Consider the following 144179-nt stretch of genomic DNA (forward strand, 5'->3'; position numbering starts at 1 on the left):
GGCCCAACTGTCCCCAAAAAATAGTCTGCTTAGTGGATTCCATCATGTATGAGTTCTCTGCTCGCTTCATTGTCAAGGGTGTTTCTGCAAGTCTGCCATGCACAGCATAACTGGGGAATTTACTATAGCAGTAGCTGATAGAGCAAATAATTCGAAGTCCTGTCACATCTTGAAAAGAACAGATGACTACTATAAACCAGTTTAATATATATAAGATATTGTTTACCGATGGAATACACTACAATGTGATTTTCTATAAAACCTCTCCTTCTCAAGGAATGGCAAAGCATTTAATGAAGGAGCGAGTTAGAGTTGTGGTTGTTCAGGCCACGGCATGGCTGGTTTAGCGTTTCAATGCAAAATCATTGTGTGCTCAGCAGCGGCTGTGGCTGGTAAGGGCCGCCGTGCTGAGCCAGGGGACACTGGCCCTGACACTGTCTTTGTCCTCTTGAACTGTTTGTGGTATTGCTTACCCTCTCCTCGGATGGGAACCAGAGGAAAGAAGGAAACTTTTGTTAATTCTTAGCATTTCCCTAATACTAGTGGTGGTAACTTTGTCAGTATGGCACCTTTAATGCTTAATTGCAAGGGCTGCAATCGGTTGAGCCCCAGTTTGTGTGTAGGAACTCTGTTCTCCAGAACTATTTTCTTGGTCAACATGTGCCTCCTGTATGCTTGTGAAACAAGTATGTGCTCTCCTGCTCCAGTGCAGGATGCTACCTTTCCTGTGTAGTTGAAGCAAAGAAGTAGTAAAAGTATGCAATGTTTTTCCTGGGGGACCTGACTTCAGATACATTTGAAAGGCATTTATGCATCTAATTCATGCAAACTAATGCTCCTGAAAATTGCTGCTTTTTAAACCAAGTTTATAATATCACTCATTTTGGACGCTAATCATTTCCAACCATTTGGAATTCTGTTTTTATTTGCATATCTCCGTGTATGCATGCTGATCATGACTAGCATTGATGCTTGGATGTAATACTGTTGTGTTCTTTGCCTGCCTTAATATTCAGTTTACTGTTACAGAAAAGCCAGACCACTCTTCCGAGCAATGAGGTGTGTCTCACCAATGTAATGCAAGGACATTCAAGTAAGTGGTGCAGAGCAAGAGCTGTGCTTGCACAACCAGCTTGCATGTCTGAACCGCACATTTAACATGGTTTTGGTGCTTGCACAATCTGCAGTGAGCTTGTCTGCGGGTGTAGGATGGGAGTAATTTGTCTAAAATAAGGGTGATAGCTGAAGATGGCAGCACAAATCTGGGAAACTTGCAGAAGAGAAAAAATGCATGTACTCAGTTGTATTGGGTGAAGCCTGGTTCTAAAGCACAGGCAAGAGCATAGCCCAGTGCAAAACGGGCTAGAGCTGCTGAGCCAGATCACACTGCTCATGTGTGACATGGAAAATGACTTTGCTCTCTTCTGCTGCCTGCCATCTCTAAATAGCCCATGCAAGTTTTCCACTAGTGGGGGAAATTTATTTAGTTGGACTAACATTGTTATTCTTCTGTCTGTAAATAATACCAAGGTGGCACTGAAGTTATTGGGTTTAGCCTTTGGGATCTATATGGCCCGAAAATAATGGAAATCGCTTTTGTCCCGTGCTGCTGGCATCAGGGACACTCAAATCACTCTCCTTAGCCTGTGATAGACTGGATAGTTTTTATAAGACTCTGTGAGACTGAACCACTGTGGTGTGGGTTCAGGAAAGCCTACCAAAGCCTGGCTGAGCAGATGCACAGCCTTGCACGTGGCAGGCAGTGTGGCAGAGTATCTGTGTGCATTTAGCCACCGGATGTCCCTGTAAAGGCAGTTTGGCTTTCTGTTGGCAGCATGCTGTAGGGAGGTGAATGTTGGGTTTCAGATGGAGGTGGCTGGAGGCAGAGTTTCAGTTCAGAATGCTCTGCAGCTTCTTGTAGCTACTATGGTCTTAGTGAATTATTGATTAGTGCAGTATCAGTTTTCTGGTAATTGTTTAAATTCAAATTAAAAAAAAAAAAAAGGAAATTCTTCATTCCACTTCTAACAGTTCTACTCACTGATCTTTCAGGCAGTTTGCAGATATCGTGAAGCTTTGTCTTGAATAAATACATAACAATATAGTATTTACAATATTGTTTTACTCATTTAAATCATCATATATTGAGATTGTAATAAAGCAAATGTGGGGGAGCTAATAGACTTCTCCTAAGAGCCCTGAATTTGTTCTGCCAGGAATGAAATGCTTTTTAAGCTCAATTTCCACAAATGCTTCAATGAGTAAGTTTGAGGACAGATACTAAACATGTAAATTTAAAGCTGCTTGTTGGAGAATATTCGTCTAGAGTTTATTCTGAATGGCTAAACGTGAAACTTTGCAGAAGACAGTCAATTGTTTCCACTTGTCCCTCACAAAGAGGAGGTGACTGCTGAAGTCATTAAAAGCCAACGAAAGGAACCCAGTCTAGGCTTTTCATGATAGACAGTCATATGAATATTCACAATTTATAGGCCAACAAGGTCTCATACCTTCAGCACGAGCCACGTTAATGGATCCCCAGCTTTGCTCTCACCATCCTTGTGCACGTGTGCTGGTGGCTGGGACAGAGCCACAGCCCTGCTCCACTTGCAGGCCCACGTGTGCTAGCCCATGAGGTGGGGGCTCCAGGCTCCACAAATCAGAATTTCTTCTGGATTCCACCAGCTCTCAGGGCTGGTGTGCAGGTCCTCCTCAAGCCTGGCTTGTCATGCAGGGCCTCAGAGGTCAGGGTTTAGAAATGTGAGTGGTCTGGTTTTGATCCATGGGGGCAGATCCAGGTTTATTGAGGAGACAATACTCGTAAGTGCCCTGATGCAATCAAACATTTGTGCATATCCCTACCTTCAGCCATGTGGGCCATTTAGTTTTAATAATCCATACCTTTAAAAAAACAACAAGCTGTTCATGACACTTCATGAGCACAAAGTGAGGCAGTGTTCATCAACTATTTTTTCTGCTGGAAATTATTCATTCAGGTCAACCTTTTACTGTAGAAGTATGGGAACAGGTGAGCTGCTGAATCGGTACAGGTGTGGAGTTGCTCCATGGCATACAGAGCCTCTCCTTTGTAATCCAGGGGAATGGCTGAGAGGGCTGGGAGGAAATGAGCCGCTCCATCCTTGCAGCATGGAGTCCACATTAACACACTCCCATTGCTGGCCTGGTGGAAGAGACTGACCTCACCGTACCTCTCCGACATTTTTGCCTGCCTTCCCTGTGCTGTCCCATGACACTAGCAGCCCTCGGTGCTGCAGGGACATGGATGTGCCCTTCTCCCTGCGGGTACTGCAGGCAGAGCTGCCCTCCTTGGCCCCCTGCCCCATGCACTTCGCTGGGAGCAGAAGGGACATTTGCAGAGCTGAGGCCCTAATTGGCATGAAGGGTCTTGCAGCGTGCGTCAGCCGCTGGATGGATGTCATGGAAAGTGAGAGAAGGGAAAAAAAAAAAAAAGGCAAACAAGTTTTGGAAAAATCCTTGTCAAACAATACCTGTTGTGGGCACTGCTTTCAGTGAGATGCAAATGTGTTAGCCTTTCATTTCTGCAACGGTTCTGAGTTGCATCATTAATAACAGACTTGTTTTAGAGAGTGACAAGATGGGAACCAGCACTATAATTACACACTGTTCTTTTTGCGAGGACTGCCACAAAAACAACTGTATGTTCTCATTACCTCCAAAGACAAGCAGCAAAACAAATTTCTAACACCTTGCCCTCCATTACAGCTGGACACTGTTCCACAGTGACACGAATCATTCAAAAGTGAAAATGTAGCCCTAAAAACGTTATTCAGTAGACCTTGTACAAAAGAAGGTATTTCTGCTTGCCTAATCAAAGGAGAATGATTTTTTTTTTTTCCTGTAGTAGTTGTGGAAGTACATTACTTTTTTCTCAAGTCAGATCATCATAGCACAAAGGTTTTACAAAGGAAAAATGCTTCCTTGTCTTGGAGTTGGGTAATTAAAAGCTTTCTTCCTGATCTCTTCACTGAACACCGAAGAAGACATTTTCCATGTCTCTTTAGTACCTGGAATTCCATTTTTTTTCCAGTGGAAAAGCTGTAATATAGTGAACTAACACACACACAACTTACCTGTGCTATTTAAATAAAGCAGTGATAATCTTTATCATCACTCTCTTGACTTTGTTTCAACATGCTTTTTAATGCAAATTTCCTAATCTAACTTGTAAAACATTTAATATTTAGAATATACTCCTTTAAAATCCATCAACAGAGGCAAAGCTGCATAACAATGCCTGGTGCTGGCGCATTGTGAGCCTGCTACAAAGGAATGAGGTGATTCTTTCTTTCAGGTCAGAAGGTCAGGCTTCACTGCATTAATTTTGCTGAGTCTCTTTGTTATTTATAACAAACAAGGTCATTTATTTTCATTTCCTTGTTTCTAATTGCATGCATCTCCTTTAGAGTATGAACTCAGTAAACAGGTGGCTGAAATGCTGGGGAAAATGCTTGAAGCTGTTCCAGAAAAAAGGGCATGTCCCACACTGGTAAAGCAATTTGATGAGTTAGAGATTTAGTCATAGCAGGATGTGCACCTGCTTGAAAGCAAACACGCTTCTCTTTGGCACACACAGATACATGCAAATTAAAAGAGATTATTTCACTCTGAATAGTGGGTTGATATTTGATCAAATTTAACATTGTATATTTTAAATAAAGCCTTGGTGTATATTAGTGAAACACAATCTCTTTTCAGCTGCTTTTGAATTTTTTCCACTTCTCTTTGATGAGTATTACAAATGAACGATATTTCTTCACTAGCTGAGCCTACAAAAAGAGTACGTCTCCAGAGGAGAACTTTATCAGAGAATCTTTATGATGAGAACTAACTCTGTGCACTGAAAAACGGAATAATGAAAAGCTGCGATGTTTGACTGACAAAGAATAAACCAGACCTTAAATTTTTAATTCTAAAATGAATTCCCACAAACTAAAGGGCATTCTACTGGTGTGAAAGTAATATGTCTTTTTAATCCAGTAAGAGCCATGTTTCCCAAACAGAAACCCTAAATATATTCATAGGCAGCTTTTGCATAGGTAGTTACTGATTTGGCATTAGAAAATACAGGGCCTGTAGAGATAAACTCGTGTCTGCTTTGTCCTGAAAGATGAGATAGATTATGGACTACCTTGATTTCAGTGCCAGTTGAGAATATAGCAGGAAGCAGTAATTGTCTGGCATGACTGAGCTTTTGTTGTTGGTAGTTGAAAATGGGACCAGGGCTGAATCCACAAAGGAAACAGAGGGAGCTTTTTTAGCAAGATCTGTTTCCCCAGAGAAAGGGGGGGCACTGTGCGCGATGTCCACAGGCTCTGCGGAGAGCTCTGGGGCTTAAGAAACTCCCCCTGAGGAAGGGGAAAATGTGGGAGGAAAGCTGGAGAGGTGAACGTGCCATTCCATGGGACAATTGTTTTGTCCATTTTGCAAGATTGGGCGTGTGGGGGGGAGTTTGGAGGAGGCTCTGCAAGGTCACGAATCCCCCTGCTATCCCTGTCACTTGTCTGCAGATTATTTCCTAAGAGTGGGGCAGGGAAGGCAATTTGGTTGTAAGGATTATGCTAGAGCTTTCATTGTTTAAGATGCATACTGTAGCCTTTCTATGAGAAGATTACTGTCCCGGGCTTCTCTTTCCATGCATGTGAAAATACACTTCGTAATTTCAGGGAGAAAATGTCTTTAAAAGGTATGTTGAAGGAAGAAAAATATTTTGTATCTCTAAAAAAAGATAAAAATCCCAAACCTTTCTTTGAGCGAAATATTTGTTTTTTGAATGTAATTATAAATGTCATTGTACATTCTTCCTGACTTCGATGATTATCTTGAAGCGTTCAGTGAAAATAAATTGTTTTCATGAAAGCAGAGAAGCCGTTTGATAAACACTCTGTCTCAGAAAATTGTTCCTGAAGCAGAGGTCGTTCTCTCACTTTAGAAGAAAGAGAATATGTTGTAGAAAACAAGCGAGGCAGCAGAAATAAACATTTTTTGTTTCAGTCAATTCATTTTAAAAAGCAGTGTGTAAATCACATGGAAAATTCCGCATTGATTAGTCCGACTGCTGTAGAACCCTGGAATAAATGGAGTTGAAATGGACTTATATTAAAGAACATTGTATTCAGCACCAAGTTGGAGTGTTGTTTTAGTAATCCTTTGTAGATTTGGTTTTGTGATCAGATCTTTTACTAAATATTATTCATTCATGGCAATGAGGGCTGATTCTTTAAGAATCAGGTTGGTACATAGTATTTATGAGCTTGGGGAAATAAATAGTCTAAAGAACTGGATGAAATCTGTTTTCAGCCTTTGACTGCTGAAAACCCCATCCATTGAAGCATCAAAAAAGGGAGCTCAACTCTGTAAACTGAGCTTAAGTCTCCCGAACAAAAGTATAGCAGTTCTTTTTGGAGATGATGTTATGGTCCCTAGATCATACTTGTAGAAATCTGTTTGTTAATTTTTAATCTGATGAATTTATGTATGTGTTTATCACTAAGTCCCAAACTCTATTGTACAAGTACTTACAAAAATGTTTTATTTTCTAATTCTCATCTAGAATCATGCTGCTGTAAATACTGGAGTTATTAATACACTCTCAGAACACTACATTAATTAGGAGACCTGAAGGACAACTTACAAGTCCTTTGAAAGACTAGTTCCAGTTATTGTATGGATCTGATCCATGCCAGGAAAGCTGTATGTCTGCAGTCCTATCAAAGGTGGATAAATGTTTGTATATCTTCACATATTCTCTAGCACTGGTCACTAATTACTTTGTTATAATGTGTGCTGGTGAAAGGTGACATGAATATCATGATCAGGCACTGTCACATTAGAAAGGGACATGAGATCAGCAGCCTTACATTTGTTACTTCTTCCTACAACACCGGAAGGAAATAATTATATATTATTGGGGCAGGAAATAATTATGGGGAGAAGGAGATGATAGCAAATGGCCATTCCTGCCTAAAAAAAAGTCCATGAGACATGTCATCCCAAAAGGGTCGCCCCTCTCTTTCCTAACAATATAGGGGCTCAGCATCTCACAGCACCTCATTTTCATCTGCAGCACTCCCTACTTGCCTTTTAAAATAATGACTTTTATTTTTAAGGAATGACCTTGCCTTTTATGCTGAATCTGAGTAGTGTCTCATCGAGTCCTTCAGTGGCTTCCAAGTGATGACCAAAAGCCCAACTCTTCCCCACCTATCAGCAAAAGATGTGAAATGTGGTCACTGAGAGTATATGCACCTGCTTGCAGGGGACAACCAGGGCACAAGCTTCTCACATCTCCCAGGGGTCCATGCAGGCTCTCAAGGGTAAGTTTGCCCTCTTTTGGGGGCTACTGTATGGGAGTTACAGTATTTTTGCATCAAACCCACAAAAACACCGGAAGTTGTTTAAGTTTGCCCTCTTTTGGGGGCTACTGTATGGGAGTTACAGTATTTTTGCATCAAACCCACAAAAACACCGGAAGTTGTTTTCTCAGTCACTCCAGGCACTCCAGCATCCTTGTTTAGTTGCTTTATAATGAAATGTGTGCACCTGAAAATATATTTTGGGTCATATGCTGTATTTTTCAACTAATTACCTAATAGAACATTGGATGAAATTAAAATTGAAAAATATGTATGTGCAAATCTGGTGAGAGACAAGGATTAAATGTAACTTTTCTCATCGGGAAATACTGTTCACGGTATCTCACCAAGACTTTTCAGATAAGTTTCATTAAAATAGTTCTTTCAGTAATTAGATTTGGTTCTACTGTCAAATGAAAGTTTCTGCCTGACAAATTCATTTAGATTAATACAGAAATTCAAAGAAGAATTTGGGTTGCTTTTGGTGAGCATCTATATTTTTCTGTTGATGTTGTACTCGTATATTCCCTTTATAAAGTGGATGCCAGAAGCTTTTTTTGCCTCTTTTAATAAATCTTTTAGCTTAAATTCAAAAAGTATATGAATGTGAAGCTAGCCAGAGGGGAAAAAAGAAACCAAACCATCCTCCCTCCCCTCCAAAAAAACCACAAAATAACAATAATAATAATAAAACAACAACACACACACACACAAAAACAACAACAACAACAAAGAGAAACATACCAACAGCTTGATATCAACAGGTGATACAAATGCAAAATATATATACAGAACCATCTCTAACCATTTTTTTCCATCTTGCTTAAAAATGGTATCCCAAAAAGAAAGGAATATTTTGCAGCATTCTCTTAGTTTCAGTTAAAGCTTTTATTCTTTAATGCTTATTCTAGAAATGACACTGTTCCAACCATTGTACTCTTAATTTTTATATTACTGGACAGTTCCTTTTCTGTTTTCAGTACTACAATCAGTTTGTTTTTCAACGTGGTCTTTATCTCACAATAGCTGTATACTAGTATGTCAGGATACTGTAGCTCTGCAGTCAATAGCAACAGGATATTCACGCTGCCAAAAAGTAATCCTATATTATCCATTACACACAGGTTATTTTGGAGGGTTGAGGAATACTTTCTTTAAAGCAACAGAAACCTTTTTGCTTTAATGCAGTTCAGCAGCATGAGTGGTTGTCTGTGCTCTGTAAATGGCTAATAAATTTAAATACTTATTTTTCTGTTAGAATAAGGTTAAAATTGTCAGATGTGAGTTGAGGTGGTAAAATACATAAGGTAAAATGAGACTTCAGTAACGCACAGAAATATCAAATCAGGTACATGTAGATGTCTGAAAAGCTTAATCATTTTGTTTTTTCCTTTCTCCCTTTTTCATAAAGTCCTGTGTTTCCTGACTTGGGCCCAAAAGAAATAGAATTTTCACAAACCAAGAACTTTCATTTTTGATGTTTTTTTTTTTTCTCCTGCAGCACTCCATGTTTTTACTTTTAAATAATGATTTGTATTTTTAAGGAATGACTATAAAAATAGATTTTTTTTAAAATTATTATTATTCTTTGATCTATAGTTTTCTAGCTGTGGCAACTGAGACAAAGAGAAGGTAAATGATCAGCTGGCAGACAAGCACAAAACTCCAGCTCCCCAGATTACTTCGCTGCTCCCATCTGCTGGCTGACATTCTCTCCTTTACTGCAGGAAACATGGTCAGTGACTAATAAGTATTTATTGATCTCTGCTTGAGATACTTGCTGAGAAATGTAGATATCAATGAATACTTGATCTGAATTAATGCTAACAACAACAGTTTTTCCTTTATTGTCTCATTTATGTAGGATATTCATGCCTGCATGATCACTTGTAAACAGTAGCTGGCCCTACAATCTGAGGAGAAGGGTATATCAGTGGGATAAACTCTAATGAATTAAAATGTTATTCATTGTACTATTTCTTAGCCAAAAGTTACCACTGTAGTTGTTGTTTGAGGGGCAAGTCAAAATATTATTGATTCTCAGCAGCTGTACTTGATAAGTAGAATATAGGTCTAATTCAAAGCCCATTGCAATCAATTAAAGGGACTTCCTATTGATTGTAGGAGGCTTTAGATTCTTTTCTAAACCAGAGCTGCTTGTTGCTCTCTCTCTTTCTCCTCCTGTATTCCATTCTTTTTGTTTTGTGCCCTTTCATTCTCCACAGCTGCTCTGGTGGGAAGGGACCAAGGCAGTGTTCCTTAGGAGGTAACATAAAGGATGCTGTGCTCTCCCACCTCCTCTTGTTCCTCCCAGTTCTCCCAGGAGTCATCAGATGTGGAGCCTGCACCCTGAAAATGAATGGCGGTGCTTTATTTGTGTTGATTCCTCTGACTGAAGGATCTCAGTCCAACCTTTGTTCATCCTACCACCTCTCCCCTCATTCCTCATTTTTCTCTCCCCTCTCATGTTTGTTGTCTGTGTCTGCCAGCATTACTACTACTGGTTGCTGTTATAGCAGTACTCGTGGCACACTTCAGGGGCTATCTGGACATTTGGATGTAAGGGTGCCGGTGTGTCTGCTCCTCTTTCTACGGTTATTTCCCAACTCTGCTGTTTGGAGGAGTAAATCTCCTCCCAGTGCTTTTGGCTTCTCTGTAGTAAAAAGAAAGAAAATGTTACTGAGTCTGTGGTGCTGTATCTGTATTACAGCCTGGGAGCCTGACACAGGGTTTGCAAAGTAGTTTGCAGAGGCTTTAAGGGTAATAGCTGAAGATCACTGGATAAAGCAATTCAGCCATAACCATTGAACACATTCCCTTCCTATGTCCTGGTGCTTAGAAAAGGACATGCCAGGCCTGTATGGAAATCAGTGAGACCTGAAACATTGGAATTTACCTATGCAAGTTGAAAGGTTTCTGGGCAGCAGTGAGAATTTGTGCATGCACATTTTCAAGTTTGTATATGACTGATTCACTCCAATACAATTTCTGCTCTTACATCAGAAAAGCAGCTTGAGTATTCTTAATGGCTTTTAAAATTGAATTGTGATGATGACTCAGAAGAGGGTATAGCTGAAGATGGAACAAAGTCACAGTTTGTGTGTTACTGCCTGAATCATAATTGTTGGCATTAGTAGGCATACATTCAAATCTTTATGGAACAGAGCTTTTCAAAAAGTTTCTTCAAAATCAAGGCTACCCAGTACCAAGGAAACTATTGGAATACTACATGTATAGTAGGTAGGTGCTTACTTTTATTAAATCAACAGAAAAGAAGGGAATACTTTAAGTTGCAAATACTTCATTCTTCCAACTGCCCTGAAAGAAAAAACAAAAGTAGAATTCCAAAGCCATAGTTTTATTGAAAGATCTGCAAGTGAATAGCTTGAGAGGAGAATTTGTTGGATTCTTTTCAAGTGATATGTACAGAAAGATATACATACTTTGTCTCCTATTCCATCTTTAATGTACTCCTGAGATAAATACATTGTTACTAACAACCAGATTTGACGTCATGTATATGGATTTAAAGTGTAGCAGAGATTACTCAAGTTTACTGATTTAATAAACTACACTGAAGACGTTTCAAGAAAGGAAAACGCGCTTGCCTGATTTTTTAGATTGTAAAATTCCCTCTGGTGCATTATCACATCAAACACAATATTTTGTTTAAAAAGAAAAAAACAAATTAGCACATATATCCCAGTTTCACTTCTGTTCCTTTTCAAATCGCTCTTTAATTTCACTGCAGTCTTACTACTTCTGCAAAAGACTGAATTTTGGCACTTGGCAGAGATCTCAATTTATTATGGTCAGGAGAAGGATTTTTTTTAGTTGGAAAAATCACTAAATTTCTACATTTTAGTTTCATAATTGTAAAAATAGGCAGTATTTCAAAGCCTTTCACCAAGTAATATTTTGGAGATACCATGCTGGAATTAAAAAAAAAAAAAAAAAAAGGCAAATCTTTTCTTCATTTCAATTTTATATGAACTCCCTGCTCCAGCAAGGACAAGATGGAGTATTTTGGGCTTTTCCCATTGTGCTCGTTCTTTTAGTTTCTGAAGAAACTGTGCTGGGAACAGCATATTGCACTGCAATGCTTTGAATCATCCTTTACCATCATCTGCTTAGCTCCTGAACGAAGCCTTACAACCTGAAGGTGCATCCCGCCTGCTGCCCTGCATGCTCCTTTTTCTGCCTCTGTGTCGGGGGGATGGGATGGGAGAGAGGAGCTGAGCTGCTCAGACCGGGCAGCGCCTTGGGGGGCACCCAAAGCACCCCTTGCCAGCCACAGCAGGAGTTCTGCAGCAGCCCGAGTGGTTTGGAGGTTATGAGTAGCCCAGGAGCCATAGCCTGTGTAGGGCTGTAGCCCTTCAGGACCTCCTTTCAGTAAGACGATGGGATCAAGTCCTAAAATTGCAACCATTTGCTGTTCATTCCTTGCTCAATTTCCCTCTGAATTCCAAGGGAGCGTGCTTTCAGATTGCATTAAAAGAGTAGAGAACCAGAGCAAGGCAGTCTGGAAATGCCCGTATTTATGTAGCAGAGCACATCAGGACTCAGTGCCAATAATCTCTTCCTGTACCCGAGCATCTGCTTATTCTAACTTGTACACTTGATTTCAGAAACGTTTGCCACCCAATGAATAAAACAAAGCAAGTATTACTTCATTAACCTCAGCTGGAATGTCAAAAGGAGTTTGCTGTGCCTGTACATTACCACTTTTCTGCCACTGCTGTTGGAGGAAAGCAAAGTTGTGTTCTGATATGGATTCAGTGCTGGGCTGTCTTTATTTCTGAACAATTTCTTTCTCTAAGAAGCATAAATAATTTTTGCCACAAGTATGGGATGTGCCTGCGAGAACACTCCGAAGTGTGTGCTCCTCAACCGTTCCCCTTCTAGCAACAGAGTTGATTTCTGCAGTTTTCCCCTTTGGTTAGAAATGGTTGACACTGAACAAATATGAAATTGGATTAAGTATCTGGCTGAATATGCCTGCTTTCTTTTCTACTTAGGCATTTACCAGTTCATACACATTTTTCTAGAAAGCTAGATTATAAATACTCCATGTAAATACAGATGTACATCCATGCTATGTTTAATTCTGCTCTTAGAGCAAAATGTCACTTCAGAGATCTTTCCTGGCTTCAAGCTATGACACTTGGGAACCAACATCCTGAACAAAGGCATTACTGATTCTGCGATCTGGCGCCTCCTGTGCCAGCAGGAACCTGCCACAATATTTGTGCCACAAAAATCTGCAAGACTTCTAGGAATGGAGTTGGGAAGATGTTCCCTTTCTCCACACGTTGTGATTGTTGACTTGGAGTGTGCTCCCCCAACTACCTACCCAGTGCAAACTCTCGCGGGGCAGGGCAGTGAGGGGTGTTAAGCCCCTGGGGCAGCTTTTGGGCAGAGGTGGGACTGCAGCGTTGGTCCCTGACCCCTGCTGCCGCAGCAGAAGTGTGGGCAAACAGCCTTCGGAGAAGGTCTTGCCGGTGTTGTACAGCTAAACCTGGTATAGTTCTGTTGTCGTTGGCGTTTTGGAGAAAATCAGAGACGGTCAAGGATGGTGGGACACAGCCCTGGACGCAAAGGACAGGTCTCTCCCCAGCATAGAACTTTTGAAGCCTTGACTCAAGGGCGCTTCCATCCTTTTTCTCCCTCGCACCTTGTTTGCGGGGCATGGGTGCGAGGCCAAACAGCCTTTCCTCCTGCCTTAGCGGTTCCCTCAAAAGTTCTGCCGAAAGATGCCGGGACTTGGAAGCCCGGCGGCTAAACAAACGTGGATCCTCGGTGAATGTTTGCACGGGCACCCACTGACTTGGCGCCTTCGGGACGGTGTCCGCAGCCTGCTACAAAGCTCTCCTCCGCGCACCCCCGCCGGGCAGCGGGACCGATCGATAAGGCGCCTTACAGAGAGACCGAAGGAGGGCAGGGAGCGGGCAGCGGGGCAAGTCCCCGCCTCACCGCCGAACGAGGACGGCCATGGGCAGCGGCTCCGGGGCTCGGCGCTCGGGGCTCCGGCACCGGCCGCGGGGGGCGGCAGCGGGCGGGCGGCGGGAGGGGCGGTGGCGGGGCGGGGAGGGGCACGGGGCCCGGCCGCTCCTCCCGGGGAGCGCTGCCAGCGCCCAGCCGGCTCCTCCGGCACTTCGCACCCGCGCAGCCCCCGCTGCATCCAACTCCGGGGGCGCTGCCCCTCTTTCTCCCCCTCCTTTCCCCAGCCCGCATCGCGTTCCCTCTGTTCTCCCCCCCCCTCCCCCCCTTCCCCCCTTCCCCGTTCCCCTACGGTTGGAGCCGCTGGGGAGGTCTGTGTGTCTGTCTGGCTGTGTGTCTGTCCGGCCGGCTGTCGGTCGGTGCTGGGCGCGTGGCTCCTTTGTGTACGGCAGCTGCTCCTGAATGCGGAGGCAAAGCCTGTGGCTTGGCACCGGGCTCTTCCAAAGCAGCAGCCCTCCTCTCGGCCGCCCCGGCGGACGGGCACCCACCTGGGCTCCGCGCCCGCCACCCCTGCTCCCCGCTCCTCTCCTCGTCTTCCTCCTCCTCCTCCCCGTTTACCTGCACTTTGCCGCCTCCGCCGCCTCTCCCCCTCGCAGCCCCCTGCCGTCCCCCGTCCGTGCCCGCTGCCGGGGAAGGCACCTGAAGGTGGATCTATCAAAGCCCCCGGCGCTCTCTTCAAGTGCACTTCTGGGACCAAAGCACCGGCATGGATGTAAGATTTTACCCGGCTGCGGCGGGCAGCTCGCTTCCCGGAGACCCCTCCAACCTGGACTTTGCCCAGTGCTTGGGTTACTACAGCTACAACAAGGTGATTATGCCCGCGGTCGTTAATTGCCCGTGCCCCGCCGGGCCGGGGATGCTCTGGGGGCTCCCGGCGGTGGGGAGGGCTCGGGTGGCGGCAGGGACCCTCCCGGGGGCCCCGGTGGGCTGCGGAGCCCGGCCCCGGCCCGCCGGCAACTTTGGGGTGTCGCAGCCCGGGGGACACAGGCAGAGGCTCCCCGGGCTGGGCATTGCACGGTTTGTCCCGGGCTGCCACCCGGGTCCGGCAGAGCCCCGGCGGAGCTTGGGCGACCCCGGCAGGGAGGGAAGGGGTCGGCTGCCCCATCTCTGCCCTGGCCAGCCCCTAACCCTAGCAGAGCAGAGGGTGGGATGTCTGGAAGGGCACTGGCTGCTAGCACCCAAGGGTAACGAGCGCTTTAATTCCACCAGGGCTGTCGAAGAAGTTGCAGTCCCACTTGTGTTTATTCACACCTTCTCTGCGGCGCGTGTAGTTTATGGAGCAAATGTTACAGTCAGGCGCTAGGCATTCCCCAGTGGCTACCTTCATTTACAGAAAATATGTTTTAATAATATGGAGATGATTTGTTCCACAAATTATCCGAATCTGGGAAAGACGAAGTTAAGAATGACACTGTGACTCATGCTATTTTGAAAAAGCCTTAGCTGTTTGCACTGTGATGTGTCAATAGCACATTGAGCTATTAGCACTGGGCCCTCACACATGCACATAAAGATCCCTTTCACACTGTGTTTTTCCTGGTGCTATGTTTGTCCAACCTCTGGGGCCTTTTGTGAGGCACTGTATGAGATGCTGGGGAACAGAAGGGTGCTGCACAAAGTCTAAGCTTATGTTAAAATCATTTGTTTTTTTTTTATTTGCTTTTAAGAATCCTTTCCAAATACCTAAATAAAGTTTGCTGAAACACAAAGATCATGTTCAGAGGGAGAAATAACGTGGGCTCAAGTAAAGAGGTTTGGTAGCTGAACAAAACTTTCTCCCAGATAAATTGTTTTCAAGTAGAAGTCACGAGTGTCCTTTTCTGTTGTTCTTTGCGATCATCTTTACGATCATCTTGGTCTCAGCTGCTGCAATGTTCAAGTTTGTCAGTAGTGACTTAGAGTCTGCCTCCGTTTCCAAAATGCACAGATCTACTCTCAGCAGAGATGCAGAGCCGTGCTCCCGTGGAGCATGCATGGCCGAGCCCTGCGCATGCTCTGTGCGGAGGCTATTAGCATGCTGCTTTGTTAGTAGTTAATATAGAAAGACACGGGAGCATGAATTAAAGATGAAATGTCAACCTTAACTGTGAATGCTGCTAAGGACTTCAAGAGCTCTAAAACACGCAGTAAATATTCACTGTTGTCTGATATGCCAACTAATTTAGGAAACTTACAACACTTACTGACAGACAGCATGCTTACTGTAAATTTCACTTCTTCAGTAACTTTATTGTTATGCATGGTATGTATTTATTTCAGAAGCTGTTGCAGTTTGCTGTACAGGTTCTTTCTGATTTTCTTTTTTACGTCCAAAATGTTGAATGGTTGCAAAACCAGAAGTTTATTTTGACCACTAACTTGCAGAAAATGCACAGAGTTAGATATAACCTTTTGACTGTATTTCCCTTCCTCATACAATGAGAACAGAGCACACATTCAGAAGTAACTAACTTTTGACCTATTCAAAAATGCAATTCAGTTGCTGTGCTCCTGAACATAATTTTGGCAAGTATCTTGTAGGCCAGGCTTCCAATCTGTGGCAGAAAATATTTTAATTAACGGAGTACAGCTCATAATGCATGTGGCTTATAATAGATGTCTTTGCATGTGGAAGGCCTGATCCTGAGCAGGCTGGCACAGGCGAAGCTGAGTTGCTGTTGCTGTGCTCAGTCAGGAAAACAGAGCGTGGTGTACAGGTGTTTCAAGGACAGAAGGGGAATCTGCAAGTGAGTTCCTAGAAAGATTCTCAGCTACTTGATCTAATCTCTTCTTCTGTGTTGTTTATAATCTGTAACTGTAGCAATTATTGTTAGATTTGGTTTTTTATCCACAAAAAGAAGAGTACATTTATTTTGAAATAATCTTCCCTCTCTTCCTCCTTTCTTCCCTCCCTCACTTTCCATCCATTCTCTCCTTTTCCTGTGTTCCTAAGGAAAATAAATGATTACTCTGGTCGGCACTGAGATGACCAGAAGGCATAGAAAAAAGAGCTGAAATATTTACTCCACTGAAGTAAATGGGAGAACTGTTATTGATTTCACCGGGGACAGTATTTCACCTCAAGTCTTTCTGAAACTCATTTGAGTATCCTGCCCGCTCATCCATGCCCGCCTCATTGTTACGCTCCGAATCCATATTCTTCTTGTGACAGTGACATCGCCTGTGACGAGTGCCGGGCAGCAGGAAGCGTGATGGCACGAGTAAACGTGTTGCCTCGTTGTGTACATATGCAAAACCACAATTGTTTATCCGAAAACATTCTTGGGATCATCAAGGCGTAGAGTTGATGGCACGTGGCCTACCTCTGGAAAACCACATGCTGTATCCAATTGTCTAAAAATACTGAATGTGAGGCCTGCTGATATCACTGCCCTGCACCCTATGGATCAATTCTGCCTTCCAGCTGCCTGCTGGTTTTCCTAGGACTGCCCCATTTGTGCCTTAGGGGCTGCAGTCCCACCTGGGCACCCTGGTCGGGCCTGGCCTCTGACGGCGCTGGGACAGGAACAGGCCTGGTGACCGCAGGCCCCGGGGACCTGTCCCAGCCCTTGTGCAGCTATCCTGCAGCTGGGGTCCCTCCCCACAGCATGTTCTTAAACTCAAAGTTATGGTTTTGAGGTCTGTTGTCAGTACTGGATAAGTACACCTAAGGGTAGGGGATGTCATCGTGATTTTTGGGGGGGGAACGTTACTTCTGAGCGTGTAGGAAGCAGTTTAAATGGGGCTGAAAGAAAGTATCCCTGACGTTATTTGTAGCATAGCAGTTTCCAGAAGATTCCAGATTGGGATTATTTTTGTCTAGATAGTGTGCAACGCCGTAAACATGCAGAAGGTGCGAAAGAGGAAATAGAAAGACAGCGATTTGTCCAAGGTTACGCAGTCGGTCACTGACATAATCAGGGCCGCAACCAAGGTATTCTGAGACTCAGACCAGTGGTTTATGCTGAATCTCATTTGCTCTAATAGGATTACTTACATGTTTAAAGTAAAGCATGTGCTTAAGTGCTTCGCTGGATCAGGGCCATATTTGATAAGTTTTCAGAGCTGGTGTGAGAGTACGGAACTTGACCCCGCGTGTGTCTGGCTGGTGGTGGTTTGGGATAGCAGCGGTGCACCTCTGTTTCAGAGTCACATGAGCGAGATCATGGTCTGCCTGTTTCTAGAAGAGTCCTGCTGCTCTGTATACAAAACAAACAACAAAAAAAGCCACCATCAAGAAGTAGCTATAAAAATTAAAGAAAGTTGAAAGAGAGCAGCTGTTGTAAAACATCCTGCTTCTGTTTTGAGCCCTTCTATGGTTCTGCTGATGGAGAGTAATTTTGGACATTTGCTATAGTTTAGTAGTGTTTTTTTTTTTTTTCCCCTAAACAAACTTTTTCACTTATTGAATAAATTACTTGTCTTGTACTAAAAATATTTTGGGAACTTCTGTTCATCATAGCAAATACATTTCTTTTTATTAGAGTAACCATAATTTTCATAATGCAATTTGAAAAAGGAAAAAGAAATCTCCAAACCCTAAACACATACAGCTCAGTGCTTATTGTTATATTAAATTCCAGAATCTTTACTTCATTATTTAGCTGTCTACATTTTATAATGTTTATCTCTTCTGCACAGATTGTCCTTGAAGGATACAAATTTCAAACATCCATACCTTAATTTAGGCACCAGAATACATATGTGAATGTCAGAGCTTGATGTTTTTGGCTGAAATATTTTGCATTTTACAAAAGAAGCTCCGGAAGGTTATCTTGTTCTTCCAGAGGTAAAGCATAGATAGCAGTAGTTTAGTAGTATGCTAAACTGGGCTATAAGCCATTCCTATTAGTGTGTGTTGGTAGGAAAAATGGATTACAGTTATGCAAACGATTGAAAATTACTCTTCTTGCAAATTTAGTGTGGCTATATATGCATAGGGTTTTCTTTCATATAGCAGATGGTGAGAGACAATGGGTGCATGTATGCTGTTAAGACAGAAAGCTGCGCACTCACTCATCTGCTCTGCATATATGCTGCTTCACATCTGGGCTCTGCTGTGGTGCAGACAGGGTGGTTTTTCTTCTGATGAAACCAGGCTGTGAGCTGGAAGCTGATGCGTGTACCTCCACTCTGACCCTGGCAAGGCTGGCCCTCGGAGTTAGGGGTCTTGCTGGAGGCAGTGTAACCAAGGGATTGGGAACTTGCTGTTATTTTGAGTATCAACTTAGTAAATACTATTTTACCTTCACTATTTCCCATTGATCTTCTGGCACACGTGGCAAGTGTGCTGACCTCTTTCTTTCCCAGAGCTGCCCTCCCCTGCCTCTCGTATCTCAGAACCCAGGACTATACAGGCAACTACTGCCGGCAGAGAAAAAAGCTCCCCAAATATTTGGCTGTCCAGTCCAGCACTAAAAATGTTGGATATGTGATTCTCTGTGCTTGCAAGAGGAAGTGTAATGATCCGATGACTACATCTGCAAGAACACAAATTACCCTTTGTATCACCATCACTGCTTACATTACGCTGTTTTACAGGAGCAGTCATCCCACAGGTTTTGTGACGTAGCTCTCTTGAAGAGCTAGCTTTGAAAGGAAACCCCTGTATGCCAAGGGCAGCGACTGTGCAAGAACCTACATTGTCCAGAATGAGCTCATATAATGGAAATACAAATTGGATTGTGCAGTGCAACTTGTCTGTTGTTCTAATACTGCAGATCTGGTCCTGATTGCATCTTTTTGTTATCAAGACATGAGGAGGAATTGGATGCATACAAAGTTTCCTTAGGGGAAGCCATTTCATCCTGGTGATTTAGAAAAAAAATAGCTGTTTTCATTATGATGGATTATAATTGTATCAGGGAGATGCTTGTAATAATGTACAGCAATATATAGGAAGAGTTTGAGCTTAATGCTTAGAGGTAATCTAAGCATTAGTACTTTTGGTATGTGTGGAAATAAGTGTGAGTATTCCTAAAATAATGATAATTAGGAGCAATAGCAATTCTGAAGTGTGCATGTCAGGGACAGGGGCACCTGCTCACACTTCTGGCTCTAGAGCAAGAAAATACTCAGCAAATCCTCTGGGATGAGCAGAGCCTTGTTCCCACAGCTCTGCCTGCACCCAGCACAGTGCATTGTATGAGGTACCACGTCCAGCCTAAGCCTATAATGAATTATCATGAATTTGTAATAAAATCTAAAATAGAAACGGGAAATAACAGCTTACATTCTTTGGCAGATGCTTGAAGTGAGAGTAGCTCACATAGACTCCAAGTTCTCTGTGACTCATTTGTCACAGTTTCGTACAGTGTCTAGCAAAGCGAGGCCCGTCAGATTGTGACCTTTGGGTTGTGCTGCAGGCTTTTATTAAATTTATAGTTAATACATGCCTATGTATTTGTTGAATTCCGACACTCCCGAAATACCTAACTAATGCTACTGAGCGATGATAATCTAATTTAAGAGGAAAAGAATTTGTACAGCACTAATCCTACCTTTTTATCTGTAATCACATTTCTCCTGCCATAAAATTGAGTACTGTTACACAGACCTAATGGCAGGGTTGAATTCTCAAATGCTTCAAACTCTTATCTGATAGCCGTCTTCTATACTGTTACCTGTCTGTATGATGTATTTATAGAGTGCCAGTCACCATAGTATCTTTGCGATGATTGCTACCAAAATTGAGAACTCTGAGGTGAAAATCTAATCAGGACTTTAGATAACAATGTCACACGAGAGCCTTCTGGTCTTTGCCACTGTGCTGTGTTAAGATGAAGACTTTGATGAGATCATGCTTGCAGCCACGTTTTTCATTATTTATTTTAGTAACAAGATTACTATTTCATATCTTCTCCACTGCGTGTTAGCACCTGTCAAACTGATCTAAATTCTGTTTCAAGTGCATTCTCTCTGTTTGTACCTGAAACAATATATTGAAAACCACAAGTATTTACAGGACTGCTGAACTGGCAGAAACAAAAGGGGAGGCTGTCATTTCTGAGTGGCTTCTGAAATATGCGCCTTGGGTATCTGAATAGATGTTTTCATGAACTTTTTCAGACATGTCATGGTAATGGGCAAGCAGGCTGAAAATATGGACTGGTTTCATCGCCTTAAAAATAACTGAGTTTTCTGAGCAGAGTACTGTAGATACGACTGACCATGGCTGCGGCCTCAATTCTGTCTGAAAAGGTGCTCTACTGAAAGTAGCAAATATTGGTTTGTTATTGAAAATGAGAAATGTTTTAAACAAACAGTTCTTCCAGTTTGTTGTTTATTTGTGTAGTTCATGTGCCAGCTATTGACATCAATGTTCTCCATTTCCTCCTCCATGGCCAGTTTGCCCAGCAGCCTGCATTTTGTTGAAAATCCCTGTATAAATATCAAGAGAGAAAAGAAAAAAAAAATCTTTAGAAAGATGAAGAAGCCTCCAAATTGTCATCTATACTTGAGGATATGCTATCAAAACAAAACAAGATTTTTAAAGCAATCCATTCTCAAAAACAGACACTTGAGAGTATGTCTTAATATGTCTTTTAAGCTTGATTTAAAAAAACAAAATCTTGGATAGAAATCTACTCTCTCTTTCTTTCTTTCTTTCTTTCTTTTTCTGGCACTTGTTTCTCGGGTTTGGTTATGCTCATTGGAGATTGAATCAATGTGGACATCTTTCATTTACTTATATGGACATTAGATCAGGCCAACCCTTGGCATTTCAAGGGGGAAACTGTTAGCAATTCAACGCTTTATTTTTGCTATTGTAAAGTTATGATCATTCTTACTGTCTGGGTCACTGTGACCATATTATTATCACTCCTGGCCACAGGCTTGTGAGAGGTAAGACTAAATCTTAAGCAGAGGAGTGAGTTGTGACATAGTGAAGGCAAAAATGAAGAGAGTGTTTGGATGAAAGGCCAGGATTGGGACTGGCAACCTCTGAAGTAAGGGATCTGATTGTCTTCTGATTTTTATTTTTACTTTTTTTTTTGCATAACCTTGTTTGTTACTGGCAAACAAACTGGAGATGAGTGAGAGCTGCAGACGCACAGGTATCTTCTCGCTTTCCTCTTCTGCTTTATGAAGTATGCAATTGGTGATGATGAAATAAATCATTAGTTAAAGCAGAATATTGCTTTTAGAGACACACTTGCAGTTGAATTTTCTGTAGATTTAGTATTCTAATGAGTTCAGATCAACTGGACAACCTAATAAGAGCTTGCAAGTATGTAAAATTACCAATAGGGTAGGATTTCTGAAAGATGAAGCCTATATTTAGATGGTTTGGGTCACTTGAAGTAAATTGCCTTCATCTGTATGTAAAAGATCAACCCCCAGATTTTGGAATGATTACCTTCTAATTTTTCAAGAGTCCTCCGGCATTGAACTTTGTTGGAGTTATTACTGTGATTCAGTAGACTTGAGTTCCACAAAATCTATAGCAATATAAGTAAGGTTCAGTTTTCAATCTGAAAAAATCTTTTCCACAGCTTCATTATGATACCGCCTTTTGAGAACTGATGCAAAGGTGACATCTCCCCATTTCATTTTCTGAACAAAAATGTCAAGAGAAACTTTTCTGCATTTAGCATTGAAAACAACATAATTTACACTACAATTCTGTAAGCAGGAAATACTGGAGAAATTAGATAGGGATTGAAGAATGAAATAGTTTGTTAGATATGTAAATTAAGTATTGGCTTCTTGTGGTTTGTTTTGTTTTGTTTTTGCAAGGAACCCATGCATGGAAACAACCTGAGCTGTGTGAATCATCCTTTCTGTCCCAATGGGGCAACTCTTATATTTAGTCAGTGAATTATGTAAAGGTTTGTAGGTTCAGGACATATTTAAAACACATCCGTATTGATTAGCTGTCTAATTTTGATATGAAAAATTGTGTTAAAACCATGCAAAAATCAATTGCTGCATAGTGGAGTAGCTTATTTTCAGAGCAGATCATATTTATTTCCTGTTCTGCTTTTTATACTACTCTTTATAGTCATAAGGCTTATACAAATAGATGAATTTTGAATGGCTTCGGGGACTGTATTTCAGTATTACTGTTATTCATAAAAATGCATTTTTTTTAAAGCTGTACTTTTATCAAACTGATCATGGGTTAGCAGTCCTCTGCATTTTTTTTTAGGAATTTGTTTTTTTAAATAAATAAAAAAATGATTAGGCATAGGAAAATAGTCATTCTGTTTGCTTTAGTAGGTTACTACAGTTACTTTTGTGGGTTCTTAGTAAATGTGTGTATGAAATGATTATATTAGGTGGCCATGTAAATACGGGGATATCATACTGTTGATTTGGTCTAGTGAAAAACTTTGATAGCTGTGGTTTCTTACCACAACCCAATGTGGCTCTTTTTCTCCTATTGTTTTTCTTGATATGGTTAGAAATACACTAACCTTACGGTTTAAAAAAAAAATAAATAAAAAAGGAGGGGGGGAGAGTTGTTGCCAACTCTAAACATGAGGCAAAATAAATAGCATTTTACAATGAATTGTCTGCACTTTTTCCACAGGGGAGCTATAGGTAAAAATGAGGCTAGTTTCAAGGCTGTACACTGGATGTACCACAAAGCTAAGCATATTATGAGGTGCAAACACAAGAAGTTTATTTAGATGCAGAAGTGAAAACATTTGTACTAAAAGTAATCGTTGAACCAAACAATGTGTTTGTGTGCACGACTTCATGTTTGTGGTTTTCTAAGTGTCCAGTAACTGTATTTCACATGATAAATCGATACAAGTTGCTTCATTTTATTCTGTTCTACCAAATAATTCACAAGTGCAAAATATTTTTTTAAATAAATGTATTGATCAGATGCTTTGTGCTGAGGTCTTGGATGCTGCTGCTGTAATGTGCACAGGTATAGTATGGCTTGTTGAAAATACATAATTGTTGTTTCAAGCATTTGACAAGCCATATGGACACACTTTCTCTGTGTGCTCAGTTTGGATGGTTTTCGTACTTTGGTCTTTTAAAAATGTTTGAGTCAAATGTGTGCATCAGTGGCTTCCATGAAGTGTGATAGTACCCCATACTCTCCCACTAGTCATGCCATGAGATGATGACTTGCTTCTGAGATTTGGCCTTTGTGGGATCAGCTTTGTGGGTGCCTTTTCCGTGAGAGCATCCATGGAGCTTGCTCGGTCAGCACATTCCTGGGGCTGCTTTCTTGTGCCCCCTTGGCTCTGCTGCCTGCTTTGGCTTGGACTGGCTGGCTAAAGTCATTGGAGCCACCCACAACAGTTGACATGCAGCAAAAGGTAGGCAGTGTAATCTAGGGCTAAACATAGCTCAATGAAAGGAAAATATCAGTTCTGTTCATTAAATACATGCTTGAGTAGGCAAAACAATACTGCTTCAGAATTCTGCATATACAGATTTGTGTTATGCCCAGTGTACAGTTTAGTGATGAATATTGCTCTTTTTACCTGTAATTATGCTTAAAAAAAACCAGCTATTAACTTGTAAGATTCTGTGTATATTTTGTCTCAATCTGCAACTATAGTTTACCCACTTTAAGTAGCAAATTGTTTTTTCTAAATTTAGTCAGCAAACAACTTGTGGTAGGATAGCAGCCTTTTTTGTCTTTGTTAGAAAATGTTTGAGAAAGGATGGCGAGGCTTGGCTTTGAATTCTATCAGCACAAATATATTACTGGTGATAACGTATCACACAAGTGTGCTGCCTATCTTCCTGTATTCTCGTCTCTAGTAAATAGCAGCTTTTTCAGGGAAGGTCTCAGAATTTGCCCTTTTGTTAATAGTCTGGCGGAGAGTTTACATACCAGAAAATAATCCTGATTCTTTACTTGATAATGTAGTAAGGAGGTTTTGTGAGCTTTGTATTGGTTTTTGTAAAGAAAATTTGGCAGCTGTTACTTGTCATACATACAACTAATAAACGTTGAATCGAAAACGTGACTCTTGCACAGTCACACATTTTTAAAACGTAGACAGGAAGTATTGGTCTGAATCAGTTGTAACAATCTTCCACTGCTGGGAAAAGGTGGGAAGAGGCTTTTTGTCACTGTCCAGGGTACATACATCAGGATATGTGCCATGCGTCTACTTTTGAGATCATGGGTCTCCTTGTCATTGCTTCTGCTTTCACTAATTAACTCAATTCTGCTATCGCCGTCTCTGCATCGTGTACCATGTTGTTTGACTGTATGCTTATGCAAAATTATTTATAAACAAAATTTTTTAAGGTTATCCTATCATAAGAAGTGAGAGACAGTGATGATAAAGAGCTTGATTCATATTATGACTAACTGCAGGTGAACATTATGTTGTTATGCCTCACTCTGTGTTTCTGTGACTCAAAAATGATATTAAACTCCATTAAAATCTCATGACATCAATAGAGTAATTAAAATGCATAGAAAAGGATAAAGTCTAGAAATCATAAGAATATAATAGCTTTCTATAAAGTTTTAGAGTATATCAGGTATTTATAGGCCTTCAGAGTTTCATTTATTCTCTGCGTGGGAAAGAACTGATACCAAGCATACACCTCGCTCTCTGCCCCCCAGGTGTAACCTTTTTCTTTTAAAATAAATGTGAAAGTAAAAAGGACAGAAGAATTTCCATGGAGGAAAATCAATCCTGGTCCTTCAGAATCATGAACTCAGGTTGATACTTTGCAGCTGCAGTGAGTACGAGCAATGCACAGCACAGCCCTGGCACAGAATTTTAACAGTGAAAAATCGTCCATCTCCTACTTCTTTTTAACTACAGCTTTTCAATTTCTTCTTATTTAGTTGAGTCTTCATCTTCCACAATGCTCTGGTAGGAAGCAGTCATTGCATTCTCTGGTGCCAGAGGAAGTAACCGTTTGTTAATGTAGGCAGGGAAGAGGGAAGAAATACATGCTTTTTGCATTTAAAGATTTCCTAAAAGCTCTGGAGAACTGATCTTTGGTCCTCATTTGATCAAAAGAGAGAGGTTCTTCTCTTGCTTTCCCGTTCCACTGCCTTATGGTATCCAAGTGAAGGAGCTCCTATCTGCAGCCTTTTTCTGACACTCCAGTTGCCTGGGATCTTTGAATGTAGAGATAAGAAATAACAAGATTTTAGATGATGAATCTCAGTATGAATGCTAGAAAGAGGGAAGTTGCTTTATTGATCCCAGCTGCTGAAATTTTCCCTGTGAAGATGATTCATGTTTATCTTAAATAAATAATTAAATAAAAATCAATGAGAAAAACAAACAAACTGAACTTCATATAAGAACTGATTTGAAACATACTCAACATTTTCTTTCTCATCCTACTTTCTAAAATCTTCTACAGATTCAAAGAAGCGGGTGCAGTCCTGCTCTTGCGCATACCCTCTTTGAAGAAGAGAGATGTTTCTGCTTCTCAGTTGAGCTTCATAAACTTGCTGGAGAAAATTCAGCTTAGTGGATGTGTTTTGAAGTGGTAGTTTCTTGGGTACTGAACCATTCATTTCCTAAAAGGATAAAGCCACTTCTTCGTACCTGCTGACAAAACAAAAGAAGCAATTCTAATAATATGTTATGTGTGGATGGGCTGTAGCATTGGTAAGTGTTCCTCTGGCTGCTAAAAAGCACCAGCTTTATCCAGCCTCTCGTCTTTACCAGAAGAAGCATCTGCCTCACTAGAAAGCATAAAAATGGTCTCCAGTTGGTTTTGTCTGCATTTTTACTAAACAAATGAATCATCATGATGTTTTCCTCCAGCTTAGATACCAACCGAAAATGAAGCTACATTCAGCTGCCTCAAGTTGGGAAGGTGAAGATAATCTTCATCTCTGAAGTGTGAAAGAACTGACACGTAAAATTGCAGGTCTGGCAGCAAAGATTTTTTTTTTTTTTTTAAATAAGTACCTTGCAGTTGGAGAATCGATTTTCCTTAAGAAAAGAGACCCAAAGTATCAATGCTTTAACAGTAATACTGGTAACATAGCAAAGTGAGAGGGAAGACAGTGTTATTACAGGCATGCCTGTAAAAATGCTGGTTGTGAGCTTAGGGTGGGAATGAGGGGGAAAAAAGCCTTTCACTTCCAGAGTACGATGGTGAAGCAGTCTTCCCATCCGAGTGGGGATAGATAAAGGAGTGGGAGGCACTTCTAAGGCTCTGAGTTTATGCTAAATATTATGTGGTGTGGTTGGCTGAAAGAAACAAGGAGCCTGAGGTTGTCTGTACTTTCAGCCTTGTTCAACATGGTTCTTTTAGATTCCCTGCTTATGTTCTTGACCATATGATTTAGAAGTTTTGTTATGCACTCTGTGATCTGAAGTGTGCCTCTGAGTCGGACAAAGCAGCCATAGACGTAATAGTTACAGAGTCAGCAAAGATTTTGGAGTAATGCATGACAGCTAAATAATATTTGTCAGAAGTCTAATTTGGTAGTGGAAAAGTGTTATTTCTGAGATTTAGGTTGGGGAATTATCCAGTATCTGTGAGCATGGGGGAATCACTTGTTTATTCCATGAGAATTGGCCTGCTTTTCCTTGGTGGTGGTAGGGATGCTGTGGAGGGGAGGAAAAGGCCTTTATGCCTCTGGAAGAGGTGATGGAAAACTCGCATCTAAAGGTTTGACAGACTGTACAAACGTGATATCAAATTATCGGATGATTTGTCTCAGTGTGTTTTCAAAGCATGTGTCAGATAATCATCTCCTTCCTTACCTCCACGCTCTGGTAACTGCTTCACTTCCAAGGTTCTGAAAAATAATCTGGTCTCAGGGGTCTGAGTGAGAACTTCATTGTCGTTTGGACAGTGGGGCTAAGTAGCCCTTCAGACAGGTATGCAGAACGCTGGCAAAAATTTGCAGCCTGTCTTAGCATCCAGTTATGTTCATGAACAAGTCTGTTTCTGTTCTCTAGAGGGCATAATTCCATTCTTTTGATCTTTCCTTGAAAAGTCCAGTTTATAATCCTGTTTAGCTAGGAAATTGATGCATTTTATATGACTCTTTATATTATTTTATAGAGTATTTGTGTTTGCAACCATAGTGATGAAATGCATGTTTTTGGCTGGAGTTGCAAGTTGCAAGGGTCCTTCTATCTTAGTTTGATTTCACTAAATAAGTATGTCAATTGAAAAGGAATTCAGTTCTAGAAGAGCCCTTGTATCATTTTTCTGTAAGTAAATCTGAAGTTTTTCAGAGTGAAGCATTCCCATGAAATATGCTTTACCCTGTAATGTTCATTTGCATCTGTTTTTAGTCCAGTGTACAAAAATAACAACATAATTTCTTACCTACCCATATAGGGAAATTTCTTCTGTCCTCTGTGATTATTAATATGTCCTTCTAATCACTCTTATGGATTTTTTTTTTTGGCACATTTCCATTCCTAGCCTATTATATGATAGAAAAATGTAGGTGGCATGTTTGTTCATTTTAAACTGAGATTATCTGATGACTTCCTGAGAGGGTCACGTGGCTGGAGTATATAAAACAAACTTCTTCCAGTAACTTTATTTGAAAAGGTGCACTAAATAAACGTACAGTTGAGCTGAACTTACATGTTTACAAAAAGCATCTTGAGAATTCACCAGGGGTGGGATTAGTTCAGTTATTGTTTAGAAAAAAGGTGGACTGAATGTCTGGTACAATAGTATACAACACAGGTCAAAGGCCTGGTAAATCATACTTCTTTTGACAGCCTCTTATTTGTAGCACTGCATTCAGTAGCTAACATTTTTTTTTGTACACAAACATTTGTTTTTAACTGTTTTTGGGTCTCAGGCTCCAGAAATCTGGAGAGAAATTTAAGAAGTCCAGAACCATGTAAGCAGCAGCACATATCCACTAGCTCTGAGTTTCTAAGGATTGGCTGGTCTTCCAGTAGCCTAGTTTTTCAAGGTGCTGATTATTTGCAGTTGCAGCACAATTTCCTGGGAGTTACTGAACTCTGAAATGTACTTTGATGATTTGCTGTTATAAGTCAGTTTGGGTGTAAAAGTCTTATTTTCAAGTTTTATTGCTGTTATTTCTTAATATGTCTTGGAACGGGTGCATAATTTTGTGTGATTAAAGTGTCATTAAGTGTACTTTTTAAAAATAGGGTTCCAGGTTTGTCACTTCTGTGAATTGTGTTGTTCGTTTGTTGTTGGAGTTAAGCTTAGAAGCAGGAGACTATAGTTGGTGTAAAAGTTTTCTTCAAAGCCTCAATTACCCAAAGTAATGGTTCTTCCTACTTTAGTTGCTTAATACTAACAGTATGATTTTATTTGCTTACTCTCATATGTCAAATTGGGAATTAAATATTTTCTCTGGAGGAAAAATTTTTTTCTTGTAAGGCAGACCTTTTTAAAAAAAAAAAAAGCCTGTGAGATCTGTTAGGGTTGTTGAGGGTTGCAGAACGCTAAGGCCCTGTGTCAGTGCTTCCTTGTCTTTGTTGATTATGTAGGGTGCTTGTGCTCCAAAATTATGTCCTCTGCTTCGCAAGTACATTAAATGCCCAAGGAAATGTCTGTCAACGGTGGTGTTACCCCTCATAGGCTTACATGTTTATCCTTGGCCTAATGTATTAAAGCCCTTCCATGGTATACTGGTTTGAGAAACATGGGCTGGGGTCTGACTGGCTGGGGAGCAGACCTGTTGAGGAGCACAGGCAGGTGCTAGTGGCTAGTTGGCTGAAGAAACTATCCAGAGCAAGTTCGTGGAGGGCCAGCAACATGGGCAGTGCCTGGAGCACTTGCTCTGCGAGGAGAAGCTCAGGGAATGGGACTGAATTCAGTGCTGCCTGTGCTCTGAGCAGAGGTTGGATTGGAGATCTCCGTATCTCCTTTCCAACCTGAACGACTCAAAGATTGCACAAAGTGAATAGGTAGCTGAGATTAAATTGATCCTCCTTGTACTGTTTTAGCAGGAAAACACAGATCTGGAAGAGTGGCAACGTTTCAGCCTTCAATTGGGAGGTCCATGCAGCGAGAAAACCGAGCATTGGTTTCACATTCTGGATAGCTATCCAAACGCTGTTGGTAGAAGAGTTGGTTTCCAAGTTAAAGAATGAGGATGGGAATCCCATTCTGCAGGGTGTGCATGTATTGGTGCAAGTGAGTCCATAATTATGACCTGTCTAAAGCATATGGATTTAATACAGCCAGCTGGATAACACTGCCTTTGTAGTTGTGTCTTAACTCGTGACATCCTAAAAGCAATGATTTTTGTTTAGCTCCACGTCATCTTGGTTTAAGGGATTGCTAGTTGGAGCCCATCAGTTTGAGCTGGCAGATGTAACAGTGTAGAAAATGACAGAGTGTAAAGCCTGTATCTGTCAAACTCCAATCTGGAATGCATGTCCCTGGTACCTGTTAACTGTTTGTATGTGACTGTTGCTTCTGTAATTAAGTTTCAGAGTTTCTTCCTTCTTTTTCGGAATTGTAGTCATGGGGTAATGCAATTTTTATTCTCTTAGTACTCATTAGAAAATTTCATCCAGAGCAAGGCAGTTCAAGCACCAAAATTTTCTGAAAACCCTGTTACTTTTTACACACAGAAGAATAAATCACAGTGGTTTAGCAAAAATTTGGAGATGCAAAGTAGTTCTAGAAAATAAAACTGTTGCGCACAACATTTGTGGAAGAAAGTGTCCTGAATGGAGCTTTTAACTTACATGGGCACTAATTACTGCATTCTTCTTCTCTAATTTGGTGCCAGTTTCTGGTTGCATAGAGGCTTAAGTGCCCTTGGGTGAGAGGAATGGGGAGTATGGTGACCTTTAAAATTAGAGACTGAATAAGTTGATACCTTTTCACATCCTAATTCAAAATTAAATCTTTGTGGTATCTAATGCTACTGAGGTGTGGTACCCCAAATGACTGCATATGTTAGGGTATTTTGGATTCTGTGTTTACAACACTAGGAATTTATCTGATTTTTCAGAGAATTAGATGTTACCGTTATGAAAGTGAAACACTTGAAAATGAAAAATGTCTATGGCCCACTCCTCCCCAGCCTCCAGTCACCCTCTCTATGGTAATAAACTAAGCATTGACCATTTAGTGCAGCCTGTAAATAGGAAGTGGTAGTGATTCAGGTCCCTTATTGCAAGAGTGTAACCACATTGCTTTGTATGGGCGAGGGGGAACCCAGACAGTAAAACTGAAAAGAAATTGTCATTTTTCTTCCAAAACCAAAGTCATGGAAATCTACTTCAAACATTTAAAGGAGCAGTAGGTTGGAAAGAAACTATTACCACTTTTATTTCTTAGTACGTTTCAAAGCAGCAGCTTTAATCTTATTAAAGTATTTTATAGTCACATCCATTTAATCAGAAATAATGAGCGTTTCCAGCTATATAGACTTCAGTTACAGCAGTCCTATATGTATCAGGATTTCTTACATCTGGCAGAAACATAGCACTACCTTTCTGGAAAGGGAGCTTTCCTTGTGTTCTTTTGTATTAGTTAATAGAAACCCTCCTTGAAAAAGGATACTCATCAAAGAATGTTTTATGAAACAGAAAACAGTACTCATAAACCCCATTGGATTCCAAGAGTTATTACATTTTACATCATATATGGTTTATTTTTCCAGATGCCACAGTTCAAAATAATATATTTTTAATACCACTTGCAGAATTCTACAGATTCATAATAGCACATGACATGTTAATATCCTCTGTGACATCCTACTGGTCATATCCAACTGTGATAAACAGTTGTATATGCTGTAAAAATGACATCTGTTATAAAAATAAAGATAATGCAAAAGGATACAAACAATCCCTTAAATTTGTAAAGACTGTTACAAATCTTAAATGTTAATTTGAAGGAAAAAAGTACATGCTAATGCTAAGTTTATGCCTTCAGTTAATAGTCCTTTATTCCTTCAGGAAAAAAAAAATCAAGCAGCTATGCTTTAAATGAATTTAATGAACTGCAAAGACTGACATTTTCACTATAAAAGTCACACTTCATTTAATGAAGTAGTTAAATATTGATGCTATATTAAAATACAGGCTGAATAAAAATGGCAATATGGTTTTCAAAATAGGAATCTGAACTGTTTTTTTTTCTTGTTATATTGAAAATTTCATGAACTGAGAAAAGGGAAATATAGCAGAATATTTCCATAATAAACACAAAACACTGTTGAAATAACATTAAAGTTGAAAGACATAAACCCATAAAAGCAAGGAAATTAAGTCACTCTTACCTCAGTTGTCTTTGTGCTTAAGCACTGAATCTCTTAAATGAATGGAACCAACATTCAATGTTCAATATTTCCTAAGATTCATGAAAATGAAGACAGATTGTAACCCTGTACTACAGGTGGCACATAAAAGAGCTAGCCATGTGTTCACCTAGGATGACTACTTATACCATGGTATTGTGTGACCTTAATTCAAGTATTTGTGTTTTAAATACTGTGATTTTGCTGGCAGTATTCTGGCATGTTGACTGTTTGTGGTTTGCATATACTTCCATTGATATCATTTGGATTTTTAACTTCTTTTCTATTCCTGCACTGTCACCGTAACAACATAATATTGATAATGGATAAAGGAACATTGGTGATGAACATGCCTGAGGTTTTTCTCAGGTCAAACACCTATGTGATGATGATGGGAAAACAAAGCAAGAATCTTATAGATGTGGGTGCGAGCCACAACTGAGTGATGGCATGATCAACTTCCCTGTGATGAATTGAATTACGTTGTATTGTACTTCGTAAAGCTGTACTAATTCTGACATCAGGCCTCCGTGTGTAGTAAAATACTGAGGATGACAGCTTTGGCCCATTGAAGTCAATGGCAAAACTCCCATTAATTTCAGCAGTCTGTGATATCATCTTCAGTGGCTGACTTGTAAAACAATGGTAAATTGATTTAGCACATCTTTTTTTTTCCCTGGGGAAAGATCTCTACTTCATGTAAAATGACTTGACTTTTATGCTCTTACTGTGAAAATGTGAATTTTAATTCAAGATAAATATAGTCTGATTTTTTTTCCCCATACCTAACATTATTTAAGTATCAAAATGATGGGAGAAAATGGAGCTACTTTGAAAGTGGTAGGTTGTATGCACAGTTCTATACACAATTACTAGCAGAAACCAATGATAAGGAATGCAGACTTCTTAACAAAGACTAATGAATCACTTCTGTAAGTATCAGCTGTCAAGTATGGTCTCTGTGTGCATCATTTGAAATGTGTTTTTTTCTTATGCAAAGAGTGTTTCTTTAAAGCAAACAACAAAAAAGAAAACATTGGAATCTGAAGAAATAATTGTATGAATATATATGCATTTAGAAGACATGCCATATTCATGTTTATGATAGTGATCCTCCAAATTCTGTATAACGTGGCAAGATCATCATGTTTTTGTGTAGTCACGTCTCCTGGTATTTTGCCACAGCAAGCATGAAAATGATCTACTTAGTAGAACATAAAATTCTGTAGGGTGTTATGGAGACTCACCAGAATTTATCTAGAATTAATAGAGCATTGAAGAATTTCTTCCTTTCCTTGCCATCAGAAGTAAGAAAATGGATGCCAAATCTATGTTCATGCTAACTGTGGTCCGAAGTGAGTTCTGGTTGCACAGTGGCAGTGGCTCCTGGTTGCTGGTCAGCTGTCTGTGTAAGGCAGTGGCCCCATTGACTACAAAAGGATCAGGGATAACCCGAGAGAAACCGTTGGTGGCATGTTTAGCAATATGTGCCCTCGAGTGCGTTTATCTTTAAACAATTACAAAAGGTACCTGAAAAGGTATTTGTATACTTGTAACATTCAGTAGTTAGATATCAGAATGCTTACACTGAAACCATAGCAGTGCTGCTATCTCCAACAGTAGTATAGGGAAAAATGTTTTATTAAACACTAATTTCACTTGTTATTTAAGAAGTAGCTGGCTTTGCACACATTAATCTCTTTTTCTTTTTAATTCAAGGTTGATGGTCTAGGTCTTACACATTGTATTTATGAATAGGGCACTCAATAACTATGCAAAATATCTATTTCTCCCATGGGAATTTGTGCTTTGATATATTCTGATCCTTATTAAATTTAAACAGGATCAAATTTATACAGCTTTGGCAGAGATTTATTAAAATACACTGAGTGGACAGCTTGTGGGAGTGCAGTGTGCTGTAATAACATATGCCTCTTACCAGAGAATAGTAATTATTGAGAATCAAATAAATCTGTAGGAGGTTAAGTATATATGGAAAAGATATCAATTGTAGTTTTCTACAGCTAGACGGAAGTACTGTCTGAAGATTTGTTGCTGTATAAAGAAATGAACCACATCCTTTTAAAACCCTAAATATTCAATGTCCTTTACTAACAAAGCCAATATTCATTCAGTCTTCAATTAAAAATAAAAAGACATTTGCTCAGTAACATTAAATTAATTTAGTGCTATTCATCTACATAAGGACTTACTTACATTTATACCAAAGGTTTAATAAAAATAGATGAATTTATTAAATGCAAATGAAAAATGTTTGCTTTAAAGTTTCGTAAATTTCTTAATCAGAATCATCCTATCCTTGGAAAGGACAACCCAAGTAATGCATGCAGATTAACCAGAGAATTTTTCTAAAATTATAAATATATTGTATAACATCCATTATTCATCCAAGTTTCAGCAGTGGTCTGTGGTGGTTCAACAGTGGCCTTTAACCTTTTAGTTGATTGTACGTAGTAATTTCACTAGGATAAGAATTGAAAAAATGATGGTTGAGTCAGTAAAAGCCATACCTTCTGGAATAGTTGTGGTTTGGATGAAGCTTCTGTATTTTGTGATAAAATTCTTTGGGCTTTCAAAGCTTGAGACATGTAAAAACGGTAATTTTGTCACTGAACACAGAATAAGGACAAACAGCATATATCTTATCCCTTTCTTCTTCACTCCTGGTAAAAAGATTCAGAGTTACGTGTTAAGACAGGAGGACTTAAAGGCAAGTGTTCGTTTTTAAGTCTTGAGGTTGTCCTATGCCCTCAGGGAACATACCAGAAACATCTAGGTGGTTTGGGGTCTTTCATGGTTTGGATATTTCACATGTTTTCTTTGGAAAGCCAAAAGAGACAGACACCGTAGTAATTTTTTTCAGTCATGTGTGGATTTCACTGCCTTGTTTTCCATCTGAGTCTTCCCTACTGACAATGTCAATCTAGAACAGATTTCTATGAGAACTAGTAGTTGAAAATCTGTAATTTTGGTTCTGCAGTAATGTGTAATAAGCCATTATTATCATTTTTAAGGGTTAAGAATCTTTCGAAATTAGTATCCATGTAGACTACCTGGTACGTTTGAGCCTGTGTGTGATTCAGTACCGATGTGACCTTCGGGCTCTGGGCTTTGCTGGAGACTGTAAGCAGAACAAGGAGGATTATATGATATGCATTTCTCCTTGTCTCTTATGAAAGGAACAAGTAATTTCAGCAGGAAATTTATTTATCAGGGCTTATTATATTAAGAAAATGATCTTTGTTTATTTTTAAAAAGAAAATGCATTTAGATTATGATTATAGTTAACTTAAAATTAGTATCAGAATACGTCTGCATTTTATTATGAATATCTCATGAAAGCTGTCTACTTTTTGGTAAGCAGTGTAAAAGATATTTATTTTGGTGCTAATGCTTAGGCAATTATATCCTTAATTAAAAAAAAATGCACTGATTCACATTGCTCTAAATGTGATTCAAATCCATTTCACTCTTTATCACTTTGGTGGTGGTTCTTTTATTAGTAGCCTCAACCTTCTTTCATCCTACAGTTCTAAAATAGTTCTAGATTTCTTTGAAATAAACTAATGTAACCCGATTATTTCAAGCTAGCAAGAGCATTCTCTTAAAATAATAGATGTTCTGTTTCTGTCCTTTATCTAACAGAAGAAACACTTTGTATTTGTTAAAATAAAAGTCAGGGTGTTTGGGTTCCAATCCCATTTTGGTTATTACACTTCTGTATGACCTTGGGCAAGTCGTTTATTGTGCCTGTCCCTTGCTGATTTTTTTTCTATGAAAATTGAGATTATGATATATAGGGACCTCTTGGTAACGCTCAACCTTAATTCATTGCCGTCTGTGGAGGGCTCTGGGAGACCTGTCTAAGGCACTACTGCAGATGTTTCTATTCATACATGCATATTATGACAGCTCATAATATGTATTGTTAGATATGAAATAGATATGAATATATAATGTGTATCAGCACGTTTGACTACTCTCCTGTATAATTACAGTTTATATTAATGAGTCATGCTGTGACACTACTGATGATTTTGTTCCCATTCATGACTGCAGTAGAAAGAGATGTTCAAAGTATGAGCTAATTCCTTTTCTTTAGGATCACAGGTGTGTCAGAATGTCTATTTCTGTGGGGTTTCAGGATCTCTTTTGAAAATTGGTATATTGTAAAAATATATACATAGATCTTAATGTATACTGGGTTAATAAAAAACTAATTTTGCTGAAAAGAATTGCAAAGTAAAATCACTAGAATAAGTCTACTTACAATGTGATATTATTTAGACAGCAAAACTATATTGTAGGTATCTGCCTAGGTACCCTACATTTTTGGATTTAGGGCTGTATAGAATCAAGTAACTGGAGTGAAACTGTGATTATGACGTGCTACAGTTCAAAGAAAATCTTCACCTCATCTGCTAAATATTTCTAGGTCATACTTCTCATTTTCTCTGAAGCAACTCACAAAAATCTGGTGTTTTGCAACTGATTTCTGTTTCTGTGTTTTCTTGGGAATAGACTAATTTTCTTTGGTGTAATAGAGATTAAGGAGTCCTTTGCTTATAAACAGACATAAAACAGTTCCTAGTTTAAGCATGGGAAATTTATCATTAAGTAGATAGCTTTATTTGTTGATGCAGACTACATAATGTGTCTGCATTATGCTGTTTTGTATTTACTTTTATTAATTCTTTTATTCTTCTTTTATTATTTAATTCTTCTTTAATTACTTTTAATGCTTTTTATTTTATTACTTTTAATACTCTTAATATTTTGTTACTTTTATTTAATTATTCTGTGTAATAGTACAATTGTATATATTTGTGTTTTTTAAAGTATTTAATAAGGACAATCATCTTTTGAAATTATTTTCTCTTTTAACTTCTCATATCAAGTGTTGTGACAAGCTATTAGGTAACAAATTTATTCATCCATCACAGCAAATCAAGTTGGCACAGTGTCTTATAAAAGATCATCATCTGTACTGATATCTTCAGGGTCAAACAGTCAGATTGCTTCTTACTTTTAGTTGGTGCTACTGCTTGTAAGCTTTGCTGCAGGCCCTCATAGAATATTCTTGAGTGTATCGAGGGAATTATTAAGGATTTTAAAAAATACCTATACATTTACTCTTACTATTTTTTTATTTACTGACATACTTTGATATTTTGTGTAGGGCAAGGAAAAATTATTTTAGATGCAAAAGCATGTTTGCAATAATTGTCGTTTTTTTTTGTGTGTGTGTTTAAGGACAGTGTAAGCTGAAGGTAATAGCCATGTATTATTTGAAGGAAGCTAAATAACTGCTCTAAAATGTCAGTGGCTGTGACATTCTAAAAACACTTTCTCTTGAATGATGTCTGTTCCCTCTTAGAGCTGCATTGATTAATTAATATGGCTCACACAGTAAAAGTTTTAATTTGAAGATAACATATGAGGTACAAGATATTAATTGCACCAAAGATAACATGCTAATTAAAAAGTTCATGCACAGTTGTCTAAGGTTAACAGTATGTATTGAAATACTTGGAACAGAAACCTAATTATAATCTAGTATCTGCTGTATTTTTGCAAAGGTAACATCTTTTGTACTTCTCAATTCTCTTTTTCCAGGGAAGAATTCTTTGTGTGATGTTCCTTTTGTAGTGAAGCTAGATCAGTACGAAAACAAGCATTGTAAGCCAGTGATTTAGAGCAATGTAAATCTGCATTGAGCGGTAGTTCAAAATGCTGTTGCAAAGATTGTGTCAAAACAAACGTATTTGAGCTTTAGAGGAGAAACAAAATGCAAACTTCTCACCTCTATAAAACGAGGAAGCTGTTTTTATCTATTAGGTATTTCTTTTTTTAGGTGCCAGGAAGCCTGTTGATAAAGGTCTTAGATATTAGTGCCTACAGTTTGGCAATCTGGAGTCAGTCTCCTGGGCCAACCTCCGTCGCATTCTCTTAGCAAAAATGGAAAGGAGAAAAATGCAACTCCTGTGGCTCTCCTATGATTTATTCTGTTGCCATGCAATTTTCCAGCACAGCAGTTTCTACATTTCCTTCCTCCGTCCTCAGCAACCTTTTGGAAGTTTCATTGTCACCTTATCTAGCTCACAGGAGTGAAGCAAAAGCTTCTAGCTCTGGAAAGCATTGGCTTTCATCTACAAGAAGGCTGCATGTCAGTGCTGGCTTCAGGTTCAATGAGATGTCTACTACTTCTGTTGTGTGTAATATAAATAAATAGTATATGTAATGCAAATGTCATAGTTTAAGATACAAAGATTATCTCACATTGAAAATTCATGACTTTTTTTTTATGTGTTCTCCACTCAGGGCAATGCAGTGGAAATGCACCTTTATGTACTCCCTAGATTAAAATAAAAACAACTTCACACCATAATGAAACTCGATTAAATGGTAGTGAAGTGGCTTCTGAATCTTTACCTACGTGAAGGAATGGCTCTGGACATTGACTGTGATCTCACAGCAGTATTAGCATCGATTGTTTGTTGGCTGTGAGGGAGCAGCCATTCTTCAGCTTTATAAACTGTTCATAACATTCATTAACTCAAAATGCAGAGGAACTACCACTTACATTTTAAATCATCAAAGGGGGGAAAAAAACACTGCCTCTCTGTGCAGGATAATTAAGCAAATATTTAAAGAACATTGGTCTTAAGTCTTCACTTGTTTCAGTGCCACCACAGAGAGCAGCAGCAGTTGCTGCTCTGTGTAGTTATGTGCATATGTAGGGGGAGGTATTGAGTTGCACAAGAATAGTATGTGTACAGCTGAAATAGCTTCATAAAACTAATATTCTGCATTGTACAGTCACTCTTGTGCTAGGAAAAAATAAGTCTAAATTATTTGACTCAGCCAGCTGAGTTACCAGAATAAAATCCATCAGTCACTTCTTAGGAGTAGTTGTTTCATTCTGTGGTTCTGCAGGACCAAGAACTAATTCAACAAGTAATATTTCTGTCATTTGGAAACCTAAATAGTTTAGAAGCCTATACCCTGGTGCATAGGTCTAAGGTCTAGACAGAAAATGTCTAAATCCTGAAGTATGAGCTTTAAAAATGTCTGCTTCGGTGTTCTTTTCCCTAAAGCCTGTATGAACCTGAGCTTTTCTCAGAAATGTTAAATACCTAGAAAAAAATTCCCTTGTTTCTGCAGGTAGCCAACAATACCAAAATGTTGCAGAGAGCCTGGAAAAGAGAAGACCATAGATTGATAAGACCTAGATCAAAGATAAACTTTGAGATTCTGAATCCTGGCTTCGTTCAGGGCTGCAGTCTCTGCTCTTGACTCAAACAACTAAAAGCTGTGTGCAGGCAAGATTCAAAGCACAGTCCTTTGCTGATCTAGCCCTAAGCCAATAAATGGGGACCAAATGTTTTTAATTTGGCACTGTTACACTTACAGAGCTAACAAATGCCAGGATATCTCCAAAGGAAGACCACTATGTATTACCTCAGGGTGTGTCTGGCCTTCTGTTGTTGTTTTTGGTTGTTTAACAAACTCTAGGAGGAAGTAGAAGCAAATACAAAGAATTTGTTTCTAACCAGCAATTTTCTCTAAATTGAGGCAGGATGAATATTATCACTTTTTTTTCCTCCCTAATTTAATACCCAACTAGATGTTAGCACATGGCCTGATGATTAAATTTTGAAGCCTGATGTAGCCTTTATCCTTATAGGTTTTCCTGCTTTTGGAGCAACAACCCGTTAAATTTTTTTGTTTACACTCTTGTGTTACCTAAAAATCTATCCCCTGTGAGGCAACATGCTTTTTACTCTCATTAGATGCTCAGGACTAAGAACTCCAACGTTAAGTAACTTGACCAAGGTCATGCAGACTGAACTTGCAGAATTAAGTCTTGCATGTGTTTTCCTTTGGCTGTAATGCCATCATAGAATGGGTTGGGTTGGAAGGGACCTTAAAGATTATCTTCTTCCAAGTCCTCTGCCATCCTTCCTTTCCTAGTAAGTGTTTCCTGCAAGATGCAGAAGCCTGTAGGTAACTCCCATGAGACTGTTCCATGCGCATCAGTGGCTCCCAGGAAAGAAGCTGAAAAGCTGCATTGGACTGGAATCAGTAAGCATCCCAGGCTGGTTTCAGTTCTCTTGGCACATGGGATTGCACTGCGGCATCAAAAACAATTCCCCCCCACCCCTTTGGCACAGGTCAGGTTTTCCTGGGATATCCCATTTGTGTGACTGAGGCCTCCATATCTCTTTGGGGAATTAAGCTAATGAAATAAATGAAAGAGTCCGTCTTCCCAGAGTAGTGTTTCTAAATCAACTAGCAGATGTGAAGATAAATTCTTGTGCCAGAAAAATAAAGAATTCAGGAATATGTTCCAACAAGAATATGTTCCTGTTGGTTATTGCTCAGGGATAGACACTTTCAGATATGATCTCAAATGACACATACCATTGTTCAAAAAAAGCTCAAAATGAAGATTTTGTCTTTCAGCTATGAGTTCAACCAAAGCTCTTGCACGGAGCATACACAGATACAAGTTAGCAGTTTTTTGTTTGTTTGTTGTCCATAGGGTATTTGTACTTTTAGTAATGTGCTTTTACTTGGACTGGGCATTGTCTCAGTGCTTTTCATTTTCTTTTTTCTTCTACTTTCAAGAACAGACCTTACCATCCACTAAGATGCAAATTAATTTCCTCCAAAATAAAAAGATATCTGAATTACCAGTTATTAAGTAATGAAAGACAAAGATAGACCCTTTGGAAATTTGTTTTTGCTTATGTGTTTTCTTATGTATATTTTAAAATACATTAGGCTCTCTAAAAAATAAAAGTTTATGAATATTTTCCTGAAAAGTACTGAAATATGTGTTCTGCATCACATAAAATTCAATCGCTTTCTTATCATTCCAAATACTGGTTTTGGTTTTCTTTTCCAAGACAGTGCTGGGGTTTTTGAACATAAAGAATCCATGTTTCATAGGCAATAACATCATAGGCCTCACCGGCCTGTGGATAAGTGGGTAGCAAAAACTTGGTGAGGCTTGTGCTTCATTTCAGCAGCGGCTGGAATTCTTCACTGCTCATGATTTATTTATTTATTTTTAATTATTGTCATTCATTGTACGAAGGTGCTCTTCTGTAGAGAGTGCTTACCATCTTCTCTACAGAACTGAGTTTAACATTCTTCGAAAGAGACTTCAGAAAGAGTTTGAGCGTTAGAGGCCGACTTGTCCTGTTATATCTAGCAAGTGATGGTCAGCATGTTTCCCAATGGTGTGACAACTTGAAGGCTTAGAAAACACAGCCTTTAGGGTAGTATGTCTAACTGTGGTAACAGCAGCAGTTAAGGCAGTTATCTAAAAGCTCTGTCTTTAAATATTTCACAGAGGTTATTATTTTGCCATCATTGCTATTATTCCAGAGATCATCATTTTGTTATAACAGAGGTTCACATCAGCAAATCTGAAAGAAGATACTTCCAGCAGTTCTGATCCTGGCAAGTCATAAATGGATGTTTCATTTCAAAGCTGGTGAGCATGCTGGTGAGACACCAGTCAAATATCATGTGGGAGAATATTCAGGGGGCAACAGAAAAAGGACCTTTTGCAGCACCTTTTGATCAGCTGCCTCTGAAGAGAAATGTTGTTACTAGTACTACTGAAAACAACATATCCTAGAAGTGGTCATCAGCAGCTCCTAGCACAGCAAATTATGTCAGATGTAATACAGACAGTGTAGTAGGTATTAGCCACAAAAACAGTCTGAGAACAGTGTAAACAAGCTGTTACAACAACAGCAGATAAAGCTACTGCACTGAATGGGAAAGAGGTGCTGAATGAAATCCTGAGGACATTGGTGTCAGATGCAAATATATTACTGTCTCTAAAGGAAAGCAGATTTTTTATTTTATTTTTAAAGTTTGCATAAGTGTTATATATATTTGGCATAACTAACTGGATTGGCAATTCAAGGCTGATTATTGGGGTGAGGAAAAGAACTATAGTATCCTACTTGTAACACAGCTGCACAGAAGACAGAAGCTGCATCATCTGTGTCTGATACAGTCATTGCTCCTCTTGGGGGTACAGCACTGCTCCCCTGCAAGTGGCTGAAATAGTGGACAAACACTTGTCAAAATCAGGGCTTCTCTAAGTGGTACCTGTGAACAAGGCTGATGCAGACCGCCTGAAGGTCAGGAGAAGTCCCTTTCCTCCATAGCCCAAGTTGTTCCAAGCATACTGAATGTAACTCGGAAAGAATTCCTCCTTTTGCAGGAACTGGAGACGTACACCTCTGCTAGTAAAGCTCTCAAGGAAGTCAGTGAGTTTCTAGGCATGATGCTGTGAAGTGTGTAAATTTTGAACCTAGGCATTGAGTCTTTCCTTGCAGACTCTTCTATTGATGTGCATTTCATAACTGAAGGGGTTCAGTGTCACAATGCAGTGTCACTGGATTTGGTAAAAGAGTCGATGTGTAAAAGTCCAATTTTGAACAAGGGAAGGCTAGCTGTGCATGCATAATGGTTTGAAAGTCCAAGCCTGCATTGTACGTGCAGTCTACTCTGACAGCAAGTGTTACTGTTCACTGGGTGATTAGTCGGCCTTATACCTTGAACGTACTACTTATTCTTTTTAATGTTATAGTTACTATTAAATGTACTCCTGATCAGTATTTTTGATGCCCTGCTAGTACAGCACTAGTATATTCAACTTAAATTATAAATGTATTTCTCTTTTTTTTCCTCCTGTAACGTCACCTGGTGTGTCACAAGGTGGGGGGGAGAGAAGAGAAAAGCCATGACAGCTTCAATTTTCTATTACTTTGTATTGTACAGTGCTTAAAAAGTCTTCCAAAAAGGACAAAAAAAAGCATTGCAATGAAAACATGCTCCTCTATATTTATATGTTTGAATTTCTATTGGAATAACTGCATCAGGAGGGTAGAACAAGGGTCTTAATTTTTAATATATTCTCCAATGGTAAAAATACTTCTCTTCAGATTTTCTGAAGTTATTACAATAAACTTCAGACATTGCATTAAATTTCAGATTTTTCCCATTGTTATAAGCTCTGCTAATGAAAATGTCCATTAAAGTACCACAAGTATTTTAAATACATATTCATGCTGTGTTTGGAATCTTGCACATCATTTTCTAAACTAAGCCATTAGCATCGAGATAGATACTGTTATTTTGCAAGTCTTCACTTTAGCAATTTGTACATGTCAAATTTAACCACTGCACAATACCTATATAGAGTAATAAAAACATTTGAGTTTAGTGCTGTCTGTACACACAGCTCTCACTATCTCTTTTGATGATTGATAACAATCATGCTGCTAGATGTTTTTCACTGTATAATGCAGAACACAGGTCACTGTTGGTAAACCTATTCTAATCATGGCTTCTCAGAACACAAATCCATTAACCTGTGGCGATAACCCTGCTGCAGAGATTTGACACAAACAATGCTGCACTATAAATGATAGAGTTCATGACTGAACTGCATTTGAAAGAGCATTCTGAATAAAGTTAAGAAAGTAATGTAGAAGAAAAGTTAATGAAATTTAAGATGTCATCTTCTGTCTGTGTACAACTGCTCACTGAGGTTTCTGCTCAGAGGAAGGCTAATTCCAGATAGGATATTGCACTAATGTATGCATAGCCTAATTCAATCAATGTAGAGTTTTTGTTGTTGTTGTGTTGATTGTTTGTTTTTTCAAGGTGTTTAGCAAATACTTTTTCTGGTTGCTTTGGAGTTGCTCAGTCTTGAAGAAGTGAAGAGCCACTTTATCATCAAGAGCTATAGAATAATCCTGGCATGACAGATGATCGTGGTGGTAAAGCTGACATTTTCGTAACACATCGTCATCACTTTTGATGAAACATTCCACAGCAAACATCAGCTAGCAGAGGTGAAAATCTGCATCTCTTCTTCTTTGAGGCCACTTCTTGGAATATCTGTTGTTTGCTTGTCTTTTTCCTCTTAGCTCTAGCATATAGGGCTATAGAGATATTCTCTCTCTAATTTGGCTTCTTGGAAGCAGGGGAAATCACATCTTTTTTCTTTCTTCTTCCCCCTTAGTCAGGTCTCCTGAGACCTGAGGGTGGTTTCCCTGACCTACCTTCTTAGAACTGTAACGTTACATCTCTTGCTATGCATAGGATCATCTCCGGAGCTGTGCTGAGATCTGTCCCTTACTGCACCCCCCCCCCCCCCCCCCCCCCCCCCCCAAGTTCCTTGAAAACTGCCTCAGGCCTCTCTTTTTCATTGTGTAGTGTTTTGATTTTTCTAACTTTAGACCTTGGCAAAACTCTTGTTTTAATCTTGTTGGAATCAGGTTTCATTCACAAACTGAATTTTGTATAACACTAAAAAGTCTTTGTCATCTTGTATCTGGAAATTCAGTTTAGAGCAGTTTGTTTCATTATTAACTTAGGTATTAATATTATGGGAGAAGTCAGCTCAGACAAACCTGAAGTGGTAGATGATGGACATGTGGCCTATTTTGAGAACCACTGGATCCAAAAGCTGATTTTTAGAGGATGCTTTATGATGAGAATAAACTGTCTGCTGCAGCTGTAGACTGACCCACACCTGAAAATCACTCGTGAGGTTTTTTATTCTCTCTGTCATCGCAGAGACATTCATTCATTCTTGAGAAGAATCCCTTTGTATGAAGAAAATGGCCAAGGCCTGTGTTGTCAGCAGTGAAGAAAACATAACACACTTTGAACTTGGAATCAGTGCAGAGGGCCTGAAATCTTCAGCATCTCAGACAAGCAAGTAAGAGAGAACCCATTTTGTTCACTTCCAGAAAGGCTCAGATACCAATGCAGATAATACTACTACAGCATGATGCTGGATTGGCTCAGGTGAAACCTACTGCCACCGAAGGCTTTCTTGTGAATCGTTCATTGTCTTGTAAAAGCTTGATGAAAATGTTGCCAGGGATTGTTATGTGATTGCTTTAATGCAGATGTGAGAACATATAATTATGATTACAAAGAGAATTGGATCAGCATTTAAGCTCATAGACCAGCATTTATTGTGTTGTGCAGGAAAGTGCACCATGTTATTAGTTATTACTTCCTTACTACCTGCAACAGTTGCCATAGTCAAGAAATTATGCATCTATACCAGATCTTGATCTTTAATTTTACATCATGTTAATAAATTTTCTTGTCCATGCTTTCAGAAATGTACTCAGTATTTCAGCATAGTTTTTGATATTGTAGAGATCTGTAAAGTAATGACAGAAAATAAGACGTGTTCTTTGTTTTCCCTTGAAGTCAGTTGCAGTCTGAATGCATTTAAACAGAAAAGTAAAAATTTTAGTGCAATAAATCCAGCCTAGCATGATGGAAATATCCATTCATGAAAAGACTGTTTGGTTTGCGTAAAAGTCATCTCTGTTCATTTTCTGGTGATCACAGTGAAAACCATCTTAACTCTATCATACTTTAATGTTTTCTGTTTGACTCTGCAGTCTTTACTTGCATTCAGTGATGTTTTCCTGGATGAGTAAGTCCCTGGTGTGGTTAGCAGCTGTATGGAACCACTCATGTAAGACCTGATCAACATGAAAAAGGGTTGAAGAACTTAATGCCTAAAAGAAATCTATGTGGGTGTATTTTAATTGCTACATTACCATGACAGTCTGTGCTATTTATAATTCTAAAGACTTCTTTAAAAAAGAAAGATAAGAGGCTTGTGTGCTATAGAAAAACATAGTTAATACATCAGATGTTTGTCAGATAAGCATTGTAGATCTACCCTAACTAAGGTATTGCAACTGCATGAATGCTTGAGATGGCTTTAATGTCAAAAGCTTAACGCTTTTTGGTGCCTTTAGCCTTTCTGATTTCCCTAAGTGATCATAAAGTTATAAACAGTCTTTCTAGGAGGTCTCTAAGAATCCTGTTAGGAGGTTTTTATTATACTGGCAAATTCATATTGGATTGGTATTCATTTTCACTATTACAGAATAATCAAATCAGTGCTGCTATTATTGTACTGTTGAAAAAGAAAATAATGGGGATGTAATGTAAAACTGCTAATGTGATGAAATGCTCTTATTATGGTAGGTTAAGAATGCTATGGCTGCTTGTTCCAGCTTGCTTCAAACAGTGATTGAGTGAGGAAATGGAGGGTGTTTCATTTGTGGCAAGAGGTTATGTACAGTCTCATTTGAATGTGTAATTGTCTTTCGATGGCCAAAAGGGTGATTTGCTTTTGCCTATTTGTGGTTTCTTCCAGGCTGTGTAAGAACACTTGTGCATACTGTCGCATGTACAGTCCTGTGATTTCGTTTTTTTTTTTTAATCACGACTAACATCTGATGGTTCTCTCTCCAGAAAAAAAAAAAATGGCTCTCGTACTCTTTCATGTTCATCTGAGCCTTTTTTCCAAAAGGGAACACAGCTTTTAGAGTTAGAAAGTGCAACCAGCCCCCTGAAGGTTCAAATTTGACAGGGATGTAAGGAGGCAGGTCAAGTGACTGCCTAATGAAGATGAATGGAGAAAATTGCTGGTACAAGAATCACATGGTGGGCGCTTAGCCCAGGTTGCTGAAAGTGTGATGGAATCTCACGGCTTCATTTATCAGTGTCATATTTGGGCTAAAAGTGAGCAGTATTGTTCTCATTTCTTCCAGATGGATAGGTCAACTTTAATATTTATTGCTCTTGTAGAACATTTGTTTGATGTATTTCCATTAGCTAGGCAATAATAGAAAAGCAGTGGAGAGAAACATAAAGCAGCTCCCTTCCTCTTCAACTGAAATATGGCATACAGTAATGTGTAAATATTTCTAAGACTGTCACTGATTTTTTTCCTTTTTTAATTTGATGACAAGATAGCATATATTAAAGAGTTTTACAGAAATAATGGGAAACATCATCAAGGAAATATAAAATATTTGGCTTCTGGTGTGTAATTTTTAATCTTTTCATGAGCTTGTTGTGCCTTTCAGGAGTGGCTTTTGCATAAGAATGTAAACTTTTACTGTAATACACTATGATACAGTAACACTGTATTTGAATGACTGTTAAAGGAAGAGAAGCACATTTTAGCAAAATCAACGTACTGTTCTGGATTGCTTAAGTGGAATATAATGATGGTTGTTTGTCATCTTTTTTTTCCTTCAGTTCTGTTGTTGCCAATTACTTTTACTATGATGGGAAAAGACAAGTTGATATGGTTTCATGTTAAAACTTAAATAAGGGACCTAGCCATTACAGAATGGTGGCTTTGAGTGGTAACCTCTGGTTAATATTTATTAACTGATTTTTCCCATTTATAGGAATCAGATTTAAGGTGTTTGACGTGTATTATTTTATACTGTGGAAGGAAATTTAGCTGTTTGTGAAGCAGGTGTTGTGTTAAGTGCAGTGCAAACATCCTAGCCATATGTTTCTATAATTTAAATTAATTTGGTACAGTCATACTGTTAATCTTTAGTGACTTGTTGATTGGCATTTTGCAGACATATTTCTGGAAGGCACCCAATACCATTTTCTGTAGCCTTTCTGGCAGTAGCAGAGAGTAACATTTCCACAAATTGGAATCTTGTACAGCTCCGGGAAGTGAGCCAAGATTTAAATTAGACAATAACCTCTGCTCTGTATATAGCTTCTATTCTTCAGCTGTAGGGAAAGTGATTTGTTTAATACAGTCAGCTCTGTAGCATATAATAGACTGATATATGAGTCACTCCTTGGCAATGTGTGTTTCTTAAATTTATATAGATTGAACAACTAGTTGGTAATGTACTTAGTTACAGTTGTGCAAACAATAACTATTAGCAGAGCTGAGCAGACCTAGAAAAACTGCATTTGGTTGGTGTTAAGGATTCTGCGGAGTTTTAGAACAATACTTCTCTTCAGGTGCAGAAGAAAATTTCATAAACATGACTACTCTTAGAGCCTTTGAAAATCAATAATAACACTTTCATATTGTAGCTTAATATTTCTTATGCTTTGCACATGGGCGTAGGTACACAATGTTTCTTAAAAATTAACCTTAGCATCAATCTGTGTTGTAGCTACACAACTAGGTTGCGGCTCTTTTTGTTTTGCCCTTGTATATATTTTTTTCTCTCTTCATGTTAAAATGTGTTGCTGTCAATTGATATCTGAGAACGTGAAGAATTCTTTTCTTTCCAAACTGCAAAGATCTTTTCTTAAAAGGGAGCTCTTTACACCATTTGGTTCATGTTTATTTAAAAGCTTAAAATCATTAGACCAAATCTCACTTTTTGTCCAACAGAAAATTGATTTTGCTAGCAAAAATGGTGTGGGCCTGAAAGAGAATATTCAGAAATATGCAAATAAGTAGAGATAGAAATCTGTTTGAGCAGCTGAACAAAGCAATCAAATTTTTTCCATTGAAAGTTTATTTAGCTTCACCGTGAACATTTTTGAACAGAATTATCAACTGCTGTTAGTGAAGTACTTCTTTTTATAGGGAAAAGGGGATTCTTTTTAAACAGAACTATTTTAATACTCAACATTTTTTTTTTTTGGCCAGGTCTTATATTTACAAAATAAAGCACACTGGAAATATTGAACAATATACAGATACATTTCCTAACAGTTTATAGTATGCTGCATATTCTGGATGGGTTCCAAGCAGTAGTTAGTATAAATGATATGCCAATCAAAATTATTTTTGCAACTATAACCTGTTATAATGCAGTCTCTTATCTGAAGCGTCAACTTGATATAAGCCAGATCTCTTTTCTTAAGCTTTAACTCTTACATGTATAATTTTCCTTGTTCTGGACTAATCATGCTTCTGTTCCATAAGCTTCCCAGTAGTGCATGATAGCAAAGCATAATTTATCTACTTGTTACATAAATTTTAATAATTCCTGCTTCCATTAGGCCATATGCATTTTATTCCTTAGTAGGAGTGAATTATGTATAGAATATCTGATATATTTTAATGAGTGAATAAGATTTGTAAGTGTCCAGCATCTCCCTTCCAGGCAAGTTTTCTCATAATTCAGCTTCTGTATAGAAGCTGACTTTTTCAAAAAACCTCCCTGTAGCCAGCAAGTTGGTTACTGAAAATTTGACCATTCGCATTGGTAAATAAATATGTGGTTTCATGATACAAAAGTTTTGTCTTTATAGCTAGCCTAAGGAGTTCGTTCCTCAGCTCTTTATTCATGCTCTACGTTAAATTGCATTTACCCCCAAATCCCAATGAGTTCAGTGCTTCATTTTGCAGTGACCTCAACAAAAGTTGTAATGGCATAAGGAAGGGTTTATGAATGAGAGTGAACAGAAAATGCACAGGAGGTTTGAAGCATGATGCAAGATGCGAACCTCTTGGAACCTGGGGTCACTTAACAACATGGCAGCAGGTGCCAGCGCTGACATTGTAGTCACTGGAATGTCCTTTAGTTTGGTCCTCATTGCTGCTGATAGCTGAAATCAAACCCCACATATAACCATTTTTTGGAAGCTGGAGATAGGTTGTAAATCTCATTCACTGTTGTTGATGTTGAGTCTAAATGTTGAGGGTTGTTTACATGACTCGGGAACTTCTGGTGGGAGAGGGGTGTGTGAAAATGCCATTTTTTTAGATCCTGATAATAACAGTATCCATTAATGAGGCTGAAGTACTGTGAGATTCACAAACTGAATACCATTCTATATCTCTGAAAAAGACAGGTTATGGAGCCAGCAACATGGGTCTTGCTTCAGAGAGGATGAAGAGAACAGAAAGGGGCCTGACTTCCCCAAATCTGCATTTATGGAGCAAAACATAGGAAGAGTGAACACAACAGAAAGAGAATTAGCATTTGAGAATGCTGCAGGGTTTATATAGGGAGCGTAATACTTGCTGTATAACAGAGACAGGCTTTCAATTTAGCATTCTTTTTATGAAGCATTTAGTGTATACGTCTATAAGGAATGTAATCAATACATGCACACTCACTCCTCATCCCCCTTTCACACATGCATGGTTAAATATTACAACATGGCAGAAACTTTTCCTTTTCCCAGAAGGTAAAATATTTATATGTCAATGTGAAAATTGATAGCCCTTTTATTTTTCTTATAGTAGCTAGTTAGATACAGACGATATTCCACTTACTGGAATATAGTGCACAACCGCCACCATCTGAATCAAATGGAAAAGCCCGATTCATGCTGGCAAATAACCTTTCACCATTTTTCTCCGTGGTAAAGTACCACTTCAGAGCTCTTGTTTTCCTACTGTTCCTTGGTTTCCTAGATAACCCTTACACAAATTTTTGTTTACTTAAAAACAAACATACAAAAAAAACCTTCACCATAATGTTCCACAACAAAAACGATGAGGGTTAATTTATATCAAATGGAGGGAGCCTGCTCTTGTCAAATATCCCAGGAGTACACAGCATAGAAGTGGAGGTGTTTCTTATAACCAATAGTTTGTATATGTGGTTGGATGAAGGTGAGATTATAGCACTGAAAGACATTCCTGTGTCCCTTGTAACCTGTCTGGCCTGGGTTCAGTATTAGTAAGGACAGGTCAGCAGAGAGAGATGTGTGAAGGACTATCATGGATATGCTACCCAGAATTTTCTTTGTGCTTGAGCACAAGTTTCCATGGTTGTGAGGAGGTGAAAATATAAGATACGTGTACAGGTGTATGTATAAATAAGATATATGTACGGGAGATGAAAGAAAAACACATTTTTCTTTACAAGTTCTAGTTGTCTGGAATTAGCAGATCAGTTTAGGTTTCTATTCACTGTTACAAGCTGCATATTCTTTCAAATTATGAAAAAAATACATTCATATGAAAGTGTATGTATGCTTTGAATTGCTTCTAAATGCTTTCAAAATCATTTCTTTTACAACATATCACGAACTGCTGTTTTTCTTTTAATTTTGAATGCTGAACTGTCCTTTGCTGTGCATTAATTTCCTCAAAGTTTTTCATTCCTTTGTTCTTACTACTTTTAAGTTTCTTTTCTTATCATTCTGCTAAGCTAATTTTTATTAACCTGTTCTGATAACCATTGTCTCACTGTACCTTTGTGTGCCTTTCTTCCAACCTTTGTCTGCTTCCAGCACTTGTACAGCATCTTATAGCAGTGCTGTAGCATTCCTCTCAAAACCAGGCTATATATATATATATCATATTTCACAACTCAGTTCTCCCATTAAAAATACGTATATATTTTATGTTATTCTTAACAAATTCTGGAAGAACCACTGAGAAACCTTTTTTTGATCAGCAAAGGAAATGTCATACTGGAGAACTGTATTGATGGTTCCAGGACAGATCATGCAAAGCAATCAGCTTGAGGGTGTTGTTTTTTTTAAATTATTTTATATGACATTTTTTTTGTGTGTGTGTGTGGTGGTGGTGTTTTAAGTTCACAAATCATTGGACAATAAATTATTACCAGAAATGATTGTAGATGCTTGTACAAAATAAGAGAAAATTATTATTTATAATAATACTTGTTTTTTACTGTGACCAGTTAGGTGTTCCTTGGTTGGTATTTTCTTCTTTTGGTGGTGAGAGAACTGCCAAAGCATCATATACTATTCCTCTGCTTCTGCCTTTTCCTTTGCATTCATACTGATACTGTACAGTGTCTTTCAAGTCAGGTCAAAACCAACCAAACAAATAACAACAAAAACTGGGTAGTGCAAAATCTCCCCAGTTTTGCAGACAAGGAAGCAACCAACCTTTGTGGATTTACTGTGATTTGTTCTTACTGTGAACTCATTAAGCAGTGTTTATGTTTCATGCTCCCTTGCATTGTTTAGCATTATTTCACTTGCTCACCAGAACTGGACGTTGGAATAGTAGTTCTCAACTCTTATGCAAGGTAAGAATTTGATATCAGGGAAATGTAATCTGACTTTTTCAAAAAAACATGGGTTAAAGTTATTATGAGACAAAATATAATAAGGTAATGAGACAGTTTTTGCCATGGGAAATGGAAAAAAAAAAAAGTTATATGTAGGACTTTTCCAAGAGTGCACTGAGAGCAGGTTTCCTTTTTCCTTTACAGAGTTTTCTGATGTCTGGGCAATTGAAAGTGGGATCAAAATGTAAGAGAAATGTGAGAGAACTCCTGGTCTTTTCTATCTAGTTGTAGCAGCCTACTGTCTGCCAGAAGCTGTTACGGCCCATAGTATTTTTGTGGTTTCATCAGAGTGTGAAAAAGATACTGTCTTGGAGATACCATAACAAATGTTTCTGTAGAGTTCAGATACCATCAGCTAATGAGGAACAACTAGGAGTGCTACACGAATATAAGCTTGGGACTTCTCCCATTTGACCTCCAGTTATTTGACCTGGCGTGTATTTAACAGGTATTCCTGAGAATATTTTTCATAGTTTCAACATTCAGACAAGGCAGGTTCATATAAATCTCATGGCAAGATTTCAGCTAATTTCATAGATACAGTTTGAATTCATACTAAAGGTAAATCTGATGATTTTAAATTACACGAAGAAATATTCAACTTTTTTCACATCTTTAGTGTGAATAGCATAAGACACTGAAATGTATCAGTCCGCTAAACTAGGAGAATATTTTCAGAGCATGAGTTGTGAGCTATAGAATAACTCCGCAGAGGAAATGCCACTGCGATCTGGTGTCACTTATACTTCAAGAAAAGAAACTCAAAAATGTACATGTAGCGAAGTTCAGATTTGCTTATATCAAGACATGAAGAGAAGCATTTGACTGTTCAGGAGAGCTTTCATTACCATTTTTGGTCTTATATTAAAAACCAATGTTTTTTCTCTGGCATCTGAGAATAATGAGGCCAAATTACATTACTCAGATGCCTCGTGTGCTATTTAATATGCTCTTTAATGCTAATTAGTGGTTAGCATTCTGAAATACTGGAGCTGAATATCACCTGAAAACTCGCAAGGCCTAGCTTTTGCGTGGTGCAGCACACTCCTGGCCTGCACAGGTGAGGCCATCAGTCAGGATGCATTTTACATAAGATTATAAACAGAATCACCTGATCTTTCTTAACTGGCATTGACCTGTATAATATACACTGTTAATATTTCAACGTTAGGAATTTTCATGTTTGTTTGGTTATTTGTTTATTCTTTATTATTACCTGAAGTGGAGGCTTTGAGGGAAACTGGAATCTTTTCACAAGTCATAAATGGAGTTTGCAGTGTACCCTTTGTGTGTCCTCATCTCTCAGCAGAACCTCAGGGGCTGCAATCAATATCAGAAGTAATTTCTGTGCCCACTTATAAGAAGAAATACAGTGACCCAATTAAGTGAAGAAAATGCTAGACTTTAGTAGTGGATGAAAATGCAATTAAAGTAGGTTACTCACCTACAAAATAAGTTTCTGCTGCCCAAAACATTGCCTTTAGGATGGAATGGAACAGTGGGAAGCTAAAGATAGATAAATTAAGCCTGATTAGTCTCAGTGGCATAAATTAAGAATACAAGCTAGCATGAGGGATTATTCCACTCTTAAATTTAATTTTCCTCTACTGTTACTGCAGAGCATTGCATCCAATTCAATCTTGCATGTTTAAATAAAGTTAGTTGTTGCTGAAGACTCTCCAGAGGCCTCCCTGCTGTGGGATTTGTAATCCAGCCCCAACTAAAAGCAGTGGAGAGATCTACCAGGTTTAAGGTTGATGTAAGATGAAGAAACAGGAGCAAGTGATGTTATATGCCTGTTTCAAACATGCACCTATATCTATATTATATCGACACATAATTTTTGCAAAACTGGAAAACCTCTTTACCTGAGCAAAATTCCTGAATATTTTGCCTGCAGTCAGTTTCTTGTACAGTCACTTCATGCTTTCTCTTATGAGATTATCATAGGAAATCCCTGGGCCTCATCTGTGCTTTCCTGTTTGTTCCACATAGAGGGGCACTGCTTATTGCATGCTGCAGCTTCGAGGGGTGACACACCCACTAGCCTTAACACTGCTTGGCCTGGGTATTGCAAGCAGCCGAGTTATCACTGAGCAGAGCTTCATGAGAGATGACAACCTGGTGTTTCCCAGGTCTACCTGGTAAACGGAACAGGCTTTATGTACTTATTTTATTATATATACTTTTTTGCTGTTGTTGCTTCTTCTTTTTCCTGTATCTGCTTGTGAGATGATTCTTAATTTATGAGGCCTGCGAAACAGGGATAATCTTTTTCAGAGTTTGGAAAACATTTGCCACGTAAAGCATGCTTTGGAAATCAGTAATAAATAATCAAGTGAGAAATCTCCCTTGGGAAACTTATGAAGGGACAAAGAAACCAAGTGTAAAATTCCCTTGCTGCCACCAACCCCATCTTGGCTGAGGGTAACAACCACTGGAACAATTGGTTGGAACCACTGGTGTATTTCTGGGTGGCTTTTCTCCAGTTCTCATTCAGAGAATGAGAGCAGAGTTGCATTCTTCAGGCTGTCTTTGCAATAGACGGTATTGCGTTGTACAGCCTTGCATGTAATGAGTAGAATTAATACTTTTAAAAATGCTTTTTTTGTGTGTGTGTGTGTGTGTGTGCTGTTTGATTTTAGTTATATTTTCTAAAGTGGAAAGTGTTTAATCTCAGAAAAAAATGCTTGAACCAGGGGTATCAACATGGCTGCAAGTTGAGATATTTATGAATTCATGCATGTACTGACTTTATCCTGAAAGTGTCTTGACTAATCCTCCATTATGATTATTATAAAATGTCTGCATCTGCTTCACCCTTTCTCTATCAATTGTATATCTAAAACCTGATATAATTTGCTAGTGTAGTAGAGCTGAATCACGGTCTAGAATGGAATTTATGATTTTTGCTGGAGTGAGTGAAATTTGATATAAGATTCAAAGAAAAGCTACTTATAGCCCAATTGCAGTATAATCACATCACTTTAAATTTCGTGTGAGAAAATGTTACAGTAATCTTGAATATAGTGATATAAAACTATTTCTTAGGATTCTAAGAATAAAATGCTGTCATTATGTTAAGAAATGCTTAGATTCAATGCTTAGACAGCTTATATGAAATAAATACGGGGGTAGACATGATGAGCACATTGGCCATATGAACTTAATGCCTGAAAGAGGAAGGTGAAACAGAAATGTTCATATGGCAAAACCAGTTTTGTATTTGTGCATTCTCCATCCCCTCTCCCCCTATAAAAGTATCCCTTACAGCAGTTAAACTCAGGCTGTTGGGTACAAAAAGGGACTCAAACACTGGTGTAGCATGGTCTCATATCCCTGCTGGGGGGAGTTAAAGAAGGACTGCTAATGTTGCGCTTGGTGTATCGGGACAGGAGAAGGATGTGGCTGCTCTCCCTTCAGAACCTCATTGGCTTTCAGTCCCCAGTGTGCCAGTGGGCTCCTGTCCCTTAGCAGGACACAAGGTATGGGCCTCTAGCCATGAACCAGGAGCCAGCACCAGTGCTGCTATTGCAGTCCTGCGGCACGTGGGAAGGTAGTCTGGCGGGACAGTCCCAAAATCAGGTTCACAGATTTCGTTTGGGTCTTCCTGGCAAGCTATTTTGTCCACGTGTACATGTTTGAGGCCATTCTGAGAGGCTGTTGATCTCCTTCTGTTTGGTAAATGTCATGGAATATAGAGACATTTCCACTGTCTCACAGGGCTGTGGAAAGGGAGCAATTGTGCTTTAATCTTGCTGTGGTTCTTTAGAGCAGTTGTGGAAAAAATGTAATTCATCTTCCTTCTAGCCTCTGATGTTATCAGAAATGAGATCTTATGTATAACGTGCGCTGTTTAGATAATTGTAACTCATAAAATACATACATTGAATAGATGCTCTGAAACTGCATGTTTGATGAGACCTTTTTCATTTGAAATCTAAATTGCTACAAAGTTGTAAAAAAGAAAAAAAATATTACACATATACATGTACAAGCAAGAGACATATCTCTATAAGTAAGTTCTTTTTGCATTTTAGCAATATATTCCTTCCATGGCATTTGCATCTACTCTGGTTTATTTCAGTAACATGGATGCGATCACGAAAATAGTTTCATAACTTATCACCACAAACAACTCTAGGTTAAAAAGCAAAGAAAGACATTAATATAGTTTTTAGCAAATACTTAAAATTACATTTGCCTCTCCTTGCTTTTGTTACTGGTTGTAGTTATCTTAACATTCGGTCTTTTGTATTTTTAACCTTCAGGCAACAACAGGGTATGGTGATAGTGATTGCACATCAGAACTCTTTGAAGTAACATCTGTAGATCTTGTGGAGCTCTTTTTTTTTTTTTTTACATGAAAATTAGTGGGTTGGTCTAAACTTGGTGTTTTTATTAGCCTTCTACAGAGGAAAAATAGTGTTAATGTATGTAGGTGGATACAGAGAGATACCCAGAATCCATGTATAATTCTCAGTTTTACTTTCTTTGAAGCCAAGGTGGGTGGAAGGGAAAATACATCCTTGTCTACAACTTGCTAACATGGTAAACTGGAACTCTTTGAACATGTGACAGCAAAGCATTTGGTATGTTTGTCTTGGAGAGAAATGTCAAGATTCAAACTAATTTTGTAACACCTTAATCTTGTATGAATATTAGGGCCAGTACTGCACTTTAGACCACCTTTTAATATTTATGCATTTAAATACGGAATAAGTAGCATTAAGAGTCTGGAATACATTGAATTGCCCTGACTGTCAGTCAACAGAATAATAATATCGTGTATATTCATACAAAGTTATTTCTTGCATATAAAAACTTTTATAGACTGTATCCTTCTTAAGAGATCTGAAAATGTCTAACATGAGACCATTAAATATTCCTTTCATTACTGTTCCTAAGATTGCACAGTATCACACTTGGCAAAATATCATTCAGTTACTGCTTTTGGCCATGGAATTCACTGAAGAAATTCATATTAAAGAGTTGGGCTGGAATTAGAGAGATTAAGTCAGTGCTTTTTATTGTTATTGTTGAAGTTTTTATTTGTTGGCTGAAAGCTTTTAAAGTAATTTCAAATATTTTCATTCTAATTGCTTTCCTAAAACTTTTAAATCTGTAATATTTGCAAACTGTGTGTGATGGAGATTTGAGGATATATGAATAAAATATAAATGTCTGTTTTCTTTAGGATCTTGCTCAAGTATTTCATCCCTCTGATTTTTTTTTTTCTGGCTGTAAGCAAACAGTACAAGTGTATGTATACATACATACATACGTTTATGTGTAAAGACACACACATATAAAATTAGTGTGGCAGATGTTTAAGACTCAAATCAAATTTGAATGGTTGCCTGAATTAAAGGTTTTTAAGAATTAAATATCAGAAGATTGTCAAATATATGATGGTACAAACACTTATATAGAGATTCAATAATTAATGAGACACTAATGAGATTATTCATTTGCCCAAAATTCAACATTGGAGATGTGATTGCAAAACTGGGTACTTAAAAGTATTCATTCTAACATTTTGTGTTCCTGTCTGTTGTTGGTTGCTCATCAGCAATGTGTTCTTAAGCAAATGAAGCTTCTGGAAACACTGTAGGACCTCCTTTTGTTTTCAGTGGGACCTGCATTTCCTCATAATTATTAAGCAGCTGATTAAAGGTTAGGAATCTGATGTGGTGTTTTAGGAAATCTTTAGGCGTAGGAAAATGATAGAAATATCTGTAGTGTAGTAAGTTCTGGTGGGTGAAGTCACTAAACCTAACATTTCCCAGGTAGTTTTTCACACATGCACTAGGATCTTTCCTAGAAAATTTATAGCAGAACGTAGCAGGAAATGAGCCTACTTACAGAAGGTACTTCAGGAAATCTTCTGAAAAAGTCTGGAAATGAGCAGAATGTAGTAAGCTGATTTTTGCTGTGCTATTTTACAGTAATCACGGATCATAATTTTGCTGTAAGAATATGAATGGAAAGGCTCAAGTATGAACGTGGCATGTTAACAAGTGGCCCACTACATCATGAAATTCATCAGAAAGTGTAGCTTTTATGTATTGTCTCTGTACATATATAAATACCCTATGCACACACATCTAAGTGGCTTGTTCTTTAATGTAGTTGTGGTACCTCATCTACTTCGGCATTTGGTCAAAGGCTGACCCAAATCCAAGGCCTTTTGGCTGCATCTGGCCATCTCCTTTCAACTTGGTGAATCAATGCCTTGGTGAATCAATGCTTAACCTCCAATGCTGACAACTCCAGTAGCTACTTGTTGTCTGTGGTAAATAATACTTTTTGTAATTGGCAGAGAGTGGTGTTTCTTCAAAAACATTAGAATTGTGCCAGAGAAGTTCAGATATTTTTAGGCGTAGCTATGTAGCATTAAAATTGAGGATACCGTTTTGCATCCCTTCTGAGGTAAAATCAGTTCTTATCTATTTACAAGGTTTTAAATTTTGTGTTTTCAGAGATGCTTCATTCATTTATGAGTATAAATCCCTAATAGGTTTAGTGATGTTACATCTGTGAGCCAGCCTTATAGTTTCTAGTAGCAAAAATAAAATAGAGTACTTGTATTTTATAAAATAATATGAATGCCACCTACTGTTTCTGAAGTATTGAAACCGTCATGAAGGACTTGCTCTTCCAGAAAAGAACACTCTGCTCCTGCTATGAACACATCATAGTTAAAAGTAAAGCCTCTACAGAGATTAGCTGGAAATCTATCCAGAATAGAAATGTTATTTTTACTTTCACTAAGAAAATAAATTGTGTTTCCTGTGGACAAAAAACAATATTTAATGTAATGCATCTGATGAAACACTTGTTTGTAGATGCTGATAGCTGATGATTTAACACGCCCCCCCCCCCCCCCCCCCCCCCCCAAACAAAAAAAAAAAGCTTCCTCCCACTCCATCTACTTCTGTTGCCAGAATAATTTTAGTGTGTATTGTTTTGTTTGGAGTAATCAGGCTGAAGTAGCATTAGTCCAGCTTCTCATCTTTTAATTACAGACAGTTTATTGTCTATGCTGTCCCACTTTCTGCATGGTTCCCCACCAGTCAGCTAGACTTAGCAATCTCCATTAATTTAATTTGGCATTTCATTCAATCAGACGGGCTGTGAGCACGATGATTTTATTTTTTTTTTTTAAATAACACAATGCTCATTCTTAATTGATGTCCTTATCAGGCATTGTATTTGCCAGAGCTGTAATTATTGGTCAGGCAGCAAAATCAAATCTGCCCAAATGCAGTGAGGATGTTCTCTGGTGAAATTATTAAGATACAGTACTTAGACCTGCAAAGTAATTTAGTTTTGGTCTGTAATTACATCTTTTGGGATCGTTATCTTTCTTTTCACTTATAAGGATAGTGTAACCTCTGAGGAGTTAATTTGCCACATCTGAAGATAGAACTGAGATTCTTGCCATAATATATGTTTGTGCAAGTAGATATTATTCTATATAAAATATATGAACATGTTCACACCATAAAAGAATGATTTGTATTAATGGCTGTATTTTTAAAAAAATGTCTTCTAATCTTATTGCAAAACTGCTGGAAATGTGATCAGTTGAGGCTGCTGTTTTCCATAAGCAATAAATTGACATTAGAAATGATAGAATTCGGGTGTGCAACTATCTAAAATACATATGCAAGTGGATATGTAGTGCTGTGACATAACTAATTTAGCACTAGTTCTTCAAGCAGGAGTTGAACATCAAGCCACTGAGAATTTTTGTCTGAAGATACTATCCTGAGAAACTTTAAAATGTGTGTTTTGACTAAACATTAACTAATAATTATGTAAGGATTCTTAGAGTCGTGGTAGCCAAGTCTGAGTTCTGTTTTGAAGTAAGGGTTGGGATAAGGCTTTCTTTTAAAAAACAAAACAAAATAACAAAACCAAAAACTACAGGGGGAGGAGGGGGCATCTGTAATCATTTATAATGAATCTTTTACTTATTCTCAGATTTATGGTTTGTAATCTTTGAGTACCGAATTACAATCATTCTGTTTAATCTCAATATTTTATAAATCTCCTGGTATGTTCTGAGAAGAAGACAAAATGTGTTTCATTTGTGTGTTCTGTAAATATTTTGTTTGAATTTTTTCTTTTTTTCATTTGGAACATTTATTCGTGTTCTATGGTTTTGCTTTTATTCTGTGCTGGAACAATAACCCATCCAATGGTTTCTTTTTGGTTGCATTATTAAAATAACTAGCATTATTATGAAAGGAGTTATTTAGAAAATGTATTATAGTTGCCCAATGAATCTAATTTTACTGTGAAGCATAAAATAGCAGTTTTATAAAAATTCTTGTTTGTTCCATTGAGATGCTCTGATAGAATTTTGGGCTCCTGTATGTTTTAAGTTCCTTAGGTATTTCTCTATTTGCCTTGTTTTGCTAATGAATAGTGGTGCTCTAATGTTTTTCAAATTAGAGTAGCATCACAATTGGGTTGACTTAAAGACAGAAATGTACAAAGCTTAAATAAATAATACTGATTAAATATTGCAAGTAAAATAATTCCTCCATTAAAATTAGTGGCAAAATTCCCATTAACTTTTATAGGTTCATAATGTTATTCTGTGTGTCCATAACATCTTCAGAATTAGTTATTAGTTTTAGTCTTTATACTTCTGTTTATTATGTTTTTGTGGTGTAAACTTCTCTTGCCTATTTCTTGCTGTGGCTTTCGACTATTCAAAGTTGCAGAAGGACAAGAACTCGAATAGTAGCTCCTATTTAACCTTTTGGGATTTGTCTGAAGATATTTTATGGTAGTCATTAAATGTCCACAGAGTCTGAATTCCTGATCTGTATCTCCAACTGCCAAGGCTTTTTTAATGAAGCCCACCATCAGGTTTCTTTCTTAAAACATTGGTTCCTTGATTCATGTGAATTCATTAGTCTAAGAGCTTTCATAACCAAACAATTTTTATGCTCTGGTAGCTACAAAGGGTAGCGTGAAAACCCAAGTAGCATTCTACTTTGATTAAACATGCTTAATTCCTTGATTCACAGACAGGAGTCATAATGTCTGGCCTATGTTTGGTCAAAGAAAATGTGCAGTTTGCAGAAGTGGGGCAGTGATGTGCTTTTTAAAGCTTGGCCAGGAGTTGTTTTGGTCTTCATTCGGGCATGCGATAGAATAGAGGGCATGAATTCTCCCTTGGCATTACAAATACGGACCCTTCCTACAAAAGAGGTCTAGATGTTGGACTTTGGTTTGGGTAGTCAAAGCTGAGAGAAGAGCTTCAACAAGCGATTTTAGAATCAATCAGCTTTCTTGACGTTCTTTATACAAGGAGTTAGTAAGCAAACACTTGGTCTCTCCTAACAGCCTTCTGGTTAGTGCTTACGGATTTCAGCAGAGCCAGTTCAAGGGCCTTTCAAAGAGTATAGGACTGAACTGTCATACTTTTAGTGCAATAATTTTCACAAACAACAAAAGCTGTGAATCAGAACAAGTTCAGAAGAGGATTCATTTGTTTGCAGTCTATTTTGTGCAATCAGTACGTGTGTATGGTTTGCATTGATTTGCTGCAGCAGAAAGTTATGGTACTCAGGCTTTATATGTTTATTGAAACTTAAGATGGAGTTTGTTGAATTCCTAGAAACAAAGGAAACGAGTAGTACTGTGCTTAGAGCCTCATTTGGTTGGTGTTGCTGATATTGCTTGAAAAGTCAGAGCAACTTTTGTATAAATGGGTTGATGGTATATGTTGCCAAAGGAAACAAAGAAATCTGCTGAAATAAAAAATCTGCTTTTGTAGTTACAGACCTGGGGCTCTAGGATCTTTAGATGCAAAAGTTTATGCAAAACCTTGCTCGTAGCTATGGCTAACTCATTTGCAAAACATCACAAAGCCAGCATGAAATTAAAAGATAGCTGGACTAAGTACTGCATCTTAATCTTGTTCTGTCCCAAGGAAACACAAGAGATGGGACCCCACAGGACTGTACCTGGGCAGACCTAATTGGGGGATCTAGCCTTTAATATGGATGCCCGGTGTCGAGTGTCGGAATGCTCTGTCATGTTTATGAGGGGTCTGGGCAAGTGATCCTTCAGAAAATAAATGGAGAAAAGTGTTGATTGTAACAAGAGTCATTTCATAGAAAACATCTTTCCCAAATTATTTTACTAAAATAGACAAGAACCCCTTGTTCTATTTAGAATGATTTATAACTGTTCCCAGCTGATCACAAAGTGTTTCTAAATTAAAAGCCATTAATTATAGCCTTATATAGATACAAAGATATGCAAGGGGTGCTTTGTAATTCCAGCTCCGCACTTCAGGTGAGAGCTTTTTAAATTACTTGGACCATTGGAGCCACCTGCTTGACTAAATGCTGAGGGCCCTGTGTTTCAGTACTCATCAGTGCATTGCAGTGTTAACATTGTTACTGATTTTTCTCATTTCTCCAGGGCAAATACTAATTAATGGATACAATTCACAGCTGATTAGCTGTAGTTTCTTCAGTAATTACATTCGCAGACTAACTGTTCAGAAGAGGATTTCTAACCCAGTTCTTATTTCACTCTAAGCTTAATTTGTTTTTTGAATTGTTTAGGTCCTTAAGATAATAACCATTTTATTTTCTTTTGTTGTTATAGGTACCATTATATAATAAGGAAGTTTAATCTTAGCAATACTCACTGATAATTATTGTGTGCCTTAAATGGATTTCTAATTCAGAGAGAAAAAATAAATTTCAGTGATATTAGTTAGGACCCACACTAACAAAAGCTTAAATGTGCCAGGTTCTGACATCAGTGCATGAGTCATATACAATAGAGTCCTAAATATTGTACCCCAATAACAGAGTGAATCTAAGGCCATACAGTTGCAACTTCTAGCTATGACATTCCTCGTTATGTCATTTACCTCCACAGCCTTAATAAAATGGAAAAGTATGCTGTCACAAGGAAAAAATGGTTGGCATTCATACCAGCAGCAGTTGTGATGTGAGGAACACATGTATATCAACACAATATAGAAGTTTACCCTCTGAGGTAAAAAATAAAAAATAAATAAAAATCAGCTGCATTCCCATTTTGAGGTTCTGGAGCCCCTAAGACTCTAAGCTCATGAAAATAGGATTGGGTTTGTTCCAACTTATTTATCCTATTTATCCAGTATTAGAGCTAGTTGTTAGTGCATGTTGTGCCTTTGCATTTAGGTATTATTTGAAAAACTTTATATATATATATATATTTCTGGTTACTGTAGAAAGAACAGCTCTACTGGAACCATTGGTGTTCCTTCATGTAAATCCTTCTTAGTTTGCCACTGGCTGACACTGGAAAAAGTCTATCCTGTTGACTTCCGTGTTGAGCTGAAGTAGTATATCTTTGTGCCCCAAATCCATGCACACACATCCTTCTGTGCCAAGACAGTAACTTCAATGTGCAATTTCATTTGTTTTTGTTTTTTTTAAATTCTCCCCAAAATGGGTGACATCTGGACTTTTAAAGGTGGATGACATTATTTCAGTAGCTGAGGATAACAGTTTAAATAATTATGAGGCAGCGTACTTATCATTTTAGGGCCTCTGTTGCTTTAATGCATGATACAGGTTGAAAGAATCAGCATTTTAAGTATATATGAAGTGTGGAATTTGATACAACTTGATCTCTTCTGTTTTGTTGATCAGGACTCAAAGACAGTATATTCACAAGAGACATGAGGCTCCAGTTCTTTGTGTCCATGTTCCATTTTTCATCCTCTGTCATTACAGTTTCCTCAATTTCTCTTTTTTCATTCATTTGACTTTTGGTCTTATTTTGTGAAATGGATTTTGGAGTTTTCAGGGAAAGAACCTCTCTTGAAAGGATCACTCTTTGGCCCCCCATTGCTCCAGGATGCTGCAGGAACTGGAGAGAGTCACGGTCTGAAACATTTCCCTGCTAAAAACAGTCAGGCACCAGGCACTGCAAGAGCAAATTGAGCTGGAGCAAAGTGGTTTTCCTTTCAGGACAGGTTCACCTGCTCTGGGAGCACAACAGGGTTTCTTGCTTGGAACGAAAAACAATCTCTGCAAGTGTATGGTTACCAATCATCAAGCACTTGTTGCAGAGTTTCTGCTGCTGCTGGTACTGTTTGCTGTTGTACTTTGTTGTTGTTTTTGTTTGGTTTGGGTAGGGGGAGTTGTGATTTTTTGTGGTTGGTATTGTTTTCTCTGGCAAGGTCTGGCAAGATAAAACCTCTGAAAAAGTTTGCTTTACAGAAATAAAAAATGGGAGCTTAGGGAAGAATGCTTAGTGTGGTTCAGCAGCGGTAAAACATGGTAGGGAGTTGTAGCGGCAGCACTTTGCTCTCATTTGATGCTCCTGCAATGTGCACCGTGCCTGATACTAGAAATCTGAAAATGCAAAAAAATTTAATTTAGTGTCTTATACGGTAGCTGCATGACATGCATGGTGTCTGTTCCTTGAAGCAAAGACTCTAGGCACCTGCCTGCCTTTGGAAGTGCCGTTTAAGGGAATAAGGCACGCTAACTGCCAATTAACCACATTCTGATAATCTCTTCCTTTCTGTGCTCAGTCTGTAGAAGAAAAAGTACTTATCTACATCCACAAATGTTCATACTTGGGTGTTTGGAGGAAATGACTTAATGGCATCTGTGAGGATCCTTTCTGATCACTCGTTTGGGAGAGGAGTTGCACCCCAGCAGGAGCAAGCGATCACCCAGCCCGGGTAGATCTCGGAGTCTACGTGTGATGCTGTTCCTCTGATGTGAAAAATCCTCAGCAAAGTCTTCTGGCCTTAAAGATCAGTGGGGGTGGGAGCTCAACTGGAATGAAGGATAGACAAAGGGGGATTGCTTGGCTTTTTAATTTTGCAGAAAGAATGGGATTTTAAAAGCAATGCTGCAGATGCTCTTTCTTCTCCTTCTTACCTTCATCTCTTTTAAGCCAGCTCTGCTTGGAACAGTAATACAAAAGCTACTTCTAGCTACAGCTGTCCTCAAGATCAAGATCATCTGCAGAAATATAATTATGTGTGTCAGAAGTGTAGCAGATTTGAAATGCCTTTTCTGGGGAATAGTCTATTTGTAATGGGCACGTAATTTCCAAAGACGTCCCTAGGCCTGTGGGATGGCTTTGTGACACAGAAAGTTGAAAAGGTACGCTTGGAGATCGTCCATGTGCAGACCTGGGGATGCAGAAGATATAATAATAATAATAATAATAATGTTAAATAATAATGTTCTGACTTTAAAGAACACCTGCAAAATCACATCTTATCTGTTTTGCTTTTCTTAAACTTTTCTGTGGTGGTGATGGGGTAAAGAAAAGTTTATTGTGGCATGCTTTAAAATCCAAATATTTATTTTTCTTTCAGTTTGGAAACAATAACAACTACATGAACATGGCAGAGGCAAGTAATGCATTTCTTGCTGCAAATGAGGTAGATGTTTTTCTTTTTTTATCTATGCTCATATTCTGCCGTTTGCTTTGATAATTTAACAGACTTTGAATGGATGAAGAGTGAAGTACTGAATTTCTGTGTGTTTTATGGAGCACAAAATAAAGACTTTAATGAGAAAGAAAATAACCTGACAGCTCTCCATTACTAGTCAATTTAGCTGTCCATAAGGCTGTTACTTACATAGCATGTCAATAGAAACAAATCTGCTTTATGTATGAAAAAAAATCATAAACAGAAGGAAAAAAATAAAAGGCACAGTAGGTGTACATTTTCAAAACAAGCTTAGTAATATTCAATAGCAGCTAATGTGCTAATTTCTGTTATAGATACAAATATTTTGATTTGGGTTCTTAATGCTCATATAAGTTAGAAAAACAAAACCAACTTTGTTGCCTGAAGCGTGCTGGGTGAGGAAAACGTCTGATCGGGATTAAGAGCAAACCTGGGGGTTGGGCTGGTGGAGGCTGGCTGGGCTGTAGAGGTGATGGATTTGAGCACTGGCTTTGAGAAGGGAAACAGGAGAAAGGTACGGCAGCTGCAATCTGTGTATTTGTTGTTACAGTGGTGCCTCCTTCCAGCCAGTTAATAGACTATCAACATGCTAATATTGACCCCAGCTCCAGTTAGAAACACCTTTTGCTTGTCACTAAAAATCAACAGCTTTTATTCCAAAGGGAGTGGGAAGGATGGAAAATGCATGATGCACTGCCTAGCAGTTGTGTGGCAATATAAAGAAAAAGAACTCAATATTTATATCAGGTGTATGCCATAAATGATCTTCCAGACATAAGAAAAGGTTAAAACCTGGGCAGCCTTGACTTTACGTGTTGTAAGTGGTAATTCAGTCAGAGGTATTCTTATGCACTTTTAAAAAAATGATCTTGGAGAAAATAAGTAGAAAGGTGTAACAATAAATACGAAGGTTAGAATTAGGAGTCATATTTTATGAATCATTTATACAATGGTCACCATCTCTTTTTACCCAGCAAGACTGCTTAGATAGGGAATATTGTTTGGCACTAGCTCCAGTGTTATTTGTGATAATGAACACAAACCCCATCTGTAATGACAACATGATGTTTCTTTCTGTAGAATTTCTTTCCTACATTTGAATCAAACATTGATGAAAGCTCTGCTGCCAGCAGCTGTTCAGAGACAATTTAATTCCAGCTGTGATAATTCACCGTGTCAGACATTGGCTGTTATATGTTGATACAACAGTTCTCCAGATTTGCATTTTTATCAAAAGGAACAAATGTTTTGAACATTTCAGTACAGATGGCATTTAACTGTGTACACAGTTTTTTTTAAACATGTAAGATATAAATATTTGAAAAGTTAATAACTTGAAAAAATATATGATTGGTAAGATAAATCCCACAAATCTTAGAACATCTCTTGGTCATAACAGCGCCTTTCTGCAATCCCAAATTGCATACTATTCAGACCATTTCTGCAGGCTGAATAGCCCAGTGATTTGGATTTAAGGCTACTTCACTAAGGGGCTTTCTTTCTTCTTAGATTACATCTATTTCATCTTCATTCTTAGGTCCTTGATATGTTTTTAAAAAAGACATATACACGCTTGGAAAAGTTATATTGTAAGAATTAAATGCACATTTTAAAAATATTATGTTATACATCAATTTGCTCTCCCATTTGTAGTAAGCCGTGACCACTAAGATGAGTGGGGCTTCTCTAAATAAAATATTGTATTATTGTGTAACTGTTATATATTTATACAGATGTCCTAGATTTATTGTTAGATGAAGAAAGAACCAATTCTTTTAATTACTACTATCTTATAAACACAAGTAAAGAGAGGTTCAAGCGCTCTGTAATAATACTGGTTTCACTGACCCCCTTTGCTTGAACAAGGAATAGAAATATCATTAAGTGTTACTGCTTGCATTAAAGCATGAATCTAACTTTGCAATTACTGCATTACAATGTATTTAATTATAGTGTTTTTACATTAACACGAATGTAGCTTTCCTGCTAGGATTTTGGGCACGATCACTGCTGAGCTAGAAGCCCATTTAATTCCTGTAAATAATGCCTTAAGAGTGTAATCCTAGAGCACATTCAGGCTAAGAAGCCACACATTTGCTTTGTTTTCTGTCTCTGTGTCATGATTACCACGACCCATTTTAAAGCACCTTAAATATTTATTGAAATAATATTTCAAGTGTTAATTACAGTGGTAATGAAAACAGCCAAATGCCACATATCAAGAATGAGTGTTTATCCGTATTGTTAATGTGATATGTTAGATTTCATTAAGCAGTAATGGGGTAGCAAATGAGTCACAAATTACAGTTGCATCTGTTACTAGACCACATTAGTGCCAAAATAACTGCAAATGCAGCCATAGGGTTATGTTCATTAGCCAACCACTTCTCGTGGCCAATCCATCCTTTGTGTTTGTGAACTAAGGGATACACAGGATTCAAAATTTACACCTTTTGTGATGTAACAGAGGGGAAGTCAAACGTCTCCCTGTCGCCAGCCCAGCTTTCAGGTCCAGAATTAAGTTACAGTATTGCACCTCGAGTCTCGGCAGACTGACAGTAGTGCAGACTGCAGCAGTCTGGGACCTCATCATTTCTGGTGTGAGACCAATAATGACAGCTGACAGGTTCTATATGCAAGCAAAGGTTTTACTTGTGTTTCAGTTTCCATCTTTTCTCAAGCGGTTATTAATTTATATCATCATTAACAGTTTGAAGGATGACAATTTGCAGCAGTTAACGAGATCTTTCACTGAACATATCATTTTTAAATTAACTGGCATTAAGTCACTCTTTCAAACAATGTAAATAATACATAAAACAATTTCCCCCACTCTCAACTAGGATCCTGAACTAATGCAAACAAACAAATCCCAGGGCAGTGTTGCATGTCCAGAACAAGACAGAGTGCCTATTTTGGGACTGCCATCCTGATTTGGGTACATTTAAAATGGCCTGATTTCAAGCACTGGATTTCTATTATTAAGTAGCAGTGGACCCGAAATACTATATGAAAGTTAATTTGACTCACAAGAAATTTGAATCAGCACAGCTCATTTGTTTCCCAAATAAATGTCGGCAGTGTTGAAGCCAGATACAGACTCTACTTGAATAAAGATCTTCTCTGACAGACATGTGCACACATACAAATACACACAGACCCTGAAGATAACTGGCAGTAAATGTTTTGCTCAAGGCATCTTAACAGGTGTTTAGTTCGTAACAAACCTACTGTTCAAACAAAGCTGGCTGGCTTTAAAAAGCACTGGAAGCTGCTGTAATCACCCACACTCCTTTGTACGTTTCTCTCCTCCAAATTATAACACCGATATAGAAGGATGCATTGTACTTTGGGGATGGAAAAGAAAAGAAATAAAGACCAGAATTATAATATTTCATGTTTATTAGTGGATAAAAAAGAAACAAAAGATGTGAAATGGTCAGTGCTAAATTAACGTTGTGTGTGCGCTACAAAATTGTCAGTATTTTATGAACCATGAGAGTAATATAAGCTGTTTGTGCTATTTTACTAACATATCAATAAAGTGGTAATTTGTTATACAGCCAAATCCAATGTAGCTGATATTCAGACTAACAACAAAGACAGATGTTGCTAATTAAGTACGCATTAAAAAACTGTTAATACTGATACTCCATTAAAGCCATATGATAATGAGACTTAAATCTTTAATCAGTATGTATCAGTACACAAACTCCTTTAGTATATGAAACTTTTTCTTTTTTTTTTTTTTTTTTTTAATATATAGAGTTTGCATTTGAGAATAAAGCAAGATTTGGATGGCAGGTCCAAAGATGGCTTTGGAGAACAGTGTGCCCTAACGTGGTGCATCTTGTCCTGTCCTTTTTTAGCAGACATTCCACACACCGAGCCTTGGGGATGAGGAGTTTGAAATCCCACCCATTACGCCCCCGCCGGAATCGGACCCTGCACTGGGGATGGCAGATATACTGCTGCCCTTTCAGGGCCTTGGTGACCAGCTGCCTGCACAAGGAAATGAATTTACGCCTCAGTTTCCCCCACAGAGCTTGGATCTTCCCTCTATTACGATATCCCGAAATCTTGTGGAGCAAGACGGCGTCATCCACAACAATGGATTGCATATGGTAGGTCCAGTTCTTTTTGCGTTTCAGTTGCAAAATCTTGTTTGTCAAAGCATAGTAACGTAGATTTGTGTCATGTATCAGTTTTAATTGACTTCTCCAAAGATGTGTGCCATTTCTTGGTATTGTGGTCCGACCAAGCATTTGCCAATGTTCTGCATTATGTGCAGCCATATTCTGTATGAGTGATGACACATGTTGTCAGTGTTGCACAGCAAACAATGATATGTTATTATTTAGTTCCCTAAGGCAGTTGGCAAATGTTTAAGGGTTTAATATTGGTGGATTCAGGAAGATAAACATGGTTGTTAATGTACAGTGCAATGCTATACCGTGTGTAAACAGATCTCTTGTAAAGAAGCAGTCAGGCTTTATAAACATAGAATTTTAATTTTGGGAACAGGGTTGGAAGCCCATGTCCATTGGCATCACGTGAATCCCAACTGCTGCTAGATTTCAAGAATTTGTTGTACAGTTGATAATTGGCAGCATGAGTTGAAGCACCATAGTGTTGGCCAGGGTGGACTACAGCATTTAGAAGGAATTGTTTGACCACATTTCAAGTGTAGGACCCATGCTTGACAGCCTGCAGGATATTCTGAAAGCACAGTATTGAAAGTAGTTCAGAAAGGGATCCAGACACCTTATACCGGCAGTAATATACATATATATTTCTGTTTTCTGTATACCCCATGGGCTAGATCTTTATAATAATTATTACTTTTAACTACTAACAGAGTGGTAGGGATGCATTAACTGGACATATACTCACAAATACAGGGCTATAAAAAGACTTGTCCAGTGTTCCTGTTGACCTGAAACTGTGGCAGGTTGAGCCTCATTTCTGTGTTCCTGTGACATTTTGGAGCCCTCCAGAAAGGGGAGGAATGATCTGGCTGTGGCGAAGGGCTGAGTGATGGGGCTACTAGGCCAATTTCAGTGATAGTTCCTGGTAATTAGAACACTAAAAACCAAGGCTGTATTAAGTCATCTCCAGAATTTGTTCACACTGTGTGGCTGCGATTGTGGAGGGAGAGTATATGGGGGCAGTTTCCACTTTCCCGGTGCTTCCTCTTTTTTTTTCTTGGTTATTCCCCTTCAGCTTTGGAGGGTCTCCCCACCTTTGGAGAGTCTTCTTTTGTGAGTTTCTCTAAGCTTTGGGCAGTAACATTCCTACTCCTAGACATGAGACGTAGCTGTGAGTCAGTTTATCATACTTAGCATTTTAAACTCAATGGTTGCCATTAGAATTAGTTTCTGTATTGCATATTAAAGCCAGGGTGAATGTTTAGCTTCAACAGTTATCTTATATCAGCTCTAGTTATTCTGATCAGCTGTTTCATAGACCTTTTGCTAAACTTGTTGAAGTGAAAATACAAATTTACTGCTGGACTATAATAAAGGTCACTATGTTATTATAATTTCATGTACTTTTTCTTTTCCTTTTTATTATTCTGGTGAGTGACAATTAATTAAAGAATTACAAATCAACACACAGTAAATTTCTCAGGAATTTTCCAGGCTTCCGGCTTCATTTAAAAGTTTAATGTTTCCTTTGAGGTAATGAAGAGTAGCTAGCCCTAATACAGAAGTAAGCACAAACCGCTCACTCTTTAGGAGGTACAAAGTTCAGTAACTCCACAGGCACAAAGCAGGGACTGCCTGAAACAGGCCTTGAAGGATATGATACTTCTTTTCAGATCTTATTATGCATGGGCTTTTTTATGCCCTGGCCATGTTGGGTGACATACTGAGTGCCAAACACAGAAAAAAATAATAAAACTTTAGAGTCAGGAATGTTATGCCTGAAAACTGAAGCAGTGGAGTGCATGTGTGCTGAATGCAAAGAAACTTATTCAGGAATATGTAATAAATACCATAAGCTGGATCAGTCTTGTGTTACATGTGAGAGAGTCCCCCCAGTGTTACCAAGTGGTTTGTAACCTGACCTCGAGTTGCCTTATCATTTTGCATATTTTCACTGAATGCCATTCTTCCATTAAGTCAAGGTTTACATTGACTGCAATGGTAAGAATTTCTTCCCATATTGGTCAAAGGGAAGATCTAGAGAAGCTCCTGCCTTCATATCCCAATAATCCAGTGATATTTTCGAGGGTGACTGCCACTTCAAAGCTGTGGTTTTGGGACTTGTGTGCAGTTTTGTCACAGAGAATTGATGAGGAATGGGGGGATTTGATACAGAGGAGCCACGCAGGGAGGTTCATGTGTCAGACACTTCCTGACAACTGCTAGATTTGTTTTGTTCTGTGAGATGGAGTGACCCCTACCACTGCGTTTTAGTCAGTGATCTTTTTCTCCTCTGCTCATAAATGCTGGGTGACATCAGGAATTTTAAAAATACTAACACGGGGTCCTTGCATAGGTTTCCCCTGAACTCACATAATGCTCCTTAGTTCTCAAATTTTCCAGCCATTAATCTGTATTTTAATAATAGAAAATGAAAACAGTACATCATATTTTAGGTGAAAAATGTGCACTTTATTAAACTGGTAAATATTTATTAATAATATTAGAATTCATCTTTAAATTAGACATTTCATGAATTACCTTGCCTTGGAGCTATAAAAACTTTATTGCAGCAATAAAAAAAATGTAAAGGAGGCATTTTGACTATGAAATTTCATTTCATGGTCAATTGAATTTACTATATCTGAAAGAACTAAAGATGGGGCTGTAAAATAATTATGATGTTCATATACACTTATAGAACAATGTTCTTATCCAGCGATACTATGATAGTCTTATTTAAAGGCTGTATTAATAATGTATTGCTAATCACTAAAGCTTCTTTAGCTGAATACAAACTTAATTCTTTTTTTTTTAATATGAACTGCATTGAGTTTATTGGTTATCTTGTGAAGCATTAGAGAGCTTTACTGTAAGCCATATTCAATTTAGATAAATGTAGTCCTACCCTGTTGAAAAGTCCAGTAGAAGAATTTCACCTTGAAGAAATGTCATGAGATTTTAAATCACAAATGTTGAAAAAATAAAATGGGCTCGGACAGAATTATGATTAATACTGTGTGTCTTTGGCTTTTTGCTATGTACTACCTGACATGTTCACCTATAAACTTGAATGCAGAATCACCAGAGGCATGGTTAAAAATAGGTTATGTCAAGGTTTTCCTATGTCTCCCTTAGGGTATGGAGTTGGCTAGCTACTTCATAATACTTCTGCAAGTATCTCACATATTTCCCACAGGAAGACAGACAAAAAAAAAATTCTTTTTAACATATTCTTTGTGCATTGTTATATTGAAAAATTCATTCACAGTGCAAGGAAGATATTTATTCACTGTATAAATGTGGCCTAGCAATTATTAAAAGCTTGTATTGATGAGTTAACAATTGCTCATCGTATTAAGAACAAGGCAGTTCTGGACACAGAGGAGCTGGATCCAGGCACACTGAATTACACCGTGGAAGGAGTGACAATTTGTCACAATGCTGATTAACTTCATTATTATTGGCAACAAACACAACACATTTATCTTACTTAACAGCATTTTTTTACGTTTAAAAACAGACAATAGCAAGAAAAAAAGGTGGAAAATGAAGGAAGGTTTTCATATTTTAATAATATACAAAAAAATCCTTATATTAAAAAAAAAATCACTGAAAAGTGAAGTGCTGATGTACGTTTGACTCCAAAGAACATACGGATTTAAATGATGCAAATATTATTCTTATAAATGCTTGAATATAAGTAAATAGAAATCAACAGGAATATCCTCATTAAAAATCAACCCCCAGCATTTTATATTAATGCTCTGTTTTCTGTTGAGCTGACCATAGAAAAATTATTTTAATCTGCAAACTGTGGCAATTCTGTAAAACTACAACTTGTGCTCCTGAGGGTTCCTTTTTTTAACACCTCTCTATAATCTGCCCAGCCTGCTGAGTAGCATTGACATCAGTAGTACATCAATTTCAGAAAGTGGATTATTTTTACTAGACAGCTATTGTGACATATTGGGTCAGTCATAAATGAAAGATATTCATGCAAGCATGCAATACTTGTAATGAAGTCTCACTCTGACCTTCTGTATGATTGATTCTGTAATTTAGTTTTCTCAGGCAGTGCCTGAAATGAAATGAAATCATGTTGAACAAGTTTTGAATACCCACAGTGCACCAGGAGAAGAAAAATCTGCAGCCCCAGAGGCTTGAGAGAGAGCAGCTGAACGATTTATCTCCATGCTATTATAGCCTTTGCCAGCATTCAACATTTCTTTTTTTTTTTTTTTTTCTTATTTGGCTTAAGTACTTAATTCTGCAGGTAGCTGTAAATGGGAAAATAAAATGCTGTTCAGATTTAAAATGACAGGACAGGAGTATGTGCAGGGGACTGATAAAATATCTTGAATAGAACTGACCTTTCATGTAGCTGAAAGTTACTGGGGGATTCATCCTCATAATTACCATATAGATTATTTTTATTTCTTTCCTGCAATGAAACATTTCAGAGAGCAGTAGTGCTGATTGAATGAAAATTGAACTTGTTAACATTCTTTTCAGCTTAGCCTGTTGTACATAACAGAAGGTTAGCTTTGATGAATTTCAAAATTCTCTTTCTGGTATCTAAGAAACAGACAGTAAAATAATTGTCTCTTTTCAGTCTGATTTTTTTCTTTTATTCAAAAAAGTACAGATGTTAAAAAACCAGACTGATAATTTTACATGTATTGCTCCCTATATTCTTTATGCTGCTGGAGAAAATGTGTTTCCTATTTGATGAAGATTTGAGCCTGTTTATATTTTATAATTGTTGCAGTGCTTTCAGTGCATTCAGGATTCTGCACAGATATGGCTAATTCATAGTGGAATAAGCTCATCTTTAATTACATTACTAGTTAAGAGTGGCGCTGTGCTCAAACTAAAGGCATGGTGGTGGCTATTGCTTTTATTTCAAGAAGGCTTTTTAAGTAAACAGCGCAATGATGTGGCTTTAAAGATCCAAGTTGCAAATTTCAGCTTATTAAAGGCTGCATAAAACAGAAATATTACTAATGTTTCAAGATAGTGGTACCTTTTATGTAAAGGTTGAAATCTTACAGAGTTTATTCTCAGATTATTAATTTAACTTTTCAAGGGACAGATTAACAGAAGATTAAAAATTGCTTTCAAGATAATTATTTCACTACTCACCTGCACGGCTTTAATTTATATGTTTAATTTTCCTTTTACAAAGAAACTACTTTGTAAATGTCTCTTCGAATATCCAGTCTGTAATCTTATATTTAGAGAATGCAGTAGGTTTTCAATTAATATAACATTATAACAACATTGTTTAATGTGTTGCAGATGAAGCAGTTGTTTCATGGGTCATTAATGTGTTTAAGGCCTGGAACGGTCTTTTAAAACAAGCGCTTGTTATTGTTATGAAGGTGTTTATTGTCATCTATAATCCAAAACATGCAACTAATTCTGGGAGGTTAAAATTATTCATTTATAGGAATAGCAGCTATTCTTACTAGGGATTATCTTCACAGTTTTCTTACCTGTATTTGTCCTTTGAGGAAGGTGGGCTACTGAACTCAAGTTCCAGATTAACATCATAAATCTGGTTTGCATTGGACATTGTGGCTGTTTCTAATAATTTGTGGTACCAGGAAAAAATAATCTCAAAACTAAGTAATCACAAATTAGATGATGTTCTCGTGGCTCAGATAGGTGACATCTGGTCATATGCAGAATCTTTCAAACGGTGGCTCATGCTTCATGAAATTAGGCTGTTAGGGCTCATTTGCGATTTTGTAGCTCCGGTGCCTGTTACCAGGCAGGAAGTGTGGCCCTCTGTCTTCTGCCTGCAGATTTGAGCTATGGGCATCACTGATGAGCTTTCAAGTCTTTACAGAGATTTTTAATATATATATTTTTTAATTTGTATATGGTTAAATATTTTGCATCTAATGACATAGCTGTGCATTTTTAGTCACCGTTCAGAGAGCATGTATGCCCACTTCACAGGGCCCCGGGGGAGGTGGACAATGGGCTGCAGCCCCGCAGGCCATAGGCAGCAGTTGTTTCTGTACAGAAACTGCTACAACTTCCACGGGAGATGAAGACAGCACAGCCTAATGATATACTGAATAATAGAGTTTTTAATAGTGTGTAGATTCTTATGTCCTCAGTGACATTGTAATGCTTAGAGTAGATAATATAGTCACTTTTCTGTGAGACGTGCTCTTTCCTCCTTTCTCATCGATACAGAGACAATAGGCCATCTGTTAATGAGCTGCTATGGTTGGAGAAGGAAACGGATTCTCGTGTTCTTTTCAAAAGTTGGTAATTCAAAGCAGAACAAAATCCTTAACCGAATCTTTATTTGTCGTCTGATGGTCGGTGTAAACTATTTCCTGTCCGAGCAACCATGGGAAGGGACCTGTCTGTAGGAAACAGCGGCAGCCGTTCCCAAAGACACCTGTCTGAATAGTAGGTACCGCGGGTGTTGGGGGGAAAAATAGTGGAAGCAGGTTATTAACCTACCCAGCTATGAGGGACTTCCACGTGGAAAAAGAAAAATACACGAAGAGTCTGGGAAAAAAAGACTATGCCTGCGTGATATTCATAATGCCTACATCAGGATCCATTAACTCCACAAGATACTGGTAGGTGCCAAATGAAGGCGCGGAAAGTGCTGCATCCACCAGGAAGCTGTCAGGAACTGGCGATACGCCTAAGAAGTGAGCTCAGAGGGAGTGTGGACATACCTGACCATGGGCACCAGCTGTGTCTTAAGCCTGGGCCATGGCTTTGAACTCTTCTGCCTCCTGAGTTTCAAGTCAGGTGTGAGCAAACCCTGACCTGCTGCTTCCTGAAGTCAGCCAGATGAGGCAGGTGCTGGTGCTGGTCTGCTGCATGTGTTGTACCTGGACAAAGGCTACATTGGGTCCAGCCCCCCTCATTCTTGGGTCAGTTGAAAACTGCCTTTGCAATTCCTCCTGTTCTCTACTGTTACCAGCCACATTTCCTCATGGACAGCTTACCCAATACTCAGCTTTCACCTCCAGTTCTCAAGCTATAAAGAAATATGGAGTCTTTGTAGAGTTTTAGGTTATATTCGATGTTGCCAGGTAGCTGGAAAAAAAAAGGGGGAAAAAAAAAAAGCTTGGTTCTGATAATATGGAAGATAATGAGACCTACTTTTCTTGATTTGCTTAAAAAAAAAAAACAAACAGAAGACAGCAAAAATCCCAAAGACAAAAGCACAACACATCACTACCAGCACTTGCGGCAGTGTTAAACAAATGCCACCTAACACCTGAGTGTCGTTTGTCCCTCCCTGCCCCCCCCGCCACATTTCTCACACAATTTGTTACCTTTGGTAATGTTTGTCAGTTGTCATGCTTCCTTGCAGTCTCTCCCCATGATGCTTTCTGCATAATAAGGACCTTTGAAGTCTGCCTTTGATTTGGTAGCTGAAGCACCTGGAGTTGCAGAGGTTGTAACAAAACTGCTAACAGCACTTATCTGACATTGCAGGACTTCATTTCAACTCTCCAGTGTTTGTTTGCAATGTGCCTTCGCTGTTTGCATACAGCAGACCTAAGCTTGTACTGCTAATTTGGATAGAAGCTCCTCGTGCCAGCAGACTGATCAGATCAGAGCCCAGATCTGTGATCTGAGTCACAGGTGCCTTGTGATCATGCTGTTGGATCCCATGTCCAAAAGGAGTGTGATTCAGAATGGCTTAAAGTATGGTAGGCAGCCGGGGAGGGCGGGGAAGGAGCAGGGTACCTGCTTTTAAAAGTGTCTGCAAAGTGGTGTAAAACTTGAACTATAAATAAGTTGTGAATGAGGTGATGCTAAAGCATCAGTAGTGGCCGCTGTGGGTGGCTTCAGCAAGCCCAAGGTGCCATCCATCTGCAAGAGCAGAGGCCCTTTCAGAACAGAAAGGCTCAACATGCAGCAGGGACAACCAAGAAGCATTGCCCCTTCAGCCCACTTTGGGGACTGTAAGAGGAACGTTTCGGGTCATCTTTCAGACAGATGTGGTTTGACAGTAAAGTAGATTGGTCAGAATGAGGCCCCCAAACCACAAGAGCTCTGTGCCAGGCTGGCTGGGTGACATGCTTAAGCATTATGAGCATTATGAGGAAAGTCTTTTATTGCTTGCTTTGGCTGTGTGATTTTGCCCAGCTGTGAGCATTTAGTGATTCCTCACCATGTAATGCAGCATTATGTTAGAGATACCTGAGCCTGTTGTGAACAAGCTGGTACTGGTGGGGACACGGAGCAGCGGGGCAGGGGGAGCCAGAGCTGGGGCTCAGGGCCGTCTCAGTGTGGCAGGTGCCCAGGCTGCTTGGCTCCATCTCTTGGCACCAGCCGCATCTCTGAGGTGGTGCTGCACCACCTGGCGTAGGTGTGCTCCTCCTGCCTGCTCCCCGAATGTCATTCCATAAAAGGAATCATTTTAATTTGTCATTTGGTGGTCTCTCAGCATTGTAACCACCCGACATCACGGGTCAGGCTGTCTGCTGAGAAAGAAGTTCTGCGCTGCCCAGGGGTAGAACGAACACCAGCCACAGGAGGGGTCACTGACCTGAAAGAAAAGCATGGGGAAAAAAAAAAAGAAAATCAAGGGACAGTAGATGAGAAAGATTCAAAGAAAACATGGTAAATTAGTTTGGAGGTGGTAGCCATAGAAGAAAATCATATAGCAAGAGATTTATTTCTAGACAGAGGAATTTCTACAGACATCTGAGACTGACGGAAAAAAAGGAGATAGTTGCTCAGTTTTGAGGAATGAATCAGTGGGCCCTAATGTTATTTTTTTTTCCTCCTTCGTGCCCCTTCTCTGGGTTATGTGCTCTTTCTGTGTGAACAGAAAACAGTAATTTCTGATGTATTGGGACTGGGGGAGCGCACAGACCAGGAGATTGCATGCTCTTGATGTCTTTCAGGCAGCAGAATGTGCGTAAGCCTTCTGTCACCAACCAATCTTTCAGATCCATCTGCAGACATCATTTTTTTTTCTCTGACATGTACTGTTTGTTGTTGTAGTCTTTATTTGGGAATTAAATTAGGTAAGGTTTACTTTACTACAGAGACACAAAGGAAAACCTAGGAGTGTTCTCATTGCTAGAAAAAAGAAGCTGCTGCTTGTAGTGGATCTCCTGATAACTGTAGTTTGACAGATCATCACTGATCACAGTATCTGAAGGGGGGAGAGGAAGGACACTTCTTCAGTGGTGGCGTTACCAAGTGCAACTGTTTTATACTCTATTAAGTAAGGATTTAATCTCTGACAGAGAAAAGCATCCTGTTAGTTTGATTTGTTTTGACTGGCAGCGAATTCCAATCTTGTAAAAATTTAGATTAATGGATTCTTTTATCTCTATTTTGCTTGTGGAGAAAAAGAGTATTGAGGATTTCTTCTGGAGATATGCTGACATGCCCAAAACTAAAGGGAGTAATTTACAGACAAGCACAACTGAGGATTCCACTCTTTACATTGAAGTGCATTTGCTTCAACTCGAATACTTCAAAGTATTACATCAGCTTATGTTATATTGACAGTGACAAATTCCTAAGGCAAAATAATATATAATGTTTTAAGTCAACTTCCAAAACTCAGGGCACAGTGAGCATAAACATAAATGTTAGCTTTTGCGTAGTTTTTTTTGTTGGCAGATTTACCACAGACTTGACCACTTTTCTTAAAAATCTGGCTCATGCAGTATAGGGTCAGATCCCAGCCCTACATCTTGGTGGAGGTGTTGCCTATTTACGTGATTGAATATTGTAGACATTGATTTTAATCGAGACTCCATTATTACACAAAATGGTCTAAAAAGTATTTTCCTAGTTACATTTCATATATCCTGTTGAATGTTTGTGGAGTTCGAACTTTTGTCAGTGTAGAAATCCAGGATAAAACTATTGTCTGCAAACAATACTCAAAATGCAGGATAAGTGGAAATTACGACATCTCTAGAAGTCATGGCTGGCCCTCTGTACCATTTATCTATCAAAATAAATACTAGCTCTGTTAGTGGCTCTATTATCTACTGGATGCCTAATGACTTGGTATCAGAAGAAGGAACTATCCTTTATTACCATAGTTTTTCCCTTGTTTCTCAGGGGTATGTTTCACTTTGGCTGGATGAGGTACAGAAATTGTTGAAAAACACCTGTAACTGTATACACTGTATAAATTAAAGTATTAGAGTTCACACCTTAAATTAAAGTCTCATTACTCTGTTTGCTTTCCTGGCTGTAGAGGAATTGATTTTTATCAAATTTCGAGAACTTATACTTCTGCAGATCAAACTAAAACAATCTACATATTTTGCATATGCTGTGAGATGTCCTTTGGCATGACTTCTAAATATGACTAAATAGGACTTCTTTGATGTGACTCTCTAAATAGATTAGAATAGTTGAAAGTAGGATAATTTGTTGGATGGATAACCTCATGGTGCCTTTGATGTCTTCAACACATCAAATGATGAAACTCTTCATAATGGGTGCTATTGGAGCTATTCAGGAATGATGACAAAGTCAATTAATTTTCAGAGGGGAAAACATTTTGGACCATATTTTGCTTTTTAATTTTTTTCTTTAATAAATCAATATGTATAATTGAAGAGACCAGAGAGGTGGCTGGCATTTCCCTCAGTAAATTTATCTGAACCATATTTTTTTGCAGCACTATGTAGGATTACAATAGAAACAGAGATCTGAGACTGTCACTTCAGTCTGCAGAGGAATCACACAAGTCATTTCTCTTTGGTTTTCCATTTCATCCATTAAGTCCTTGTTTGATTGTCAAGCTGAGTAAAACAGTGGTTGAGTTGTGCCTGACTGTATGTTAATATCACCAAGTTTTGCATAACTTCAGTCCAAAACAGTACAGCATATCAGGTTCACTCAACACTTCCTTCTGTTCACGTGAGGAGTCCATGATTTATTTTTTTTCAGAACTAATCTGTCATTTCTGCATAATGTGATGAAAATCCTGAATGCTTATGATGCTCGTAATGCTTACATACTGCTTCTACTTCTAGTTAAGTTTATGTAAGAAATGAGCATGTGTTACTCTCTAAAATTTTCACAGTATTCTCAGTGGATTATTTTGAATGCACAAGCTTTGCCTTTTCAATTTTTATGTAGTAATATAATTAGGGTGTCTTGTGGATGTTTTACTGTAATTGCATTTCCATGTGTTCTCTTGATATAAGATGTTTGTTGTTGTTGTTAAACATTTCTTTGTTTAACATTTCATGCATAATGAAATGCGGATCCTTTTGGTTCAATACTGGTCTTTGTAAAATAAGGAAAAAACTAAGAGGTGAGATAATTGATGGAAAACTTGCTTTCTTGATTATATACTCCTCCTTAGATAGATTTTGTTTGCTCAGAATTTATATACAAATGCTGTGAACCTCATTGTTACTATCGACCACTCTGCTTTCTAGCTACATACCAAACCACTGTACAGCCATAAACAATGGCCTATGCTTCCTTGTCTGAAAGCTCTTCTGCAGATAGCAGAGGCTATTGAGGCCCACAACACCAAACCGCAAAATAAAAATGAAATTCCCATTCCTTTTTTTTTTTTTGTATTGATTAGCCACATAACTTTAATTCCAAGTGCAGAAAATAGATGAATTCCTAGTTATCATATGCACATAAGATGTAATGAGAAAAGATTGGAAATGTTATAAAGTATCTTCTTTTATATAGTAAGTCTTACCTGCTTGGTGCTAGAGAGCCAATTACAAGATATTGTTTCTACTACTAGCTTCTAGTGAAGTTTTTAAAGATTAAAAATTGGGAAGAGGTATAGAAGAGAAAAACAGGAATTAAATAAGTTGATGAAAAAACACAGAAGCATAAAATAGCCTCAGACGTAGCCTCAAAAGAAGTGACAGTTAAGAATTCATGGGCTTTTGTATAAAATTAGATTCTGGGTCAATGCAAGTCAAGAGAATTTAGTCTCAATAAAATCATAGATGCAACTGAAATGACAAGACTTAAGAGTAAATCGTTTGTAACCCATGTCATCATATTTCGTTGCCTTTGTGTAAAGGCCCAAAAGCCTGTTTTGTGTAACAATGGAGAGAGCAAAGGCTAGTCTTTTAGGCCATAGAACAGCCTTACGAAAATACTGCCTAAAATATAATGAAGAAAGTTGCTTTTTATGAGAGAAGGTAATTCTGAAGATCTCCACCTTTGCTTTAACAACACATTTTTTTTTCTTAATGCAATAAAGCAATGTCTGTAAACTAGAAAGGAATGGAGTAATATGCAGAAAGTGATATCCTTTTAAGAAGACTTTGAATGACTTCCAGATGCTGCTGCCAATACAATTCTGAATCAAAATGACCCTCTAGTTAACGGTTGTAAATTTTCACAGAAAGGTGCCCTGAAGCAAATGGGTATTTTCAGCCAGTAAGTCTGATGTTTTGATCTTTCTGTATCAGTGCTTCACTTTTGGCACATGCATTCATCTCTAAGGAACTATGCTCCTTTACTGAAAATATTAAAAGACCTTAAGAAGTAGGAAAAGCAGCATGGTGCAGTATGGATGATGAACCGAGAGCAATGACTTGGCAAGCAGGGGGAAAATGAAGATGAGACCTAGCATATAGGACCTGGATCATGAGCATGTTCTTCATTTGTACTGGGTCCAGTTGCAACACAATACGTGTGCTTTTATGCTACAAAGGCTTTCTTTTCTATATCTGGGTTTCAGCAGAAAGACACAGGCATGCCAAATTCAGAATTAATAAGTTACTGCTATAAGGAAGTGGTGTGCTGCAGCACTCACACATAAGATGGATGAGGCAGGGCAAGCTTCTTCTTTAACAAGTGCCATCGCTTCTTTGTACTACTGCACTTGTCCCAGATGAGAGGTTTCCAGGAGCACAGAGCCCACTGCTTCCACTGGGAAAGAGTAAGAGCAAAGTCACTTGGGATAAACCTCAGTGTTGATACAGATTTTTGAACACCAATCTGAGCTTATACAAACTTAATAAGAGAGCACTGGAAAAGTTATAATCTGCTGTGGAAGTCAGGTGGGCTCTATGCTGGGATCTCAGCATTGCAGTTTTGCTCAGTGGCATTTCATTAAGGGTCATTGTACCTGCTACTAATTAGGTTATTAATAATGTGGGTTATTAATAATGAAGGAGTTTTCAAAATCTAGCGTACTTCTCATGGTTGTGTCTGTTTGAACAATGGCTATAGATTGGTCAAGTTGCTAAATCAATTTGTGAGCTATTTATTCTCTTCACTTACTAACCGGTTTAAAAATCTTCTACTTAAATGTTCCCTTATTGTGCATTGGTGTGTGTGTGGTTAAAAAATAACAAAACGGAGTTGTTCATAGTCAGATTCCAGTTGACTTTTACATTTGGGGTCTGACTTGCTTTTATTTACAACTGTGATAAGTGTTGTGTAGATGAAGAAGACGACTTGCCCTCAAGAAACAGTAGAGACAAAAACATGCAAGCACTTGAGTTTCAAAGACATGAAGTACAAGAAAAATAAACTGGTGATTGGTGCGTAGCTTGCTACTTCCACAGGTGTTTGATTGTTGGATTAAAGATAAAAACATATCATTTTGGATGGTGTTGGCAAAAAAGGAATTTTAGGAGCGATTAGGATTACTTGAACAGTTTTCTAGAGTGCTGCTGCGTCTGCACTCGAGATGTGGCAGGGTGATGTTCTTTGTCTGAAGGGGATTTAAAAGTTATTTTAAACAGGGTTGTTTTATACCTACTGCTGTTACTGGTAACAGCTATGAATAATTGAATGTCAGTAAAGGAAGATGCTTTTCTCTCCGCACTCCCTCCCTGTTTTGTTTGCTTTCTGCATTTGACAGCAGTATGTCTACTCAGTTGCAATGTTTTCCCTGTGTCATCAGTCAGCCAGTTGTTTATGTGGGTATTTCACATGGCATCAAGAGAAAAAAAATGTTTAAAAATGGGGAAATACAGTTTTTATTACCCCCAAAATATGACTGGGGGACAAGCAAAGTCTGAAGCAAGTGTGGTAACTGTTGCTGCGTTTTATTTATTAAAAATGTATTTAATTTGTTAAAAGAAACAAAACAAACCACAAGCAGACAGTTTCAGTTGCGTGAGTTTGTAAAAATAACCTTACTTGCTAATGCTATATGGTCACTGTTAATGAATAAATACTGTTTCAATCTCTTTCAGGATCAGAGTCACACACAAGTTTCTCAGTACCGCCAAGACCATTCTTTGATTATGAGATCCATTGTCCACATGACTGATGCTGCTCATTCAGGAATTATGCCTCCCTCTCAGCTCACCACCATTAACCAGTCTCAGCTAAGCGCACAGCTGGGGCTAAATTTAGGAGGCACTAACTTGCCACACACTTCTCCCTCCCCTCCTGCAAGTAAATCAGCCACTCCTTCCCCATCCAGCTCTATAAACGAAGAAGATGCAGATGAATCAAATAGAGTAAGTTATTCTGTGCTTTGTAGTGAGTAAGCTTTACATGTCTATATTCTGTGTTTTCATGAATGTGGCAATGTCATCCCTGCTGCAGTGTGGTCATATAAAACACACACTTTACTGTATTGTGGGATATGTGACTCATTTGCTGTTTAGCTTCTTAGGAAGTTTCCATGACACCTCCAAGATAGCAGAGGTCAGAATATGCATATCTGTCTATTTTCAGCTGAATACATTAATAATCCATTTCAGATTTATAGATCTGGTGAATCTCTTTGCTCATCAACTTTGGACAGTTTTGTTGTATCAGTGTTCATTGGAGTCATTGAAAATATGGTGTGTTCAGAAAGAAATAAAATAAGCTTTCTTCTATCTGAAAGTGTAGTTAATTTACAGTTTAACTTATTAGAAATGGGAAAAAAATAACAACAAAATAGAGCAAAAATCTGATTATAGCAGTATATTTAAAAGGTTAACTTAGACTGTTCCGTGATAGGTTTTCTCATTAAGTTAATGGAAATCGTGTGTAAGGAAAGAGTATTGTACAGGATCCTGAAAATATCAAAGTAAAAGGACTGTGAGAGGTATATTTAGAGCCACAACATCCTTTGCTGCCATAAGTCATTCACCAGAAGAGGGTATGGGACATGAGGTGCAACAAGGACTGGAGGTACCCCCATCCTTGAGGTGCTACTCCAGGTTCCCCTGTTCCTGGGGCAGGAGGAGGTATTAGGTGTGGGGGACCCCTGACCCCACACAGGGAGCACTGGGTGTGGGTGGTGGGCACAGGGGGTGTTCGCTGCAGGTGGGGAGAGAGCGCAGAGCTGCTGCTGCTTCTTGCCTCAAGGGTAAGGTTTTTTTAACCCCTGACCCGTGTCAAAGCTGGCAGCCTTAGGTCTGGGAGCCAGGAAATGCCTCCAAGCTCTTGTCTTTTGAGTCTGTGCTGCAGGAATTGCATCTTAATGGAAAAACATAGATTGCCTATTCAAAGCACACTATAGATTAAATCTTTTTTTTTTTTTTTTAACAGAAATTCAGGGTGTCAGGGTGTACTTTTTCAGGTCAAGCTTGTACGATTGATTCTGAACCATGCTTACGATAGGTGGTGGCTCTTTAGACATTTAGTTCCAGTACATCTGATGAGAATAACTGAGAGTAATGCTATTTGGTAGGAGGAAGGCTTGCCCAACAGGACTCTCCAAAATGTTGCCTACACAGTAGTTTTATCCATATATTAGTAAGCCAGACTGTCAATAATTTTTCAGTATTCTTCTTATATTTCATGCATATGTAGACTGTTATTGCTGTTTCTCAGGCTACTGGAGAAAAAAGAGCTGCCCCAGATTCTGGCAAGAAGCCCAAGACTCCAAAGAAGAAGAAAAAGAAAGATCCCAACGAGCCACAAAAGCCAGTGTCAGCATATGCCCTTTTCTTCAGAGATACACAAGCTGCAATTAAAGGGCAGAACCCGAATGCTACGTTTGGAGAGGTTTCAAAAATAGTGGCATCAATGTGGGACAGTTTAGGAGAAGAACAAAAACAGGTAAAAAAAAAAAAAAAAAAAAGGGGGTGCAGGGATGTCTTACAAGAAGTAACATAGTAATCCTTGTAAAGAATCCTCCTACCTCTGCTCTGAGCAGAGCACACTGCTTGCTGATGTAGACCTCTTACTCTATAGAGTTGCATTGATTTTTTTGAACCTGCTGAAGATCTGGCATTTAAAAAGCATTTTGTTATGAGAGCCAGTAGGTAATATTGAATGGATGCCTTTGTCTTTAAATTTTAAAGGGCAGTTTGTAAAAAGCTCAGGTGATACTGTCCTGGAGTCCTGTTAAGACAATCTTTTGATGATTCCTATTTCAAAGCTCTTGTTTCCTATTAATCAGAAGTTAGAATAGGAAAGGGGAAGGTACAGCACATTTACCTTTCCTTTGATCTGCCTTATGAATTTGTTACAAAGCGTGTTGATTTCAGACCTTTGAAGCCAATCCTCTGTGCCTCTTTACAATGTTGTGTGTGAAATGTTATCTCCAACTCAAACTTGGTACAGAATGATGAGTTTTGTTCTTCCTTGAGGGTTATTCTTCTTACTATGCACATATAACTCCTGCACATGGATTGGAAAAAAATCCTTTGGGGCTCTTTGCCTGTTGATACTCAGTGCAGCTCCTAGTCATAGTTAATAGTCTGACAGATGATGATCATTTAACAGATGATGATCATGATTTAAGGATGAACTTTAAATTTACTGATGATCAGAGATATAGATTTATTCAATTTGTGCTTAACTGTTTTTCTTAAGCTCTGTGGAATTCTCTAATACTGGCTTTGGGGAAAGTGAATTGTCAAAACTCTGTGAACCACGTTTTCTAAATGTATGATTTTTTTTTAAGTGCAGTTTGAATACTTTTCAAACAAAATTACCGCTTAGGTGCCTTTTTTTTTTTTCTACTTTATACTACTTCAGATACTTTTCAGCATCTGAAACACTCAGTGTCAGTAAAATATCATTTCCTAGGGAGGTGAAGTGTGCATAGCTGGTCTTTTCAAACAGTCTGCTGCTCGAGCAGGTTTTTTCCTTCATGATAAATTGACATAAATTGTGGTGAAAGTCCAGCACATAGACCTGGAAGTCTGTGGCCACCTGCAAGAATATTTAATATTACGTGGGCTTTTTCTTCCCAGGGAGTGTTTTCTGTTTTTTAATCTGAGCTGTTTGTTTGTTTGCAAGTGATTCTGGGAACATTCTGGCAAAAACTTCTTAATAACTGAAGTTGGTGAAATTGTGGTCTCTTTTAATAGGTTTATAAAAGAAAAACTGAAGCTGCCAAAAAAGAATACCTAAAGGCACTTGCAGCCTATAGAGCAAGCCTTGTTTCCAAGGTAAGCCTAATAATGTCTTCAATATAATGCAAGTTAGCTTTTGGCAATGTTGTTTTAAATATGGAGGCAGGGATGTGCTGTTATGCAAAACAAAAGTAGAATCTTAGGATTTCTGTAATACAGTTCTAAAAGTCATTGTGCTGCTGCTTGAACCGTGCAACAGAAATTTCATCTGTCTAATGGCACAATAATGATTACCAAACAATAAGTTTGTAAACGTACATCATTCATTATCTTTGGAAGCAAAATAATACACTTCACAATAGAAGTAAAATTTAGTCATGAAAAATACAGCGACCTTTTGACATTAAGATTTACAAGGTATTTGCAGAGGTTTTTATTTCCTTCCTTCAAGTGCTACTTCTCCAAAGACAAACTTGTTTGGCATGGACTTGGAGAGCAGTTACTGTATGACAAAGCTTAAGTATTTCTTGCAGGTGAGGGGGCAAAATAATAAGTCTGGTGGCTCTGAATTTGGAGAGTACTTACAAATGGACTAGCTGGCAGTGAGCCGAACTAAATATTGCAGTGGATCCCTAGTTAATATAAAACTCATGTGAAGAAAACAAAGCTCTGTTGTCTTATTTGAGAATTTACCTTTTTAGCTGCCAGCACTGGGTTGATTGTATATCTGTTGCTTCTGAACATTGTAAATAGAAGTATGTTTATGTCCATCTGATATGTGTATGGAAATCAAGATGGTTATTTCTCCTGTAATACTTCGTAAAGATCAACTACAAAAATATCCTTGATCACTAGAAAGCAATAGACTAAACTGATGAGATCCACCTCCTGAGAATGAAGAATACTTATTGAATACACAACTGCAGAGCATTAGTAAATTGTATAGAAAGTTGCTGTGTATTTTAATTAATGCTTAGAAATACAACAACAGAAATTAGGCATACATAGCTGTGTTTTTCTGTTGTTTCTAGGACTTAGATAATATCCTCAAAGTTTTTAATAATGCAATGCTAAGTGAAATGGCAGCTGGAATTCTAAATACCTTTGAGGGAATTTATCTTGTCAGTCCTAAAGTCCCTTTTCAAAAACATCAGAAATCGTATTTTCTCCTTAAATCTGTGAAACCTGGGTTGCTGAGTGACTTGCAAGAAGATAGGGTGGAAAGTCCAGAATTCATCTCTCCTTACTTATGACATCCTTGCTATAGCTTTGTTACCAAAGGTTCTTGTTGAGAGTAGGGGTAGTATAGACATTTCTGAGGCAAGTTTTGACACATTCTAAGGTAAATGTCTAAAATACGTCAATTAATTGTACTGGAAGAGAGTTTTTCTTTCCATTGTCTTTAAAGGGATTCTAGGCAACTAGGTTACATGTTGTGTACAATGCAGATGTATAAAACTATGCAAGATGGATCCTACTTGTTGGAGCTTTAGTTTGTAAGCAGTAGTTTGAGAAGCTGGGTGTTTGTACACTCTTCTTATACCATGATAATTGGTGCATTGGGATATGCTTCTGTTCGGATTTGTCTCCCAAAGAACAGTGTTTTGTTGTTGTTGTTGTTAAGTATATAGAGAGTGTTGGGCTCTTTCAGCCCAAAGATATACTGTGAATTTCTGGTGTTGAACCAGGGCACACATGAGGTTTTTTTGTCCAAAAGAGAATTGGCATTCAGGTAAGAACTGGAGGTACTGTGTACAGAAACAGACGAAGGTGTGATGTAATGGATCAGTGGATCAAAGTGGCCTTTCTCAGACTGCTGATTGATGTTTCCTGATAGAAAACTGAAGATGAAAAAGTCTCCCTGAGTAGCTGTGACTTTTCTTTCCCTGTAACTGTTTACTTTCTGTAAACAGAAACAAAGTTTTCTCTTTAAAAACGCAGGATAACTTAAATGGATCAGGTCCTACTGAGCCAGGATCTGTACCTTTCTAAATACCTCAAGTGCAAGCAGATAGATTTAAGTATTGAAAGAGGACAAACAAGAAACAAGGTGGTAAAAGCTTGTAATGGATGAAGAAAGTGGGCAACTCGGAGGATGTTTCCTAACCGTGTTTCCTAAATGGACCATTACAATAATTGGATAAATTCTCGAGGGCAAAGTCTTCCCCCTTCCCACTGAACTACGTACATTGAAGCAAGAGAGAGCAGGAGGGGATTTTGATAATTTATTTTAAGTTTGATAGGGGATGATGGCTGTTCTTACCAATACAAGTTTTTGAATTTCTTTTCCAAACACAGGCTGCTGCAGAGTCTGCTGAGGCCCAGACAATTCGTTCTGTCCAGCAAACATTGGCATCCACAAATTTGTCTTCCTCCCTTATTCTGAATACTTCCCTCTCTCAACACGCAACAGTATCGGCATCTCCTCAAAGTCTTCAACAGTCCCTTCCCAGAGCAATTGCTCCAAAACCTCTGACCATGAGACTGCCAATGAATCAGATTGTAGCGTCTGTTACCATTGCACCAAACATGCCAACAAACATTGCAGCTCCATTGATAAGCTCTATGGGAACAAATATGGTGGCAACACCATCTTCATCTCAAGTAAGTCCCTCAATGCAAAGCCAGCAGCACCAGCTCCAGCAGCTCCAGCAGCAACAAATGCAGCAGATGCAGCAACAGCAGCTACATCAGCATCAAATGCATCAGCAAATACAACAACAAATGCAACAGCAGCATTTCCAGCACCACATGCAACAACATTTGCAGCAGCAGCAGCATCTTCAGCAGCAAATTAATCAACAGCAAATGCAACAGCAGCTTCAGCACATACAGCTTCAGCAAATGCAGCAGCAGCAAATGCAGCATATGCAACACCAGTCACAGCCTTCTCCTCAGCAGCACTCTCCAGTAGCCTCTCAGATCACATCTCCCATCCCTGCCATTGGGAGCCCTCAGTCAGCACCTCAGCAGCACCAGTCACAAATACAATCTCAGACACAGACTCAAGTATTATCACAGGTCAGTATTTTCTGAAGATAAATGATCTTGCAGCATCGCTTTGTGTTGTTGGAGGGGGTAGGGGTAAACCATATTTGGCTGAAAACTGTAAATTGTTGATGGTAGTTATGCAGGGATGCATAACAGATCAAATAATTCTCTAAAGTGTCTATTAGATAGGCAATAAAGAACTACAATGTAGCTGTGTATCATCTTTTAGCTGACTATAAATCATTTTGTTTAAAAAAAAAAAATCTGTGCTCTTTTTCATGTGATGCCTTTTTAATTTATTTACGCTTTACCTACAATATGTGAATCAAATGGCCTGATAAATACCTGGATCTTATGACTGCAAAATGGCCTTTCAGAGTTATATGATACAACCCTTCTTTCTCCAAAAGTGAATAATGCACTTCAAGGCAGTACAAACTCATGAAGCCCTTAAAGCACAGTTGTAACTACCTGTAAAATGATGATGATTGGTTTTCATACAATCATACTTGTATGACATGAGTTAGTTGATGGCATTTTTTGTCATGAAAAGAAATAGAGTAAATCACAGATTTTTTGCCAAAGCTATTAATTTTCTGTCCTAAATATCTTCAGAAAAACAAATGCAAGTAACTGAACTTAAATGTTTGATCCATCCTTTCACTGCATTTCTCCAAATAAACATACCATAGTTTGTAACAAAATATATATTGACAGTTACCCTATTACGTTAATTCCAATTACAGAACAAATGTGAATATTATATTCTGTGTTGAAGTGATGAGTTTCAGATTTAATACACTGTATTTTTAAAAGGGAAATGCACTTAAATAAAACTGTTATTACAAAAAGCTAAGATGAAAAATGCAAGAGTTTTTAATATGCTGTAAAACCGGTAGAATATTTAAAAGAAACTCCACAGCCGAATAATCAATGTAAATATTTTCTTTAAAAGTTGTAAGTTTTCATATCATGTGTTGTAAAGTTTTCATAAATGAGGCTTTAATGTAAACACTGGTAACATGAATTATTAATTGCTACATTGCTTATTGTGTTTTTATGCTGTTTTATACTTTTTTATGAGTTACGATAGCAGCAATTAAGTTGTTTGTATTTTGCTTATCTAAAATAAATGCTTTTATCTTGCTATAGAATAAACACATTTCAGTAAAACTGATGGGCCACAAGTCATTGATAGAAAAAAGAAAACCATCAATATTTCCATATAAAAACACATTCTTAGAAACTTTATTTAACTTTTTGGATTTTTATTTTCTCAGCCATCATGTGTAGATGGGTACTGATCTGGATCAGGGTTGCAATCGGCTCCTGTGTCCATAAATGCACAAGGCTGAAGAGTCCCATGCAACTTCTCTGAGGTTTCTGTGACTTTGGAGAGAGAAAACGGGTGGTGGAGTTATAAAGCAGTTGTCCTGCCCTGTGCTACATGTGTCAGCAGGAACAGGATAGGGAACCTGTTTGAGCTGTGGTGGTCACAGATGAAAATAAGCACAAATTGTAGTTTTCTTCAAATTCTTGCATTTCAGTTGCAAACCTAGCCATTGCCCTGGGCCTTCTGCCTGTGAGCCCCTGGCTCTGGCTGGTCCAGGCTGACTTGTATTTTTTTGTGGAGGTAGGAGATGATGGAGAGGGAGGTATTTCATGGGAAAGATTTGGGAACATTTGCATCCAGCATGTTGTCAAGATATTAGTGCTGTTTGTATATTTTTACTCTTGACAGAGGGGAGAAATCCTTTTTCTTCTTTGCCTGCAATAGCTGTGCTGTGGGTGCAGTCTGACCACTATCCCCAGTTGTCTTGCATGATTAATTACAGCATCTGTCCTGTCAGAAGCTATAATGAAGAGGTCTTGATAAAAATTGCAAATTACCACTGGCAACAATCTTAAACTGCTTATGATAAAACAAAAATTAAAAACAGCAAGTGTCAAACCTGAGCAGAATCCTAATCCTGTTTCAGGCCGTGTCCATGGCTACCATGCTCGGGCCACAACCAAAAAATAATGGAATATAGATTCCCCAAAAGTTGCAGCCAGACTCGTGGATGGAGGTACTATACTGTGCGAGTTTATTAATAATGAATTCAGCTTTGAATATTTCATAATCCTCAGGTACTGTTTATTATGTACAAATATTGAACAGCGAGAGATTCTAATTAGAAATGTATAGATTTCTTGAAGCAGAAAAAAACGTGTATAAATTGAAGCTTTTCATAATAGGTGTTAGTTGACAGCTACCCGTGCTCATAATAGCCTTAGTATGATATCTAATCGTGTCTGGGGTGGAGGGTGTCTATTCCAGGAGCGAGGAAGCCTGCGTGCATTAGAAATGTCACAGCAGAGGCTGGCTGTGAGGGATAGTTTTGTGTGTCAGTTTTAAGCAATGTTACATAACAAAGGGAACCATTTTATAGTCTTTTTGAAACCTTTAGACAACTGTCTTCAGAAATAATTGCTAAACTGCATGTGACAGTAATTGTGTATTAGTTCTGTAATTGTCATTTTGAAGACCTATGAAGTATCGTTGGAAAAATGTCACTAATGATAAGAGTTAATTACAACTGAAGTCTGTTTTCAACTATTTGCAGCGAGAAGCAGGTGTTATTACACTCATTTAATGATTTAATAAATCCTGAGTTTTATCACGTTTGATTAAGAGCTGCTGAACTACTGATGGTCAATTCCAGGAAAAATAGTCTTAATTACTCCAGCTAAAAAAAATTTCATCATCGACCAGGACTACATTTTATATATCGAAATCTGAATCACGAAAAACTGCAGCATCCCCCTCCTTGCTACAAAATTATATTTTATATTACCCGTAATAGCATATTGCAGAACATCTTGTGTTTCAAACTGTGCAAGTTGGTGTTCATATTCTCTACGTCTAAGTGAATAACTTTGCTATCAGAGGTCATAAATAAAACTGTTAATTTAAATCACGTAATATGCAATTTATACAGGGAAAATGCAGTATCTGTATGATTTCAGTGTCATACACATTTTACAGAACGTTTTCCTTCATATCATTTACAAATACTTAACTGTTCCCTTTTTTTCCCAAGGTTTCAGATGCTTTATCACCCCGGTTAACCACATTCTACTTTCACATTAACCCAAGTTGACACATGATGAAAGAACATAAGGAGGTTTAATTTTTAGCTGACACAGGGTCATTAGTTTCTAACTTGGAGAACAAAGGCTTTAAATACCTCTATGCAACATAATCTCAATTTTATATTATCACCTGACCATTGTGGTTTGCAGGACAGATGGATTAAATATCTCAAGTTTAACCAGAAGTCTTGCACTGACTCTTTTCAATGAGGATTGGACATTTGAATGGCTCCTTTTCCATTTCTCACTTCATGGAGTATTTTGCAGCACTGGACTTCATTCTAACCTTTCCCTCCCCCCTTTGTTTGGCTTTTGTTTTGCAACAGCTGTTATTATCGTTTTTGGTCAGCTGTGATTGCTGGAGGCAAAATAGGACCAGATGGTGTTTTGCTATGCATGAATGGAGAGTTAGAGGAGTTTAGATTGAATAGGCCAAGTTTGAATGGTGTCTATGCACCACCTGCCCTCTTCAGCAGCAGCATACACATCATAGGAGCATGATCTGTCTCAGACCTACTAGAATTGGATGGGAATGGAGAGAGCCTTGTTGGATTTTCTCCATATTTATTGATCTTCCATGCACTAACAGCATAATGCAGTACACAGTCAATTTGAGTTAATTGGATATGACACAGCATGTACATGTAATCTATCACTGTAGTCTCTGGGTACACTTTAGTTTTTGCTGCCACGAGAACATGCAGTATTAGCCTGCATTAATAGGCTAAGTGGATGGAAGTAAAACAGGATCATTGTGCTGCTTGATTTAAAAAAGTATCAGAGTCCTAAAACAATGCCCTTAAAACTGCTAGAGATGCAGTGAGATACGAACGTTTCTGATTCGATAGGGCGGACTGGGTACTCTGGCACAGAAAAAAAGGATACCTCATTCCCATACTTTTCTAAGAGGTTTGCCAGGGAAATTTAAATGAACAGTTCACTAAAAAGATAGCATCATTAGAGACGAGCCTGTGCAGCTCAGGAAGGGCTGTGTGTTTATGTGGAGGAATCTATTTCAGGGCAGAAGGGATATTATATTAAGCAAATTCTGATTCATCCCCTAAAACACAAAAATTAAAATGAGGCATCCAAATCAGCTTTAGAGTAGCAAAGGGCTTCTTTGGTGTCCTAAAACTGGCCATCGAAGTAGAACGTAAATGCTACAGAAATGTAAAATCTGTTGTACCTGCCATTAAGGTTGATTGAAAGACATCCGGTGCGCAAGAGTTGTGTCTGGCTGTTTTGGGATAAAGGACGTGGGCACTTGTATACATAAATTGTTTGAATTGTTGCAGCAATTGGAGGTTTAGAAGCTGACCTACACGTGTGACCGGGGGGAGATTGTGCTCTGCCGAAGTTGGCAGTGGCTGCTTGCTTGGTGTCTTTGTCTGTGGTGTCAGGTAGCCAAGCGAGCTACTTTATTATGAAAATTGCATTCAACTGAAAAAATGCTAAATATTTTCAAGTGCCTGTGGGAAAAGCTAGGTTTGTATTAAAGGATTTGGTTCTTAAAGTCACCAAGAAACTAATGCTTCTCAGGTGCATCTGAGGGAGAGAATTTTCGATTATAATACTAAAATCTTTCAGAAGAGAATGTATGACTTTGAATGAGCTGTTCTGACAATTCAATAGGCTACACTGGAGATTTATAATGTACTCTGTTTACCACTGTTAAAAAGTAGAAGTGGTATTTTAAATCATGGTTTTATCCAAGTTCCTGCAGTGTTAACTTCTTCAGCTTCTACACAAACTGAATTAGTGCGGAGTTTTGTTACAAGGTTTGAAGCAAAATGCAGTTTAATCTTTTAGGGAAAAAAAATTGAACTGATAATAATATTTGATGTGGGGTGGTTATATGGGTGCTTCCTACAGGTCTCATTTATTCTCCTTCCCTTCTGGAATATCTATATTAATACAGATACCTTTGGTCTGTTATTTTCTCCAAACTGGAGATGTTACATTACTTTAACTCTGCTGCTCTAATTGAAAAAGAAAGGCTTTGATCCAGCAAATCACTTAAAATGAGTGGATAATTCATGTATATAAGTAGTAATTTCATTAAAGTGACTACTTGTATGCTTACAGTTGTACAGTTGCTCGAGTGCTTTCATAGATCAGGGGTCTAATTGCAAAAACGTTGTATTTGTTTTCCAAGGAATTCCAAACAGCAGTAATGACAACCTAAAACTAACATAACCAAACTTACATTTTCTGCATTGCCTTTTATTAAATTCTACTCTGTAGAAGCCACAGGTCTGATCTTCAAGTACAGGTACCTAACCTTTGTGCTGGTTCACTGACTGCACATCATCATAGATGTGTAAAGAATTAACCACCTGACTGGTAATTTGCGTACTCAGTCATTTAGATATGTTTCCACTGTGCACAGGTCTGAAAATGTGCACCTGGATCAGCAGTCACAGTTCTTGACTAAGCAGATGCCTTGACCAAATATTTGTATTTACAAAACAGAGAAGTAAATGCAGGCAAACAAAGCGGCATTATACCTATTGGCAATATTTGTGAAACTTAAAGGGTATAGTTACTTGAGACTGGTTTATTTTTAATGCTAGATCACAGAGTATACTGATAACAAACATACACATTGCATTAACACAAAGCAAATAAATAATCCCATGTGTTGTACTTCTCTTACTGGTGGTTATAGGAGGTACTTAATTTTGGAATTGCTGTTCTATGCATCATGATGACCACATGACATGGATATTTAAAATTTATAAGTAACATTGCTTAATTTCTTTCTTACTCCTGATTTTTGGGAATATTAAATATTCAGCATCTGAAAATCAGAGGTTCTTTTTGAAAATTCTGCCTCATCAGCTGTTGACCAGGTGATTTTCACTGCTGCACCATATGTATGTGTGCATATGTTAAGCTGATAGCAAGAAATCCATGGATGTGTTCCAAGCCTAAATGTGTGTTCCATTACTAACAAGTATTGTGCTATTGACTTCAGTGATACGGGACCAAACGTCTGTGGAGCTGCACTGTGGCATCAACCAAATTGTATCCCCCTGGCCTCGTCTCTCTTATTGTCCCTTGCCACATTCCTCTCTGCTCCGCTAATCACAGGAGCAGCCAGTGGTGGAATCTCCTCCTGAAGAGCTTCTCCTCTTCCTCACCCCTTCTTGTCCATCCTGTTCCTCATAGTCACAAGAAAATGAATAACAGGCAGCCCAAATATGTGATAGGTGTTTGTTTAAATGGAGAGATGTCCAGATACGTACACATAGTTTTATGTGGAAAACGTACATAATACATGTAAAAATTAGGCATACATTTGGGGATCTCGGGGGGAAATTTTCTAGGTGCTTTGTAGCAAGGGCTACTGTAGGATTTGGTTACTACTTAGCACACTGGGGCATTGGCAGAATATAGATGATGATGATGACAAATATCATTTTATAAACATCTTTTTCTCCCTTATAATGTTGTGGCAGATAAATCTAAGTGTTTTGGCCATTTACAGCCGATAATGTATTAAGGCAGCTCTTGAGCTCCAGGTGGAATCCTGAGTGTCAATTTACAGATACTTGTGCTTCTATAAGGAATCAGCAGCCTTTTTTTTCGTGTGTGCGCGCTTTGTTTTTTGTTTTGTTTTATCCCAATGCAAATAAAATCCTTATCCTTCACTGCAGAAAACAGCCAGAGCTTGCTAGCAGCTTTGGACAAATTAAACATCTTTGAACAAAAATAGTAGTGAAAATCTAGTCAAAATCATGTTCAGTTCTGTTGAAGTCTGCTGAAGCTGTACTTGGCTTTACATCCAGGCTGAATTTGTTCAGATAAATTTGTTCCATTTTCAAAGCTGCTGATCAGCAAAAATTAATTGATCCATGATTGTGCATCTCTGACAGTTCAGCCGCACTCGCAGATACCCATTGGGAACCTGTGCCAGGAGCAGCATCCACTGGATGGCTGTGAGATGCTGCAGGTGGTGAGTGCAGCCCCATCGGCACAGGCTCCATTCTCAACTCACCTCTGTTTAATGTTAAAAACCAATGCAAGATTTTTCCCCTGACAATTCCAAAGGGAGCAAGAGCAGCCAGTCTTGGACTACTTTATCTCCTCGGCTTTGTCACAGTCGGTCATGTAGCTGCAGTCACTTCAGTGGGACAGGATTTCACTTCTATGCTATTATGCCAAATTCTCTGCATAAGCAAGTCCACTGAGCACCGGACCTATTAAAAATTAAAACCAGCTTTGTAGCCTCTTTGGGGATAAATAAGAGGTCAAGAAGTCAGGAGAAATAATCCCAGTGATTTGAGGGGACTTTGGGTCAGGGCTTAGCTGAAGATGGGCACAGAAATGCACCTATCACGAGTAGGCTTATCATTTTCTCAAATGATGTTGGAATGAGTCTTGTAGAAAGAGAGATAATTCTAAGGAGAGGGAGGGAGAGTAATTTTTCTCCTAAATTGAGAAAACGAAAACTGTTGGGTATGTATTGCTATCACAGCAAAGTGTTTCTGTCCAGGCTCGGTGCTTCAGCATGCAAACAACTTCCACTGAAATCTGCAAAGTGACTGTGCAGAGCATCTGGGAAACCAGTCATGATTTAAATGCATTAAGAAAAATGATAATGTTATTTGACTTTGGTTAATCAATAACAGAGGAGAAATGTAACACTTTAGTTTGATTAACCTTCTGCCATACAACACAAAGTCAATGAAATCAGAAATACTTTTTACTTTTTTTAAGTTTGCATCAATTACAGTGGGGGTTTCATTTCTGGGAGGGTCTTTTTTATTTCCTGACATTATCTGTATGTTTTATCTGAGGTTTGTTTGTTGCTTTAGAATAACATATTCGTCCTGTGTAGACAAAATATGCACTTTGTTCAATGCCTTACTCGAGGTCAAATTCTCTTGAGGAGAACAAGTGTAGCTGTCAAAAGAGGTTTTAGTGCTTGACCCTAAGAAGCATTCAAAGCCCAGATCTTTTTTTTTTATTGCTTCATTTTCATTGTTTGTACTTTATACTTAAGATGGGGCCTCTGCAGAAGGAAAAGACCCTGCTTTGGTATTCACTGCGAGCAGCCTTCTACTGAAACACCTCAAAAGCACTGCAAGAATTTGGAAACCATCACCCTGTACCTACCTCGGGTGCGCGATTATAACTGTGCACTGAGGGTGTGAGCAGAGCGTGGTGGGGCAGGCACAGAATGGAGCCAAGGGAAGACCCCGTGGAAGCGGGGTCAGAGACATGAGGTATCTGCACGGAGCATTGTGCAGCAAGCAGAAGTCCTGCAGGTGAGTAAGCATGGATGCAAAGAAGCAGGAGCGTGAATAGAAAAGGGTAAGTTGTTGAATGAAGGTAGTGTAGAGGAAGATGCAGCCAATAACTTTAACTGGGTTCTCACTGGAAAACTGGTGATACAGTTTTGTATAGCTGTGCCTTACATTTCCTACAGATGGTGTTTATATAGTGCACGCAAACTCAGTGTTAGAACTAGCCATAAAAAAGCCCGAGATTTTTGTTTAATTATTCACAATTGCTATTGTGTAATTGGAAAGTGCAAGTACTATATTACATTTTATTTTATAGAATTACAGTGCAATTATCCTTGGTAACAGTTGTTAACAATACGAGGTGCCTCATTTGTAAAAAATGCAAGATGCATGTAGTGTTTTAACTGAACATGAGTTTCATCTAACGTACATCCGTAGTAAAGGTGGATTTCAAGTCCTTTCCATCCCACTTGGCAAGACTGCTGGCCTTATCTCCTCTATCTCCAGCAGTAGCTCCCAGCTCTCCAGGGCCATTCCAGGGGAGCCAGGAGCACGAGAGGACAGCACAAACAGATGGGCTGCGATAACACGGACCCAGGCGGCAGAGGAAAGTCACCTCTTGGGGAGTTACACAGCCCTTGGTCCAGCCTGCCCGTTACAGGGGTTGCTCTGGGCACTGCCTGCATGGGGCTCGAGGGCAGCGTGGGGAGGGGACGACACCGGCCCTTACCCCTGCTGGTGAGGGCACAGCACAGGAGTGAGCCCGGGAGAAAGAACCAAGTGTGTATTGCCTCCTCTACATGTCTTGGGATAGACTGTGTACAGTATATTTTCTGGGATAGGCTGCACCCTTAAGGGACCCTAACAAGGAACAGTTGCCACCCTACCCAGAGCAGAGACTGCAAATAAGCATTTGTACGGGCATGCCTGGTTTTAATTACACAAATCACCAGCTAGGGTTCAGTAGCCAAGGAAATGTAAGGGTAGCATGTTGTGGCAGCATCGTCTGGTTTAGCAAACCAGAAGCATTTCACATGGCAGCCTCTCAACTGAGCACTCAGGCAAATAAAAGTTGAATAAGCCAAGAAACCATATAGAGAAGTAGCTTTCAGGTTCCTTGAAAGTACCAAAAAAACAAACTTTTGCTCTCAAAATCATGGACTGCATGAGCTTTTATGTGCAGCAAGAATTCCTCCAGAATTGTGTTTGGTGCTCATAAAACTCAACTCAGAATAAACACGACAGGCTCACGGAGTCCCTGCAGGGTGTGACGCACATGTAGGCACTATCCAAGCTACAGTCTTGGGGGCAAATATTACTTTCTGGTTATTCCTGTTGGTTCAGCACTCTCATTCTTTATGCAGACTTGAGGCCATATCATCAGTCTCTGATGCCTGTTCTTAGCAAGCAGACGGTCCCAGACAGGCAATGTGGATGGCAAAGTGACTTTCAAGATCATCCCAGGAAGTCCCTGAGAAACAAACAACCCTCACCTGTGAAACAGGGAGGGTAGGCTGCATGCTGGCCCTGCTCTGGGTCAGTTCTGGAGGCATGTTGGCTGCTGGCTGGGTCAGGTGTACAAAATTAGGAAGGAGATGGGAGCTGCACCTGCTTTGCAGGTTTTCGCTGAGCACCTCCCTACTTGGGAGCTCATTTAAAGGTTCCTGTCCATGTGCTTGGAGGTGCCATGTGAGCAGGGCAATATAAGGAAAAAAAAAAAAAAAGAAAAAAAAAGAGCTGGCCTGAGTTGGAAGGCTGTGTGTCGAGCCACTGCTGGTTGCAGTGTTTGTAGCCTCTGGGGACCGCCATTTGAGGAGGGCTGTGAGCCCAACCCAAGGCTGCAAAGCACCAGAAAGCATGTGAGCTGCACAGCAGCATCCTTAGGCAAGCAGAAAACCAGGTGGTGGCTGGCTGATTTTTGCCTTCAGGCACATCCACTGGAGGATCCAGATCTACAGCCAATATGAATTTATTGGAAAGGACTAGTTCAGTGCACATGCAAAAAACTATTGTGTGTTTTCTGCAGAATTAAAAAGCCTTGGAAGGAGAAGGAAGGGACAGGAGAGGTGTGCTTTTTAGCCTGGAATCCTGCATTCTTGAAAATGTGGGCTGTTGGATGTTTTTTTTTTCTCTTTCTGTTACAGATCGTTAGCTGTTTGAATTGTAGTGTCTTTGGGTCAAGGGCAGTTTTTTCTGGAGATGGTGGGTACTGTGGTGTGGCATGGATCTGTCCTGGGGCCTTGTCTGTTACTGAAAAAATAAAGGGAAACAAAGAAATGTGGAAAAAGGCAGCTACTGAGTGTAACTGAGTGTAAAAAGAAAAAGGCAAGAGATCACAACCAACTTCCCTGGTGGTGTATTTGGATCAGTGAGAAGAAGGGTGTAGCTAACAGGCATGTTCTGCTGGCTGATTTTGTGATGGATGTGGGGATTGGGGTTGAGGATGGGACACTAACCTCTGCAGGCTGGCGTAATTACATCTGAGCCCTTTTTGTACAGTGCAAAAACATATGTTCAGGCCTATTGATATTGATTGGACATGAGTTTATAAGTACAAGTCTGCTTGAATTTCATAGATTTTATTGAAGAAAAATTGCAAACATTAATAAAAGGCCACACCTCATCTAAGTATTTCACGGGCACCAGTGGCCTCAGGTGCTTTTTCAACCTGGAGAGAAGCGAATGCTGTCTGTGGCCCACTAAGAGACCATTTCTGGTGTCTAGCATACTGACCCTACCTTCTGCTTCTTGGATTCAATGATTCTTAAGCACGTGCTTAAAGTTAAGCTGCTTATAAAGTATGTTCCTGAACAGGAAAGATAATTAAGATTTGGGAACAGTAGAGAAGCCTGTAACTGCTCATAATCCATCACATCTTCCTTCAGGCCTTGGGAACAGAAATAATGAGAATTCCCAAAGGATTTATGTTTTATTTAGGTTTTTGATACTGCTAAAGATTTTGCTCCATGAAAGTGAAGTGTGAAGGCAAATTTGTTGATTTTTTTTGTTAAAACTGAAGCAGCAGATTAAACAGGTGACTTCACAAACAGCTGAACCATGTTGCTGTTATTCTTGGTGATTAATTAGAGTCTGGGGTGTTTATGTGCTGATAACTCCACCTGTTTCTTTAAAAATGCCCTCCTGGGTTTCACATGGGAAAAAGCAGAGGGTGAATGGTGAATCCCTTGCAGCTTGGGCAGGTATGGCTGGGAGTGAGATTTGCTGGTCAGGTATGGAGAGGAACTCAGTCCTTGAAGCGGTTGTTCCGCTAACGGGAAACAGTGATAGATGATTCCTCTGGGAGTTAAACAGCAAATGAATAAAGATTCATTAACCCATTATGGTGTCATAGAGCATTTCTGTCTTATGGTTTTAGTTTAGTGCCAGTGGAGTCTTAGCCCTCACCTCCTGATATTCACTGTAAAGCCCTCAGTGGCTCTGGTGCTGCCAGGCCAAATCCTGACAGAGGGGCTCTGCTATCTTTATGATGTAGAAGAATTACCCTAACTTGAAGCTGTGCCTCAGTAAGGCTCAGGCTCCTCCGGCTGGGAGCCTGGTGCTGTCTGAGGATGTGTTAGGAGGGCTTGGGTGCTCCTGCCATGCTCTGCACTCACTGCGTGCAGCACCGCAGCCCTGCACCTTTGCAGCCCTGCTTAGCCTTGCAGCCCTGCATGGGTGGTAGTTAGCGATGTTGGACATGGGGAAAATGTGGGAATGTGGTTGGTGCTGAAAGAGCTGATGTCTCAACATTGTTTCCTCTCGAAGCACAGTTTGATGCACGTCTTGGTATGTGTGGTACCTCGTTCTGAGGCAGTTAAGCAGGTGTTTGTTACAAAAAGGACACTGTCCTGGTATTTGGTCACAAAGCCAAATCAATCTTGCTATGTTTTTGTCTAGTGAACCCCTCTCTTCCTCCTGGTGACATTGTCCCAGAACACCTGGTGCTGTAGAGCCCTCCCCGTGCCTCTTCACGTTGCAGTGGCATTCAGCTTTTCCTACTCCTGTTCTTACTTTTAGTCCATATTCAGCTCTCTAAAGCAATACAGGTTTGCTTAAAAAAAAAAAAAGAAACTAAAACCACCACCAGCATGAAACAAAAACAACTGTGTTCATTGAAGTGTTTTGTACATCATAGCTGCTGCTTACCATTTTTATTCAACTTGCATTTATAGAGAAACCCTATCTTGGTATCTTGAAGGCACTTTTAATGAGTACATATCATGAATTTTCCAACTGCTTTTAGATTGAGAATGATTTGCCTTCTATTCGTCACAGAATCGTGTTACTTTACATTTAAAAAGGTTCTTGCACACCTCCCTGGCACCTGGGTTGTAAGTGATTATTGTAAGTGATTATTGGCCATTGTAGTTTGAAGATGGAAGTTGGCAGAATTTACCTCAAGCCTGTTCAACTAAAAAAAAAAAAAAAGGCAAGAAAAAGAAGAAAACTGTCAAATAGCTACTTGTACACTCAACTGAAGACCTGTAATGACGTATTTATGAGCAAGGTCAAATCCTGCACTACTTGTCTGTAAAGCACCTCCGACTGCCATCCCATTGTGCTTTGTAGAATATGTTATTAAACTGCCAGACTCCTGCCACGATGCTGGAAGTGTATGTGGGTTTAAAGGGCGTACTGGTCTGACTTTTCAAGGAAAAAAATTGTTTTCTCATTCAACACAAAGATGAAATTTCTGGCTTGGGAAGCTTCTAGAAGAGGTCTGTTGGATTCTGGAAGGCAATCTGGTAAAATGTCAAGTTGTGATTGTCTTGTGCTTCCCACCCTATCGCAGCCTGTGTTGGACACTGGAGAATGGGCCAGGTAAACCTTTGCCATGGCTATTTGTAGAGCTGAAGTTTGAAGGACTCAATTTAAAACCACTGCAAAATTTAAATGAACTGAAGCACAACGACTGAAATGACAATGACCAAATCCTTTCACATATCTCGTAGCTCATGCTGGGATAGGCCTTGGGTAGTTATTGATGCTTTTATGATATATTCCTCTTCATCTTCCGGTTCGTATGATGGCCCAGCCACTGGGAGTAGCCCATCTCGTCATCATCTTCCTCCCCAGTCTGAGTAGGAGTTCCTCTGCGTTATAAACAACCTGACTTTCTCATCCATTGTTTCATCTTGGTTACAGGGACAACTTGCACTGCTACAGTCTGTTTCCCTGACCCAGCCGCAGGGCCTGTCACAGGGGTTAGAACAGCCACAGGGCAAAACACAGGGGTTGGAACAGCCGCAGGTCCTGTCACAGGGGTTGGAATAGACGCAGGGCCTGTCACAGGTGTTGGCAGAGCCAAAGGGCCCAACAAAGGGGTTGGCAGAGCCACAGGGCCTGTCACAGGGGTTGGAACGACCACTGGGCACGTTACCGGAGTTGGAACAGCTGCAGGGCCCGTCACAGGGGTTGTAATGACCACTGGGCCTGTCACAAGAGTTGGAACAGCCGCAGGAACCATGATGGGTTGGAACAACCCCAGGGCCCAACAGAGGGGTTGGAATGACCCAGGGCCCAACAAAGTGGTTGGAACAGCCACTGGGCCTGTCACAGGAGTTGGAACAGTCGCAGGGCCCCTCACAGGTGTTGTAACAGCTGTAGAGCCCAACACAGGGTTTGGAACAGCCGCAGGGCCTGTCACAGGGGTTGCAACAGCCGCAGGGCCTGTCACAGGGGTTGGAAAAGCCATTGGGACTGTCACAGGGGTTGGAATGAGCACTGGGCCTCTCACAGGGGTTAGAAGATCCACAGGACCTGTCACAGGGGTTGGAACAGCCGTAGAGCCCGACACAGGGGTTGGAACGACCCCAGGGCCCAACACAGGTGTTGGAAAAACCACAGGGGTTGGGACAACCTCAGGGCCCAATACAGGGATGGGAACAGCCGCAGGGCCTGTCACAGGGTTTGGAATGACCACTGGGCCCATTACAGGGGTTAGAACAGCCACTGGGACCATCACAGGGGTTGGAGTGACCGCAGGGTCTGTTGTAGGGGTTGGAGTGGCTGCAGGGGTTGGAGTGGCCATTGGGCCTGTCACAGGACTTGTAGTGGGTGCAGGGTCTGTCACTAGGGTTACAGTGCCGTCGATTGAAGCTCGATAGGCATTGGCCAGTCCCCAGCATGTTGCAGTGTATCTCTGGTATTGCCAGGGTGATGATACACCTTTTTCAAGCATTCTACCATTTTTGTAGGATTTTGCAGTTGTTCAGGGGTGAATTTACAAAGCACTGGAGGTGCCCACAGCTCTAGATGCCTGCCCATATCCTCCCACACTCCCTGCCACTCATAACTATCCTGCCTCAGGACAGATCTCTGGATGGCATTCCTAAGTAGTTGTTTAAGCTTAAACAAAATCAGAAGTGCATTCAGGAGACATAACAATAACAACATGCTGACGAAACCATGACATGAACAAATTCTATAGGCAAAATCTGTGAAAATGGGAGTTGAAGAAAATGTACTCATCTGAATTACGTTAGTCTCTTCTGAACAATAAGTCCAGTTGTCAAACACTGACCAGTAGCTAGTCACCTCGAACTGGATGATTTTAGTGACCTTCACACATCAGAGTAAGACAATTTTGGTCATAACCCTGTAAAATTTTAGTTGTATTTTAAAATATTTGGAGTGAAGAACAGGAATAATTGACTTCTGCTATCCACATTAAATAGATAATTAGGAATATGAATATTAAGAAAACAAGTTTAGTGTGCTACTGATGGATTTGTTGCAAGTTACTGTGAATAAGCTCTGCAAGGAGGAAAACAAGGTTACAATTTAAACATTATAATTAAATGGGTTAGAATTTGTACCGTTTCCCATTCTCATTACATTAGCAAGAATAAAGGACTTCTGTCACACATTCTTTAACAATTACTAGGGCAAAAGAGATTTATTTTTTCAGTTGATGATATTTTGACAATCATACAATCAAAGCCAGAAAGCAGCCAAAGCCACTTTTTTTTTTTTTTAAATGTAGGTTAATGGCATGCGTTATTGTCTGGATGATCATGGCATAGAGCCGTAAGAACCACGTCCCATGGACGGTATGAAACGAAAACTCCCTTAAATGATATAAGAAAATTAAAGAAGAAATCTTCTGGATGCTTCCCACCACAATCCTGGAGAAGGCAAATACTTGCAGCATGGTGGGGTTGACATAATTAATGGCTACTGGGTTTCTGTGGTGTGGTTCTCCACACTTTAAGCACTTCTCAAGCGTTCCCACTCTGAATCAATTTGGGCGGATTTGTGGTCAGACCACTAACAGTGGCCTTTGAAAGGGTTCCTTGAAATCGGGGGCTTGGCAAACTGCTGGCTGTTCTTCGGTTTTAGGCAATGCAAGCCTGACGCCTGATGCCCAGGATCTAATGTGCAGTCTGCTCTGTGTTCATATTTAAGGACAAATGTGCAGACAGGGAGCAGTGAAATGACTTGCTTTTTAGCTAGCTATCACATATGGCTGTTCAGTTTTTTTGTGAGGTCTTTGCACAGAGATCTAAGACTTGTTTTCCAAAACTCACCAGCTGAGAATATGATGGCAGTTCTTATTAGGAAACAAACACAGCTCTATTTATGCAGAAAAGCTGTCTGTTCGTTAATGATCTTATGTAGGTAATAGCTAGCAGTAGTGATGGTAATTTATTGCTTGGAACACATTTACCCAACATACTTGTATTTATTTTCAGAGAAGATGACATATACTGACTTGTTCAATACAGCTATAAAGAAATATCTGTTGTGTTTTACAGAACAACTGTCTTTCTTCTCTCTTCTCCTTTGTCCCTTGAGCTTTAGCATATGACTATTTAATTAAAGATTGAACGAGAGACCAAGTTTAATTTTTTTCTAAACAATAAACTCCAACATATTCAACAATGTCTCATGCCTTCCTGGCATTTTGACGTACGCCTGCAGCAGAGAGTCTATTGAATTTGGTATGTGACTAAAATCTAACAAAGAACACTGTCTACTGAACTCTAAATCTGCTTGGTTAAATCATTCAATGTGCTGTACAAGTTGTACAGCTGAAACTGAAAATAAGCAGAGCCTTTACAAAACACAGCCCAGAAGAAGCTTGGCTAAAATTCTCTAGACATGAGTTAAAAGCTTTGGGGTAGTTTTGACAGGACAAAAACAAACTGAAGTTGTTACTTTATATGAATTCATCTTCTTTCTTTTCCTTTTTACTTTCCACTACTTAAATTAAAACTGGGAGAAATATGTTTTGTTGGATGCTTGCAACCGATTTCCACAGCAGTTGTAATCTTGGTAAGTACATTATTGTAGTAAGAACCTTGTCTGAGTGAGACACGGAATTGGCCCAGTATTGACATCTGTGCAGTTAGACAATAAATATTTATTGTGCAAGATGTAAATAAATAAAAGGAAAAAAAAAAAAGGAAAAAGAAAGAAAGCTCTTTACTAAATAATGTCTTTTTTTTTTTTTCACCTCCAGTACATCTGTCTGACTGTACTTTGCAGGGAACACATTTCCATACATTGGCACAATATAAATAATACATAAAAATGACAATAAGATTGTATGTTATCACAGTTAAATAGTAAAAAAAAGAAAATAGGAAGAAATATCCACTGAACTTTGAGAGATCTATAAAGACTGCATTTCATGCTAGATAAGGCCTAAAGGAATTGGAAGCGAAGAAACAAATACAAAAGGAGATGAATCTTCTAGTAACATGGTGAAACACTTTGTTATAAATCCTGAGCTAAGTATTCTTCTTTGGTCAAACTCTGTTGGAATCAGTCATTGGAAATAAAAGGTGAGGACATTTATGAGCTGTTTAATATGATAATCTGAAGCCATGTTAAACCTAAATGACCTGTTCCACATAGAGATTGCACCCTGAATTATTTTGGGGCAGTTATAATGAAAATAGCAGGTGTCGTACTGCTTTTTGGTCAATTACCATAGTTAATGAATGAAGCAATTTTTTTATTACAATTTAATTACCCAAGATTGTTCAGCTCACTTTCAGCATCTGTTTTTCTGCAAGGGCCTACTTTTGAACCCTTTTTTTTTTTTTTTTTTTTTTTGCAAGTAGGTCATCTAGAGCACAAAGAGTTTGCTCCAGCACAGTGCATATGAACTTCTGTCCCTAGGAGGATAGAAGATGAGCCCAGAGGTCAGTGGCTGCATTTTCCATGTTTCAGGCTGAAACTATTGCATCCCCCTTAGAGCTGAAGTCTTCCCACCTCCTCACTTTTGCCAAAGCCATGTTTCTCAGAAGCATTTCTTTCCACCAATGACCATGACTATGATGGGACATGGGATTAATGTAAGTATGATCTGTGGTTTCTGGCATTTGCCTTAACCAGAAAAGAAGTTTCCTCTTAACAACTTTTTTTTTTTTTTTTCCCCAGAATAACTCTCCTCACCACTGTCTCTGCTGCTGCACCCCATCTGAAATGCTGAAGAAGAGCTATGAGCCTGAGGGTTCCCAACCTGCTGAGACCCATCCCAAACCCAAGGAACCCAGAACTTAAAACAGAACACCTGAATACCACAAGAGTGCTTCACTGTCCTGTGTAGCCTTGACATATGCATTGCAAAGTATTCTTTTGGCTCACTGTGCAGTAAATACCTGTGGCACAGATATGCACTCCTGTGAAGAGAAGGCATCAGCTTGATAAATGAATTATTGAGTAAAACTATGATCAGACTAGATAATCACAGTGATCCCTTCTGGCCTTAAAATCTATTATCTTAATTCTCATTTACCCTGAGGCTGTTTTACCCCCCTCTAGCTATATAAATGGACCTTAAGGTTTGAATATTTATATCCCCTTTGAGGTATCTTTATGTTGCCAGAGTGATGCCTCAGTAACCTTTGCATGAATGAGAATGAGGAGCTCCACGGCCCTGGATTGCCAGGGTGGAAGCTGGCTCAGGGGCTGGGGTTCTGCTCATTTCTGTGGTTTTCCTTGTATGATCAATACATGTAGACTGTTTGGGAGTTCTTGTTTTAATATTTTATTAACATCGATTCGCTTTGCTTATGCCTTTTGTGCTGAGGATTGACTAATTACTGACATAAGCTGATCCACTTGCATTTGGCTAAAATCAAGGTGTACACATTTCTCAGGTGTTATATGAAATAGTACCAACCTGAGAAGTGAAAAGAAGTCATAGAGTAACACTAAACTGGTAAGGCCTATAAGCTTGGAAATGAGTCCTAATGACCCACAGCTGGACATCAGTCAGCATTAGAGGACCATGTGCTGGGAGGTTGTTCCCAGTGCCTAGAAAAGTCTGTCCAGTCCAATCAAGGCTGCAGTACATAGTGAGGCTTATGTAACCGTAATCTGGCCCTTGTGTGATGGAAACCACACTTCATAGTGACAGTAGTGGAATATATGACTCTGTAGTGCTAGTGACTCTCAGCTGGTGCACCAGGAGCTTGCTATGAAGGTAGAACAGCCTGATCCAGTGACTACCTTTTAATGGCATCGTGGCTGCATTGCCAAGGTTGGGTTTTCTGCATTAGACCCTGCAGCAGGATGGCCCTAATAAGCAGCACAAGCGTGCACACTCTAGTCACAGCTTCGTGGTGTAAACACGGTCTAATAATAAACAAAAATTCATGGTGGGTACTTGGTTTAGAAGAACATCTGCTCACTAATCTGTTTTTAAACTGTGTAGTGGCTCTTCCCCATAAGCTTTTCACTTGGATGAAAAGATAGTAAAGGAGGAAAAAAAAAAACAAAACAAAACACAAAAGAGAACTTCAGATGCTCCAGATTCCTGCTGGATAAACACTGGCATTCATCGCTTCCTGGAGCACAGCACACTGCTCCCTGCATGGAGCCCTTCACACAGTTAAAGTTGACCCAAATGCCTCCTACAGAGAGGGGCTCCTTTTGTTTCGTTGGGTATTGAATGCAACGTTACAAGCCATGACTTATGGCAGGAGAAAAGCAGGCACCCGAGGACAGATTCCTCTGTTGCATAATTCCACAGCTGAGAAATGTGCCAGGGAATGCAGAATTATGACCAAGACTTTTCCAGCTTTCTTCCTTGTTGTCTTCATGGCCCAGCAGAAAATTGTGACAGCTGTAAGTGAGGAAAAATGGAGCTTTATTTCTTTCCGGACTAGTCAGATGGCCCTTCTACAATTGTTGTAAGAAGTGAGAACTGGTCCTCTTAATGGATCTACAGCAAATCCATCGACTTGGTCAGCCTGTCTATAGTGATTGTTCTCCTAGCCCAGAAGTGCTCCCTGGGGCTCTCTGTAAATGCCTACAGCATCTTCCCACTTGCAAATCAACAGTTACCTTGCCTTTCTGCAGAAGTCCAGACCATCGCTATGCCTTGTCAGTGCAAGTCAAAACAAATGGGACAATCTAAACCTAAAACTACATGTCTAGTAAAGCACCATTCCTTTTCAACCCAACAGGCAGAATTTGTTCAAAGCAAACAGCAGGGAGTAACTTCTGTTGATGTTATTATATTATTATTTTGAAATATGAGAACTGCCAGCAAGATCATGCCAGGGCATGTGCCCACGGTGCTCCCTCCAGTCCCTCTGCCCAGGACTGCCGGGGAAAGTGTTTGCAGTGTATCGTGGCCACCTTGCTTTGGCGACTGGTGCTGGGTCCGTGCTGTCCCTTCCCAAATCAGGGTGCAGGGCTCGGCAGACCAGGAGTATCAGTCGTGGCAGCACCCACTTCTGCTGCACAAGCGCCTTAATGAAGTGGTGGGCTTCTTCAAGCTTATCGCTTTGGATTATACCATGTCGCCTCCTACTATGCTGCATGGAGCCCTGACATGGTGTAACTCGGGGGACCTTGATGTGGGATGACATTACACGACGCACTGTGTGAGAAAAGCCAACTTGGCCTCTCCTGGCATCAACCACTTGCTGCTGGTTCCCACTGTGGCTGGCATCAACCACTTGCTGCTGGTTCCCACTGTGGCGGTATGGGTCAGCTTTCGGATGGCAAGCAGCAGCATGGGTGTTTGGAAGAACCAGGAAGTTTTCATTAAGCAAGTCTAAATCTCATTAGCAAATTTTCATAAAGTGGTAACACAGGGGCAATATTAGCCTTATTAATCCAATATGAGAGTCGCCCTCATGACAGAGAAAAGTGCCAATAAAAGTCTTTTATTTTGTACAGGCTAGCAGCACATTCACCGGTGTGCCCTTAGTGACGGGATGCAGAATTCTGTTCTCACAGAGTCAGTTCAAAGCTTTGGAGTACAGGGGATGAACATGAAGGCCATGGCCCTTGCTGGCAAACCAGAGGATCAGGGCTGCGGGGCTTTCTGGGCTATGGTTGGGCTCAGCCAGTCTTCAATCTGAAGAGAAAAATGGGCTTCCACCTATTTCTGATTTCATCTTCAGATCTTAAAGCTTTTTATAAGGAGATATATTATGAAATAAGCCCAAACATTTGTACATTTTGCAAGCTACCGGTTTTCCTCTTGCTTGATTGCTTTGCTAGTGGTATAAAACATGTTCTGTAGGCTGCACCGCACAAGCCCGGCTGAAATGGGAAGCCTTGCCTGGACAGAGTGTGGGTTGCTGGAGTAGAGGGACTGCGTGTGGGGCAGCTCCCTCCCTGCCCATGTCTTACCACTGGCCACGTCCTAGTGGGTCACAGCAAGGGATCCGGCCCTGCCAGCAGGGAGCTGAACCCTCTGCCACTGTGTGCTTCCCCCCATACCGATATCCTGCCATAAAGTCAAGCTCGTGTACAAGCAGACACCTTGAGGAAGGTATACAACGAACAGTATTTGAGGTTCCAACCTGCATCCTGCCCATGAACAGAGCATCAGCTGGTGCCAAGACAAGGTTTTCTTTTTATTTTCTTTTATTTTCTTTGTAAAACCCAACTGCTGCAATCATTAATTCCAGCAGTAGGTATTGCTGTGGAGGAGGACTGGTTAAATCCCAACAAATTTAATTAGGTGCTGGTTTCTCTTCACTGTTTCATCAATGAGTGCAAGCACATACTGGTTTGTAAAACAATCAATAGGGTGGGGTTTTAATCACTTAAAAACATTATTTATCCCATGGTCACCCAGGTGGCTTGTGTTTATAAAAGGGACTTGAAAGTTGTAGGACTGCTTCTATAGAGCAGTGTGGCTGGTTCACTGTGTGTCATGTAAGTAATGCTGCTCACGTGTGGACGTGCTCTGCAGTTTTGTCAAGAGATGTAGATAAATGCTTCCTAGAAGTAATCAGTTTCTTTAGTTTTGTTCTGCATAAAGAGTTTCCAACTTTAAAGACTCTTTTCATGAACGGGAAAATATGAAATCAATTCCATTTATCTGAATGAATCTTTCAGCAAGCTCTGGATTTAGTGTGGAGGCACTGCCGGCAAAATGTAAAAAATGCAGTAGCATAAAAATGATTAAAACATGATGAGCAAGGTTATAGAGATGAAAAATGAGATGGAAGGAGTTGGAGAAGTGAAAACAAGAAATCTGTTTGATACTAAAGGGTTTGTCTATTTTTCATGTTTACTTCTTCTGTGTTCATAATTTCTTCTCCATCATCAATCATTGTCAATTTGAAAAAGTACTATACTTAGGGTCATTTATCCAGGGCTATTGGAGGCTAAAATTATGCAGTTTCAGTCAAATATACATGAATAAAGACTGTCATTTCTGATTAATGACATGTGACTTCAGTGTCTTACAGAATAATCTTGCCATCCAAGCTTTACAAAAAGGTTATTATGTAAGGCCTTTCCCATAATATTTCTACTTTTCCTCTAAGAACACTGAAAAAAACATCTTGTTCATGTTAAAATCAGTGTTGATATCCCTTATTATTCTGGCAGTAATTGTTCCTCAGGCTTTGAGATTTATGCCAGTGTAAGTGTTTTTTTGTGGGGCTTTAAATTACATTACTGAGGATGGTCACCAAGCTTGTGCTGTTTCATAGTTTGCTTTTTATTTTAGTTGTGAGAGATAGCTTGGTCTCTTGTTTGAAAAAAAAAATCCCTATAAGACACTGAATTCATGTAATGTGTTAAAAAAAAGTGCTGCATGTAACATTTTCACATTAATTGCTGTTTTTCATGATTCACCATTTCCCTCAACCCTCGTGCATACTGCTGCCCTTGCATGTGTTCATCTAAGAGAGGAGCAGGAGTGTGAGTTTAGAAACTTGAAGGAAATGTCACAAAGGTGCAGAAACAGCGGGAAGAAGGGGCAAGGTGCTCATGCCAGGGCTGCAAGTGCCTGTGCCCAGGCGGCTGTGTGCGTGTTGGAGTTGCAGGGAGCACCTCGAGGTGCTGAGCACGCTGCATGGGCTGCTGCAGTCTCTCAGCTCCCTCCTGCTTTGTAAGAGGACTGTGTGTAGTAGCCATTGTACCAGCTCCCTCATTTCCAGGCAGTTTGTGCACTGTAAGACAGACCATCCCTCTCACAGGAGGGCTTTGCCTTGAAGGAAAAGAAGGGGAGCTTCTCTTTACTGTTTTGCTTCCCATAGCTCATAGCAGGAGAAGGGTTTATGGTTGTGCTGGTGGCCTTGAGGTCTCCAGGCACCCCCAGACGATGCTGCAGGGATCCCCCTGTACTGCTGCATTGCTGTGAGGCCCCTTCTTCAGCTCCTACTGTTCCTATGAGTAGTGTTAGTGACTGCAGCCCTCCAAACTCCCAGTTCTGGAGCAGCTGTAATAATGGTCAGGATGCAGCTGTATTTATTAGCCATTGAAACCTCTTCTGTTTTTTCATGGTGCTGTGCTGGTAACAAGTGCTGCTGCATCGAAATATATGAGGGCTTCTTTTTTATTCCTTGAGTGCTGTTAGCAAGATGCGCTCCTTCACTTGGGAAGCCAGAGAACAGGGGAAGGCTGGGTGCAGAACAGAGGGGGTACCACAGGCACTGAGGTGCCTGCTCTCCCCCACTTGCCCATGCAGCTGAGCACCCTTTAGAATGACCTTTTGTGCTCCCTGGTCCTCAGAGGAAAAAGTCCACTGAGCAAATATTCCTGTCCAGCACCCTCCCCTTGCCCTTCTTTTCTCTCTATACCCTGACAGAGATGACTCGATACCAGCCAATGGTGTGATCCCAGGTGCTCTGTGTTTGGGCTTGCATCTTCTAGAAGAAGAATTTTCTGGTCTTAAGCCTCCAGTATCAAAGCCCAGCAGAGCTGCAGGGAGGAGGCTCACAGGGTCCCTGATTGTGCTGCTACCCCAGCTGCAACCCCTGCACTGGGAGCCCAGGCTGCCCCCGTGTCAGACCTGCTGCTTGCTACCTGCTTGTGTGCACAGAAATAAAAACAGGCTTGGGATAATCCAGTAGAAAGGCCTAACAGCCAGGTGAATCAATATTTATCATATCATGGCTGAACAGACCTATTGGTCCAGGTTTTTCCCTTGAAATCCCCTATTTTTTACTACTTATTGCACTTTTTACTGTGGTTTATAAGACTGGAATTTGTAATTCATGTGAATTCCACATGTCAAATGCAAGGAATGACAAAAGCAGGGATTATAAAAATAACTAACATGTGGAAAAATAATAAAAAATTCTAAGGCATAAATTACATCTATATTTCTCAAGAAGATTAAGGCAGAGCTTTGTGTTATATAGATAGACAATAGATTTTACGCTTGTATCCTTGTATTTTGTTTGTTCAGACTACTTCAACTTTATGGGAAACTCCTTTACTACAGCTAGGAACTGTCAATGAGCTAATTCAATAATCTCTTGCCATCTGAGTGAGATGTTATGGGAACTTGTTCATCCAGGTCCTATACCATGTCACTCCATGATGCGTTGCTCTGCTGGTACATGTCTGTATCTATCTGTATAAGTGGACATGTGTTTCAGGAGATGGGCTATGTGGTAACTGCCTTGAGAGCTTGGATGCTGTCAACACAAATTTATGATTTCCTTGCAAATTAGCCTATGTGATGTACATAGAATCACCACTTATTAATACACATATACCTATATTAGCATTTGAAATGTGTATGCATGCACATACAAATTGTCTATTATGTGCATTAGTGTTAAATTACAAGCGGTATTAATGCACAAATTTACCTACTGGGGAAAAAAAGGTAGTGCTTTAAATGTGAAGGTCTTGCTAGAAAAACAGATTACACAAAGGAAGAGAAAATAAAAACAAGGGGGGAAAGGAGGAGGAAAACAGATCACAGGGCAAGGGAAAAAGATCTTGGTGATCAATAGGCAACAATGGTAAGAGCAGTAAGGAATGTGCAAAACCTCCTATTTGCATTGCATAGTGCAACATTGTCCTATTTTATGTGACTTTTTTTCTCTGCAAATCAAATGTTATCCAGAATCATGGCATGATATAGCTGAACCATCTCTCATCCATTATGTTTAAAGACCACAGCACAGGGCATCTGTAATATAAGACTGTACATATTTCTTGTGGTTCTGATACTATTAAAGCTACTTAAGCGTCATGACGTGTTTATTTATGAGATCATCAAAGCCACTTAATAACTTTCTCTTGGTTACTTGTTTACATCTGTGTAATACAGAGCCAGATTGTGCAGCCCACAGTCACATCAGTGAGCACTTAGTCATGCAAGTTGTGCCACTGACATAAGGGTTTCCCAATCTGGCCCATAATGTATCAAAATACATGAGGCCAAGATCTTATCACTTACAATCATGTAAATCTGGCTTTAATCCATTTAAGCTCTGAGTTAGGTACCTAGATATAAATCAGTGAAATTTCATTGGCTTCAGTATTTGATTCACTGGAGCTATTCTGATTTACGCTGAGAAGATCAGGTCCATTAGATTTGCAATTTAGAAACGCATTTGCTCTGCTGCATGTATAAACGTTAGGATAGCTGAAATTAACATCGCCACAAAAAAGATTATTTTCAATACTAGGTATTTAAAATCTCTTTGCACAATATAAACAAAGAATGGTGTTAGAGTTAGAAGCAAGAATGTTTAAGAGTCACATACGTTTTAACCTTTACATTGGCTATGAGTACATCAGTTCCTACAAGATGAACTGCATTATAAAGTAAATAGATCTGCTTTAAAGAAAGGTCAGGACACATGTTCTGCTAAAATCTAATTTCAGTCTATTGCCCTATAACCTGCTGCTCTCTGGAATACAACAGATATAATAGTAAAGAGACTGCATTTAATTATCTGTGATATAAAGCCTTGTTATGCCCCTGAGAATATTCACAAGAATAATAGAAGGTATTCTCAAAATACTGTATTTACTTCAGTATAATGATTGCATTCTGTTTTAACTGTCTTTCCTGCTTTCTGAAAATATTCTAGCACCCCTTGCATCCTTAATCCAATACTCTATTACCTTTATGTCCTGAAAGAGTGGATTGTTTTACAGAACCAAGGAAACTGCTTTGCATGCTATTAGCTGGTGGTAGGTTTCTGGGAGCTTATTAAGAGCAAGTGTTACTCATCATACCTATGCATTAATTGTTTGTTGCTGCCTCTTTTTAAGAGGAGTTATGTTAGGATTCAGCAACTCAATAATATTGTTTTTGCTTGATAAAATCCAGAACTTTAAACTGAAGGGTACTTGCCATAATCTCAGTGTTAGCCTGACAGAGAAACAACTAATGATAATGTGTAGACTTAAATAAAAGAATAATTAAGACAGGCTCAGTCATGTCACTAATGTGCATGCAGTACTAAATCAACATGTCATTTAGAAAGGAGATAAATGGTAAGTTAGCTTTTAATGGCAATCATTCAAGCACCTGCCTGAAATATTTAAACATTTTTTGGGACATGAGACAAACACCTGTCTAAGGCTCACATCTAAATGTGTAAATTTTTGTCTTGTCTGACACAGCATATATCATGGGGAACAGGCATGTACAAGCTATATTCTGAACTGATATCAACTGGCCTAATTACTGAATAAATTAGAGCAACTCCCCCAAAGTACAATATATGAGAATCAGGCCTGAACTAGCTGTAGCAATCCATCTCACCTGGTTCCCAGGCAGGGCTGTACTGGAGGATGTACAGAAAGTAAACTTGACCTCAGAATTAACATGTTAGCAGAGTTTAAAGCGCTTTAACTTGACTTTTGCAGATAAGAAAGGATCAATTCCCTATAGTTTGGCTCCAGAAAATGACCAAGCTGACTGCATTCATAGCAGACACTTCCACTTTTGCCCTTTGTTCATCACCAGCTCCATTATCTTTAGATGATTTTTCAGTATGTAGGTGAATTGAAACTTCATTTATTTATAAATATACTTCCCTGGAGTCTTTTCTGTGGAAGACAGTGATGGTCATTTAATGTAGTATTTTGTCATCATTTGGAACTTGTCCTCCACATTCAAGTCCAGGGTGTTCTGTGAAGAGCAGGAAAATGATCGGAAAGGAAGAGAAGAAAGAAGGGAAGAAAACGAGATGGCTACTAAAGCTGTCCCAGGAAAATGAAGAGCCTGATTTTGTACACCTGTGAGTAACTTGGGAAAAGGATTGGAAATGCCTACAGAATTGTTGCACAAATTATATGAAATTTTTTCCCTATGAAACTTTTCACTATGCTATTGTCTCATTGGAACATGCTGCTTTGGTGTAGTTTACGGCAGAAGCTCATGCAAAGGAGCCCTTTGCCTTTGCTACCATTGTGCAGATAGCTGATGTTAGATCCATTAAATTTCTCCGTCCTGCTGATCCCCCAGCAGCTGGAGCACTTGGAAAGTCTTGCAGGAACCCAAATGAGTAAGTATTTTGCTACAGGTTCTGCCAGGCAAATGGTGATGAGCTCGATAGCTGTCTTAGAATCTTTCAAGGCATAGGGAAAAAAAATCACAAAATAGTAAATACTTACCTTACATCAACTGTTTCAGCCTTGCTGCCTTTGATAGCTTATTGAATTTCTGGCCACATCTCCAGAAGAACTTTACACTTGGTGAAATGCTGTACTACACAATGAGTTACTGGCCCACTTAAGGTGTTTTTTTTTAATTTTTTGGGGATCACCATGGGGCACACTTCCAGCCTGCACTGATCTAGCATGACTCCTTCATGGAGCAAAAGGGCTGAGATGACCTGGGGGGGGCTCTGAGTGACAGCCTCCCCCTCCCCCCCACACACATACACCTGTGGGCATTCTCTTGTTTTGTTTGGTAAGTCCATAAAGCTGTTGCAATCTGATGCATTTTAGACATACAAAAGATGTTAAGACATATGACTGTACTGGTGAAGTTGGTTTAATCGTACCCAAAGGAGAACAATCAATTCCACCTAGAAGCAAGAAAAATGCCTCTAATTCTCCTTTAGGGAGCATCTCTATAACTAACTTTCCTATTTCAGAGCAATGAGACCCAGAAGTCTCTGCAGAGACTCATGGTTTTACTGTTCCAAGTTTTCTGACAAACCTTAATGCTTCCACTCAGGAGAGTTCCTTCTGGGACACAAAAATACAGATCCCTAGGACCTATCTTCTGTTTCTTGCAAAATTAATAGTAATTACCAAGAATGATTAGCAGGTTCAGCGCTTATTAGTTGTCTTAAAATTCTGAAACATTTGTTTTTTCTTCCACTGTAACAGATCATTTTAATTTTCCTTCTTTGTCTGTAATAAAAATTGATGTTAAAAGATGCCTGAGGCAGTGTAATGAGAAAATGAAATTAGTTTTTCAGTTGACTGGTCAAAAGCATTTTATACATGATAATAAACAGTTTATTTTACTCTTTTGCTTATGACATAGGAAATGATAAAAACATTTTCTTGAAATAGATATCGCCCACTTTGCTACAGAGAACTCAAGCTGGGATCTTTTCCATTCATGAGGTCATGTAACTCTGAGGAATGCTTGCTTTCTTCATCTGTTTTTCTCACTCTTTTTTGGGTTGTTTGCAACAGTGGATCTCCAGACTGAATCAAAATTTTTACTTTTTTTCTTCCTTCTTAAAGTACTTTCTTGGAAACAACATATGGTCAATTAAGCTGTGTATACTAGGAACAAATCTGTGTCAAGGCATTTCTGAAGAGGTGCTCAGAATGTATATTATATCCTTAAAGCCAAACTAAACCCTGTATTTAAAGCAAATCATGCTGTTTCATACATTCAGCATGGGTGTGAGCCTGAACAGGAGCACTGCTCTCAGCCAAGAAATCCCACTATGATGGATGAGCCTGTTTCTTCCCCTCTGTCTTTAAGTTTGGGTGAAATCTGTGATTGTCAATGTTTTGCATAAATTTGTTATTTTCAAACTATCTACTGATTTCTGAGGCCATGTTGGAAATCTTTACTGATAAGGGGGGAAAAAAGATGCTCAGATAGTTATTCTGAAGAACTGTTCAGGATTCAGGGAAAGTCTATAACCACTTAGATTTGCCTGGTTCCAGTTACCTACCCCTGCATTCATGTTTTGTTTGAATTTTGAAAACTGTTTCTTCACAGAAGCTCTTTCTGAAGTGAACATATGAGACTCTGAATTGTTTAGATTGATTATAGCAGCTTCTTCAAAGCAAGAAATCAAAATAGGCTAGTGGTGAGATGAACACATAACATATTGATAAATGTAGTTACATATATGAACCGGGCAAGAAAAGGAGAAAAGCGGAGATTCTTACGTATGATTCTTACAGTTCTTGACAGCTCAAACTCCCACATGCTTGACTAGTTCAATACTGGATTAGTGTGATGCCTGCTTGGCAGATCCTGTGGGGCATAGACTCAGCAAGAAACACATCATTCAGGATTTTGGGGACAGCTTGTAAACTATCCAACACTACTGGCAATCCCATTCCAATCAAAGTCAAACCTGAAGATGGAACAAGGGAGGAAAAGAGAAGCTCTCTTAAATTCTGGGAGCATAAATATATTCTAAATCAAGTTTAGTCCATTTCTCTAGAACAGTGCTACTGAAAGATTGCTTAGTAAAATAATATGAACTGTATTGAGCAAGCTATAACATGCCTAATTACAAAAACAAGAAGGAAAATCAGAATGGACGTGTAAGGACTGGACTGAAATTGTGATTATTTTTGCTGAAGCCCATGGCAAAACTAACATTATCTTTAGTAAAGCCAGGGCATTAGCATTAGCTATTAACATCAGGGCCTGATTTTTTTTCTGTGCTTAGAGAAAAGGAATATATACAAGTACATACACAACTTGTAAATGGCAGGCAGTTGTGTTATTTCCTGTTGGTGGAGAAAATACATTGTTTTTATTAGTGTTAGTAATACTAATATTCCTATTAACATGTTTATAGTACCACTTTTATTATCTGCTAAGTTAGTTTTCACTGGAATAATCAGGGTTTAAGAGCAAAGAACCTGTTTACATAATCCTGCTTGTGGAAACTCTCCCATTGATACTGCTAGGGCTGCTCATGAAAGTGAGGAGTGTTTTTGGTAAGAGTACCCTAAGGTAAGGAATGCTGTAACTGTATGATGAGTGAAAGTTTAAAACATAATATAGGTGTCGGTGTAATCAGCAGAGACCTGACGCTATAAGGTTCACATAACTAGCAAACCAAACCAAGACATCCAGCAACAGCTGAACACCAAAATTTAAAATGAAGCATGACATAAGTTTATAGTGGAAAGATCCCTGAAGTGGTCACCTGGTCCAGTTATAAGGGCAGATACATAAGGCCAAGGGTTTAGTTTTTTTTTCTTTCCCCACAGATGTTTTTGAATCTGTCCACAAAAACATTGGCAGGGAGAGCCATTGCATATTACCCTCCTTAAGAGGCTAATTTTCCTTCTTGGAGTGAGTAGAATTTAAACCCAGCTGAGATGCCACATCTCAGCAGGATATAATGAGGATAATTAAAGAGCAGAAATGATTAACAAGACACAGTAATCTGTCCGTTCTTTAGTGTCCTTAAATCACAGCATATCTCCAAGTATAGATGCAAACTGTAGATTATTGGGTGAGATTCGGTGGTCTCTGTTCTGCTCACAATTAAAAAAATGAGTTTGGAAACCTTAGCTATAGCTGTTTCACAGCTTTTAGGAAGTAGTTTGCTTGTTATCCAGATAACTGTTACTCTTCATATATATATATATATTATATATATATATATATGTATATGTATGAGGAATCCCAAAGAACATGAAGAGGAATGTGACCCTTATGCCTGAGGTCCCTTTTCCATCTTGATAATGGGTATTCTGTTTTTCGGTATATCTGTGCTGGGATGGGGCTGTGCAGAGTGCGACAACAGTTTTACTTCCTCTGCTCTAAATCCAAACCTGAACTGGTGATTCTTTGTCTTGGCCCCAGCATAGACCTAGAGATGGTGGAGGAAGTCAGGAACATGAAATATCAAGTCAAACTAATGCAGTAAAGAAGACTGATTACCTAACTTATGCCTTTAAATTTACTCCATTAAACTACAAATTAATTATCTTGTCATTCCAGATGTTTCCTGAGAGTGGTCTAATTTTGAAGGCAGTGAATTCTCCCTCTTCTATTTCTGGTACCATAGATTACATAATTATTCAGGAGTTTCCTTCGGATACTAAAAAACATCTTAGCAAACATGAACAACATGGCAGCAATAGCAATCTTGAACCCATACAGGGCTACAATTTAAATAGGGATTGTTCCATAGATATTCCATTTTTTTCACCAGTGGTGAAAGCTGAGTGAATTTCTGAAGGAAACATCATTCATGCTCTATATTCATTCTTTTTGTAAGACCTTAAGTAAATCCCAAATTACTGAAGCTCTTTTTCTAGGCAAAAAAATAAAAAGCTAATTTTCCTGAAAATGACCAAATTGGTATTGTTGGTAAAATAACATCTACCTATGCTTACCATTTAATATCAAAATATCATTACAGATATCTCCAAAATATTTTATTTCAAATGTTATAAGGGTTAGATGAAAAATTGAGTTAAGAATTGCACCTGGTTACCCCTTCATAGGGTGTCTGAAAGAGGTCACATCTCTGACTTTCAATAATTTTCCAGGACGCCTAAGGATGAGCAGAGTAACCTCCCTTTCATTTTAAAACTCAATTATAGGAAATAGAAATGTGGGAGGAAAAATCCAACTTTTTTGGATGGGGATCAGCCACTTTTCAGCTCCTTTTCTGGCTCAAGCCCCATCTGTGTGCGGTGTCCATATGGATGAGGTTTAAGGGTATATATGCTCTTCTAACATATCAAAATATTTACCTTGTGCATTTCAGTACAACATCATTCATTTCACTAACCTCCTATTCTCTGTAAGTGCCAGCTGTCTTTGGGTTTCCAAGGCACTCGGATCTGATAAGTGAGCTCTTGTGTTAGCACTGTGATGGTCAAAGGTCCATGTCAGGTCAGGACCTTTGCACTGTGGGAGAGAGAAACTGATTTAAAACTACTAGAGGAAACAGCTAAAGGGAAAAATGGAATTTATAAAGCTTATGAAATGTCATGAGACATGTTGCAGCATTTCGGACAAATGCTGTATGCAGCCAACCTGGAAGAACGGGGGAGATCAAAAGATCGCCTGCTACTAGGATAAGACCTGGTGCTAGGGACATAATGAGATCTTTTTTTGGCTGTATCAGCAACAATGCTTCAATTTCCTTGTAAGAGACTGGAAAGGTATAATTAGACACAGACACAGATTTCTAGGTTGGAAGAGACCTCAAGATCATCGAGTCCAACCTCCGACCTAACACTAAGTACTCCACTAAACCGTATCGCTAAGATATAAGAATTAAGATATAAGAATAAGATATAATTAAGATAATAAGATATAATAAGAGAATAAGATATAATTAAGATGTAATTAAGATATAAGAATTCTTAAGATATAAGAATTAGGAACATTTTTTTCCTCTACAAATTTATCTTGTGAGCTTTATTTTGTACAATAAAAAAAATCCAGAGAAATAAAACTATCTTATTTAATTTGAGTTTACTGTTTAATATTAATATTTGTCTTTTTTGATTAAGTGGATAAATCATGCAACTAGTAAATACACATGATATAAGCCACAGTCAATTAAATGATTGACAAAGTACCGTGGCAAACCTGATTAAATTGGTGTGTTATTAAGATGATATACATACCATCCGTGGAACACCACAGGTATGGGCTGTGAAAGTGAAGAGTATGTTTGCAGAGGTCCCAGACACCCAGACGTGGCTCCCTTGTGTCAAATATGGGCACTGCACCCTGGAACTACCTGGTCTGGTCTGAAGGGACCTGCAAGTTATCCCACCAACCAACAAAGATGTTCGGCATCTCCTTGTCATTATTTGTACCAGTTGCCAGCAAGGGAAAGGGCAGGAGACCCAACTGCACCAAGCTTAGGTGCAGTTATTCCCCTTTCCTTCTCAAATGCAGCTGGATGTCCCCCTGGGAAAATGCTCACTGAAGTCAGGGAGAAGAAGAACCTTTAAAAGAGGTGCTTGCCTTATTGCAGAGTGGGATTTAGCCCTGGATGTTCAGGGGTTCACAAGCATGAGCACTGCTTCATCTCCTCTCCATTTTCCCAAACAGGAAGCTTTCACAATAGAAGTTCAAATATAACTTTTAAAATCCTTACTCAAGTCCTGTACTTAAGGTGCAATGGAAAGATTTATGCTGGTAATAGTGGATTTAATTTTTTTTTTCAAACTGTAAAATCTGGAACAATATTAAATGTGTCACAGCAGAAATAGTATTATCTCTACTCAAATTCTTTTCCTAAGGTTTTCTTGATGTGAACTAACGAAGGTATTGGGGAAAAGTGAACTAATTAAGAAAAATGTAACTAAATTGTGGATAAATATAATTCAAATCAGAAATAAATTTTACACGTTACAGTAATAAATGTATAGCACCTTGTTTCAGTTTTGCACTGTGACACTTCTGTTAACATCAGTAGGAGTCATTATAATTTGGTGTGGTATATCATTCTTGTGAGGTTTCTGTCCACCAGAAAAAATGGATCAGAATAACATCATGCTTTCTTCTTGTCCTTTCCTAATAAAATTTTACATATTTGGATTAGTAGGAGACTGATTCTACAGAACCCAAGCTAATCAATTCTAAACAAAATGCTTTTGTTTGAAATTTTAACTAGACTGAGTGATATCATTAATTGCTTAGTCTTCAGGCATGTTCTGAGATGTTTGAAGATGGTGTTATAAAATTTGTAGAATATTTTCTGGAATGAAAAAAGATTTTGATAGGTCTTTTGCCCTTCCTAAGACATTTGCACAGGAGTAAAATTGCTGAAATAGTGGGAAATATGCCCCAAGATTTCCATAACTCACCATTTCCAAAGCAGAAACAAGAACATCGGAGTTGCAGCATCTCCCCAGGTACACCACGCATGGATGGCTTTTGTTTCTGCTCTGCCAGCTTTTCCAGCATATACAAGGTAAAATTGCATTATCTTGGCACTTCCTGTCTTAATTTCTGCATGGCTAGATTGCTTTTCTCCTCCATTTTTGTTAAGAGGGGATAGAATGGTGCAGAGTTCTGCTAAGCTTTGCCAGGAGATGTTTCTTGACTCTCAAGAAAATTGGGCAAAAGCGTGATCAGACAAGTGTGTGCATTTGCCATCTTGCTCTGCTCTTGCAGTGCTCACTGCTTTGTCAATGATGATAACATCAGGGAGATGACCTTACAAGGTACGCCACACATTTATTTAGTCTCCAAGCTCTGCTAGCATGTTGGTTAAGTATGATCTTTGTCAAGCTCAGAGATGTAATTACCCTGAGAGTTAATGTTGTTTTATTGAGTTTAATTGGACATAATTAAAAATACTGTTTTAATGCAGGAACTAAGACAATATACTTTTAAAGGAAGAATGATGATTGTAACTTTTTCATTTGTATATAACTTTAATTTCACTTTTTTTTTTTTTCTTCACATCCTGAATCTTGAATGAATACAGTCTACCACTAAGGTTATTTTATGTGGTCAAGCTCTATTTTTAGTTCTGCCTACTATTCTTGACCTTTTCTAAAGTTTTGGGTGAAGAACCTGATAAAATGTTTGATGATATCGCTAAGGTTAATTACAATTTCAGCTATGGCAAGAGACATGCTGTAAATGATTTAAAGAATAATAAAACTATAGAGGTCAAAAGAACTGATAAAGGAGGTTTCAGTAGTCATAATGAATAATGAGTTGGAATAATTAGACGGTTTTAGTGATGATTATCAGAAATTAACATGTGATCTCACTGAAGAGTTTCAACTGCTCTTAGATGGGATTACTGATAAGGTTTTGAAAAAGGGGCAGTTAACAATTAATAAGGATATTTTTTGACATTTGTGGGACTGCCGTTCAGTGTGGTATGTATGACTTAAGGACACAAATGTAGGTTGTCCTAGATAAAGTTGGAGACAGTTTTGGTTTGGGATGTGTAAAGTAGGAAAGTGCCACCATTTGGGCTCACTTATTTGGAATTAAGACATCTGTTAAAACAGTGTAATCCTTTTTTGGGCTCAGAGTAAAAATAAAGTCAATTTTCTAAAGCAGCAGGATCATATCTCAGGCAAATGGTCAGTTAGACAGCTACATTATGGCTGGGGAACTGAGATTCTGGGGAATTGCCCACAAAGTCCAACTCCTCTGTGCCAAGGAGAAAGACTTCAAAATAACCTATACTTTATTCTGTTACTCTAATATTAGAAGGGAGAGAGTGACCTGCAGGTCAATTTATTTTGTTTCAGATGGGACAGGGCTAGACCAGAATCCTAAACCACAGCTTTGCCCCTGGCTGCAGTAGGGAAGACACCAGCGGCTTCTTGTAGAGCGCTCACTGCATTGGACTGCTTGTGCTGATTTCAAGTAATCTTCAGGCCTTTGGGGCATAAAATTTTGCAGGATTGGGTCCTGGTGTGGTAACCAGTGGAAGATGGGACATACTGAGCTTCCTCATTTTTCAGAATATATGATGCTGTAGCATAATAAAGATAAGGATCACAGAGTGTAAATCCTTTATAAAACTTAATTTAAGCTTTCTATTTAATATTAAAATTTTATTAGTATTTCATTCCTCTCTAAGGCCTGCATAGTTGGTTCTTTTTAGTGCCTCTGACTTGCAGTTACTAAGGCAACTCTGGACTTAGAGGGAGGACTACAGTAGAATATTTGTTATTTATTTAAATGTAAAGACATTTATTTTAAAATATATTTATTGATATTAGAGATACGTATTGCATTTTAGTTATAAAATTTATAAAAATAAAATTTTAATTATGCAAAACACAATGATGGTGTTAAACCTGTTTTAGTGTTTAAACCAAAGACAACATTACATAGATTTTCTCCCAGATGTGTGGGACAAAGAGAATCCATGTAAGGAGAAGCAAATATTTAATAGCAGAATTTAGCATGAGTTTTAAAAGCAGCTGTGTGGGAATGCCTTTGTGCCTTATCCACACCACCAGCTGTACATAAACCTCTGTCCTAAGGCAAACTCTGGTATAACCGCCCTCTGCTAGGCCGTCAGGGTTACAGCTGAGCAGAGCCCGTGCTGCTCAGAGTGGGGCTGCCTCTCTAGCTGCCATAAGGGCCTGGGGAGGTGCTGGCGAAGGCAGTGGAAATCAGCTGAGTCTTATTTTGACTTCAGCTGAGCTTGACTGATGGAAAGTTATAAAGAAGTTCGTCATAAAGCAGCAGTAAGGACTTCACTGTTAAGCTTGTTTTCCCATTTTCTAGCTGGAAGTTGGAGGGATTTGAAACTCATCCAGGGATTTGAAACTTCAGCAGTTTCTCTTCTGATATACTCGAACCAGGCAAAGGAAATTTTCAGGCTGTATTATGACCTTAATACTTCCATGCAGCCCATTATCTGCTCATTATTGAGCTATAATAAACATGGAGTCCTTGAAGTACTTTTTTCTTCCCAAATCACTTTAAGAAAGAACACTCGCAATATCGAATCAAGGACATATTGTCAAATGGAATCATTTCAGGGTAAGCAGAGAGTTTTCTTTGCGTTATGACTGGCATCTTGGGTAGATGGATGTAATTTAAAAAAGCAAGGCTGGAGTTTTTGCCTGTGAGTGAGCTTCGAGGGGTTTTCCCATCAGTCATTAGCTCTGCTTTTTATATGTATCTCGTACCAAAAGTAGCCAAAACAGCACTGTCTGATTTCCTGGATAATATGAAGTATGATAAATTAGATTGCACAAGTTAAGTAGCTATGTATGACCACCAGCAGCAAAGAAGTAACATAAATAAAACAAAGTTAATTAAAATGTTAGCAAATATAAATAATCTAAGGTTCATGAACATTGTTTCATTTTAAATTAATAAATATGCAAAGGTAATGTTTATAATTAAAGCTATAATTTATCTTCATGCTCTGCTTGTTTAATAACAGTGGTAACATAATGTTACATGCAGAAATGTAGTAATAGATTTGTTTAGCACTGACATTATAAACAAATGTCTCAGTCTATTTATTCTAAGTTATGATACAGATTCTTTTCACATGCATCTGATGGCCTTTAAACCATTTAAAATGAACTACATTAATGTAATCTACTCTTGATACTGAACATAACATTTCAGTTTGAATTATCCAGAATCCATGATCCATTTTATTACTCACAAAGCACTTCATACATTTACGATAATGGCAAACCTTGCTCTGTTATTTAAATCCCATTTCAGATGGGATTTTTTATTTTATTTTTTAAAACATTTTTGGTAGTAAAATACAAATAAAGAAAAGTCAATGCTCAGTAAGCCCTTTAACAAAGCAAACAATTCAGCTTTTTATGACATTAGCAAATAATAAAGAAAAGATCTGACATTTACACTTGATGAAATTTTACGCTATAACGGAGATGAAGAAAATGGAATGGAAATCACACATGATAAAACTTGTCCATGAAATTCAGATGGGTCTGAAGAATAACTGCTGCTAAATATTTTGGGAGTTCTCTTACTTAAGTGAGGCCCATATTTTACTGGAAAAATTGGTCCTTAAAAATCAGTTCTTTGACACAAACTAAATATCCTATTTAGTTTGACTCATTCTAGCAAAGTAATAATGAGGGTCTTTGGGGGATTTATTCATGCAAGGAAGAAAGCAAAGGAACGTGGTATAGCAATAGTCGAATAAAGGTTTGTAGGATTTAGAATTGATTTGATGTAGCAGACAGGAAATAGATTTATTTTTCATGAAAACTTCTGGTAAATGTTCTTGGAATTTGCATTTAATCAACTGGATTTTGAACTCAAAGTATTTTATATTTAGTGTTGGTCTGAAGTTTCAGCTCATGTGCCTGTGGCTGCGTTTTCTGGTGTTGGAATATTACATATATTGCTAAGAGAAGTTATGCATATTAACTTATTGTGGTGAAATATATTTAAAATTAATTCATCCTTTTCCACAGATGAGATCACTCAAGTGCATATAAATAGCACAGACAAGACCTAAACCTGAGGTGAGCACCTTCATTTAAATAATAAACTAAATTGATTAAATATCAGATTTATTTGACTAGACTTTCGAGCAGAGTTCAGGCTGGCTTTCCTCATCTGCTTTGTTAGTATCATGATGACACAGTCGCAGAACCAGGTATCCAGCTCATACATAAAGCAGTACTGAGCATATTAAAGGAAGATAACTGCTAGCCTGATATCATGCATCAGAGCTTATCTGATCAACTCACCAGTCTAAAATAAAACAAGACAATAAAACATATTCAGGACCCGAATACTAAAGAATAAATTAAATGAACATTCTGGATAATCTGACTTTATTTGCTTGCTTTACTTCTGATATGTCACAAAAATCAGTTCCACGGTAATTGTGTATGCATAAGACCATTATTAATAAATTGCCATTTTAAAAACATTTTTAGAATTGTCATTTCCCCCTGTGGGAAAGTTTATCTTTTCAAAACTTCACCTTCAATGTCATACCCAGCAGAATTTAGTCCTTAATAGAAATGATGCATGGATATTTTTTCTCTTTGTATCTGCATATTGACAGGGGACAATATGGACATAAAAGATTGAAATGTGGGTGATGTGTAAAAAAAAAAAAAAAAAAAAAAGGAAAATCTTCATCACAAAGCTAAATTTACTCTAAAAGTGTTTTGTTATAGTACAAAAAGACAAAAAGAGCAAATAAAAAAACCAACAACTAGTGGAGTATATGTATAGCATGTATGGTGTTTCTCAAAGCTGTCATCAATAAAAAAATATATAGGTTATAAGCAGATAAATGTGGTGTTTAAAAACAAATGTATGTGAAAGTAATGGGGGGTAGAAGGGTCAGAGATGATATGGTTTACATTGCAGAACTCTAAGATTTTGTTGTCTAGCATGGTGTGCATCTGCCAGGTTCTTGAGGAATGCACGTGATATTTGGTCAGGAAAAGATATTAGATTTAGCCATGGAGAAGAATTCAGGGCCAGAAGCTCCTGGCTCTTATCTTTCAGCCCTGACACTGGCTCCTTCAGTTGTGCTGGACAACTCAAAACTGCTCAGATGCATTTTTCTTATTGTATGAAGTCAGTAACAGGTTACTTAATTATCTTTACAGAGATTGGATCTTTAAAATAAATCATGCAGTTGGTGCAACTTGTCATTGTTAGGACAGAGCGGAGAATATTTAGACCACTAGTTTTTAGAAGTCTTACTGTGCAAAAAAGGAATACCTCCAAAAAGGTTATTTTTAATTGTGTATTTAAGGACAAAAAAGAGACTATTTTTGAGAAGTTAAATAGCGGGTTTCAGCTGTATCATTCTCTTTAAATGATCCTTTTAAAATAGGAGACAAAACAAGAAAGGTATCCTGAGAAGTGGTACCACACTATTTTCATGTTGATTGCAATAAGTGCTAAGAGTAGAGTGCATTCTGTGTAAAGATCAATGTCTGTCAGGGGAAAAAAAAAGAGGAGGGGAAAAAAGCAGCACAAAGACGTAGGGATTTATCCTTTAAGTGCCTCTCCGGGAACAAAGACGTGCCCAGCGAGGACAGGAGTAGAGGCTGCAGAGGAAGGAGGTGGACAATAGCAAGGCTATCGCAGGGTGAAAGGGGAATGCACCAGGAAGAGCATCGGGAGGGAACATCTTCATTAATTTTATCATGTATTTACTTTCCTAAATCTTCCTGTGTGTTCATTCAACCTTGATCCCATTCTGTGATACCTGTGCAGATTTATAGCAAACATCTCCCTTCAGGATGGTGAAAAAGAGATAAGTCTGAATTGTAAAAGGGGAAAAAAAAAAAAGGGAGATAAAAAAACAAAACAAACAACAAAAAAAGCAAACAGGAAAAAAAAAAAAAAAGAACAACACAAGGGAAGGAAGCAAGGCTTGGTACAGAGCTATCATCACTGGTACAGCCTGATAGCACCTGAAACTGATATTCACAAAATCCAGGTACAATATAACCAAATTACTCCAATACTCTCTCAGTAGAGAAATCTTTTTCCCTTTCTTCTTCAGAAAAAACCTTTCCTCAGAATAATTATTAAGGCAGGCCTAGGGAACTGTGTTCATTTCAGAGCTTTCATTTTTAGAAAGGCTGTTTAATATTTATATAAAGCTCATGCTAAGTTTATGCACCTGTCAAAATACTAAATTATATGATAGTGATTGCAAAATGAGCTATTTATCAGACAGATGTCTCTACCAAACCTGGAGTACGTAGACACAAAGGGGCAGAGCCTCTCTCACTGTATTTACAGCCTGCCTGGGAGGGGACGTGGTTAACCCTGCTGGCTCCGATGGCTGGGTGTGGTGAATGAGCCCCACTGAACGAGGAGATATCACACTAATAATTGGTTGATTTTATTATCTTTTTTTTTTTTTTGAGTAATAGGTTGTGAAGGACAAGTAGCTGTTCTAATGTGTGGCTTACCTTTGTGTTTCCTGCAATGTTCTTCAAAAGTTGCCTTGTTTTGACACAGCGTGGCTCCTTTCCCCTTTCTCCAGCTGTGGCCTTAAGAGGGAAATAATGACAGGATACATTTTAAGTGGAAGACAGATGTTCTCACAAAATAAATCTATAATCAACAGCATTGTAAAATAATGCTTGGAGATGTTAAAGTCTGACCCCGGCCAGCTGTAAATCACAACTGAAATGTGCTGTTTGTCACTGCTGGCGTGGGTCAAGGTGTCAGGAGTCCATGTGCAGGGGCAGAGCTGAAGTGAAAGGTCGTAGCAGGACAGGATGGAGATGTGACACGTTGAGGAACACAGGGCAGGTGTAATACCACTACCCGTGTGAGGTTGAAGTAGTTTGCTATAGCTTTCCCCAGATGTCTCTTGTGTTTGCTGGTTTTTTGCACGGTCTCCAATTGCCTTGGAGCCACCCAGGCTTGTCTTTTCCTCTGAGAAGTGGCTGCTGGGCTGTGCTGCTAAGAAACATACAGTGCCTTGCTTTCATCTGTAACGGGCAGTTCCTATGCATCAGAAACCTTGCCTATAAGAAATCTGGGTATATGGTAAACAAACAACAAAAAAAAATGTTGGTCCCAGAACATAGCATCTTGGCTGCAGCAGGCGAGACTTCTCTTACAGTAGCTCAAAGAAAAATTCGACATCTTTGTGGTCAAAATAATCTTGTGCTGCTTTCTAAAATAAATAAGCGAAAGTATGAAGAATAAGATGCATGGTCTTCATTCTGCTTTGGAGAGAAATTTTGCGTTAATACAACTAGGACTCTCTAATCCCTGATATAATAAACTCCACTGGTCTGAACAGGTGGATATCACAGTTGCTGCTTTTCAGCAACACTGCACTTCCTGCATCATCAAAGGAACAAAATTTCATATACTGGGGTAAAAAATAAGAAAAGAGAGGAGGTAAACTAACTGAATTCCTCCCTCAAATGCAAACCAGTATCTGTTTGCTACTAAGCTTCCTTGAAAATTCATGCACTCAGTAACCAAGAAGGAAACCAGCAGCCACTATCTGGCTGGCAAATTAGTTATTTTAACTAATATGGATGGCAAAAACTGGTAAAATTTGGGACCACTTTTTTTTTTTTTTTTTTTTTTTGTTCTTTCATTCAAAAGCCATTAGTGAATTTTGTACAAAGTATTAAAATATCATCACAATAGATAAAATACTCTGCATTTCACTTGTGCTCTGTACTCACTCCAGTTACTTAACACATAAATTAGGTACACTGGGGAGAAAAATAGTTTTTTTACTCATTTTGCATTTGTTTTGATTTTGTGTGATGGATTATGAATTACCATGCTACTGATATACCTATGCAAAAATATAATGCAATAGATGTCTAATTATGACCTGAAATGAAAATGAGTTATAACTCCTCATGATACTTCTTATGATTTGCTGCATTATAAATAACAGAGATTTATTATTGTTTCACCTACTGCTCTGCTAGTGATGGATCATAATAGTAGATCATCATAATTTTGAAATCAGAACAGAGCTGTTTTTTCTTCCATATAATTCAATTTTAACTCCACTACTGAGGTTGTTGAGTATCACAATCCATCTACTTTATGCTACGTTTTATTAGAAAGAAGATATGTTAATATATTTGGTAGCTGTTCATTACTAACATCTGTTTATTAGACTTCTCTATTAAACTGTCCAACATACCTTTTGATATGCTCATTATGTTTTCAACACGACCCACATGGCAACTACTGAGAAAAACAGATGACCGTGGACCAGTGTTGAAATGAAGACTTCTCCTTCTGTATGTGCTTTGTGTTTAAAGCAAAACTGCTGTAGTACTATTGTAAGTTTGCAAGTCCGCATGTCTTAGCTCCATCGTATTCTGTGGTTTGACAAGACCCTTCTTTTTGTAGTCACATTGGGTTGCTGGTACCACTTTACATTCTTTTATTCCCTGTTTTGCCCCCCCCGTTAATGTGGTTTTGCTGGTTCCACACCCTGTGCTCCCTTCTTGTGACAGGCCCCACCACAGGATGGCAGTGGGCCTACTGTAGCTGATGGGTGGCTGAAGCAAGAATATCCTGGGCAGCTAATAAAAAGCTCATGTTTGCAACCAAGTCCATTCCCCAGGGAGCAAGCAGCCCCACCAGGAGAAGAGCAGGAGCTGGCAGGTGTTTCCAGGGAACAGATCAGGTGCCATGGCGCACACAACTCTCACCAGTGACAGACTCTTTTTCAACAGTCCTTCCCTCCATCTACAAATACGAGGCTGTGTCCTTCAAAAATCTCTTTCATTTTAATTACCTCATTCATTCAGCTCATGGCTGTGTCCCCAAGCCCTCCTGTGCCTCTGCAGCTCCATGGAGAGCAGGGCACCCACCGCACACACCCCACCCTGCCTCTGGCGGCAAAGCCAAGGAGCAAGCTCTGCAGAAGCAGGCCTGTGAGGGTGTCCACAGGGTGTGGGCTGTGTGTGCTCATCCTTCTGTGAGTGTGAGACCTCAGCTGATGTTAGGAAAAGGAGAGAAATACAGACAGCCTGTGGTGAATGAGTGTTTGGTTTTTAGTGTGTGCACAATTACTTAAAAAGAAAAAAAGTGTTTAGGGGATCCCTGTTTGACATGTGGGTTTACACCATTGGTGAGTAAATTCAATGTCAGGTGATAACCTTCCTCATAATTCCAGTCTCTGTTCATACAACTCTAGCTGACGTTGCTGGATGCTGCAGAAGGGGGATCTCTGCATCTGTCTCTGAGTGACAGCTGTAAGCTCGGTTATCACTCAGGGAATATGTGGATGTTTTGGAGAACAAGGGCCCCCAGACACATGTGAAGGAACTGCACTGACCCTGCCTGCCAAACCAAGAGGCCCCTCAAGGTTGAAGCATGCCCCCAAACTCTTTAGGACCGTGGCCAGCAGCAGGACAACCCATTGTACACAGCTGTGTAAGAGCATGCAGGGCGCAGGACCTGGTCCAGCTGTAGGTTCCCACTGAGGGAGAGGGGACGGACCCAGAGTCAACTTGTCAGGGCTGGCTGCCCAGAGAGGAGGGCAGGAGAGTGCCAGGTTCCTCAAACAAATTATTTCAGTAGTTAATTATTATCCTCATTTTTTTAAAAAAAGTGTAAGTTCAGGACATCTGTGGCTTAACAGTTACGAATTGGATAGGGTTATCTTCTTTCCCTACCCTGTGTTTGTCCACAAACACAAAATGGTGTTTTTGTTTGTTTGTTTGTTTGTTTGTTTTTGTTTTGGTTGTTTGTTTGAAATCATTTGTGCAAGCATATTGCAGTCTATAAAATGTTTTCAAATTCTTTCCCGGTTGTTTGCATTTCTAAACTGGAGGTCTTCTGCCTGGACGTAACACCACCTACAATTCCCTGACACCCTCTGTGGAGTAGTTACTTCTTAAATATGGATGCATGAATATTTATGATGCAAAGTGCATTTTCTCTAAATATTCTGCAACATCAGTTAAAAATATTTTTAGGACTGTTTCCACCATCGACTTGTAAATGTATGGAAAGCAGGCAGAAAGTAATTGTTTGGCTGCATTCACTCATCCTCTTTTGTAACAGTTTCTGTCACCTAATAGCTGGTAGGAGACTGCAAAGAGACAGAGGGGGACAGAACCAAGCTATTGAGGTCCACTTGCAACCCACAAGTGAGAACAGACACCAAATTGCAGCTTTGCGAGAGCCTAAGAAAAGGGATGGGAGCAGGGTGGGACAGGGCGTCCCGCCTTTGTCACAAGGTGACCCCTTCTAATTACACCTGGATAAGACATTAGGGCAAAAGAAAGCATTCTGTATTGTGGTTGTCCAATTTATGTACTCTCAAGAGGATTAGCTGTCCATCTCTGCAGCTATTTTTGGCATATTCCACAGCTGCTAATTTCATTAAATAGCCCTGAGAAGGGAGTGTATTAGCCATCAATATAGTTTCACGTTTTTCTTTCCCATTATTATTTTTCTTAGACTTCTTATCCTTTGCACAGAAAGGAAATGCACATGAAGCTTATCCAGTTCTTGGTTATTGAGGAATAAATAATTTTGAGCATTGAAAAACTTTCACAAAAGACCAACTTTAATGGACCTTAGAAATCTGGGAAGAAATTAATAAGTAAAATTAAAAGAAAAAAAAAAACAGAAAACCCTAGAAGCATGATTAAAATGTGTGTGCATATATATATACAGTCTTAAAGCTCCTGCTTTACGACTGAATAAATAACTCCTTGAGCAATAATTTGTTTGCATGCTGTTAATTAGAAGCATAATTAATTTTTGTAGATTATAAATAATGGTGTGCAAAATGTCATTCCCAGCAGATCAAATGGAAATAATATAAACATTCTTAAAAACCCAAGAATAGCTTGCAATGAAAATGATTTAAATTAGTTATGATTTTTTGTAATATCTTGTACTAATGAAAACTATAAATTTCTGTCTGAAGTTGGTAATTTATTGGCAAAATGCAAGGGTTCATTAATCATTCTGCTTTCTCTTATACTTGGCACATATGGAAGGAAAATCTCTATGTTTATCACTGCTTCAAATAAACAGTAGCATAAGTAGATTATTCCCAACAGAAAGATTTTCCCACACCCTAATCTCAGAGCAATCATTCACTGATCTAAATGAGCAGTTACTTAAACCGCTAAGAAGGGATGCTAATTAGCTAAGGAAAACTAGGCAAGAGTATTTAATTTAAAAAATATATATATCCATTTTTTTTCCTGCTATCTTGTTTCTAATGTATTATTTACTTTCATTTTGCTTGGATGCTGTCTCCATGACAATATCATACTTAGTTTTGTCTTCTCAGAAGGACAAGTTCTTACAAACTCCTCCACTCTGAAGCTTGGTTTTTGTAGCCTCCACTTAGCTGTGGCTACACCTCTCACCTCCCAGTTAATTTAGTTATGTATAAGTGCAAAAATGGGAATGAATGTGAGTCTGCATTGCTCTCTGCAAGGAGGGAGGTTGGATTTGGGTCTGCCTGGACTCTAAAGTCTTTAAGATTTGTGAACAGTTTAGTTTTTCTTTAGATGTTTCATGCCTCCAGGTCCGAATAGCATTCCTAACAAGCTATGCACCTAAGAACAAAATATCCTTCAGCTTTTTAATGCAAAACAGAAATTTGCAGTGTGCGATGTACAGATGACATCAGCATTCTGCTTTCTTGTAGGTAATGTTGGATTTCTGGCTAAAGAAAACAAAAGCTGCTATAAAGCTGGATGATTCAGATTTATTAGATCTTCTCTGATGAGGTGTCTCAGCAGCCTGTGAGGGATGTCCCACAGACCTGCCCAGGTGTTCACCATCAGATCCTGGCAGCTTCCTCTGTGATCTGGTCAGTGTTGATAATGAGGGCACTCAAGGGACATAAAGAAGGACTTTGTCCCCTAGCCATGGGCATCCTTGTTCCTACGGTCTGTCCAGGGCAGAATGGTGCCCCTCTTTCACACCTCCAGTAATGCTGGGGTTAGAAGGTTTTGGATTTTGGTTGCTGATGCCACATGATTGGTGCTTATGTGTTAACCCCTGGTGAAGCACACCTGTGTGTAAGTAAAACAGCTGTAATGGCTTCTGCCATAAGATTTCTGACATGCCTGGTTGGCCATAACAGCAGATTTTGGTGCCTGAGGTGTCGCTCCACACCAGCTTTGCACTGCTAGCTGCTTTGCTGCTGCCGTGGAGTTGTGCTGGTGTGCAACTGGAGCTGTATCCTGCAGAGGCTGGTCATCTCATTTGCTGCTGGCTGTTGTCCTCAGTACTGGGAGGCTCTGATAGTAGTAATCATGTGAAAAACGACAATAATCAACACAAAGTAAGGGCAACCCAACATTTTCATGGCTTAGGGATTTATTTTCAACTTTTGGTTTCATTTTATTCTGCCTTCTGACTTCCCAGGGTTAAGAGATGTAAGGAAGGATATTTCATGGAAAATATATGGCTATTGTCAATAGTCAGCTAATGGCTGCAGGCAAGCTTTCAGATTTTAAATTTATGCATTTATTCCATTAAAAATGAAATGATCCTACAGAAGGGAGAGGCACTGAACAACAACACCACCACTCCTGCATGGATGGAGCATATTGGATATGGATGAAATTCTTGAACTGTCTTACATGTCATCTCAAGCTTTCATCCTTGCCTCTGATTCTAGCAGATATGCAATACTATATAGAGCTGATGCCATTTAAGATATAGCTTATTCCTACTTAGTAAATTGTTTTCCCTTTATATGCTCTTTTGCAAATAAACGAATCCAAATGTCTCATTCTCTCTCTCTCTCAGCATTAATTCTTCAACTAGAATCTTAATATGTTATATAAAGACATTTTCAGGATTGTTGTCATAGATGAAGTTCTAACAGACATAGGTGTTAGAGATCTTGCTGATATTTCTAGATGGCTGCAAAAACTGTGTCTGAACAGTGGACGCACAGCTGAATACTGTTGAAACCAGTAAAATACATCAAGTATATTCCTGTGTGCAGAGATTAAAAATTGCACATACGTAAAGTGTTTAGACTGGTCTTTGTTTTGTCTGTGAGATGCAATTTACCAGTTTGGCATTCTGTTGAGCATCATTGTGGAGCTTTGATGTATTCCCCATTAAAATGCATGTGCTGTACTTCTGGAGGATTGATGAGAGGTGGAAAAATTGAAGATGTAGTAGAAAGAAAACAGAAAAAGAAAGAATTCTCATAGGCTACATAGACACAATTCATGTCAACATGTGAATAAATACTTCATGTACCTATGGCTAGACACAAAACACCGACACTTCAGTGCTCTGCTGCATTTTGTCTATAAAATTACTAGCTTAGAAAATTGTTCCAAACAAGACATATTCTGAAATAATGCTTTTGCATTCAAAGCAATGTGTTTGGTTATCTGTGATTATGGGTTCTGTTCTTAACTCTGCCATAGGCTTATTGTAAGATTTCAAAAAAAAAATATTGGAAAAACAAACAAAAACAACAACAACAAAAAAACCCACCCGTTATTCTCTATTGGTAAAATGAGAATAAAAATATGATTAGGGTGTTGTTAATTATCATTTGAGAAATGCTTTGAGGTCCTCAGAGAAAAGCACTATAGACATGAAAACAAGTGTTATTTTATAAAGATCTAATAAATAAATAGCCATGGGACCTGAATACACTGACACTAAGAATAAATTGTTTTATGACACATACCGTCACCTTCGTAGTAAAACTGCTATGAAAACTAGAAGAAAAAAATAAGGCTTGCATTCGAGGCTTGCATCCACACAACTTGTGTTTTAGCAGGAGTACTATTTTAAATCCTGACCTCCAGATTAGATTTGTCATTGGATAGATGCGCAGTTTTATTTAGTAATATACAGAAATAATTGAGAAAGGGAAGATTCACAGCCATGTGACTGGAAGCATGAAAAGCCCCCAAAGCCTTTCATGTTATCATCTTTGAATAGTGCTTTGGTCTTTTGTTCCTCTTATGATAGATTATGCTTTAGTATTGCAATGACAGTGAAGCTTTTACCCTAAATTGCAGGGGGGAAAAAAAAGTTAACAGAGATTAAATATATGTTCACTTACCCACAAAATCTTTTTATAATGCTAGATACCACTGATAGTCTCTTCATCTGCTACTGATGATGTATTACTTATATATGACTGCTTTCCCTCATGTCACAGTTAAATATCATGAGCTGTGTACTATGGGGAGGGAAAAAAACATTAAACTTCTTTTAGGAAAATAATTAGATTTGGAAAATATCACAAAATAGCACCATAATGAACTATTTCAGTAAAATGTGGACAATGGATTCTTATAGAGATATATGTATCAGCTCTGATTTTTTTTTTTATTCTCAATTATAGTTATTTTTTAGTATTCTCTGCCTGACTCTCCAAATTTTGTTCTACATTCAAGAAGCTTTAGTGAATCCAAACTTTTATACAAGTTAAAAATCACTGAATCTGGCCTACGCTACAGGGTTACAATTTACTAAACTGCACTGGAGAATATTCTGCACTGGCTATGTATTTTGCCAGGGTAACCACTGCAGTCACCCAGCTGTTACACCAGGGCTTGAGTTGAATCAAATGCAGGGTGTTAACAGTTAGATTTTTTTTTTTCATTGATTTTACAGGCTTTCTGCTGCTTCTTATAGACACGTTCTGTTTTGTTGTTGTTGTCTGTTATTTATTTATTTATTTATTAAATAAAATGAGGGAGGGATATACTGCTAAGTGCTGTCAGCTGTTGTAGGTGGACTGTGTGCCCTAATCTGAAAGAACCACAAAAGGAAAAGTATTTAAAAGCAGGGAACTCAGCCGCCGTCTATTCCCTGATGGCAAACTGGTATGTTCTTGTAGGTGGTTGTCATCTTTTGACCATGATGCTTAAATATTATAGAGAAGTAGAAGAAAACAGGGTTTAACAGGCTCATATTGGAAAAATGCTTTATAAGAATGATGAGCTTGTTTGATTTGTACATAATAAGCACCAGGTGCCACACCATATGTGTAAGCTGTGTTACTCATGATCCTGAGTTTCAGGAAAATCATTGTGCCTGGCCTCTTGTTTTCCTGAATCAGTTTAGTTTAAGCTTCAGATGGGTGACAAAACCTCCAAGATATTTCAGATTCAACCATAACCACTGCCCAGGAAAAGATAATCTGTATACAGGTAATAATGCATTCAAAGCAAAATCCCTGAAGCTTGTGGATCTGCTTAAATCTGGGGATGTATATTTTGTTTGTTTTAAAGGCATTATGTGAATGATGTAATCCACTATATGAATAGCAAATTATGGAAATATTTGTATTTTATATATATTAGAGCATCTTCCTTAGGATTTAAATGCAAAACAACTTCATTTTTACTGAGATGACATGGTCATGAATAGGAGATATTGAGCAATAGAATAGATAATGACCCATATGTAATAGTTGCCTTTAGATATACGACCATTTTTACAGAGATTATGAGAAGACTTCATGCACTTCAGTGCAATTTACTAAATACAACGTGGGATGAAATTGCTGTTGTTGGAGCACAGGACAGTTTTAGAAATGAGTAGCTTAGGGGGAAAAAAGCCTTATGTATTCACCTGGAACAGAAAGCATTAGTATATTTAGATGATTGTTCTCTTGAAATAATTTACAGAACTGTAATACCTTCAACAGTGAATTCCAGTTAATTGCTTTACCATAAAAGAACACTTGTTTTTCCAGGAACAAGTCCCTTATGAACCTTCCCTAATGAAGTTTTCTTGCAGACTTCTGTCTGGTTTCCTCATGCCTTCTGTTATCTCATCAACTTTATTTCTCCTCATTTTCTCTTTTCTATGGCAGTACCTAAAAGTCTTTCCATATTCTCACCCTGCCTTCTACTGAAGGTGTATAATTTAATATTTCCTACTCTTTCCCCAACAGCTTCTAAGTTGTCATATAGTTAGAGGGGCAAAAGTATATATCACTGTGAAGTCAGGGTAAGCCTGTCCTCAGCATATGCAGCCAGTAGTAATACTGAAAGAACAAAGACAGTCTTCTGAGCATCCCCTTAGTGGGGACAGTATTTGACTCTGGCCTCTAACCAACCCCTGACTTTAACAAAATCTTCAGCAACAGTCTCTCTGGCAATGCTGCCTGTCTGTTGAGGGTAATAGGACAACAAATTCAAAGGGACAGACAGAGTCATGATTACTGGAGACTCATTTCTTTAGAAGAGAGGGCTAAAAATAATTTGGCCTTTAGATAGCTGCAATATATTCCAGATGTCTAGTGCATTACCATACAATTCCTTTACTTCTCTTCTACCCCCTAATATATACGTATGATTTTTTTAGTATTTTAATTTTTATTGCAAAGTTTTAAAGGATTTTTATATAATATCCAAAGCATGAACGAATGCTGACTTAAAAAAACAAAACAAAACAAAACAAAACCTGAATGCAAGTTAAATGCAAAAAGCCTGCAATTAGTTTATGAAATGTGCCCTGAAATGGAAGAACATATCTTTCAGCAGAAGTTGTGAACACTTAATGGAGATAGCTAATAGGATTGGCCCAGCAAAGTTGCAACTAATAGCGTGCAGCGGGATTTTCAAAAGCACCAAAGGAAAAAACACTTTAATAGAACTCCCATACTTAATCTTCTTCTTCTAGGAATTACCTCATTGTTGCTAAGCTTCCATGACATGAACTTCTCTTTTAACTCATATTAGGAAACATTCTCCTTGCTAGACTTGTGTTTTCAGGTTGCAGAATTGAAAATTAAGTTTTGTGAAGCATCCTTACTTTTGATGATAGCTTCCATACGTTGTACTGCCCTATAAATCATCATAAACCTAGTTTAGGTAGAACTATGTGTATTTGAAACCAGAGTAGTTCTTCATTACACTGAACAATTAAGACATAAATGAAAACTTAATGCATTTAAATGATATATTTTGGATGAATGGAAACAGGAAAACCATTATGTTCTAACATCCTTACAAGAGGGCCTATATGAAATATATCCACAGTGGTGGTTTGTACAGTATGTATGCTTACTCAGTAAGTAGCAGGGTCCAAGTTTTATGTAAGTGTTCCATTTCATGACAATTTGGTTAGTTTCCATGGAGATAATTATGTTGTCACAATCTAAGGGTAAAGATTTCAAGTGCAAGATAAATAGGAGAAGCACGTGGACCTCCAAGCAACAAAGATGTTCTTCTTTTGCTCCATAGTAACAAAAGACAACTGTAATCACAGCAATGAAAGAGTGAGCTGTCTTTGCTATAAACATTGTTAGTGCTCAGTATATCAACACCCTCCATTTCATACTATGCCTCTCAGTACCTTTTTCTTTATGATAGCGCTTTCAGTGGATAATAGTTTTCACCAGTTACAGTAGAAGGGGGCCAACTCTTTAGCAGGAATAAATCAGCCCAGCTGGACTGAAGTCAATGAAACAGCTCTAAAAATTTTTTTTTTCCCGTCTCTATCTAGATGCTCCCATGAGTCCTCCAAGTTGCTCAAGACAATAGTTTGGTGAAGTTTCTGACTTACCAGTCACACAGCGACTTCCTTGCTGGGAACTCCTGCAGACTATACCCTAAGGTTGTTTGAGGTACCCTTCTGGTGATTAGTAAAGACAAAACCCCATTTTTCCTTTTTTTTTTTTTTTCTTCTAGCTATATTTATTTAAGTTAATGACAAATGCTCATTCAACAGATGGGCCTGTCATGTTTCTTAGACCGCTTGCATTTCTGGTCTGTGAATCTCCTAGAAATTGCTCTAATTTTTTTTAAATGTTGGACTATGGAAACACTGGAAAAGAGTTTGACTAAAGCCCAAATGCCTAGGAATATTAAAAAATAAACTGCAGGTGAGTTGAAGCATGTTTACCATCTGTAAAGCCACTTGTTTGTTATGGATAGGTTAGTTATTGGTTGTGCTGTCTACTTTTTGGCCTTGTAAGTCACATTCAACATCGGGATAACAAGGAATATCTACTTTCAGTGTGTAATATGCTCAGCTTTTTGAATTTAAAATCTACTCAATACCACCACAAAAGAAATATTTGATACATTGTTGTTCTAAACACTGAGAATTTGGGTGCCTAAACACAGGTACCCAGCACCAGCTTATCTTGCAGGTGGTAGAGCTGCTGCTGGGTTTAGGAAGGCCCATATGCTCCAAACCAGCAGCCAGAGGTCAAGTGGGATGGTGGCTCACCCTTCCTAAAATGACACTAAATGCTGGTGTTCAGGCAACCAGATCTCACCCTTTAGACGAAATCCACTTTGCTTCCCTGTGCTGAATGGTTTTCTTTTCTTATTGTCTTACAAAATGTGCAGATATTATTTAAAGGAAAAAAAACCCAAACCCTCCATAAACTGCTGTTTGGGTGTGTTGGAAAGATAGTACAAAAGGCTGCAATGTGAAAAAACTCTTTAGAGGAGAGATTATTTTTACATATATGATCTATATTGTACCAATATGATTTAGGTTTTCTATAAAACGTTTATGTATGCATTACATATATTAGTTCTGGGTAATATTAGGTGTGTTATATCTTTCTGTGAGGAGAATTATGTGCGTGGTATATGTAGAAGGCTTTATATTCTTAGATTATAAATATATGTTGAGATTTTGCCTTTCATTTATTAATTTAGTGGCACTGCCTCAGTTGTATGCTTTGTTCAAGACTTACAAAAGCTTCTGTAACTTAAACCATCTGAGGGAGTTTTCTTTCTGCGGTTTCACATTACTTGAGCAAGGAAGATGCCCTAGACAGCAGTGCTGCATGAGCACAGGATCTCAGTGGGAGAGCCATGCTCCTGGCTTTGGTGGGGCTGTGCCTGGAGCCTTGGCCTCAGCGAGCTGCAGCCACGTCCGCTTTCTCCTCCAGATCAGAAACCCTCCCCCATTCTTGTTATTCTCTCATTCTGCCACCTGCTTTTAATTTGCGAGTGAGGCTTATTGCTCTTCTTGATCTCTCATCTGATTATTTTGTCTTACTAGCTTCCAAAGTATATGGTAATGAGAGAATAGCAACGTAATAAGCAGAAAATTCCTTCACATTATGGGTTTTTGACTGATAGTTATTTATCTTGTTTTTTCTTTTCACTGCAGATGTCTCCTTTATTTATTTATTGTTTGTTTGTTTGTTTTCTTTCTTCAATATTATTTCTTGATTTTAGCCTTTGGGCTAGGATCTTGCTGTTTCCATCCTTCAGTGATTTTTTTTTTTTTTTTCCAAGAGAATACACTTTAAGAAACTTTTCAGTTTACTTTTCAAACTAGACTCAAACAGTGACTCAGAACTGAGCACTGAGCTGTCTGAATTATATTTGTCAACCAGTGCAGCAGTGGAAATTCATGCCATTTAAAGCAATTAAGACATTCTGTCCAGAAGTTACTTATGCTGTGAAACTGGACTTGGGAATATTCAAGCATATGCGACCTGTGTGAATTTCTGAATAGTATGTTTCTAAAAATATTTTCTCTTTAATATTTTAATATACACATTTCCAAAGTTATCAGTTAATCTGCATATGGGCTATTGAAACCTGGTCTTCCACAAATCATAGGTGGTAAACAATCAGGCCCACCCTTCCAGAAACATGCAAAAAATACATCCTTCTGAATTTCCTGTGGGGTTTGCAGTGCTTGCCATGTGAGAAAAGAACAAAGAACATTTGAATTTCTTTGAATTTGATCTTGAAGTCAGGAATATCCCATAGAGACACTTGTTCACTTTAGGGTTACAAGTATTGCTCGATCTATTAATGAACTAGCACAGCAGCAGGTTTAAGTCATCATTATATGATGAAGCACAAGGATACGAATAACAGATGCACGGATTTTGCTGCTTGCAGAATGTGGTTATATCACAGAGCAGCACAACTCAAGCACAAGTACCAATACCTTGTTAAAGAAGGAAATATCCTGAGGTTGTACTGAGGTCCGTTAACAGAGCTTAGCAGAAACCTGTGGTACATCAACTCTTGCCCAGATTTTGCATTTCAGACCATTCTTTTTACTACATTAACTGTATAAGGAGTACATCCAAGCAGATATTGCATATAAAACTCATATATTCTAAAGTTAAAGTACTTCTTAGATTGTAAGTATCTCAGATTTTTTTCACATTTATCATGAAAGACAAGAGCCCACAGATGCTGAGCATTGTATCATGATGCAGGTGGACAGAGAACCCTGTTTCCTCTTTCCCTTCCCTCTTCCCACCCCTCCCCAAACTAAATCAGGAGTTATTGTAGGAGCCCCATTCCATTCTTTACTGTGCAAGAAAGAGATTTAGCCATTTGCTTCTATGGCTTACTGTCTAGACTCTGGCTTTTAAATATGCTTACTCTCTTTTCTAAGATTTGATGCTAATACTATAGCATCAATTCAAATTCCCCAATGGTGGTCACTCTTGCATCTGCAATGGATAAATTGGGATAGCTATCAGACCTTCAGGATATTTCATCCAGTTGAACCACACCGTGAGATGTAATAATTGATTTATTCAATGATCTCTGCTGGCTTGCATTTATACAGTCTACTAAAGGAATCCTAGGTCCTTGCACTGAGAGAATTTCAAAAGTTTCATAGAGGATGACAATTCAGAATGTATGAAAAGAAAATTTCTTTGTCTGGGAGTCTGGAATAGTTAGAAAAGTGCTTCAGTGTCCTCAGAAGTCAAATTAACCACAGTGTGTTGTATACCTGCTGTTAGTTTGGTTGCGAATCAAATGACCTTTATTTAGTAGATCATCCAAATGGAGCATTTTGTGAGAGTGTTACTTGAAGTTTCCTGGTGAAGACAGTGATTTAAAAAAAATATCTTTTTGATAGGCTTTGACCGTTCATGTAGAGAATGTGTTAATGGCAGTTCTTCCCTTTAGCAACGTAATATAGAAAGTTAGGCTTAGAAGCTGTTCTCTGCTTTTGCCACAGCTATTTTACTTACCAATAAAAATTCAAAGGGCTATGCTTAGTTTGCAATGGGAGTGTGGAGGAAAGGGGCAGCTTCAATGTCAGTGCTTGAATCATGAGGATTATATTTTATCTTGGCCATTTTTTTTTTTTTTTAAATAAATCTAACAAACCCATGACAAACAGAGTAAATATGAAGCAATGTCAAGGCTTGTCACTCTTTTCAGCTCTAGCAGGGTTAGGCTTTCAGCTCCTGGTGCTGTTTTCTCGCAGCACCATGCCTTCTCCATCCACATTGCTTTCATTGGAAACAAAAGGATTTTTTTTTTCTTTT

At 38.7% G+C, this 144179-nt stretch overlaps 1 protein-coding gene across 1 annotated transcript; it reads left to right on the plus strand.

The window, feature by feature from the left end:
- Nucleotides 1–14100: 14100 nt before the first annotated feature.
- TOX3 (TOX high mobility group box family member 3) lies at nucleotides 14101–89299 on the plus strand. The gene is made up of 7 exons (XM_035543617.1): nucleotides 14101–14202; nucleotides 64798–64863; nucleotides 68766–69020; nucleotides 83213–83482; nucleotides 84792–85019; nucleotides 86279–86359; nucleotides 88562–89299. Exons 1-7 carry the CDS (start codon nucleotides 14101–14103, stop codon nucleotides 89297–89299), a joined length of 1740 nt encoding a protein of 579 aa, XP_035399510.1.
- The last annotated feature ends 54880 nt before the right edge of the window (nucleotides 89300–144179 follow it).

Source organism: Cygnus atratus, chromosome 12, assembly GCF_013377495.2.
Source record: "Cygnus atratus isolate AKBS03 ecotype Queensland, Australia chromosome 12, CAtr_DNAZoo_HiC_assembly, whole genome shotgun sequence".
Taxonomy (NCBI): domain Eukaryota; kingdom Metazoa; phylum Chordata; class Aves; order Anseriformes; family Anatidae; genus Cygnus; species Cygnus atratus.

Excerpts from the sequence above, each read along its gene's own strand:
- TOX3 (XM_035543617.1), top strand. The coding sequence starts at position 14,101 with ATGGATGTAAGATTTTACCCGGCTGCGGCGGGCAGCTCGCTTCCCGGA. Across the intron at positions 64,864-68,765 it reads CATTTCTTGCTGCAAATGAG|CAGACATTCCACACACCGAG; the intron begins GTAGATGTTTTT and ends GTCCTTTTTTAG. Across the intron at positions 86,360-88,561 it reads GAGCAAGCCTTGTTTCCAAG|GCTGCTGCAGAGTCTGCTGA; the intron begins GTAAGCCTAATA and ends TTCCAAACACAG.